Source organism: Biomphalaria glabrata, chromosome 15 (assembly GCF_947242115.1).
Source record: "Biomphalaria glabrata chromosome 15, xgBioGlab47.1, whole genome shotgun sequence".
In the NCBI taxonomy this organism is placed as follows: domain Eukaryota; kingdom Metazoa; phylum Mollusca; class Gastropoda; family Planorbidae; genus Biomphalaria; species Biomphalaria glabrata.
The window spans coordinates 29,275,662-29,419,840 of NC_074725.1; the positions used below are offsets into that span (position 1 = coordinate 29,275,662).

The window sequence follows — 144,179 nt, forward strand, 5'->3', positions numbered from 1 at the left end:
CCTTTATCTCTCTTTCTGCCTTCTTCTCTTTTTCTACCTTCTTCTCTCTTTCTACCTTCTTCTCTCTTTTGACCTTCTTCTCTCTTTCTACCTTCTTCTCTCTTTCTATCTTCTTCTCTTATTCTACCTTTTTCTCTTATTCTACCTTCTTCTCTCTTTCTACCTTCTTCTCTCTTTCTTCCTCCTTCTCTCTTTCTACCTTCTTCTCTCTTTCTACCTTCTTCTCTCTTTCTTCCTCCTTCTCTCTTTCTACATACTTTATTCTTTCTTTCTTCTTCTCTCTTTCTACCTTCTTCTATCTTTCTACCTTCTTCTTTCTTTCTACCTACTTCTCTCTTTCTACCTTCTTCTCTCTTTCAACCTCCTTCTCTTTCTCTCTCCTTCTTTTTTTTTCCTCCTTTTCTCTTTCGACCTCCTTCTCTCTTTCTACTTTCTTCTCTTTGTCTACCTCCTTTCGTCTCTCTTTATACCTTCTTTTCTCTTTCTACCTTCTTCTCTCATTCTACCTCCTTCTCTCTTTCTACCTTCTTCTCTCTTTCTACCTTCTTCTCTCTTTCTTCCTCCTTCTCTATTTCTTCTTTCTTCTCTCTTTCTACCTTCTTTTCTCTTTCTACCTTTTTCTCTCTTTCTATCTCCTTCTTTCTTTCTACCTCCTTCTCTCTTTCTACCTTCTTCTCTCTTTCTACCTCCTTCTCTCTTTCTGCTCTTTCTTTCTTTCTGCCTCTTTCTCTCTTTCTACCTTTTTCTCTCTTTCTACCTCCTCTCTTTCTACATCCTTCTCTCTTCCTACCTCCTTCTCTCTTTCTGCCTCCTTCTCTCTTTCTGCCTCCTTAGCTCTTTCTACCTTCTTCTCTCTTTCTACCTCCTTCTCTCTTTCTACCTTCTTCTCTCTTTCTACCTTCTTCTCTCTTTCTAACTCCTTCTCTCTTTCTACCTTTATCTCTCTTTCTGCCTTCTTCTCTTTTTCTACCTTCTTCTCTCTTTCTACCTTCTTCTCTCTTTTGACCTTCTTCTCTCTTTCTACCTTCTTCTCTCTTTCTATCTTCTTCTCTTATTCTACCTTCTTCTCTTATTCTACCTTCTTCTCTCTTTCTACCTTCTTCTCTCTTTCTTCCTCCTTCTCTCTTTCTACCTTCTTCTCTCTTTCTACCTTCTTCTCTCTTTCTTCCTCCTTCTCTCTTTCTACATACTTTATTCTTTCTTTCTTCTTCTCTCTTTCTACCTTCTTCTATCTTTCTACCTTCTTCTTTCTTTCTACCTCCTTCTCTCTTTCTACCTTCTTCTCTCTTTCAACCTCCTTCTCTTTCTCTCTCCTTCTTTTTTTTTCCTCCTTTTCTCTTTCGACCTCCTTCTCTCTTTCTACTTTCTTCTCTTTGTCTACCTCCTTTCGTCTCTCTTTATACCTTCTTTTCTCTTTCTACCTTCTTCTCTCATTCTACCTCCTTCTCTCTTTCTACCTTCTTCTCTCTTTCTACCTTCTTCTCTCTTTCTTCCTCCTTCTCTATTTCTTCTTTCTTCTCTCTTTCTACCTTCTTTTCTCTTTCTACCTTTTTCTCTCTTTCTACCTCCTTCTTTCTTTCTACCTCCTTCTCTCTTTCTACCTTCTTCTCTCTTTCTACCTCCTTCTCTCTTTCTGCCTCTTTCTTTCTTTCTGCCTCTTTCTCTCTTTCTACCTTTTTCTCTCTTTCTACCTCCTCTCTTTCTACATCCTTCTCTCTTCCTACCTCCTTCTCTCTTTCTGCCTCCTTCTCTCTTTCTGCCTCCTTAGCTCTTTCTACCTTCTTCTCTCTTTCTACCTCCTTCTCTCTTTCTACCTTCTTCTCTCTTTCTACCTTCTTCTCTCTTTCTAACTCCTTCTCTCTTTCTACCTTTATCTCTCTTTCTGCCTTCTTCTCTTTTTCTACCTTCTTCTCTCTTTCTACCTTCTTCTCTCTTTTGACCTTCTTCTCTCTTTCTACCTTCTTCTCTCTTTCTATCTTCTTCTCTTATTCTACCTTCTTCTCTTATTCTACCTTCTTCTCTCTTTCTACCTTCTTCTCTCTTTCTTCCTCCTTCTCTCTTTCTACCTTCTTCTCTCTTTCTACCTTCTTCTCTCTTTCTTCCTCCTTCTCTCTTTCTACATACTTTATTCTTTCTTTCTTCTTCTCTCTTTCTACCTTCTTCTATCTTTCTACCTTCTTCTTTCTTTCTACCTCCTTCTCTCTTTCTACCTTCTTCTCTCTTTCAACCTCCTTCTCTTTCTCTCTCCTTCTTTTTTTTCCTCCTTTTCTCTTTCGACCTCCTTCTCTCTTTCTACTTTCTTCTCTTTGTCTACCTCCTTCACTCCTTCTACCTTCTTCTCTCTTTCTACCTTCTTCTCTCTTTCTTCCTCCTTCTCTCTTTCTACCTTCTTCTCTCTTTCTACCTTCTTCTCTTATTCTACCTTCTTCTCTTATTCTACCTTCTTCTCTCTTTCTACCTTCTTCTCTCTTTCTACCTTCTTCTCTCTTTCTACCTTCTTCTCTCTTTCTACCTTCTTCTCTCTTTCTACCTTCTTCTCTCTTTCAACCTCCTTCTCTTTCTCTCTCCTTCTTTTTTTTTCCTCCTTTTCTCTTTCGACCTCCTTCTCTCTTTCTACTTTCTTCTCTTTGTCTACCTCCTTCACTCCTTCTACCTTCTTCTCTCTGTCTTCCTCCTTCTCTCTTTCTACCTTCTTCTCTCTTTCTACCTTTTTCTCTTATTCTACCTTCTTCTCTTATTCTACCTTCTTCTCTCTTTCTACCTTCTTCTCTCTTTCTACCTTCTTCTCTCTTTCTACCTTCTTCTCTCTTTCTACCTTCTTCTCTCTTTCTTTCTCCTTCTCTCTTTCTACATACTTTATTCTTTCTTTCTTCTTCTGTCTTTCTACCTTCTTCTATCTTTCTACCTTCTTCTTTCTTTCTACCTCCTTTTCTCTTTCTACCTTCTTCTCTCTTTCAACCTCCTTCTCTTTCTCTCTCCTTCTCTCTTTCTACCTCCTTCTCTTTTTCGACCTCCTTCTATCTTTCTACTTTATTCTCTCTTTCTACCTCCTTCACTCCTTCTACCTTCTTCTCTCTTTCTACCTTCTTCTCTCTTTCTACCTTCTTCTTTCTTTCTACCTCCTTCTCTCTTTCTACATACTTCTCTCTTTCCTTCTGTTCTCTCTCCTTCTTATCTTTCTTCCTCTCGATCGTCGCTGTCCTTCTCTATCTCCTTTTTACTATCTCCTTTGCTGTCTCCATCTATCTGTCTCATTTTTTCCTTTCTTCTTCTTCTCTCTCTCTCTCTCTCTCTCACCCATTCTCTCTCTCACTCTCCTTTGCTTTCATATTCTCTATCGCCTTACTTTCTTTCTCTTTCTCCTCCCTCCCACATTTTTTTTTTGCTCATTGTAAACGATTTGAGAAATCACGATTTTGATAGTTGATCTCTAAGTATAATAATTAGATTGTCTAAGTACAGTAAACCCTCTAAAGGTCAACTTAAATGTTGTTAACTATAACACTCGAGCATTGAGTAGGTTTTTACAGCTCTGATGAGCACGTCGTGGCTGGGTGATTTATCGCTTGGCTGATGGAGCGACAGATTTAGGTTCAAGACTGTTTATTATGGATGTTTTTTTTTTTTAAAAAAGGTTGTAAAACAAGCTCTCATTATTACCTGACATCAATATGCTGACAGAGAAGAAGGGTGAAAAAGGTGGTAGATTATTGAGATATAAATATAACATCCTCGAAAACATTTATCTATCTATCTATCTATCTATCTATCTATCTATCTATCTATCTATCTATCTATCTATCTATCTATCTATCTATTTATCTATCTATCTGTCTATCTATCTATCTATCTATCTATCTATCTATCTATCTATCTATCTATCTATCTATCTATCTATCTATCTATCTGTCTGTCTGTCTGTTAATCCATCTAACTATCAATCAATCAATCAATCAATCAATCAATCAATCTATCTATCTATCTATCTATCTATCTATCTATCTATCTATCTATCTATCTATCTATCTATCTATTTATCTATCTCTCTATCTATCTGTCTGTCTGTCTGTTAATCCATCTAACTATCAATCTATCTATCTATCTATCTATCTATCTATCTATCTATCTATCCTATCTATCTATCTATCTATCTATTTATCTATCTCTCTATCTATCTGTCTGTCTTTTAATCCATCTAACTATCAATCAATCTATCTATCTATCTATCTATCTATCTATCTATCTATCTATCTATCTATCTATCTATCTATCTATCTATCTATCTATCTATCTATCTATCTGTCTGTCTGTCTGTCTATCTATCTATCTATCTATCTATCTATCTATCTATCTATCTATCTATCTATCTATCTATCTATCTATCTATCTGTCTGTCTGTCTGTTAATCTATCTATCTATCTATCTATCTATCTATCTATCTATCTATCTATCTATCTATCTATCTATCTATCTATCTGTCTGTCTGTCTGTCTGTCTGTCTGTCTGTCTGTCTGTCTGTCTGTCTATCTATCTATCTATCTATCTATCTATCTATCTATCTATCTGTCTGTCTGTCTGTTAATCTATCTATCTATCTATCTATCTATCTATCTATCTATCTATCTATCTATCTATCTATCTATCTATCTATCTATCTATCTATCTATCTATCTATCTATCTTTATTTCTGTCTGTATATCTATCTGTCTGTCTGCCTGTCTATCTTTCTATCTCCCTCTCCCTCTCTCTCTCTCTCCGTTAATATATATATATATAACAGAAACATGTGTATATACATATAACTGGTAACGTAGCATGTAAACAAAATGTCTGCTCTGCTAGAAAGTACCTATATAAAATCAAAGAAACTTGTCTGATTATCTGTAGGAACAAACCAAAGTTTGTCTCTAATTAAAGTTGAATGCTAAAAACAAAAGATGACTACTCGCATCACAAAAGAGTTCGACATTCACGTCATCTTGAAATGTTGTGTGTGCTCGTGTGTTGATTAAATGCACTGCTTTTGTACTCGCTTGTTAATGTATTCAGGGCAAGTCAATACTTTGTTGCCTGACATTTGCGTTGTGGAAATGTCATATGTCTGAAATGTTACTGATGTCACGTTGAATGTCATGTTGAAAGTTATTTAGTGTAACTTCTAGAATGTTAGTTTAGATTTAAAAAAACAACAACAAAAAAACCCAAACAAACACTAAATCTTACTCTTATAAAAGAGCATAAAGTTCAGAGGTGTAAAACAGTGACGTAGCTGGGGTATATGATGGCCAGTGGAGCAGCTCCTGATAATGCCCCCCCCCAATCGCCAAAATGAAAATTACGAAATAGCAAAAAGACGCTAAAGTATTGGTAAAAAAAGTAAAAAAAAAGTTTCCCTTTCAGACCCTGCGGTCTATAGGGCAGATAATGTTCATCATCATCAAACTCCATTGGAGTGATGGCTTGAGAGGTTCAAATTCTCTCTTGCTAAAGCCCTGGACAGAAACCCTGCTGTATTGCGTAGTGCATGCATGTCACCATATAGGTCTAGAATTTTGGTTTTCCCAGACCTGTCGAGACGGAGATCAGCAAGTCTGGGGCAGTCAAACAGAATATGAGGCACGGTTTCCTCTTCTTCCCCGCAGCGGGGGTACCGTAAATCGAAATTTGCCGTGAGAAATATGAGCCAACGGGACAGTGGCCTGTCCTGCACTGTGCTATAATAGCTTGCTCAGGACTGGACAGCCTCCACCACGGGAAAATCTGGTCAATGCGCCACATGCACTCCCAGACTCGGCGGGCTGTTTGGGACTTGACCTGGCACTCAAACCACTTTTCCATTTCTGTTTTTTGAATTATAGCCAGAGCATGGTGGAGACTTACAGCCTGTTAATTGGGTGGAATTTGCCCTCCTTAGTGGGCCAAGGAGTCTACAATAGTGTTGCCAGTCACACCTATGTGACTCGGTACCCACTGCATTATTACAGGTGTGCCATAGCGTTGCTCTATGCTGTGTGAAGCTATGATGAAAGTGTCGATATGGGGGGGGTGACATGGTCCAGGGCCTTGCAAAGCCTGTAGTACAGGTTTTGAGTCAATGACCACAACAATCTGTGTTGCCTTCAAATGTCCCTCTCCGAGTTGAGAGTCAATGACTTTTAAGGCTTCACAGACTGCCATGGCCTCCGCATCAAAACTGCAAACACTACCACATGGTCCAAAGATATTGACTGAGTCAGAGCCAAGAAAGTCAATGTAGGCTCCATAGCCTGCTCTTCCAGAATCTATCGATGCCGACCCATCAGTATATGCAAAAATGGCACTGGGCTTGAAGGCGTTCATAGTATCCAGTGCTAGAATCTGAAAATCGTTACCAGTTTCAAGCGTGTGTCTGGGGTCGTTGGGCGACCCCAAGTGGGAAGGGGGTGAAAACGTTGAATGTTTTGTCGGTTGGTGGAGAGGCCAGCTTTATCAGATATTCTAGTGGCATGATGCACAAAGGACTGCATCTGGATATGTCTTCTGCATCTCCAACCATCCACTAGTTTTCTAGGTGGGAGATATTCATCTAGCCTTTTATACCTCTCAAAGCAAGTCAGTACTGACCTATCCATCCTAAGGTTTAGTGGACCTACATTAGCCATTATTTCAGCCGCATTTACTTGGGACTGTATTTTATCAAGTTGTTCAAGAGCTGTCCTAGAGCTATAGATTTGCACAGGTAGTTTGTAGCATGGGCGTAGCCGGAAGGGGGGTTCTTGGGGTTCACCCCCCCCCGAAATGAAATCCCCCCCCCTCAAGGGTGGGATAGGAATTTAGTGACGGATTTTTGGCTTTGATTCTATTTATTTTAGGTGAGATTTTAATACTAAACCATCACGCAGCCAAGGGGGTTTTGAGTTTAAAACCCCCTACCAGGAGGTTTTGCAGTCAAATCCCCCTCTTCTATAAAACAAAACCAAAAAAAAAAATGCGAACGAGAATCTCCAATTTCCAAGAGCATAGCTAAGGAAAATTTTAATTTTAAAACCCCCTCCGAAATTTACGATAAACCCCCCTCTTCAATATAAGACTATCCATACATCAGTCACCAGATTCTATGAGCGTAGCCAAGAGGGGTTTGTGTTTTAAAACCCCATCCAGCGGGGTTTATAGCTAAAAACCACCTCCAATATAAAAAAGCGAATTACATGCTAAAAGCGGGATTTGAAACTAAAAAAGCAAATTACACACTCAAAATTCTATGAGCGTCGCCAAGCCAGAGGGCTTTTTTTTAAAGTTTAAAACCCCTCCTGAAGGTTTTGAGTTTAAATAACCCCATACAGATAGTTTTGAGGTTGAAAACCTCTCTCTTCCATTTTATTCTAAAGCAAACTACAGTCACCAAATTCTAATGGGTTTTTGATTTTAAAAAAACAACAACTCCCCAGATTTTTTGTTTACCCCACCCCCAATGATTTTGACGATTAAACTTCCCTTTTTGATTTACAATCTAAAGTAAACTACAGTCACCTAATTCCAAGCGAGTAACCATAGAGGCTACTAATTTCTACCAGTGACTGGTATTAATAAAGTGCAGTGACTAGCCATCTGACCAAATTGAAAAAAGTCTAAATAATAATAATGTAAAATATTATTACGTTTAAAGGATTAAAACAACAACAATATTATACCAATAAATATAAAATTCATTGACTTTTACATCTATAAACATGTTTGGGCATATAAATATAAAAAAAAACTCCTCCTTTGAAATTCTGATAAATTTTTAATTATCAATTCATTATTTCAAACATTCTCATTTATCTCCCACAGAATTTCTTACTGTAAGTAATGACATCTTTTTATTCCAAACATGGTCACGTGTTACACACGCGATTTAGGTATGACATTTGTGTACAACTTATATACGTACGGATAACCCATAGGGTCTGCCTGCGGGTTTGTGAAATGTAGACCTCCTTATTCATCCGGCATATATATTATAGTTTATAAATGAGCCGAAAACAAGGTCTTGTAGTGCGGTGTTAAATATGTCTAATTCGTGGTATAAAGTCTGGCTATTACTATTATTATTTTGTATTATTATTATTATTATTATTTTACTTTTTGGGATCTCAGCTGCCATGCAAGCTTCCTTTCCGGTCTCCAGTATTAGGTCAACTCTTAAAAACATTATGCCTCCTGCTCCTTTACACAAAGGAATGACCTGTTTTCATTAACATTTTTAAAAATAAAGGGGATTTAATAACGCATGGTTATACCTAGGAGCTAAGAAACAATGATTACGCCCCTTAGTAATTGGTTCCACTACATCTCAAAGCTGGGAAGAGTGACCGTATAAACTCGCGTAACAGATTTTGTCTGTGTTGATTGGTTATTATTACTACTGATTCATATTGCAGAACTGGTATTATTTAGTGATATTTAGTGATATTTAGTGTTGAACTGTTGATACCTTGTAGTGCTTTGTATTGCTTTGGTGACGAAAAAAAAATGAAAACAATATTAATCATTTGTTATAGGCCTACATAGTGTAGTCCTGTTGATATATAGTTCTGTTGATATATATATACTATATAGAGTTGTTTTCTCACAGCGCGGAGTCACGATATTCTATCATGTGCTTTCGTTTTTAAGGTAGCCAGGTTTTGCTAAAGGCTTTCAGAGACTTTGAGGGGGATCTAAGAACGTTTTCTTTGTTCACCTTGCGCTTGGTTTCTTTCCGTCAAAAGCTGGTCGTGAAGCCGTCATAAGCTGGCCGTGAAGCTAAACAAAGCTGAACGTGAAGCCGTCATAAGCTGGTCGTGAAGCCGTCATAAGCTGGTCGTGAAGCCGTCATAAGCTGATCGTGAAGCCGTCATAAGCTGGACGTGAAGCCGTCATAAGCTGATCGTGAAGCCGTCATAAGCTGGACGTGAAGCCGTCATAAGCTGGACGTGAAGCCGTCATAAGCTGGACGTGAAATCGTCATAAGCTGGACGTGAAGCCGTCATAAGCTGGACGTCAAGCCGTCATAAGCTGGACGTGAAACCGTCATAAGCTGGACGTGAAGCCGTCATAAGCTGGACGTGAAGCCGTCATAAGCTGGACGTCAAGCCGTCATAAGCTGGACGTGAAGCCGTCATAAGCTGGACGTGAAGCCGTCATAAGCTGGACTTGAAGCCGTCATAAGCTGGTCGTGTGCAATACAAATAAGTGCAATTGACAATACAAATGATTGCTCTCGATTATACAGTGCAATGGGGGGGGGGGGGGTGGGGGCGGTGGCTGAGTGATTAAGCACTCGGCTTCCGAAGCTGATTTTGAATTTCGTGATTTTTAGGGCGTCCCTTAGCCCACCCAACTGTAATGGGTACCTGACTTTAGTTGGGGAAAGTAAAGATCTTAACATCATCTGCCTCATAGATCGCAAGATCTGAAATGGAAACTATATAACTATACAGTGCACTATACGATGCAAAGCAGTTCACTTGACAATACAAAGAAATTCACTAGGCTGAATGAAAACAAATCAGAGCACTTGATTATACAAAACACTCTGTTTCTAGAGTTGCTGAGAGTGAAATATTCAGGTAACTACACACTAAATCTAAATCAAAAAATCGTATGTCTCTACAGTGTTTTAATGCTTCATCTGAGATTCAACATCTGAAATGGTTATAAGAATTAAAGTAACTCTGAAGAAAAACCTAAAACAAGGCTTTAGTAAACTAGAATGACACATGAACTGACGAAAGAGACATAGACAGTAACACTAAATCAATGTTATGAACACATTCTCAAGACGTTACACAAAAATAATCAAGTCAAGTATCCACAATATCACCACAAAACATGCTGTCGCCTCTGAAAGAAAGGGCGCCGCCCCTGCCACTTTCCAGGCCTTGTGAGAATCTTGTCATGGGACGTGCTAAATGAACTGTGAACATTTCGATTAGAAAACGTCAGTCTGAACTTCTGGCTGTCGATGAATCTAATTAAAAACGTCATTTTAAAAAAATATTGATAGTAGTTTCGTTTGTGTATAGGTGTGGTTGTGCGTGTGTGTGTGTGCGTGTGTGTGTGTGTGCGTGTGTGTGTCAAAACAGTGAGCTTAAGAAAGAACAAAAAAAAAACTTACGACAGAAAGAAAATTAATAAAAGAGAAGGAGAGAGAGGAGGAGTGCGAGAGAGAGAGAGAGAGAGAGAAAGGAAGAGTGAGAGAAAGTGGGAGAGGGAGCGAGAAAAAGAGAGAGGGGTGAGAGACAGAAAGAGAGATGGAGATAAAAAGCGAGAGTGACAGAGAGAAAGAGCTTGAGAGAGAAAGAGAGGAGGAGAGAGAAAGATAGATGGAGAATGAGAGATAGAAAGAGAGAGGGAAAGAGAGATTGAAGGAGAGAGGGAGAAAGAGAGGAGGAGAGAGAAAGAGAGATGGAGAATGAGAGATAGAAAGAGAGAGGTAGAGGGAGATTGATGGAGAGAGGGAGAAAGAGGGAGAGAGAGGGGCAGAGAAGAAAAAAGATATATGAATGTGAAATAGGAAGAAAAAGAGATATAGATGAAGAGTGAAATATAGAAGGGAAGAGAGAGAGAGAGAGAGCGCGCGCAAGGGAAAGAGAGAGAGCAAGAGAGAGAGAGAGAGAGAGAGAGGGGTACAATTAAAATCATCACATGAGATAAAACGAGAAAACGGGAGAAAGGAATAGAGTTAGAAATAAATTGTGAGACAGAACAGAGAGAGAGAGAGAGAGAGAGAGAGAGAGAGAGAGAAGAATTTTTCTTCCTCTTCTTGAAACTGTCAGGTAGAGTTGAGCCTTCGACTCTTGAAACTCTAGGCCAGCAAAAGTGAACAAGAGCTCCCTTTCACCGGCCTGAATGACAACAGCGTACACTGTTCTGTCTGGCGGGTGGGTCAGACTCACGGCAAGAGGCCGCGTACATTAAGAGCCCCGCCATATTCCTTTTCTATACCAGGCTAACAGTGCGGGACACGCCATTTATGTAACGGCCCCTTGAGGAACAGCGCCTGGATTGTGACAAGGTTGTGGGAGCTTTTTTACAACTCCGCGCAGTGCAATGAGGATGCTCTCGCACCCCCTTAGGCACCCCCACGGGAGTCTTGTTTTGCTACCCTTTAGCCTAATCGTTTCCTCCTACGATCGTTTCCACCCAAGCGCCACTATGAGGCAGGGTAGCAAGCCCAGGAGAGAGTAGAATAAAATACTTAACAAAAATTAAAGCTGTAAGCGATAGAGAAGACAAAAAATATATATATAAATTGAAAATATAGGCCCTATTTTGTTCGGGTTATTTTATTTCATTTTGAGAACCTTTCACTGGTGCTCTTTTGTTTCCCACGTTAGTTCAGTTCCTGTCACCATTATCTTGTACCAGAAATAGTCTGCAGTCTAATCAAACAAAATAGCGAAAGAAATAATAAAAAAAACAACCCAGTAAATCTTTTAATTACACATCAGGGGACGCAATTAGCAAATAACAAGACAGTTTGAAGTAAAGGGTTGCCGTTCCTTTAAATTCATAACAGTTTGATTACTTCCCTAATCTCCACCATTCAGGGGGATTTTGTATTATCTATATTTATTGGATCGGTATTACTTTTTTATTGATATATTTTACATATTTTTTCAGACTTTTTTTGATTGCTTAAGGCTAACATAGTTTGAATAAAAGAGTTGTTTTTTTTTTAACATAGAAAACAACTGAAATATCATAGGCCTAGAAAAGTTGAATTATTTTTTCTTAAAAACGTAATGTAAAAAAAACAAACATACACTTTCTCACCTCTTTTAATACTTCAAAAGCCCGCGGGACTAAAGCAGAGCTCATTTGTTTCAGCACTGCACACAAACAGAAGTTCCAGGCCGTGCAAACATTGTTATATTCACATCTGTATGGCGGCAGAGTGAAAAGGAATCACAAAGTTGCATTCAAAGATGTTTGGCTTTTGTTACAGCGAATGTAAATATCTCCAGGCAACATTCTTAATTAGACAAACGTCACCAGTTTGACTGACGAATGATAAGTAGAATTAGATCAAACTTCCAAGCAAGATCAGTGGTAGGTGAAATGTAGTTTATCACATCTTTAAATTATCCCCTTAACAGAATAAAACCCACACTCCCAACAGGGCCGGCCTTAGATAAGTGAAGGCCCTAGTCGAAGTGAATTTGGCGGCCCCAAATGAAATGAAAAAAAAAATAAACAGCAAAAAATTTAAATTACGCACCATGGTGTACACTAACAATAACAATAGGCACAATTTTTACTCTTCAATTTCTTCTCTAAAAAAGTTGTTTATGAGTACTGTGCGACGTCCCCACCAGTCAGATCAGGCGGATGCCTAGTTTGCCTATACCTTGTTAGGAGCTTCCACAATGTCTAATGCAAATAAGCCAAACGGAGGTAACGTAATGCAGAATTCAATAACACCGGCGAAAGGTTAGTCGACGCTGATATTGAATGTCGAACAAGTTTAATTTCTATGAAGGGAACCATCGAATGTCAGCTAACTCTCTACGTTCATTAAATGTTACTTAGTCCAAAAAAACCCGTGGAGTGTGGGAGCGCATGAGACGCCCTGACCGCACTTCCCCGTGGTGGAGGCTGTCCAGGCCTGAGCAAGCTATTATAGCACAGTGCAGGACAGGCCATTGTCCTGTTGGCTCATATTTCTCACGGCCATAGCCAAATTTTGATTCACGGTGCCCCCGTTGCTGGGAAGAAGAGGAAACCGTGCCTCATACTCTGTTTGACTGCCCACAGATTTGCAGATCACCGTCTCGACAGGTCTGGGAAAACCAAAAATTCTCGACCTGTATGGCGACATTTATGCACTACGCAAGACAGCAGGGTTTCTGTCCAGGGCTTTTGCAAGAGAGGATTTGAGCCTCTCAAGCCCTCACTCAAATGGAGTTTGATGGTGATGGTGATGGTGATGGTGATGAATTATTTCTACGCTGTCCTGGAGGGTAGTCTGTTTACGTCGACTTCTATTTCGTTGTGTCTCTAAAACCTATTCATGTTTTTTACTAGTCACGTCAAAACTTCCCCCTATTTTCCGAAACAAATAATTAATTCCTAATCATGCCATAACAACTAGGGCCGGTCCTGCACTAACCCTTCTGTAAACACTGCGCCAAAATTTATGAAACTTTGAATCATATTGTCTTTGAATGCCCCATTTTAATCCACCTTAAGCAGACCCTACTACAACTACAGCCCAACATAACAAACACTCAGTATGGCAGTACAGAACATCTAAAAAACTATTTTCCCTTGGCACAGACTACAAAAAATCTCACAGCTCAGCATCAAAATGCTGGCTAGAACAGGGGTCGGCAACCTTTGGAGTCGGAAAAGCCAAAAATTACAATTTTATAAAATTAGAAGTTTTTAAAGAGTCACAAAGTTTTTTCGTCCCAATCATAAAAAGCTCTCACACAATGCTTTTTTAAAAATGAAAAAAAAAACGAATTCATGCATAAGTAATGTTTTTCACAATAAGTTAAATAATATCTATTTATCTATCTATATCTATATCTATCTATCTATCTATCTATCTATCTATCTATCTATCTATCTATCTATCTATCTATCTATCTATCTATCTATCTATCTATCTATCTATCTATCTATATCTATATCTATCTATATCTATATCTATATCTATCTATATCTATCTATATCTATCTATATCTATCTATCTATCTATCTATCTATCTCTCTATCTATATATATATATATATATATATATATATGTATATATATATATAAAACATATGAATAATTTTTAAAAAATTCAGTAATAACTAAAGCAGTTAAACATTTACTTACAACAACAACAAGTACTTCACTAACAAACAATTGAGCAAAAAAAATTAAATGGGAGCGTTGGCTTTGTATGGTTTTAGAAAGTTTGGATACATTTGGCACATATGGTAACTTGTTTTCTTAGTTTCAAACCACGACTCTAATTTTCCAATTGTTAGTTGGCCTCTTACTTTACTTTTAATTCTATTCATGCAAGAGAACGCTTTCTGGCACGACTATGTCGATCTAAAGATAGTCAGCACTTCAAATGGTAACTTATTCACCTCACTGTAGCGATCTGGGAGATTATTCCATGTGCCGAATCAACTCGCTGCATTTCTTTGAAAGTTGTCCACTTTTGTTGCGTTACATTTCTGGACCTCTAACACTTCCAACTTGCTTTTCGACTCTGTAAATGTCTCACCCCACAAAGCTTTACTTTTTAAATCGATTAATTATATTTCTCGAGATCCACTATCAATTCTAAACGTATCAGTGTAGATTTCGTTATTATTTGTGTTGAGATGGTGTACTAGGAATACTAGAATAGTTTTGTTGGTTTTGAACTGCTCAAATCTGTCTTTGATTTGTTGTAAATAACTGTGCTGAAGTAATTGGTGTCAAAAGTTGCACTGATTTTATCGAGATACTGCTTTAGACATTCAAAAAGAAGTAATTGACCGCACTGAATATCTTTTGCAAAAATAATTAATTTTGCTTCAAAACAAACCAATTCTTGTACCAAAACATATGATGGGTTTTCCTTTCCTTTCAGTTTTAGATTCAGCTCATTTAATTTCTCTGTTATATCAATCATAAAGTAAAATGCTTGCAACTATTTGTTGTTCTCTAATTCAGTGTGATAAATGCCTTTTTCATTTAGAAATGTATTTATTTCATTCAAGCACAAAGCAAAACGTTTCACCACCTTGCCTTTGGAAAGTCATAGCTTTTGACAAGATGCTATTAATAATCTTTATTACCAAATTCATGACCTAATTCAGTCGGAATAGTTTTGGGCACAAATCGCTTCTTGGAGCATTATTCAGTGAAACGTAAGAATTTCTTAGTTTATTTTGCTCGAGGAATCGTTGTTGCCCCTTCAATTTTTCCTGTCATACTTCTGGCTCTATCAGTTGCTATTCGTATGCTTTTATTTAAATCGATCTTATTGTCTTCAAGGTATTTTTGCAAGGTATTTTTGCATAGCATTCGCTCTATCGTCCCCTCTTATTTGTCATGAGAGCGGTAGCGATCCTTCTTCTCCTTCTAGCCAGCTTTTTGATGCTGAGCTGTGAGCTCTTTTGCAGACTGTACCAAGAAAAAATACTGAGCTGTTTTCTTCAGTTGTTTAGCACTGCCGTACAGGGTGTTTGTTATGTTGGGCTGTAGTGGTTGTAGGGTCTGCCTAAAGTGGCTTAGGAAGGGGCATTCAAAGAGGATATGACTATAGCATATACCTGACAAATGGGCAACTTGTGCCGTCTTTATGTCGCAAGACTAATCTATTGTAAGACAGAAGAAAGTTGAATATCTTCCACCGGCAAATAATTTACATTTGAAGACATTTTAGCTATTCAATCTGTACTGTTTTAGCGGATACTGAAAAATGTTAGATTTTTTTTTCAAGATTTCTTGTTTGTTTTTGGAATCACTAAACAGTTCTTCAGTTGCACGTATGACGTAGACTTTGACATACTCACCATATGTAAATGGTTTGCCTTTTTGTGCAATTTCTAGTGGTGCATCAAAGCTTGCCAGAATAGCATTACTTGTAGATTGCTTCTAACTTTGAGAAGATAATTCGCTTCTAACTCATTTACTTAAACAACAGTCACAGTCAAAGTGCGTGGTGAAGACGCCAATTCGTCTTGCGTCAAAGCAAATTAAAACCTACATAGAAACATCCGACGACGGCGTCATTCGAGAGCTTCTGACAGACTGACAATAGCGACGACGCGTGTAAGGGGGGATGGGTCTTAATCCTCATTAAACGATTCAGAACAATTTTTTTAAAGTTTCGATAAAATAAATAATATTTGCGTATGGAACTAAAGAGCCGCATGTGGCTCGCGAGCTGCAGGTTGCCGACCCCGGGGCTAGAAGAAGAAGACGATGTATCACACACAGGTGTAGATGTATCATACAGAAGTGTGATTATGCAAAAATATTTTTGAAATTTTTCTTCCCTTATGTCTTGTTCTATTACATCATGAAACGGGTAGATTGGATCATGCATAACTAGACTGATACTTGGAAGTAAGAATCTTTTTTTTTGTAAATGGACAAATGTATTTTACAGGGGAAGAGAAGTGACATCCACACAATAAAAACAAATAATGTTGACAACGAGCAAAGGTAGGCATTTGTTTACGGTACAGACTATGAATGTATAATCACACTTACTATTTTTTCTAAATTTTGTGTGCAAAATAAGGTTTTTAAAATTTAAATAATATTAATCTTATACAATTACTAGACATATGTTACCCGCGACCCGCGGGTCTTTATTTGCGCATTACTGTCGATATAGTTACTGAGAGTGTTTTGTAAACAGTTAAACGAAATAATAATGTAATAAGTAAAGCGAATGTGTCAATGTAAAAATAGTGTGAATGAAGCTATCAAATCAGAATAGCTAATAGGCTTAAATCCATTTTTCCAAATTAAAACATTTGCTTGTAGGCCTACATATATTTGATAAAAAATTGAGATGAATAGACTTAATTTTGTGTTCATGTGTTAAAGTATAAAGTAGATCTTGAGGTAGACATAGATCTAAATCTACACTAATCTAGTTGCCTTTTATAGAGTTCATTCTGTGTTGCCCATGCGTGACCTTTTTTCATGAATGAATATAGGCCTATCTCAACACGGCTACGCAGCTTTATTTAGCGAACAGCGAACGAATGTATTAAAAATGCTTTAGAAAAACAAATTTGAATGTTAATTTGATTAAAATATGAAATGAGTGGACAATAATTAGTATGTTTATGTGTTAAAGCATAAAACTATCTTTGCGAAAAGAAGTTTTATTATCTTAGAGTTCAATAAGAGTTTTAGACCTAGCCCTAGGAAGTAGAGAGATGTGTTAATCACTGTTAATGTGTAACCATTTGGTAATGTCTAATGAAAGGATGTTCGCCAGACTTTATCCGCGGCCTTCGGGTCTAAGTTTGTGTTTACTAATCTAGTGGATTGGATTTAGATGTATGTTAAACTTAACTAATGATCCTTTCAAGTTTTTTCTCTTTCGCTACGAAAATAAAATTAGGTTTGCGAAAATGGGATTACCCGAAACCGATAAATTCATATCTATTACAAACGAAAAGAGCGATAGCTTTGTTAAATGAATGGGATTATAAAGTGAACAATTAAACGAAATAATTTTTAGTACGCGATTCATGAATGAATATAGATCTAGGCCTATCTCAACTCGGCTTCGCAGCTTTCGCAAATGAATGTAGCTTTAAAAACCAAATTTGAATGTTTATTTGATCAAAATATGAAATGAATGGACTTCAATTAATATGTTTATGTGTTAAAGTATAAAACTATCTGTGCGAAGAGAAGTTTTATCATCTTAGAGTTGAATTAGAGTTTTGATCTAGGGATGGGATTATAAAGTAAACAATTAAACGAATTAATATTTAGTACGCGATTCATTACGGAATTGTCTAATGAAAGAATGTTCGTCAGGAAATCTGTAATCACAGATATAAGGAACTAATTAATGTAAAAATTGCTTTTGAAACACAAAATTGAAGGTTAATTTTATTATATAATGAAATCAATGGATCTTCTTTTGTCTTTTCATGTGTCAAAGTAAAAATTTATATGCGCAAAGTGTATTTCTTAAAATTAGATCTAGGTCTAAATCCTTTCTATCTTTTCTCATGTCAACATTGTAGACATGGCCTAGATCCATAAAATACTATAGCTGTAATAGAGTCGGACAACTATATTTTTTTTTAGGGTCCTAAGTTTGTTTTAGGGCTACAATACATACACTACGGTCTAAGTTGGTACCCAAGGAACATTCCTGCCTAGTTTTATCAAGATTGGTCAAGCGGTTTTGATGTCTATAAGTAACATACATACATACATACATACACCACACATTCTACTTTATAATATAGATTATTATTAAAAATGACAATTATTATTCAAAGTTTGTTAACTTGTATACCTAGCCATAGGTTATTAAGACTCTGAATTCCGAAAAGTCACAATTTATAACGTAATACATATTGTTATGGTAATTTACATCGAAAGGCAGAAATATAAAAGCCACAAACATTTGGTGTACCCGGCGTAAAGATAAGCAACGAAATAATGATGAATTATTTTAATCACCCCCCTCCCGCTCCCAAACAAAAACAAAAGAAACCTATGTACATTTTTCAGTAATGTGTATTTAAAATTTTTAAGCTCCTTGGATGTAGTTTGATAGTCACTCGTGTACAATACTGCTGGTTTTGTTTTTTCTGTAGCACAAAGTAATTTCTGTTATTTAGTTGGTGACCTATCTTTGAATATTTAATGTGTCTTTTGAATTTTTTTAAAATTTTAAAATCTCTCCGCTTTTAATTTTCTTACATGAAAACCACTGTTACATAAGATCTGAACGAAGTGGTCGTCTCCTTTCCATTAGGACTAAAACCACTTTCGGTCAGAGTATTACAAGATCAGCTGTCGTCATCGAGAAGTACAATGACGTCAAATTCTTAAAGCGCTGGTTGTGAATGTGTATGTATTTCGTGTGTGAATGTTGTTCGAATTTTTAATCAATATTGTTTTTGTACAGCAGTTTCGCTGAGCTTGTCAGTTGTAGTCAAACTGAATTTCCATTAGATTGGATCAATAAAAATTATCTTATCTTATTTATCTTATCTTTAAGTTCCATTATATCGCCAACACATTTCTTAATATGTCTTTTTCTTCTTTTTTTTTTCTCTCTTCTAGAATTTTATTGTTCAAAGGGCGAAAATGGGACCTTAAAACTTACAGTGTAAAACCAAGAGCAGAGAACTGTGATGAACTTTTAGTGGGACCATCCTAAATTAACTTGCACAAAATGTAACTTCAATAGAAATTTCAACTTTTTACCAAGACTAAGACTGCTGTATTGATCCTTATGGAAATATATTGTGATTACAAGGACTCTTTTTCTCATATAAAGACAACACAACAGAAACATTCACATAAATAGAACAGACTCAACATAAAGAGTTGAGCGCCTAGTATTGGTCATTTGGATCCAAAGCTTATATCGACTCATTTTATCTGTCTGCCTGTAGGATAAAAGTTAGTACACATTATTTCTCCAACACCCAATCTCGGATCAAGCTGAAACTTTTGCACAATTATTTCTTTAACCTGACAACACAAGGATCAATTTTAAAAAAACCAATTAGTTAATTAAGTATTGGTAATTAATTATTTTGCTTGGTATCTTGAACAAGGGAAAGAAATCGTACTTGACAGATGAATCTTAAGCCCTGAGTGAACATTTAAAAAAACGATCATGTAAAGATATCCCCTTCTTCCCTCCCCACTTCACAACTGGTCCAGACAAGTGATAGAATCATATTGCATTGAGAAAGCTAAAAGCTAATCAGAAACATTGGTAAAAATATTTCTGTCGCAAAGATTTATATGTTTAGGTCGATCATTCATGTAATTACATGACTGATCCAAACTAATTGATACAATGACACTAATATAATCTTTTTTTTCTTTAAAGTATTTTTTTTCTCTTGTTTCTTCAAGATTTGAGACTTTTGTCTTGCAACCCGTAATTTGGAATCTTTTCATTCAAGAATTCACATTTCCCCAACTCTTAAAAACTTGACACTATCTGAAAATTGATTGCGTTGTCTTTAAACGAGACAGTGTCTCCCAAGAGTTACATGTACACTTTCGTCACGAGACAAGCTGATGATAAAACTATTTGAGCAGATATGGGAATACCATTGATTTTTAATGTTCTTTCTGGCTAATCAGTCGCTATACCGTGATCGCCTTCGGTAGGAAACAGGGCTGAGCTCCCTTGTCTTTGTTAGAATCAGGACCAGGGGAAAAAAAAAAGGAATTTTCACATTTGACTACAGGATTTCACCACCATTTGGTTTCTTTCATGGACTTAATTGCTGGCGTGTACAAAGTAGAGGGGTTAATTGTATGTACTTTTGATTACTTTTTGAAATATTCATCTCTGCTTTTTAAATATGGTTTTTAATGCTAAGTTAGTTGTCGCATATTTAGCAGCATGTCATGTCTAGAAAAAAAGTGAAGTACCCCTTTCAAAAGTTCCCCAATCTAAGGAAAAATGATGCAAGGGGTTATCTATTTCTATGGCCGACGGTTAACGAGGGTTTCATGTGGCCAGCACAACGACCATCGGCCTTTATTTTCCCCAAATAAAGTCAGGTACCTATAAGAGTTAGGTGGACTCAGGAAAGTTTTTAAGAATCCCGAAATTCAAAGTGATCCAAGTGCACATCTTGTGAAGCAATAATATTTAAATTTGTTGCAATTTGTCCTTAAACATTCTAATAGTTATCTACCAATATTTAACTTTGTTTTCTTTGTTTAAAATGTAGCTTCATTTTCGCCCATACACTAGTGGGAAAATGTGAAATGAAAAAAAAAAGATTTACTGCAGCAGGAATAAAACAGAAACACATATACATTTAGAAAAAAACCCAGCTGGACCAAGGTAAAAACACAGAACGTTTAGGCCTCACGGTCCAACTTTGTCAAATTTAGAGGCTTTTCCTTGGTGTATTATTGAGCTTCATTTTCTTGGTCTAAAAGTTAGCTCGTCTTTCTGTCACTAGACTTTCTGCCTCACGTCTTTCTGTCACTAGACTTTCTGCCTCACGTCTTTCTGTCAGTAGACTTTCTGCCTCACGTCTTTCTGTCACTAGACTTTCTGCCTCACGTCTTTCTGTCACTAGACTTTCTGCCTCACGTCTTTCTGTCACTAGACTTTCTGTCACTAGATTTTCTGCCTCAGGTCTTTCTGTCACAAGACGTTCTGCCTCACGTCTTGCTGTCACTAGACTTTCTGCCTCACGTCTTTCTGTCACTAAACTTGTTGCCTCACGTCTTTCTGTCACTAAACTTTCTGCCTCACGTCTTTCTGTCACTAGACTTTCTGCCTCACGTCTTTCTGTCACTAAACTTTCTGCTTCACGTCTTTCTGTCACAAGACTTTCTAAAACTAGACTTTCTGTCACTAGACTTTCTGTCACTAGACTTTCTGTCACTAGATTTTCTGTCACTAGACTTTCTGTCACTAGATTTTCTGTCACACGTCTTTCTGACGAGTGTCTTTCTGTCACATGTCTTTCTGTCATTAAACTTTCTGTAATACGTCTTTCTGTCACACGTCTTTCTGTCACGTGTCTTTCAGTCACTAGACTCTCTGTCACTAGACTTTCTGTCACTAGACTTTCTGTCACTAGATTATATGTCACACGTCTTTCTGTCAAACGTCTTTCTGTCGCTAGACTTTCTGTCACTAGACTTTTTGTCACTAAACTTTCTGTCACTAGACTTTCTGTCATACGTCTTTCTGTCACTAGACTTTCTGTCACTAGACTTTCTGTCACACGTCTTTCTGTCACTAGACTTTCTGTCACTTGTCTTTCTGTCACTTGTATTTCTGTCACTAGTCTCTCGTTACCAGCGTATACCAAATTTTCTCCCTTAGTTTTACTCGTGATTACATCAGAATCTAATTTGTCTATAGGACCAAATTATCTTGTATCTTTAATCATGATTACATCATAAACACACTCAAACAGATAAAGAATTCCACTTAAAAGATGAAACGACGTCATTAAAAAAAAACAAAAAACAAATATTTGTAATAATGTCGTTTTTAGTTCATTTATAGCTACAATGTAGATTTAGTGCTCTCCCTCCCCTCAAAAGGCCTCTTTCTAATTTAGTATATCTAATTTGGTGTAGTATATCTAATTTGGTGTAGTATATCTAATTTGGTGCAGTATATCTAATTTGGTGCAGTAGTTGTTGTTTTTTTTATTGCGTTTACTGTATTAACTTCAAACCATTCGTTAAAGCCAACGATTCGATAATGAAATCAATCCTATGCCCTGAGCCCTGTATTGCTACCTTAACTGTGTTTAGGTATACCCTTGAACGCTATATAAATTTTATTTTAATTTAACAAGAAAATTGAAGTCAATGAAACATGCTGCTGTGGCGTGTCACCAGAAACTCTTCATCTTGACATTTGAAACTATTTCAAACCTGCAGACTTTATCAAGAACCGTGATAGAGATACTGTCACCTTGTGATACCACTTTTAACAGATAAAATATATGAAGAACTGCCAAATCTGGAAACTCTTGCATAGCTCATCACAGATATAGAACTTGTTATCAGGATGCTGCAATATTGATCACGAGGGTGATGAGGAGGAGGCGGAATCAGGGCCGTATTTAAGTAAGTTGGTGCACTGGGCTGTATATTGACTTAAAAGATTGACTAACAGCACACACAAAAAACAAAAACAAATAACAACAATACATAAAAACGTGGAGGTGCGGTGGCTGAACGGTAAAGCTCTAGGTTTCCAAACCGGACGTCCCGGGTTCAAATCCCGGCGAAGACTAGAATTTTTAATTTCGTGAGCATTGGTCGCCTCTGAGTCCATCCAGCTCTAATGGTTGACATTAGTTTGGGGAAAAATAAAGGCGGTTGGTTGTTGTGCTGGCCATATGACACCCTCGTTAACCGTGGGCCACAGAAACAGATGACCTTTACATGACCTATAGGCCACAATGTCTGAAAGGGGAACTTTACTTACGTTGAACGTTGAAAAGCAAGATTGAAAAACAATATCAGATAACAATATTGAATTAAAAACATCTATTGTTTCAAAAATGTTATCTTATATTTAAGGCTACGCGAAACACATTATAAACATAATTTTGAATACCCTTTTAATGTACAAGAAAATTCATTTGTAACTGAATTCGTAAACAAATTTTTTTTTTGTTTGATAGTTTGGGTTAGGTTCCCCTTTCACACCTTGCAGTCTATGGGGGAAGATGATGTAAAGGTTATGTATTTCTGTGGCCCTCGGTTAACGAGGATGTGTTGTGGCCAGCACAATGACCAACCGCCTTTACTTTTCCCTAACTAATGTCAGATACCCACTAGAGATAGGTGGACTCAGAGGTACCATAAAGATCCCGTAATTTTAAAAAAAAATCCAAGTCTTGGTTTCGAACTCATTCCTCTCAGTTAGGAAGTCAAGCGCTTTACCACTCAGCCACAGCACCTCCAATTCTCAAGGTGCTATGACTTAAATAGTCAAAAGTCTTGCACAACCAGATTTCTTATTAGAGCCAGTTTTTTTTTTTATTGCCTTCCTCCTGAGAAGAATATCACATAACATACAACACATAACATACAACACATAACATACAACACATAACAAATAGAAAGAGGGGGAAAGACATCCACAGACGCGCGCAAACCTACACACACACACCCACTCGCGCGCGGGCATTTTCGGTCCTGCATGGCTACAGGGGGAACACTCCCAGGATGTGTACAGAAAATAAATGTTCATACAACTCCAGCCAAGCGCGTCCCACTAACTATACCACAACTATTTCTTCTTCCTCACACGCACGCACGCACACACACACACACAAAGGAACTGTGTCATTCTTTCTTAAATTCTCACCCAAATATTCCTCGAAATTAATCGTTCCGCTTGTGTCCCGGCGCTAGACAACGGTGGACACGGGATTGTGACATTTCGCTGCGTCAAAGTTCTAATACACGCTATAAGAGTGATGGAATTAAAGGGAGTATACGATTATACAATGAGATGGTAGGTCATGTGACCCTTGTGGAGTCCCAGGACTAAGGCAACCCAATTGTACTTGATAACTCATCACTAATTTATGTTGGAGGCTCACCTTTAGTCTGGAATGATGTGCTAGCAATGTTGGATATTGCAACTCAACAAATAATATGATGAAATTGCTGTACCACAGGCTAGTGGCTCGCATGCTTGAAAATTCGTAAGTCTTAAGATAATTTATTGTTATAGATTTGTCATTCATATAAAAAAAAACTTTTAAAAGACACAGTGTTACTATTTAAGATTATTTCGAAAGAAATTCTGTTGCGTTAAATGCAAAATATAATTGGATCTCATGTTAATCGAATTATAAATAAGCGAAGAGTTATTGCTCCTGAGATCCGGTAATACTGTAATACTAATACTAAGCACATGAGAAGGCTAGCTACATATGTAGAAACATTTTACATTGATATTGACAAGACTTCAAACTTCAAAGGTAAATAATTTTATTTAATTACAAAACTTGTGTTAAATTAAATCACTCTGATTGTCTGGGTGGATGGAGTCTTATACACGTTATTTCTCCCACTTCCCATTCTCGGATCAAGTTGAAACTTTGCATAATTATTCACAGTGATGACAATACACGAATCAATCCAAAAAATTAGTCATTTAGTTCATCATTTAGTACTAATTCGTTAGATTTCTATTATAAAGCAGAAAAGTTGCTAAAGCCGGAAATTTTCAGATAAATGGCAGTAATTAGTTGTTGTTTTTTTCTCTACTTTATGTGTTTATTTATATGTATTTGTATGTATTTGTATGGCGAATCTGTTTCCCTGTCAAGACCAACGGATTCATAGTATAGTTGAAGTAGATTTCCAACCTGATTTGGTGGCCAATGGCTTACTAGGGAGTAATGTGGCCAGCACAATGATCAGCCGAAAGACGGCTTTACATATTCAAGTTTTTTTTTTTTTTTTTTTTAAAAACGTTACTGCATCCCTAACATGAATGGGGATGAATGGCAGTCACTCACGCATAAGGTCAATACGTACTCACAACTAGAGCGCATTCAAAGCAGTGATTATAAATTGACCAACAAAAAAAACAATAGGAAACTTTGTGTTAGTATCGACAGTCCTTCAATGCAACACGTCGATAGCTTTGTCGACTTCTATCTTTTTTTTTCTTCCCTAATAGCCTAATCGTCTCTTCTAAAGACGGGTTCCACTCAAGCACCACGGTGAAGCTGAGAAGCATTGCCCTGGCGAAAAAAAGCTTTAATATTTTGTTATTTAAACGTATAAGACACACGGACGGACAAATTGACGCACAGACATCACGAACACATAAATCTGTTTTTTTTTCCCATACAGGGACAACTACAAGCTAGTTGTGTGTGATAGTAATCAATACTTTTTGTTCAGTTAACATTTTCGGGGACAAACTTCCTGCCAAATTTCCAAATCAATTTCCTTGTTTCTGAATTATCTGAATCTTTATCACCTTAACACATAATTTAATAACTCGACGCTTTTGTTATGGTTTCCGCAAAAATTAGAAACTTGTAGCAGCAAGTAGCACTACAGAAGTCTAAAGTAGCAAGTAGCACTACAGATTTCTACAGTAGAAAGTAGCTCTACACAGTCCTACGGTACAAAGTAGCTCTACACAGTCATTCAGTAGAAAGTAGCAATACACAGATCTACTGTAGAAAGTAGCAATACACAGTTCTACAGTAGAAAGTAGCTCTACACAATTTCACAGTAGGAAGTAGCAATACACAGTTCTACAGTAGGAAGTAGCAATAGACAGTACTACAGTAGAAAGTAGCAATACACAGTTCTACAGTAGAAAGTAGCTCTACACAGTCATTCAGTAGAAAGTAACAATACACAGTTCTACAGTACAAAGTAGCTCTACACAGTCATTCAGTAGAAAGTAGCAATACACAGTTCTACAGTACAAAGTAGCGCTACACAGTTCTACAGTAGAAAGTAGCAATACAAAGTTCTACAGTAAAAAGTAGCTCTACACAGTCCTATAGTAGAAAGTAGCAATACACAGTAGTTCTACAGTAGAAAGTAGCAATACACAGTTCTACAGTAGAAAGTAGCAATACACACTTTTAAAGTAGAAAGTAGTAATACACAGTTCTACAGTATAAAGTAGCAATACACAGTTTTAAAGTAGAAAGTAGCAATACACAGTCCTACAGTAGAAAGTAGCAATACACATTTCTACAGTAGAAAGTAGCAATACACAGTTCTACAGTAGAAAGTAGCAATACACAGTTTTAAAGTAGAAAGTAGCAATACACAGTTCTACAGTAGAAAGTAGCAATACACAGTTTTAAAGTAGAAAGTAGCAATACACAGTTTTAAAGTAGAAAGTAGCAATACACATTTCTACAGTAGAAAGTAGCAATACACAGTTTTAAAGTAGAAAGTAGCAATACACAGTTCTACAGTAGAAAGTAGCAATACACAGTTCTACAGTAAAAAGTAGCAATACACAGTTCTACAGTAGAAAGTAGCAATACACAGTCCTACAGTAAAAAGTAGCAATACACAGTTTACAGTAGAAATTAGCTCTACACAGTTCTACAGTAGAAAGTAGCAATACACAGTTTTACAGTAGAAAGTAGCAATACACAGTTTTACAGTAGAAATTAGCTCTACACAGTTTTACAGTAGAAAGTAGCAATACACAGTTCTACAGTAGAAAGTAGCAATACACAGTTTACAATAGAAATTAGCTCTACACAGTTCTACAGTAGAAAGTAGCAATACACAGTTCTACAGTAGAAAGTAGCAATACACAGTTTTAAAGTAGAAAGTAGCAAAACACAGTTTTAAAGTAGAAAGTAGCAATACACAGTTTTACAGTAGAAAGTAGCAATACACAGTTTTAAAGTAGAAAGTAGCAATACACAGTTTTAAAGTAAAAAGTAGCAATACACAGTTTTAAAGTAGAAAGTAGCAATACACAGTTTTACAGTAGAAAGTAGCAATATACAGTTCTACAGTAGAAAGTAGCTCTACACAGTTCTACAGTAGAAAGTAGCAAAACACAGTCCTACAGTAAAAAGTAGCAATACACAGTTTTAAAGTAGAAAGTAGCAATACACAGTTTTAAAGTAAAAAGTAGCAATACACAGTTTTACAGTAGAAAGTAGCAATACACAGTTCTACAGTAGAAAGTAGCAATACACAGTTCTACAGTAGAAAGTTTGCAGTTTTGATGCGGAGACCATGGCAGTCTGTGAAGCCTTAAAAGTCATTGACTCTCAACTCGGCGAGGGACATTTGAGGGCAACACAGATTGTTGTGGTCACTGACTCAAAATCTGTACTACATGCTTTGCAAAGCCCCGGACCATGGCCCCCCAATATCAACACTGTCATCATGGCTTCACATAACATCAAACAACGCTATGGCACCCCTGTAATAATGCAGTGGGTACCGAGTCACATAGGTGTGACTGGCAACACAATCGCAGACTCTTTGGCCCACCAGGGAGGGCAATTTCCACCCACTGATCAGGCTGTAAGCTTTCATCAAGCCCTGGCTATAATACAAACAACAGAAATGGAAAAGTGGTTTGAGTGCTGGGACAAGTCCCAAAAAGCCCGTGGAGTCTGGGAGCGCATGAGGCGCCCTGACCGCACTTCCCCGTGGTGGAGGCTGTCCAGGCCTGAGCAAGCTATTATAGCACAGTGCAGGACAGGCCACTGTCCTGTTGGCTCATATTTCTCGCGGCTATGGCCAAATTTCGATTCACGGTGCCCTCGCTGCGGGGAAGAAGAGGAAACCGTGCCTCATATTCTGTTTGACTGCCCCAGACTTGCTGATCTCCGTCTCGACAGGTCTGGGAAACCCAAAATTCTCGACCTGTATGGCGACATTCATGCACTACGCAAGACAGCAGGGTTTCTGTCCAGGGCTTTTGCAAGAGAGGATTTGAGCCTCTCAAGCCCTCACTCTAATGGAGTTTGATGATGATGATGATGATGACAGTAGAAAGTAGCAATACACAGTTCTACAGTAGAAAGTAGCAATACACAGTTTTAAAGTAGAAAGTAGCAATACACAGTTTTACAGTAGAAAGTAGCAATATAAAGTTCTACAGTAGAAAGTAGCTCTACACAGTTCCACAGTAGAAAGTAGCAATACACAGTCCTACAGTAAAAAGTAGCTCTACACAGTTTTACATTAGAAAGTAGCAATACACAGTTTTACAGTAGAAAGTAGCTCTACACAGTTCTACAGTAGAAAATAGCAATACACAGTTCTACAGTAGAAAGTAGCAATACACAGTTCTACAGTAGAAAGTAGCAATACACAGTTCTACAGTAGAAAGTAGCAATACACAGTAGTTCTACAGTAGAAAGTAGCAATACACAGTTCTACAGTAGAAAATAGCAATACACAGTTCTACAGTAGAAAGTAGCAATACACAGTTCTACAGTAGAAAGTAGCACTACAGAGCCCAATAGTAAGTACAGAGTCCTATTTTATCAAGTAACACAGGCAGAGCTATGCACAAGTAATTGACCATGCAACTCTGTTTAATTACCAGCTTAACAAAATAAATCCCACACAACTCCCCCTTTATAGACACTTCACCCATCCTTATGAAACCGTAAACCACATCCTTTTTAAATGCCCCTTCCTAATCCACCTCAGGCAGACGCTACTTCCACTACAGCCCAACATAACCAACACCCTGTACGGCAGTGCTGAACAGCTGAAGAAAACAGCACACTATTTTTCCTTGGCACAGTCTGCCAAAGAGCTCACAGCTCAGCAGCAATAAAGCTGGCTAGAAGAAGAAGAGGAAGAATAGTAAAAGGTTGAACTAAACATTCCCATAAAAAAAAAAAGTAAAGTTCCCCTTTCAGACCTTGTGGTCTATAGGGCAGATGATGTAAAGGTCATCTGTTTCTGTGGCCTACGGTTAACTAGGGTGTCAGGTACCCATTAGAGCTGGGTGGACTCAGAGGCGTCCGAAATTAAAAATCCCAGTCTTCACCAGGATTCGAACCCCGGTCCCCGGTTCGGAAGCCAAGCGCTTTACCGCTCAGCCACCGCGCCTCCAAATATTCCTATAGTAGCTACAAACATCACAAAGTCCTGCAATAGCTAGAATGTATATAAAAAATAGTACATAATTACAATATGTATGACGCGTTAGCTTCCATTAAATGTCGAGTAGTTAAGAGCCTGTTGGGAACAAAATATTTCGCGAGAGTTTTAGAATTTCCTATTACGTTGTGCCCTAAATACCTTTCACAATTTTTTTTTTTTTTTTTTTTTTTTTTTTTTACAACACTTGGAACTAAGAAACCAGTAACTTTTATATTTTAAAGTGAAGATCGTGAGTTCGACTTCCAGTGAACACTAACGGAACTTGAGTGCGTTCGGAGATGGATTTAGGACATCAATCACACCTTTTTTTTAATATAAATCTATCTCATCTTCTCAGCTAACAATCATGTTAAGTTTTCACTAACAGACTCTGCTAGTAACATACTAGAATGGACCTTAATAGATTGGATCGTAATCATCATCATCATCATCACACTCCATTTGAGTGAGGGCTTAAGAGGCTCAAATCCTCTCTTGCAAAAGCCCTGGACAGAAACCCTGCTGTCTTGCGTAGTGCATGAATGTCGCCATACAGGTCGAGAATTTTGGGTTTCCCAGACCTGTCGAGACGGAGATCAGCAAGTTGGATCGTAATAGACTGGACCATAAAAAAATCGATCCAAGAAGATTGGACCATAATAAATTGCACTATAAAAAGATTGGACTACAATAGACTGGACCATAATAGAGTAGAAAAAAAATCGATTTATAATAGATTGGACCATAATAAATGAGAATATAAAAACATTTGAACATAGTAGACTGGATAATAAAAGATTGGACTATAATAGATTGGATATTAATAGATTAGTCTATATGTACTATGCATAGACATAAATATACTATGTTACATTATCTATTCACATGTGATAACTTCCAATTCTCAATTCTTTTAAAAAAAAGTCCACAACAGGATTTGTATTCCATTGACGATATTTATAGAAGACGAGTGAAATATAATCTTTTTTGAAGTAACGTCTTGTATTGTATCAGCATTATAAGATAAGAAACAAAACTATCACAAATTCTAGACTTAATTATTTTTAGCTCTAAAATAGGGCGGCTTTCTTCTTTTCTAAGGTTTCTTGAAAAGTAAACTCTTAAATGTAAACGTTTCATTCCATTTACATACCAAAATATTATGGTTCAAACAATTATGTCACGCTGTTGAATACATCTTCCTCTATAAACCATCTTTAGGCAAATTTACCCTTTGACCTTTTCTCCCTCTTTAAATAGTGTTGGACCTAAAGTTAAGTCTTTAAGGCTCATATACCAATCTTTGAATAGGCTAATAGAGCTCTAGATCTTTCATAGTGAGTTCAATGACCTCTAAAACACAGACAGATCGAGTCCGTCGTGAATACCGCACAGTAATGCAGCCATCTAGAAACAAAGATTTATAAGCATTTCATTGAGGCTTAAGTTCATAGACATTTCATAGACGACTATCAACCTACGTTTATAAACATTCCATAGACGACTAGCGGCCTAGGTTCATAGACATTTCATAGACGACTAGCTGCCTAGGTTAATAGACATTTCATAGACGACTAGCGGCCTAGGTTAATAGACATTTCATAGACGACTAGCGGCCTAGGTTAATAGACATTTCATAGACGACTAGCGGCCTAGGTTAATAGACATTTCATAGACGACTAGCTGCCTAGGTTAATAGACATTTCATAGACGACTAGCGGCCTAGGTTAATAGACATTTCATAGACGACTAGCTGCCTAGGTTAATAGATATTTCATAGACGACTAGCTGCCTAGGTTAATAGACATTTCATAGACAACTAGCTGCCTAGATTCATAGACATTTCATAGACGACTAGCGGCCTAGGTTCATAGACATTTCATAGACGACTAGCGGCCTAGGTTCATAGACATTTCATAGAAGACTAGCGGCCTATGTTAATAGACATTTCATAGACGACTAGCTGCCTAGGTTAATAGACATTTCATAGACGACTAGCTGCCTAGGTTAATAGACATTTCATAGACGACTAGCCTCCTAGGTTCATAGACATTTCATAAACCCCTAGATGCGTAGGTTCGTAGACATTTAATAAATCCTCTAAAGGCCTAGGTTAGGATACATTTCATAGAAGACAAGCAGCCTAAGTTTATAAACATTCAATAGGCGACTAGCGGCCTAGGTTCATAGACATTTCATAGATGACTAGCTGCCTATATTCTGAGACATTTCAGTTCATCGACATTCCTTATGCCACTAGACTTACTAATAAAAATAATTTAAAAAAAGACTTCCAAATATTTATTTCAACAATTAAATGAAATCACCTCTTTATAACGTTTAGGGACAACAGGAGCTACATGCATTGAGATCGGATTATAAAATTGAATTAAATTTCATATGTCACTGACAAAGACAGAAATAGAAATGAATAAAAAAAAACACACAAAGAATTCTTCGTTGACAATAAGGATGTGCCCGCGACAGTCGAGCACATTTTCAGCCCTATCGGTGTCACGGATGCATTGACAGATTTACAGGTGTAAACATACCTAGACACACACACACACAGACACAAAGGCGTAATATGTTTTCACCTTTAAGACCGAGTGTTGAGTCTTTACTGCGATCAAAGAAAAGGTCTATTTTGTAAAAAATTATCCAGTTATTAAAACTGGAAATAAAGAGATATATTCTTCACTTGTAAATTGAGAACTTTAATACAAGGATATTTTTAGACTTGGATTACTGTGGGGTTAAGGTAGGTTTAACAATGTGTCATTTACGTCAATTTAATGCTATTTCTTTCCAGGAATTATTAATTTCGTCTTCATCTTTCGGACGTTTAGATATAAAAAAGTGTTACGTCCCCGCTCAAACTTTCCGGCCGGACGGAAGATGATTTCAGCCGGCGAAACTCGAACTCGGGACTTTCGTGACAGCATTCTGAAGCGCATTACCCACAAGTGAAGGCAGCCATCAATAGTGTTGATTGTAGTACGACATACGAACTCGTTTCAACTAGACAAGATGCTAGATACAACACGCGCTAACCATTGACCACTATAAGTAACGTAACCTTTTCTGACCTTGCGATCTATGGGGAAAATGAATAAGATCACCTGTTTCTGTGGCCTACGGCAAATGAGAGTGTCATGTGGCCAGCACAACGATCAACCGCGTTTACTTTCCCCAACTATTGTCAGTTACCCATTACAGCCTACATTTAAAGTATTTCTTAGCAGATCTCGTAATCCCAGAATTCATCGTTTATTTTGTTCTAAGTGTCCGTTCCCTAAAGTTTCTATAATTAGGTCAGGGTTAAGGGTTAAGGGTTAATGGTTCTGCTATTTTTTGAATAATGAGAAATAGTCAGGATGTGTCACTCTGTCCGTAAACATCATGAAAAAACAACAACAACAACAACAACAAAACTGGATAAGAAACAAGGAACTATCTTTGTCCGAAGATTAACGCGGATTAATATATTTCATGAACCTGCGCAGATCCACCTTTTAACTCCATATTGGTCACACATCACGCAGACGATTGAAGTTCTCGTTCTGTGCTAGTTTTGGGCTGTAGATTTTTCTCTTGGTCGCAAATGAATTTATTATTTACAAAGCTTATATCAACCTACCTTGTCTGTCTGTTTGTCTGTCTGGTAAAAGTGTGTACACGTTATTTCTTCCGTACCCATTCTCGGATCAAGCTGAAACTTCGCACAATTTTTCATTGACATAAATAAAACATGAATCAGTAAAAAAAAAAAATTAACCAATTAGACAATTCATTACTGGTAATTCATTATATTGTTTAATAGCAACAAGGGAAACTAATCCTCCAGTATTCTCAGATCAAGATTAAACTTTGCAAAATTATTCATTGTCGATGGCAACACATGAACCAATCAGAAAAGGGGCGATAAATCTTACAGTATAGAACAAATTTTACACTCCTTCTTCCCTAGTTCTATTAGAGCATGGAATGGGTTGCCTGAGTCAGGCAGCCTGTTAGAGTATACGTCTTTGATTAACATACAAAACTAGATTTACTTAGGGACACGCGTACGACGGTATCATCTTTTTGAAGTAACGTCTGTATTTTATAAGATAAGTATAGAGAGATAAGGCAGTAATTGTACGGTTTTTCCCCTATATAATTGTTTTGATAAGTATAAGGATCCCATACAATGGATGCATGCTCTAGTAATGGTCCAATAGAAAAAAAAAGGTTCCTCTTTCAGACCTTGCGATCTCTAGTGTAGATGATGTAAAAGTCAACTGTTTCTTTGGCCCAAGCTTAACGAGGGTGTCATGTGGCCAGCACAACGCCCAACCGCCTCTACTTTCCCCCAAATAATGTCAGGTACCCATTAGAGCTGGGTGGACTCAGAGGCGCCCTAGAGATCCCTAAATTAAAAATCCCGACCTTCACCAGAACTCGAATCAGTGACAATGGGTTCGGGAAGCCAAGCGCTTTAACACTTAGCTACTACTATGCTAGGTTCTAAACAAGGCAAAAAATAGGGAGGAATGGAGAAAGACGGTCGATAAGTCTTGCCTGGTGCCCCAATGGTCCAACAGACTAAGGTATAGGTAAAAGGTAAAGGTACTACTATGCCTTCTGTAATGGCCCAACTATGGTTTACAAGCATTTAAGTTTTTATGAACTAATTGTGGTTTGTCCATCTCGTTTAAAAAGCTACTGAAACCCAGGCTCAAGTCGTCTCATGGTCCCTATCTACATCCCTTGCCATCAAGTCAATGGAGTCAGCAGTGCGTGGCAGGACAATGTCCGCCATTGTCAGTGCGTCAGTTATATCTGAAATAGACACTGTATCTGGAGGGGGGCGGAGAGACGGAGGTTGAAACAGAGGTTGTAAACTTTCGGTTGGTATCGTCCAGTGGTTCTCAGGCGTGGCGTCTGTTGTACCCGAGCGAAGATGCGATTTAGAAGGATGTGCCGATCTACGCTATGAACTTTGAGCTATGAACTTTGAACTTTGAATTACGAACACAATGAGTTATGACTTTGCACTATGAACTGTCTTGTCCTTTTGCAAATTCCCGTGTGACTAAAGAGGCTAATCCTTGATCCAATGTCGCGGGTTGAGCATTTATAACCACTAGACGTTGCAGCGTTTTCAACCTTTTCCTACATCAGATGTGCTAACCATCTGAGATCCAGGACCCCTCCTTTATGTTTGCTCTCAACCTGGGCCTGTCATGTGCTTAACTCTTCCATCAAATGAGATATGTCTAGATTCTATGTCAGTTGTTTTTGAGACGTTTCTTCAGAACTCAAAATCATTACGTCCTAGCCCAAACGTCCTGCAAGACGCCACACTCCAAGACCATCAAGACGACACTCTGAGATGCATATTACATGAAAGCAGCTAGAGGCTACACCTAGGCTACATCTAGCACTAAGCTAAAACCAAAAAGTCACTATCTAGAAAAAATGTTAGGATCTTGATTTGTCTGATAAGTTCAACAGTATTAAAAGAAATAATTTTTCATCTTCCTACAATCCAATACATGTAGATCTTTAATTAAATAAATATCCAATTAGCGACGAGCGCATTCGATCATCAAGAAGTATATTGGTTTAATACATTGTTGCAGATAAGTGTTTACGAAAATTTTTCCTAAATGGAACACTTCGCTCATTGTGAGTATTTTACGGAACTCTTTACTTATTTTTTCGAGCGATAGATTCACAGTGGCCTACTAGTAAATGATTCCAGTAGTTTGCGTAACACCTACTCAGGCCTCACTAGGGTTCCGCGGAACACAGTTTGAGAAATACTGGTGTAGAAATAACTTACAGGGCTATGTGTAAACGGTAGGTATTATTACTACCTACTTTAAAGAGGCGTGGTAGGTGAATGATAAAGCACTTGGCTTCCGAACCGAGTGGTCCCGGGTTCAAATCCTGGTGAAGGATCTCTAGGGCGCCTCTAGCTCTAATGGGCAGCTGACATTAGTTGGGGAAAAGTAAAGGCAGTTGGTCGTTGTGCTGGCCACATGACACCCTCGTTAACCGGCCACAGAAACAGATGACCTTTACATCATCTGCCCTATAGACCACAAGGTTTAAAAGGGATTTCAAAATTTGATTAGAAATGTTGGGCCTAGTAGATCAATAGAAAAATGTGTTAAACCTGTAGGTTATGTTACTCGGAATTCGAGCTGGGTTTCAAACTGACATCACACAAGTCCAAAAAGTTCTCTATGTATGCATGATGTTTGGTTTAAGACCCCTTGCAGTCATCGCTAGGTGGCCGTAAAGAGGTGCCCATCCAAGACTTTGGCCCTGATGATGACTCCCCCAGAGCGAACCAAAAATATTTATTATAGTACCAATACTATGATGTATTGATTTCTTAAAGGATAGGAAAAGTTTTTTGTTGTTTTGTTTTTTTGCGAATGTTCTGATTTCTTTAAACCGGCCCTGATTCCCGATGCTAAAATGGGCTGTGCTTTAAGAGTGCAGAGCGTAGTTTGAGAGTCACTGGGCTAATTATTTCTTCTACACATGACATAAATCTGCCTGTGTTTTTTTTACACACTAGACAGGCAGATGTGTTATTGCGTCTGTGCAAAGTATGTTTTATTGTACTGTGACTGTGTCGTCTGCTGTGGGGATTGGTGGATGCAGCGAAAAAAACAAAACATTTAAATCTAGGTCACGTAGTTTACCTTACTACCTCTCAACCAGGGCCGGCCTTCGATGAGTGGAGGCCCTAGGCAAAGTGAATCTGGTGGCTCGGCTCCAAATGAAATTTTACAAATATCAAGAAAGAGCGAAAAATTAAAATTTTGCAATTTATTAAATAATCTGCTAATCTTATTCTAATTGAACAAATGACTAAAATTTATAATTTCCGAAGTAGAAGCAGAGTTAGACTAGTAAACATAGAATCAAAGCTCACTACTATGTTTGAGATCTGATCGCAAGTTTCGCAATATTTTTCTCTAATTTTTTTTTGTCCTTTGCAAGTCCCCCACTAACTGGAGGCCCTAGGCGGCTGCCTAGTTTGCCTATACCTAAGGCCGGCCCTGTCTCAACACACTTAAGACCATGGACGGCAGCTTATGACAGCCGAGTGTTTTGGTATCCAATCTTTCGGAGACCAGTAGCTTGAACAAAATGTTTATTGTGTATGTAAGCCCAGTCAGCCCTGGTGGGCTTCAGTTTCAGAATGTCAAGGCGTGACCGCTTCTCTTAAGACCACAAACCAATGATAAAGCTTCCAGACTATGGTCTGGCCAGGTCTGGATTAGTGTTTCCCAAACTGTGTTCCATGGAACCCTAGTGCTTAATAGATGTTTCACGAACTTCTGTAATAATAGCTGGTAGGCCCTCATGTGAATTAGTCTTTCTAAAAAAAATAAAGAAAGTGTTCTAAATACTTCTAAATACTCCGAATGCGTGAAGTGTTCCGATAAGGATAATTGGGAAACATGGAAGAATGCAATATTTCTGAGCTGTTTCCAAATTGATCACACTTGTTGCTTCTGAGGGCTTCACTCCCCAAGGCAGTGAGTGTGGCTGAAGGTCGTGTGTCACGGGAAAACCGTCTCATTATCCCTACTTTATTGCGGTTTATCGTGAAAGACAGATGACACTTTTTTTTCCATTCCGCCAAGCGCAATGAACTTGAATCCTGTTGCACCCCTACAGGAAGTCGTTTTTAGTTCATTTTCGGCTTCTCCATTTTCTCTCCATGGGCGTTACCGGGGACGCAAAATTGAGGCTGGGTAACGTATCCAAGTTTGTACGAACCAAACATTTGTTTGGAAATGTTTGGGGCAGCCAGTCACATTTGTCACATAACATTCTTGTAAACAACTATTTTCTTTGAACGTAAAAAAGGAATCGATTTTTAAGTAATTATCTTACCTGTTTAATGTAAAAATCCCTCATGTTTTATGAACCCCTTTAACACAAACTCTCCAGGTTGCTTAAAACTATTCAACTGCATCTAAAAAACTGAGAAATATAAAAAATAAAAAACAAATCTTTTCATTCGCTTTCACACACACAAAAGATCCATACTATTTTGTTTTGGTTCATTAAAAAATCGGAAGAGCTTAAACAAGAAACGAAAACAGAAATAAAGAAAAGCAGTGAACATCGATTTCTTTTTTTCGTTAACCGAGATTCTGTTTTTTTTTGTTTTGCAGACTTCTGCTGTCATTCAAGCGTGTGTCGTCTGCTGAAACTGGAAGAACAAGAGCGATCTAGAAAGTGAGAGAAAATTGTTAAAAATTGCCCAGTGAGACAACATATTTTTTCTTATCACGCTCGCTGGGATAAACGCATACAAGTTTGTTTCTATGTAAGCCTGATTTTTGTGGGGCTGGCAGCGATTTGCCTGCTAACAACTAAGAATATGGTAACTCTTCTTTTTCGGAAATTTCAATGGAGTAAGAGTCGTTGGTTGATGTCTACAATTGTTTTCCGTTGAAGATAATCTGATAAATATCATGCTAAGGCGCTAACAAGGACGCCTAATAACAACGATCCTCAGTGACTAGATGATTAAGCCAGATAAGAGACAAAGATGCTAAGTGTTATTTACAAATATTTAACAAATGCTAATAGCTATTTCGTTGCGATGTGATCTTCAGCGATAAAGGGTTAAATAACTTGAGTAAGAAGACAATTAAAAATGAGCATAGGTAATCAGTTTCCAGGAGAGCTCTTCAGAGCCTACGTTGCCATGGGGAGTGGAGCTACGAAGACTCTTAATATAGTTACAAACGCTGCCAACTTGGTCAATTTGTTGAACCCACGTTTTTTATCAGCATAAACAATGAGACCCAACGTGAAAGTAAAAATTCAGGTTTTTGTTTCAGGCTGTTTCAACCATTTCAGTTATCAAAGAAATACATCTTTTGAGAGTGCCTTATTATCTGCAAAGAATCCATAAATTTTACGGATTTAATTATCATCTGCTTACGACAGTTCCATTCAGGAAAAGCCAAACATTTTTTTTTTGAACAAATGAAGTAACATCGACGATACGATACAAAAGAGGTTTTCTTTTTTCTGAATATTTAAAATGATTTAAAAAGGAATTGGGCATTCGCTAAATTTGGTAGCGTCTAGCAACTGTTGTTGTCAACACAGAAATGTATGTACTGCCAACAGAAGAAGGGAGCTTGCTGCAACTAATTTTATTAATTGGTTCTTGTTCCGTGTCTTTATCCTGTAGCGATTTTGACATGCCCGATCTGAACAATGAAGCATATGTGCTGAAAGGCGACATCAACATTGGCGCGCTGTACAGCATCACGGATTACGGTGAGGGCCTGAAGTGCAACAAGAAGCTCCGCCCTGAGTCTTGGGTGATTCAGTTCGTGGAGGCCACGGTCTTCGCCATAGAGTTCGTCAACAACAGCACCGACATCCTGCCCAACTTAAAGCTCGGCCTGGCCATGCTGGACTACTGCCGGACGACCAACACCGCACTGGCCAAGGCCCTTTCGTTTTTACCCAAGCCCCAACAAGACTCGTGCGCTCCCCAGTCGAGCTCAGCCAATGCGTCTACTTCCAATCAACACTATGACGTGGTCGGGGTGGTCGGAACCTTCACCAGCAGCGCCACTGTCTACGTCTCCTACCTGTATTCCGTGGCGAAGATGCCTCTGTTGGGCTTCATTACCACGTCGGACGAGCTCAGCAGTAAGGCGATCCACCCGTACTTCCTCAGAGTTGTGCCCCCGGATAAATTCCAAGTTCTTGCAATGCTGACTTTCATCGCCAAGAACGGATGGTCCTTCATATCTTTACTTTACGAGAAAGGAAGCTACGGGGAAAAGGCTTATGATAACTTTAAGCTGTATTCTTCCAACTTCGGAATATGTCTTGCTGCGACCATCATGGTGGATCCTACTTCAGACTACGATAAGGTTGTCGGAAACTTGCTGGACTATCCAAGAGCTCGCGTGGTCATCATTTTCGCAGGAGCGGACAACGCCGCTAAGGTCCTAATGTCAGCGTCCATTCACACAGGGCCAGGCCATTTTGTTTGGATAGGCAGCGACGGACTTAGTGACAAACTGATCTACATCAGAGAGCTCGCCCAGCAGTTGATTGGCTCCTTTGTGTTTATGTTTTACTCCAAGGAAGTGCCTGCCTTCTCAGAGTACTTTAAGAATTTGTCAGTAAATAAGAGCGCCAATCCTTGGCTGAAACAGTACTGGGAAATGCAAGGGAAATGCAGCTTTGACAACGGCACTTGTGGTGCCTACAAGAACCCAACAGAATTCAGCGGATTCAAATTTTCGACAACAGTTTCCCTCATCTTGGACAGCGTGTTGACGTATGCCCACGCCCTCCACAACCTTATAGGAGATCTATGCCCCAACGTGACAGGAAGTGACGTCAGGGGCTGCGTAAAAAGGGAAGTGCTGTTGCGATATATGTTTAACTCCTCGTTTGATGGATTTACCGGAAATATCCAGTTTAACCCCGAAGGGGACGTTCTTGGAAAATATGAAATTCGGCAGATTTCGGTTGTTGGTCTGGCTGCAGGTCAAAGTTTTGAGGTGACTGGAACTTCCGGGTCAATGGTGGAGATACCTATAGCCGCCTACGAGATTACGTGTGGAGAAATAAAATATAACAATAATTCTGTAACATGGGGGCACTTGACCAAGGAGGATAAGCTGATCAACAGGACAGACATTGACCCCGAGATACCAGAATCGGTATGCAGCCGTCCGTGCTCCAAGTTTGAATACAGAATTCAAAGGGAGATCACTTGCTGTTGGGAATGCGCCTCCTGCCGGTCGAATGAAAAAATTGTCAATAACGGAACCGGATGTGAGGCGTGCCCAGAGTTCACCTGGCCGAACGAGAACCTAACTTCCTGTTCCGTCATTCCGCCTGTCTTCGCGTCTCCGTCCGACACTTTGAGCCTAATAGAGATTTGCTTGGCGTCCGTGGCCATGGCTGGGGAGCTTCTGATCGTCGTGGTCTACATCAAGCACAGGGAGACTCGGGTGATCAAGGCGTCAAGCAGGGAGCTCAGCGGCCTGCAGCTCCTGGGCATCCTGTCAGGCTACGTGACGGTCATCGTGCTTCAGATCAAGCCCTCCCACGAGGCCTGCAACGTCGTCTACTTTATCTTCTGCCTTAGCTTCGCCTGGCTGTACTCCCCCTTGCTGGTCAAGGCCATACGGATCTACCGGATCTTTGAGAGCAGCGCCAAATTCAACCTACGTCCACGTTTTGTTAGCCCAAAGTCACAGATAGTATTTGTATTCATACTGATATTTATACAGGTGAGCTTCTCCTTTTGTTACAACTAGCTAGTCTCTCAAAGTATGTCGTATTGAAAACGTTACTCAGATTGCATTTATTAAAATTGACTAGAAATTTTTTTGTATCCCTTAGGAAAGCGTTAATAAGTTGAAAGAGTATTAGTATTTCTTTGGAATAGTGCAAAAATGAAGTGGCGGGGAAGGACGCGGTGGCTGAGTGGTAAATAGCTTGGCTTCCGGACCGTGGAGTCACGGGTTCGAATCTAGATGAAAATGGGGATTTTTTTTTTATTTTGGGGCTTTAAGGGCGCCTTTGAGTCCACCCATCTTTAATCGGTAGCTGACATTAGTTGCGGAAAGTAAAGGCGGTTGGTCGTTGTGGTGGCCAAATGACACCCTCGTTGACCGTCGGACATAGGAACAGATGACCTGTACATCACCTGCCCTATAGATCGCAAGGTCTGATAGGAATTCATGACTATTGTTACCTATCATAGTGTACCTTCATTGTTTCTCCATTCTCTTCAAGTGGAAAAAGGGGGCGGGGGGGGGGATATATCAGTGGAAAAGTTTCCATTATGACTTTAAAGTTCCCCTTTCAGACCATGCCGTCCTATAAAACAGATGATGTTAAGGTCATTTCTTCGGCCAAAGGTTAACGAGGGTGCCATGTGGCCAACCCATTAGTGTTGGATGGAGTCGGGGGTGCCCTAAAAATCCTGAAGTTCGAAATCCCAGTCGTCATCAAGATTTGAACCCAGGACTTCAGGTTCGGAAGCCAAGTGCTTAACATTTAACCACCGCGCCCCGATATTGACTTTAGGTGCTCTGTAAATACAAATAAAAATTCCTTGTCTACATCAGGGTTTGAATTCAAGCCCCCTAAGTTATTTTGCCAATTAGCTTTACCAGGTACCTGACATTAAAGATATTTTTAATGGAGTTGTGGGATTTGCAGCAAAATAAACACTTTTTTTAGTTGTTGACTAACTAACATCTCTAAAGTGTCTGTTAAATCTGCTGATTTAGTTTCTATACGTTTGAAAATGGCCGTTGGCTCTTCATCATAATTTAAATTTGGCACCTCGGTTTTAATTGGTTGTGTGTATGTGGGTTGGGGTACGCTTTGATTTTGAGTTCGTGTGTGAGACGAAAACAAACAAACAAACAAACGAAACCAATAATGCGTTTTCAAGAAGCGTGGGAGACTATTTCCTATTGTAGCTATGTTACATACATTTTTAATTTACATAAATGATTTACCAAATTGCATTACTTCGGGAACAAAAGTCAGATTATTTGCAGACGATTGCATAATATATAGAACAATAAAAACAACACAAGACACAAATATTTTACAAAGAGAATTAGATGAATTACAGAAATGGGAATCAAATTGGAGCATGTTTTTCCACCCAGAAAAATGTCAGTTGTTAAGAGTAACAAAATAACTAAAACAAATTAATTCCACTTATCTTATTCATGGCAAACCAGTAACACAGACTAAAAACGCAAAATACCTAGGTGTTATAATAAATGAAAAACTATCATGGAATCCACATATTGATGAAACTACAAAAAAATCAAACAAAGCATTAGGATTTATTAAAAGAAATTTCTATAAATCAAATAAGAACATAAACTAAAATGTTATTTAACCTTGGTTAGGCCAATAATAGAATATGCATCCTCCGTTTGGAACCCCACAACTCAAGAAAACATTCAGAAACTGGAACAGACACAAAATAGAGCAGTGCGATTCATAACAAACGAATATTCACATTTGACTAAACACCTTTAGTAAAATCACTAAATTTAGAAAGCCTTCAGGACAGAAGGCTCAAAAGTAAAGTAGCAATTATACATAAAACACTGAACCATAATCTTCAAATACAAAAACAAAATTTAATAAAATACTCTGAAAGACACAAAGATAAAGGCACATTCCTCGTCCCATATGCTAGGACAAATTTGTACAAATACTCCTTCTTCCCTAGTGCTATTAGAGCATGGAATGGGTTGCCTGAGCTAGCCAGGAAAACCAGTGATTTGGCAGAATTTAAGTCATTGGTTAATATGCATGACTAAATGCATGACGCGTAGGACGTAATCATCTTCTTTTTTGAAGTCACGTCTGTATTATATAAGATAAGAAGATAAGAAGATACATGTAGGGCCGGTCCTAGCAATTGCGGGGCCCTATGCGAAACTGATTGCGCGGGGCCTAGTTGGGTTGGAATAAGGATAGTAAGTGAAAATTAAGATTTTGCATTAGAAAATTAATTCGGCTTTGCATTTTATTCATTCATTACTAAGTACAGAATTACGATCAAGTTAAATTTACTTTACGAACCTTGCAACATATGTCATATTTATATGCCAGTGACTATAAAAGTAAATAAGGTATTTGAACTTCCGGTTATGGGGAAAATTCGTCCGATTATTACATTGTATTACATGAAAGCTGACAATGACTTTTTTTAAAATTGCGCGTAGGATTTTGTCTATTTTTCAGGAGGTTTTAATAAGTGCTGAATATTTCCAGGAATTTTCCGTATATATTTTGCAATTAATAATTACACACAGAATTATCGCGGGGCCTATGAAAGCGCGGGGCCCACTGCGACCGCATAGGTTGCAGTGGCCTAAGACCGGCCCTGTATACATGGATGCGCCATGAGCAAACAATCAGTGCACTGATAAATGAAACATTAATTAACAAAGAAAATAATGGTTTGCTAACAAAAGTCTACGAAAACAAAATTTCTCGTTAATTCTTTTTTTTTCTGAGACAGGAGTAATTGCTTGAAGTAAACGTTTTATTTTCAAGGTTTTATTTCCAAGGTTTTATTTTCAAGGTTTTATTTTCAAGGTTTTATTTCCAAGGTTTTATTTCCAAGGTTTTATTTCCAAGGTTTTATTTTCAAGGTTTTATTTCCAAGGTTTTATTTCCAAGGTTTTATTTCCAAGGTTTTATTTCCGAGGTTTTATTTTCAAGGTTTTATTTCCAAGGTTTTATTTCCAAGGTTTTATTTCTAAGGTTTTATTTCCAAGGTTTTATTTCCAACGTTTTATTTCCAACGTTTTATTTCCAACGTTTTAGTATCATTTAATTGAATATATATTTTTTTTTTATTTCGGCCAATTTCCTTAAAGTAATAACAATATTGATCATAATAGCCTCATTAATGACAGAGATAAAAAACCGGACTGCATGTCACAAAATACTTGAATGTCTCTCGATATATTGAATGGGAGCCTTCATCTTTAGAATGTTACGTACTTGATTTTGTTCTTGTTGTTAAATTAAGAAATATACATTCATTACAAGCTTATATCAACTCACTCCGTCTGTCCGTCCGTCTGTCTGTCTGTCTTTTTTCTACAACTATTGTACACATTTATCTCCCTGTTCCCTTTCTCTGATTAAGCGTGTAGTGTACATAATTATTCATAGTCCATAAAATACACTAATAAAAAATAATGTAATCAGTTAGTGGTGATTAATTAATTGTTTTATATAGAAAAAGGGAGTTAAGCTTTGCAGTTTTGAGAGATATGGCAGTGATTTTGCGGTTCTTCCATTTAGATAAGCTCTTTATTTTTCCTGCATCTGATACAGGCAAAGCGTGTATCCTCTGGTTGTCAATTTAATTTTTTTTTATATTAGCCGCTTAACATCATCACATATCTGACAGAGGAATGCAATTCAGGGAAACTAATGAAATGGAGCGACGTGACTGAAAGGTAAGGCGCCTGGTTTCCGAGCCGAAGGGTCCCGGATTCGTATCTCGGTAACGACTGGGACTTGTATGATGTCCCTAAGGCCACCCAGCTCTCTTGGGTACCTGACAGTAGTTGGTGGAAAGTAAGGGCCGTTGGTCGTTGTGCTGGTCACATGACACCCTCGTTAACCGTCGGCCAAAGAAACAGATGACCTTTACATCATCTGCAAAGTCTTTTTTACTACGGAAAGGCTGTAAATTATAATTAAGATCGATAAGATTAGATATTGCATATCAAGTGCAACTATTGTCATATATAGACATTAGCTGGGGAAAAGTAAAGGCAGTTGGTCGTTGTGCTGGCCACATGACACCCTCGTTAACCGTTGGCCAAAGAAACAGATGACCTTTACATCATCTACAAAATGTTATCTTTCTTTTTTTTACGGAAAGGCTACAAAATATAATTTAGATTGATAAGATTTTTAATTTCGGAATCTTTGATAAGATATAAAATTTCGAAATCTTTGAGCGCATCTGTTCTCATGTGTGTATGGTGATGCGAGTGTATAGTAATTTAATATCCATGATTTAAAACAAGATTATTGGTTTTAAAAAAGGTAGCTAGCTACTTATATGCTTAGAAACGCGACGCTTGTATGTCGAGCAGCTCTGTTTGAATAGAATACAAAAATCTGATCCATTAGGTTGAGATTCTCAATGTCATTGAACTAAATCAAGAGTTAGATCTCAACCACAAGCCATTCATTGAGTTAATGTTGAGCTATTGAGTATATCAAAGCAATATAATGCCTTTTTTTAATACGTTGATCCGAAGACAAAAATGCCCAGATTTAGCAATTCTTTTCTACTCCGCCAAAACGTTATTTTTTTAAAAGCGTAAATAATTCAGACCTAATTCTTGTTTATATGGAGCATTCACGACAAATATTTAACATGGTTTATCTCCCTTGGTTTATTTTACCTTCTTGAGCGATCCTCTTTCCATTTTTTAAGCTACAAAATACAGGAATGTGATGGAAATCAATGTGGAGAAATGTGTAGGCAGAGTAAGGTTAGGGTTAATGGAACCTACAGAAAAACTTACGAAAATGTAAATTGGAAAAATGGAACAAATGTCAAGCAGGGGCTATATGGGTATTCGGTAAATGCTCGGTGGGCCGGTACCCAAAAGGTTCGGTAGGGCCACGGAAAAGGGCCGCATGCATGCAATTATATATAAAATTGTGAAAGGGAAGCGTGGTCGAGAGGCCAAGTGCGCTTGAACTTGGCTTGGCTTGGCTACCTAGAAGGGGGCTCGAGGTTCGACACTCGGGCAGAGTTGTGTTTACTGAGCGCCTAAAGGCAGCACGGAAAACCAACTCCTAGATACCCCCTCCCCCCACCGGTCCACAAATGAGATTGGACCAAAAGCGCTCTGAGCATGCTATAAGCATGAAAGTAGCGCTATATAAAAGCTATAATAATAAAAAAGGTTTTATAATATTCTTTTATAAAAGGGGTCACTGAACGTCGTGTTTTAAAGAAATAGCTCTACAGAGTAATACTAATATAATATAACAAATTTTCCGAAATAATGTAATAGCCTACATCCGTAGACATTGCTACTAGTAGGCTTCATCCCTTTATGGCCTACACACTGAACGATTAAAAAGCAACATAAGGCCTATGTTTTCTTATAAAACACAGAGCTCACTGTATGCATGTGTACAGTTATCAATCCTCAAACATAATGATTTTGGGGACAGGTTTACCTCTAATTGGATGTCCATCAAATGATAATTAATTTATGGACCTGATTGAATAGAAATGCCCGGGCCTATTTTGACACACAGTCAGCCCCTGATGTCAAGGACGCTTTATAGTAAGATTATTGTTGCCGACTACTTAGTTACATTTACTTTGAGCTAGAAGCGACAAGTGTTACTAATTAGAATGTTTCGTTCTAATTAAAGGGCTCACACATTTTCTTAGAACTCAATCAACACTTGTATAATCTCCACCCCGGAAGCACACAAAAATCAAGTTCTATCTAGTTACCCGCCACCATAGACATAAATAAATATAGACTGGCCGATACAAGAGTTTTATGAAACGAAAATTTGTGACTTGCAATTTTGTGTACTTTATTATACAGCAGTGTGGTTTTGTTTAATCTCTAAGACTAAAGATCATGCAACTTTTCAGAATTCGGAAATCCGACAACAATAGATATACATGTTTTTAAGTTACATGAAGTTATTTCCTTTTTCCAGTCTATATTTATGTATGTCTATACCCGCCATAGATAAAAATATACAATGCTAGAAACATAAGTAAGCGCGGCGCAGTAATTGAACGCATGTCTATATCGATATATTGTGTCCATTTTCACTAAGAAACTCTCGGATTACTTCTACTTAAAAAAAATAACATATTTAAAACTAACTTGACCAAGTTAGAATTTGTTAATAATTAGTAAAAAAAAAATCTTCTTTAATAACAGATATGTATATACACTTGCTAAACCTTCTTAAATAAGTTGCTAATGAACAGTGTAAATGATCCTAAACTATATACAACTTCTCACTAACCTTGACTGCTCAACAGTATAACATGGTCTGGACGTGGAGGCGTTAGTGTGTTTGTCTTTTCTATAGGGCAGATGATGTAAAGGTCATCTGTTTATGTCGCCTATGGTTAACGAAGTTGTCATGTGGCCATCACAATAACCAACCGCCTTTACTTTTCCCCAACTAATGTCAGGTACCCATAATAGCTTCACCAGGATTCGAACCCGCGACCCCCAGCTCGGACGCCAAGCACTTTACCTCTCAACCACCGCGCCTTCAAAAATATAACTAAAACTTATTTTCTTCTTTAAAATAAATGCAGTTGGAACGGATACTATGAAAGAAGTTGCTTTAAAATATTTTTTTCTTTTTTTTTTCTTACTCAGGTCATTATTTGCATCTTCATACATGTTTTCTACACGCCTACAGCACGAAAGAGGCAGCCGGTGGTGACTGAGAAATTCGTGGAGCTCTCTTGCGACATGACTCTCCCAGGGCTCATCTCCTTCCTAGTCTACAACCTCTTCCTGGTCACCCTGTGCTCCATCTTCGCCTTCAAGACCCGCAAGCTGCCCGAGAACTTCAACGAGTCCCGCTTCATCACCATGTGCGTGTCCACGGCCCTGATCATCTGGCTGTCCTTCATCGCCACCTACTTCACCGCCACCAAGGACAATGTCCGCGTGCTCCTGCTGTCAATGACCTTGCTGATCAACCACACGGTGGCGCTGGTGTTTCTCTTCCTGCCCAAGATCTACGCGGCGGTGTACGTGGATGGGATGGAGACCGAGAGCAACAGGGGGAGCGTACTGAGGAACGTAGGCTCCATGAACTCTTCCTTCTCCGCCACGGCTTTGTCCATCTCCAACAGGGTCACGCCTCTGCCGAGGCTGAGCACCATCAGCCAATCAACAACAACCTGAGCGAGCTACGACGTAGCCTACATTATGTTAACTTCATTATCATTGGATGGCCGAGTGGTTCATTGTTTGACTGCCGATTGAAAAGTTTTGATTTCAAAAACCCTTTTGGGGATAACCGAATGGGACCCAGCCAACGCCATGAATAAACTCAATAAAATCCAAGTCCGCCCAAAAAATTCCATCTTGACATTAGTCTGTTGAATCTGGTCAAAACCAACTTATTTTCAAAGGACATGTGACATGACTTATCTCCAAATGACAAGTGAGCTGAAATATTCTCTAAACGTCATGTGAGCTAGACTTGTCTCGAAACGTCATGTGAGCTGGACTTGTCTCGAAACGTCATATAAGCTGGACTTGTCTCGAAACGTCATGTTAACTGTACTTGTCTCTAAACGTCATGTGAGCTGGACTTGTCTCTAAACCTCATGTGAGCTGGACTTGTCTCTAAACGTCATGTGAGCTGGACTTGTCTCTAAACGTCATGTGAGCTGGACTTGTCTCTAAACGTCATGTGAGCTGGACTTGTCTCTAAACGTCATGTGAGCTGGACGTGTCTCTGAACGTCATATGAACTGGACGTCTCTAAACGTCATGTGAGCTGGGCTTATCTCTAAACGTCATGTGAGCTGGACTTGTCTCTAAACGTCATGTGAGCTGGACTTGTCTCGAAACGTCATGTAAGCTGGACTTGTCTCGAAACGTCATGTTAACTGTACTTGTCTCTAAACGTCATGTGAGCTGGACTTGTCTCTAAACGTCATGTGAGCTGGACTTGTCTCTAAACGTCATGTGAGCTGGACCTGTTTCCAAACAAAAGAGCTGGACATGTCCACAAACGTCATGTGAGCTGGACTTGATTCACATAAAAAACAACATCAACAACGGATGACTAATTTTAATCTTGACAAACGAGGTTTCTTTGTTGTGTGTTGGCCACACAGTTTTCCTCGTATACCAACTTTGACCACTGCAGCACGCAAGCAGTACATTCTGATTACCTCTTATATTGAAATATTGAACAGAAGGGGTGGAGCTTTGAATCACTTGTTGTATAGGTACCGAGTCCCCATTCTTTGATGTAAATTAATAGCGTCTTCCTCAATGCCATCCACCTCACCCCCTACTCCATTTAAAAAAGGCGCTTGTATGTTTCTGGTGTGATGATCTAAACCTTTGTATTTCAGGCAATAAGAAATCGCCATTTAAATTCTATATTTAAATTCCTTGTAAACTCTCAGTTGATAAAGAGTGAGGAAAAATGTAAGGCTGTTAAATCTTACACACAGATCTTATTACCTTGATGCTCAGTACATCGCTGGGACAGCCACAAGGGAGAAAACTCAGTTAATTCATAATGTTTTAAGGGAGAAAACTCTGTTAGTTCACCTAAATAAGAGAGAAAATTCTGTTAATTCATATGATAGTTATTACCACGGATAGAGAGAAAATGCTGTTAGTTTAGCCTATAATGATCAAATTAACTAGATCAGGTGGAAACTGGGTTTGGGTAGTCATGTGAAACACTGCACTCATCCTTAAACTTCGGAATCGAAGACAGTGTCATTATTAACTAGATAAGGAAGAAAACTATGTTAGACCATAATTTTGAAATTACCTAGAGAGAAAACTCTGTTAATTTCCCCAATGTTTCCATTGTCTAATATAAGGGAGCAAACTCTGAGTTTAGTTTTATTAATATTTAGATAATCGAGCTAATTCTGTTAATGCATAATGCTGTAATTACATACGCTATACAGCGGGTGACCCCATTAATTCAAGGTAGATATCTATGTTCTTCTAACAAGACACAAACTCCAAAAGTCCCATATGGAAATGAGCAAAAAGTTAATAACAAATAATTGTCATGATGGTTTGGTGTGAATTGCAAGCTTTCAATTTCATTATAAATCATCGCAAGCCCTGCAGTATATCGTCCAATAGAGACTTTGGCTGAGCTGAAAAAAAAATTTTCATTTCTAAAGCAACGCCTGAAATTTGCTTGCTATCATTGTGGTGAAATAGTTGCTATTTGTTTATGTTTGTGTAACGTCGTGAGAATGTGTTCACAACATTGATTTAGTGTGCTACAGTCCAAGTCTCTTTCGTCAGTTCATGTGTCGTTCTAGTTTAATAAAGCCTTGTTTTAGGTTAATCTTCAGTGTTCTTTATTTCTTATTACAATTTATTAAACTAGAAATTTTCAATTTCATGGATCTATGTGCCTCACGTATCTTTTTGGATTTTCGTTCAACACTATTCTCAGTCTGTAAGTATAAGTAGTAATACAAATGGAACGTCTATTTAGGCCAAAAGAGCTAGACATAGAGCCTAGCTCGCCATCGGCTGCCGAGAAGTGGCTGCACTGGCTGAGAACATTTGAGAATTTCATCTCCTCAGTCTCTCATTGCGAGATTGACAAAAAGAAATTACTAGAAAACTACGTTTCTTCGAGCGTATTTCAGTACATAAGTGAGTGTACAACGTTCGAAGAATCAATCAAAGTTCTACAAAATGTCTACGTGAAGCCTAAAAGCGAAATTTTTGCACGGCACATGATAACTCTTTGTCGACAAGAGAACGGACAAACCGTTGACTCCTTCCTACTTAAGCTTAAAAGTATGGCCAAAGACTGTGACTTCAAAGCTGTCACCGCTGAAGAACACAGAGATATCTTCGTAAGAGACGCCTTCATTACTGGACTGGCTTCAAACAGCATAAGGCTGCGACTCTTAGAGAAATCTACTCTAACTCTACAGTGCGCCTATGAAGAGGCAAGACAACTCGAATATGCCCATAACCATGCCATGGCGTATAACATCCACTCTGAAACTCCCTGTGGAGCTAGCGCCGACGAGGAGAGCCTTTCTCCAATGACAAAAGTAGAACACGAGGTGAGTGCGGCGACTAGTAAAAGATGTTTCTTTTGTGGAAACAGCCCACATCAACGCTTTAGATGTCCGGCCCGTGACGCTACATGCAACTTGTGCGGTAAGAGGGGCCATTTCCAGAAAGTCTGTAAATCGACCAGACAGACACTCAAATCTACAACCTCAGCCATAGTGAAAGCAGATGATGACACGTCTCGGACTACAACCGTTGGATCTTCCTGGGCATCGACACCAGCGTCCGGTCTTACTAAATCTACTATTTCAATACTCGTCAATGGAGTACCATTGAAGGCTCTCGTAGATACGGGGAGCAGTGAAAGCTATATATCTTCTTCAATTGCTAAAAGGTACAAATGGAAATTAGAAACGTCCAGAAACAGAATCTACATGGCCTCTACACATCTTTCTCGCACTACTCACGGCCATATTTTCGCTAAAATAAAGTACAAAGATGAACAATATGAAAGTGTTAAGCTCTCACTACTAGATGGACTAGTATCTGATGTAATCTTAGGGCTAGATTTCATCAGCCAGCACGAAAAACTGATGATCCCATTTGAAGGAAAACGAAGCACTCTCCAGGTCTGTACGCTGAAAGCTGCACGAGTTGAAGCCCCTCGCCTCTTCGCTAATCTGGCTCCTAACTGCCATCCCATAGCCACTAAATCTAGAAAATATTCTATGCCTGACTCCAAATTCATTCAAACTGAAATCAAGAGACTTCTATCTGACAAAATTATTGAGCCTTCCACGTCCCCGTGGCGAGCCCAGATAATTGTAACAACGAATGAAAGGCACAAAAAGAGAATGGTTATCGACTATAGCCAAACCATCAATCGATTCACTTACCTCGACGCGTATCCCGTGCCAAAAGTGGATGAACTGGTGCAGGAAATATCTAAATACTCAATGTACAGTACATTTGACCTCAAAAGCGCTTACCACCAGATACCTATCAGGGATGATGAAAAGCAGTACACGGCGTTCGAGGCTGGCGGAAAGCTTTATCAGTTTTGCCGCATTCCTTTTGGAGTGACAAACGGAGTCGCCGCATTTCAAAGGACGATCAACACAATAATTGAGGAGGCAGGGCTACAGGACACGTTCGCTTACGTGGATAACGTTACCATCTGCGGACTTGACTCCATTAGCCACGACCAGAATCTACAGAGATTTCTCAATGCCGCTAAAAAGTACGGTATCACCTTCAACAATGATAAAAGTGCTATTGCGACTAATAAAGTATGCCTCCTAGGCTACGAAATCTCACAAGGGCAATTAAGACCAGACCCCGAAAGATTTCAAGCATTGAGAAACCTACCTCCACCACAAGACATGAAATCACAAAAGCGGGTGATTGGACTACTGTATTATTATTCTCAATGGATCCCAAATTTCTCCAACAAGATCCATTTATTGGTGAACAACAAAGCCTTTCCTCCCCCTGAACAAGTACAACAAGCTTTTAAACAGCTAAAACACGAACTTGAAAACGCTGCTGTGTCGACGATAGACTACAATCGACCACTAACAGTCGAAACAGATGCCTCTGACATCGCGATTGCCGCCACTCTTAATCAAGACGGCCGTCCTGTCGCCTTCTTTTCAAGAACACTCACTAATAGTGAACGCAGACACTCAGCAGTGGAAAAGGAAGCATACGCTATCGTAGAAGCCCTGAGAAAATGGCAACATTACCTTATCAGTAGACCCTTCACATTGGTTACAGATCAACGCTCAGTGTCTTTTATGTTTGACCAGCAGAACAAGGGCAAGATCAAAAACGAAAAGATTCAAAGATGGCGACTGGAGCTTAGTTGTTTCCAATATGACGTCGTATATCGACCCGGGAAACAAAACGCTGCGGCGGATACCTTTTCAAGGAACCACTTTGCGTCAGCAATGACTGGAGAAGACCTCAAACTGTTACACAACAACCTCTGTCACCCAGGGGTCACGAGACTCCTCCATTTCGTTCGGACTAAGAACTTACCTTTTTCCTGCGAGGACGTCCGCAAAGTGGTAAACCAATGTAAAACTTGCGCTGAACTGAAGCCTAGATTCTTCAAACAGTTTTCAGGCACCCTCATCAAAGCTACCCAACCATTTCAGAGAGTAAGCATTGATTTTAAGGGGCCACTCCCATCTGCTACTCACAATAAATACTTATTAACAATGGTGGATGAGTACTCACGCTTCCCATTTGCCTACCCATGTCCCGATATGTCCTCATCCACTGTCATAAAGTGTTTAAATCAGCTGTTTTCCTTTGTTGGGATGCCAGAGTACGTCCATTCTGACAGAGGCACGTCCTTTATGTCGAGGGAGGTGCAATCCTTTCTGCACGAGAGGGGAATAGCTACAAGTAGAACAACCGCCTTTAATCCTTCAGGCAACGGACAAATTGAACGACTAAACAAAACTCTATGGAACGCTGTTACTTTAGCACTGAAAGACCTCGATCTCCCGATCTCGAGATGGGAGCTTGTCTTGAACCAGGCCCTATACTCGATTAGATCATTACTATCTACGGCAACAAACGAAACTCCACATGAGAGAGTTTTCCGGTTCAACCGGAAATCCTCCTTCGGGATATCTATCCCCACTTGGCTATCTAGCCCAGGTAGAGTGTTGCTGAGAAGAGAGAACCGATCTTCAAAGTATGATCCTCTCACGGAGGAAGTCGAATTGCTGATGTGCAACCCCCAATATGCTGTCGTACGGTTGCCCAGCGGTAAAGAGGAGACGGTCTCTCTAAGACGCTTGGCTCCCACCCCCTCCCCATCCACAACAACAAGTGAACCTTCGTTCTTCCCTCAGGGTGAGGATAATGAATATCCTCCAGAAACTCAAAACACGGAAGTACCAGTCAACACCCCTACGGTGATACAAGAAAGGAAAGAACCCCTGGTAGGCTCTGAGGACCTCCGAGCGCTTCCTCTTGAAAATACCCCACTTGACGCCCAGGAACTCACTAGTGACTCCCAAACTGTAGAACAGGATAGTCAACCCCGTTACAACTTGAGAGAGAGAAGAACCAGACCGAACTATAGAGTCTAGAGTTGTTCCTTTATTGCACTACATATGTTCTACATAAACTGGCATTGTTTATCTCTTGCTACTGATACTAGAGATTACTTTTCACTTACTTACGTACATGTCTACTTACTACACTATTTGTTAATATTTAAAACAGAAACTAGTAATTGTTTATAAGTCATACAACATATACTGGTTTTTAGGTTTCTTTGCATCACCATTCACTATTGTTTACAAGAGAAATTAATATTTCGACACTATTTATTGATCTATTGTATTACAGGCACTGGCATTCTCTTTTATTTATGCTATTGGCCTACTATATTACTATACTTGCTATTTTAATTCTAGGCGGGGTGAATGTGGTGAAATAGTTGCTATTTGTTTATGTTTGTGTAACGTCGTGAGAATGTGTTCACAACATTGATTTAGTGTGCTACAGTCCAAGTCTCTTTCGTCAGTTCATGTGTCGTTCTAGTTTAATAAAGCCTTGTTTTAGGTTAATCTTCAGTGTTCTTTATTTCTTATTACAATCATAATGACGCTAGTTAACCTTATTATTATTATTATTTAATGTTGTCTTATTTGTGTCCGTCTAGCATTTACCCTGTGATGTAGAAACCATGGCACGAAGGGATTCATTCCACCCGGGACCGTTACGATCGAAAATGGACGAGACTCATCGTCATAGAAAGCTTAAACACTGACCTGCAACGTCAAAAACATATGGGCAGTAGAGAACAATAGCTGGTTGCCACGTCACATATCTGTAGGAACACTGACCTGCAACGTCAAAAACATATGGGCAGTAGAGAACAATAGCTAGTTGCCACGTCACATATCTGTAGGAACACTGACCTGTAACGTCACAACCTATGGGCAGTAGAGAACAATAGCTAGTTGCCACGTCACATATCTGTAGGAACACTGACCTGTAACGTCACAACCTATGGGCAGTAGAGAACAATAGCTAGTTGCCACGTCACATATCTGTAGGAACACTGAACTGCAACGTGAAAAACCTATGGGCCGTAGAGAACAATAGCTAGTTGCCACGTCACATATCTGTAGGAACACTGACCTGTAACGTCACAACCTATGGGCAGTAGAGAACAATAGCTAGTTGCCACGTCACATATCTGTAGGAACACTGACCTGCAACGTCAAAAACATATGGGCAGTAGAGAACAATAGCTAGTTGCCACGTCACATATCTGTAGGAACACTGAACTGCAACGTCACAATATATGGGCAGTAGAGATTAATAGCTAGTTGCCACGTCACATATCTGTAGGAACACTGACCTGTAACGTCACAACCTATGGGCAGTAGAGAACAATAGCTAGTTGCCACGTCACATATCTGTAGGAACACTGAACTGCAACGTGAAAAACCTATGGGCCGTAGAGAACAATAGCTAGTTGCCACGTCACATATCTGTAGGAACACTGACCTGTAACGTCACAACCTATGGGCAGTAGAGAACAATAGCTAGTTGCCACGTCACATATCTGTAGGAACACTGAACTGCAACGTCACAACCTATGGGCAGTAGAGAACAATAGCTAGTTGCCACGTCGCATATCTGTAGGAACACTGACCTGTAACGTCACAACCTATGGGCAGTAGAGAACAATAGCTAGTTGCCACGTCACATATCTGTAGGAACACTGAACTGCAACGTGAAAAACCTATGGGCAGTAGAGAACAATAGCTAGTTGCCACGTCACATTTCTGTAGGAACACTGAACTGTAACGTCACAACCTATGGGCCGTAGAGAACAATAGCTAGTTGCCACGTCACATATCTGTAGGACGTGGCAAACGAGCTAATGGTCTCCAGTGCCCACAGGCTGTGATGTCGGGGTCAGTGTTGAGGGCTACTAAAACTATTGGTCTCACAAGGGCCAATTTCTTTGTCACATTCACCCTTCGAGTTTCTAAGTGGAAGGAGGGGGGGGGGGCACCCTCAAATTCTTGAACCCGGGACCATAGGGCTATGCCATTCTGTTTACCTTGCGTAAAACTAGGTCAAGATAAAGACTGCAGCTTTTCGTTACACATTCCATAGAACAAAATGTATACTTATTTATTTAATATAGAATTTTGTTTATGTTATAAATGACTTTTGTCAGTTTTGATAGCCATTTGTGTATTTTACATGTGCTCTATTCAATAAATAAACAAATGTAGTTATACCTAATAGATGACTTCTGTAACAGTCTTTAAAAATATTTTTATGCAAGATAACATAGAGTATGGTACGTAAAATATTTCAAAACCTAATACAAATTCATACAAGTGCATCTTCTTCTCTAGTGCCAATAGAGAATGGAATGAGTTGCCTGAGTCAGCGAGGAAAAACAACGACTGAGCAGAGTTTAAGTCATTGATTAACATGCCTGACTAGATTGACACCTGAAATTCGCACTACGTAATTATCTTCTTTTTGTATCTGTAATATATAAGATAAGATATGATAAACAAATGCTAATAAGCTTTAACTCAAGTACTTTGGATTTTCACATGTAGTATTCGCTCTGGGCTGTTGTCTTGAACGTTTTTTTTTAGCCTTACGCCGGAAGAAAGTCTCTGCGAAGCGAATCTTCGTTTTATTTTTAAAGCTAGTTATTTTGTATACGATATTTAAAAAAAAATGTATGTATTTTCTGTCATTTAAATGCATTTACTGTTGTATCAGGGGCGCGGAGGTCGAGCGCTTGGCTTCCGAACCTGAGGTTCTGGGTTCGAATCCCGGTAAAGACTTGGATTTTGAATTTCGGCATTTTTAGGAAGCCCCTGAATCCCCCCAACTCTTAAGGGTACCTGACTTAAGTTGGGGAAAGTAAAGGCGGTTGGTCGTTGTGCTGGCCTCATGACACCCTGCTCGTTTACCGTTGGTCGAAGAAACAGATGACCTTTACATCATCTGCCCCATAGGTCTGAAAGGGGAAACTTTTTTTTCCCTGTTTTATCAAGTATGGCATAGAACAAGAAAAAAGTTTAAAATAGCTTGACCTCTTTTGGGAGCCTGCAATTTACGTAATGTTTAATATATCATTTCGGGGCCCCCATCAGGTAGGGGCCCGGGGGATTTTCAACTTCTCCCAATCCCTCTCCCATCTTTGCTACGCCTCTGGAAGTATTGTACTTGCTTTCAGGATAATATAAGCTACGATGGGATTGTGTCGTTTGTACAATGCTTATTTATTATTGTTTATATTCGTTTATATATATATATATATATTCAGGGCCGGATTTAAGTATGTAGAGGCCCGGGGCAGTATTTTTGTGGAAGCCCCTACAAATTTTCGAAAGATCTATAAAGATCCACTTATGGCTGAAAATACTTATATCTAAAAGCATGCTATATTTTAGAAGAAACAAATAAGGTTCTTGCAAATTGAATCTCACTTTCCTTTTCACAAAATAGTTAATAAGCATAATGCCAATGTTCGTTTTAACCAGTGTATTTATTGAGTTTGTGGAGGGTTAAGCCCCTTGGTAGAGGCACTGTGTTAATTCGGAGCTGTATTATTTTGAACTTGCAAGAGGCATATACTTCTTACTCACGACGTTTTTTGCCAGCTGTTAAATTGTGAATTTTTTTTTTTTTTTAAATATGAAAATGTTAGAAATGTTCGGATATATTTTTATCTCTTCTGTGGAGGCTTCGTTTCTTGTGGAGGTCCCCGAGGTTGTCGCAACCCCCCCCCTCCCGGCCCTCCTTTTAATGTTCTGGGCAGGTTATTCCAGCTGGACCTAGTGTCATTGGCCTTGCTTTTTTTTCTCTTTCGCTTTTCTTCTGCCAGCGCTGTTTAATTTGTGCGCCAGTTTTCACAGCGCGACGTCATGATGCTCTGTCATGTGCTTCTGTCTCCCAGCCTGTGGCTGGACCAACAGAGAACAACATCGGACAGATACGTTAATATTAGGCCTACTTTGTGTTAATTGTTTGTCTTTTTATTTTATTTTATAGCCGTTGTGCTGTCTTTATATGAGAAAAGAGTCCTTGTAATCACAACAAATTTTCCGTAAGGATCAATAAAGCAGTCTTAGTCTTTGACTAAAGCCTTCATGACCCAAATGTCCTTTGTTTTACTTGGTCCAGCTAGGGTAACACATATTGCATGTTTATTGTATTTTCTATACAGTCATTCACCCCTTCAGCAATAAATATGTTTTTTTTTAGTCTAATTCCAGAAAGAAGATTTAAGTTCTGAGTTCATATTTAAAGTTGTCATCACAATATTGTTTGAGAATTCTGAAACCTTTTGACGGCGAGATCTATATACAAAATTATGACATCAAAAAAGCGCATTGTCTGATCCACACGATCTCATCGTAACATCAAGTAACACATCGTGAAAAATAACCTCAGGGGCATCTTGTCATCTGGAACTCTAGCACTATATGTTCACCTTCACTTTCACCTATCCCTTAGTAAGTCTGTTGGAACTATGGGGCACCACACGGGATCTGTCGACCGTCTTTCTCCATTCCTTTCTGTCTTTTGTCTTAAATAGAGCTTCTTTCAATAACAGTCCCGTCCATTCTTTTTTTTTTTTTGTTGTTGTCTTCCCATCGCTTTCTCTGTCTGCCTCTTCTTCTTTTTCCTGGTACTGTTCCGTGAAGCAATGTCTTTGTGAGCCATGATATGGCCACAGAGTTAAATGTTGTTGTTTTTTTTTTGGGTAGATCGTAGGTCATCGTAACAAAATCATTCCCCCCCCCCCCGGATTGAAATTTAACAAGAAAATTCGAATTTTACAAAAGACTTTTTTTATTTATCATTTTCCAAAATTTCATTTTTTTTATCATGGTATCTATAGAAATTATGGGAAGGGTATCGAGTTCTTACGACGCTTCGATGGCGTATTCAGTTTGTTTTCCCCAATGATGTGCGTAAGCATGAGTCGGCCACCGGAAGCTCCGGAAAGTTAAAAAAAAACTTTTTGAAAACCCTTGGTAAAGCCAATCCGCGAGGGTCGGAACTGCGATAATCAAGGGAACTCTGTAACTGTTATTTCATTTGAAATTTATTTTGTTATGTAATTAATTTTCAGACTGTCCTTTCCTTCTTTTTATTAACTAGACAACTCAATTTAATAATTGAGAAAGTACTGGAGACATAATTACATCGACTGAGCTAACCATCCGTGAGAATTTAAATTTATATTAACTTTTGTATTTAGTTTAAGTAAAGGTTCAAACAAATATGAATATATAGCGTCATGGGCGTAGCCAGGATTTTTTTTCGGGGAGGGTTTTGGGGGGGGGGATTCCCCTCTGACCCCCCCCCCCCCGCGAAAAAAATTATATATATATATATATTTCTGGTATTGAAAGCCAACAAAATGCATATTCTGAGGTATCTACAGTGCATTATCTTGCTATTAAAAAGTTTTATTTCAAAAACCTAATGTGCTATTATTACTGACTTAGACCCTCTCGCGCCGTTCGGTGCATTTTCCGGCAAGCTGTTTCCGCAACTCTTATTTTGCGTAATTCATTTTGTGTGAGAACATGTCCCGCAAAACCTCATGCGACGCTCTGTCACAACCTTACTAAGGATTCGACTTCCAGTTCGGCATATGATTTCTTTGATTTAGACCCGATCTCTATGACTGACTCCTAAAATCTGTATTAGTCATCTTTGTTGAGACACATTTAATGATTTTCAATTTCGGCAGAAGACTATTCACACTTTATTAATGGAGCCCAAGCCACTGGTAGAAATTTGTAACCTTTCTTGACTACGCTCTTGGAATTACATGCCTGTATTTCACTTTAGATTTTATATCGAAAAGGAAAGTTTTTTCGTCAAATCATCTGTTGAGGGGTTTTAAACTAAGAAATCTCTGGAGTTTTTTTGTTTTGTTTTTAATTCAAAACCCCATTTAGCTACGATCATAGAATTTGGTGACTCTAGTTTGCTTTAAAATAATATTGAAGAGAGAGGTTTTCAACTCTAAACGCTCTGTAGGGGAATTTTAAACTCAAAACCATCTGGAGGGGTTTTAAACTTTAATAGAAAAAGCCATCTGGAGGAGGGGGATTTAAACTCAAAACCCCTTTGAGTACGCTCATAGATTTTATAGTGAGTAATTTGCTTTCTTTTATATTGAAGAGGTACTTTTTAGCTTCAAACCCCAACTGGAGGAGAGGGGGGTTTACACTCAAAACCCCTTTGGCTACGCTCATAGAATTTTGAGCGTGTAATTTGCTTTTTTTATATTGAAGATGGGGTTTATCGTAAATTTTGGAGGGGGTTTTAAAATCAAAATCTTCCTCAACTGTGCTGTTGGAATTTGGGGATTGTTGTTTGCATTTTTTTTGTTTTGTTTTATAGAAGAGGGGGATTTAACTGCAAAAACATCTGGTAGGGGGGTTAAAATTCAAAACCCCCTGTAGGGGGTTTTAAACTCAAAACCCCCTGGTAGAGGGTTTTTAACTCAAAACTGCCTCGGCTGTACTGTGGTAAGTGATGATTTAGTATTAAAATCTCACCTAAAATAAACAAAATGAAAGCAAAAATCAGTCACTTAATTCCGTTCCCCCCCCCCTCGGGGGGGGATTTCATTTCGGGGGGGGGGTTTGAACCCCAAGAACCCCCCCCTGGCTACGCCCATGTATAGCGTATTTGTAACACTAAACTGGGGAGGCAGCGTGAATAATACACAAAAAAAAAAAACAACAAGCAAAATAATTTTTAAAACTCCTTTCAAATTAAAAACAACTATATCTCTCAATAATGTAGACGTTATTTCCGTTATTCGATATGAAACAAACAAAAAAAACAAACATAATTAATTAAATAATAGGCTATATTTTTAAATTGATTCGTGTTTTGTTAGGTACAATAATACATTGTTTGAAGTTTCAACTTGATCCGAGATTGGGCGTGTTCAATTAACTATGTCAGAGCTTCCCAAAGTGGGGTACGCGCAGGGCCGGCCCTAATAATTGCGGGGCCCTATGCGAAACGGATAGCGCGGGGCCCAGTCTGGGTAGGAATAAGAATAATGTCAAAATTCAGATTTTGTATTAGAAAATACATTTGTCTTCGCAATAAAATTTTATCAAATGAAAGCTGACAATGCGTTTTTTTTTATCGCATTGACAATTTTGTTTATTTTTCAGGAGTTTTTTATGAGTTTTTGTCATTATCTGATAATTTAAGGATTTTTTCATGTGGACCTGGATAATCAAGAGGCCGAGGAAACCCTTTTATAGTATATAAGTTATAATGGTTTAATTTAATAATTTACACCTAGAATTAGCGTGGCGCCTATGAAAGTGCGGGGCCCACTGCGACCGCATCTCATTAAATATGCTGATTTTTTTTTAAATACCCATTTAATATGTTCTGTTAATAAATTAAAATATATTACTAATGATACAATTCACATTCTTTAATAATATTTTATTTTTGGGCTATATTTGTACAAACTCTTAGCTGGTGTTATAGGCCTATTATTTCTTGACATTATAATTCTACAAAGATCAGGAAATGAATAGAGATGTTTTTCTTAGTCAAAAAGTTAATATATTTTATTACATTGTGTAGATTTTGCCCTGGATAATTACATTACAACTTAAGCCCATTAATTGAATATTTATTTGTAAGAGATTTATATTTTTTGATATACCCATTTAAAAAATGGCAACAGAGAACTGTTTTAATGTTTCCCCTTTTTAGTATCTCTGCCATTCATTACGCGTCTCAATATATACATTTTATTTCCCTATGTATGGTTTAAAAAAGGTTAGCATCGCCACGCATATTTAACTCTCTAGTATTCTAGAACATTCTTTGGGGTGCTAATTTACACTGGTTTCAAGTCGATGTTGATATTTCGAATTTTGCAAATCTATGGTGTTTGTTAGATAAAAAAAAAAAAAGAAATTGATGTGGAATGTTAATGTTGTTGAAAAAATGATGCAAGAGAACAACATTGCTTGGAATAGATGTGTTGGCAGTGTTGACAGTGTGGGCAGTGTTGGCAGTGTGGACAGTGTTGGCAGTGTGGGCAGTGTTGGCAGTGTTGACAGTGTGGGCAGTGTTTGCAGTGTGGGCAGTGTGGGCAGTGTTGGCAGTGTGGGCAGTGTTGGCAGTGTGGGAACGTTGGCAGTGTGGGCAGTGTTGGCAGTGTGGGCAGTTTTGGCAGTGTTGGCAGTGTTGGCAGTGTGGGCAGTGTTGGCAGTGTGGGAACGTTGGCAGTGTGGGCAGTGTTGGCAGTGTGGGCAGTTTTGGCAGTGTTGGCAGTGTGGCCAGTGTTGGCATTTTGGGCAGTGTGGGCAGTGTGGGCAGTGTTGGCAGTGTTGGCAGTGTTGGCAGTGTGGGCAGTGTGGGCAGTGTGGGCAGTGTTGGCAGTGTTGGCGGTGTGGGCAGTGTTGGCAGTGTGGGCAGTGTGGGCAGTGTTGACAGTGTGGGCAGCGTGGGCAGTGTTGGCAGTGTGGGCAGTGTTGGGAAAGGGAAGATGGAGTAAAAATTATGGTCTAATTAATTAAGGACTCGATGCAAGAATTCAAATTGTTGCCCAAAATGTCATATCAACACATTTATTGCCTGCATAAAACATTTCATTCTTCTCGTAAATGCAAGTACATGGGGGTGGGGGTGGTTGACGGGTACTCGGCGTTACAAAAATGATAAAAGGGGTGCACATAGGTCAAAGGTTTGGGAAACACTGATCTAAGGGGACGAAGTTTTACAAATTAAGAAGTATCTGTGAATACTTAAAAGTTTGTAAAAATGTTTTACATGTTTCGGATGTTCCTTCAGAGTTGAAGATAATTGCTTCCTAGTCCAAACCTTCCGCAGGACGAAAAATATGAACGACAGTCCAGAGCGCAAACCGCACGACCAGACATCTTTCTCCTGCTGGTTTCAAACAAAATAATTAATTACCATTAATTAATTGACGAATTTATTAATTTTGTTTGATTGTTTCGTGCCTGACTATGCCTAATGAGTATTTGTGCAAAGTATCAATTCGATAGGAAAATAGTGTGAGAGAAACCTTTTACCAGACAGACAGAGAGACAGACAGAGAAACAAACAGACAAAGTGAGTTGATATAAGCTTTCTAAATATGACGAGTGTTAAAAAAAGTTGAGCCATTTTTTCCATTCCTCTAAATTTTTTGTTAACCTGGGACTCGCTATCCCTAGAGGAGGCAATGTTTTTCATAACAGGCTGTTGGTGTTGAATAAGTTTCAACGGACCTTAAGGAAGGCAGATTATTTCATCATAGCCTAATCCCTCTGCAGGACATCAGGCGTGCAGAGCTTCGAACTCAGGTCTATCATCACAAAAGTATGATCACTTACCAAGACGACAGGCAGCTGAGTATTTCTTTCGGTCGCTTGATCAGCTATTACTTAAATCTTTTTGGAAGATTCTTCAGCCTGTTTCAGGAAAGGGGGAAAGGCCACCCTGCAAAGAGTTAGTACAGAATGAGAACCCCTGACCTAGATCAAAAGATGCGGACATTCTTGATTGGCTATAATGAACGTGTCCCATATTATCGTCTTATCTTCACTTCCGGTTATTGTGCGAAACGTCATCACGGATCGAAGTTCAGAATGAACTGAGCAAGACAAAACAAGAAAAAAATACCTTAAAAAAAAAAAGCTTAAATCAGGGGAAAAAATGTACATTTACTGTATCTCAATAATATAAGTTTATTTCCCCGTTTCTGAACAAACAAAAATTAATTAATCACCACTCATTGATTTACTTGTTTAATTAGTTGGTTAATTGTTGGATTGATTCGTGCGTTGTTTGGGGAAAGTAAAAATGTTCAAAAGTTTCGAGATGATTCAAGAATGGGAGAAAAAAAAATAATTTTTTTTACCAGACAGACAGACAGACGGAGTGAGGTGATGTAAGCTTTGTAAACAGCAAAATATAAAAATCATAAAAAAAAACAACAACCCAAAGCTTATCTAAAGAGGAATAACTCGTCCTTAAAACTAAATCTACCAATAATGTACATGTTATTTCAGTTATTCGATATCAAACCAAATAATTAATTACCAATAATTAATTAAGTAATTGAATGTTTATGTTTATTGATTCATGTTTTGTTACAATAAATAATTGTTTGAAACATCAACTTGATCAGAGAATGCGTGAGGGGGAAATGCGTTAACAATTATTTAAGGGGACTAAACCCAACAAATTTAGACATATCGGTGAATACTAAAGTAATAGTTTCCCCTGTTGCTATTTAACAAAGTAATGAAATATGTAATTGTCTAATTGGTTAATTTTTAAAATTGATTCATATCTTGCCTATGATAATGAATAGTTATGCAAAATTTCAGCTTGATGGCTGTGGGAAAAATGACATGTACACTTTTTACCAGACAAATAGACAGAGTGAATTGAAATAAGCTTTGTAAAAACAGCACATATTCTCTTATCTTATATAATACAGACGTTACTTCAAAAAAGAAGATGATTACGTCCTACGAGTTATGCATTTAGTCATGCATGTTAACCAATGACCTAAATTCTGCCAAGTCACTGGTTTTCCTGGCTAGCTCAGGCAACCCATTCCATGTTCTAATAGCACTAGGGAAGAAGGAGTATTTGTACAAATTTGTCCTAGCATATGGAATGAAGAATTTGCCAATTCTATCACTCGGTGTTAGCTATTCATTTTTAGCGGCCCCCGTAAGGGGAAAAAGCCGCTATTAGGTTTGTGCAAAATGTCCGTCTGTCCGTCTGTCCGTCTGTCACACTCACGTCTCGAAAACTAGAAGAGATATGAAAAATATTATTTCATCATTAAATGCGGCTTCAAAAGGTTAGGTGCAACGGCTACTTTTGGTTTTCTAAAAGCAAACCGTTTAATTTATAATATTAATTATGCAAGCGATTTTTTCATAAAAATACACCAATTCTAAAACAATTACGTAAATGTAAGGGAGGCAATGTTACAATATGCTAACAAAGATGGACAATTTTTGTGTATTTTCAGTGTCACTAAGTAAAATATATTTTAAAAATGTACAGGAAATGTTTACAACAAATATAAATAATAGTTAAAGATGTTTTTTCTGGTCAACTAGCTGCTAAAATTAAAATAAAACATTTCTGTTTGTTTATAAAGGCTAATAATGCATTTTGTATGTAAATATCACACACATTTTTTTAAATGGACTTTTTATGCAGCGATTTTCGTGCAGTAGCGTAACGTCGCTACATGATCAGGTACTAAACCAATTCCTTAAACTTTTTTAAAAAATCTGATTTTATTTATTTTTTGTTTAGTGCCCCCATCCGAATAAAAGAAGATTATGTTTGTGCGTTTTGTCTGTTGGTCGGTCTGTCCGTCACGATTAGATTTAAAAAACTAGAACTCTAAAAGCTATTAAAAATCTGATTTACACTTTAATGTTCCTCCCGTAACATCTCAATAGTTTTAAGTATCTAAAAATTGATTGTTCCGGATTTTTTTGTGCAAAACTAATCAACCCAAACAAATGTTAGTTTGCTCTTCTAATTTATATTACATTCAATTTCCATGCTTAAACGTTGCAAAAACACATTATCAATAATAAGATGTTCCGTTTTTTATGTAAATAGCATATTAATGCTAAATCAAAATCTCTATACTGACTTATATTTCATTAAGTGTAAAAATGTTCCGGATATTGTTTTATAAACATGAATTATGCCTAATGATTGTTTGAAATCGCATAATTTACTAATATTACACTTATATTATTTGACAATGTGTCACTATAATTTGGTTATCAATATCAAATTGTTCCGTATTTTCATCTTTAAACAAATTTTTAAAATATCGACTATAGGTTGTTCGGGGCTTTAAAAAAAAGTAATTTACTAGAATTGATTACTGAAAATTACTTTTTAGACATTTAATTTTCTTGCTAAAACATAACATAGAAGTTTTGTAATCGATAAAGAAAGTTCCGGATTTTGTTTCTTACAAATCGTCGCTAGAAATTTCCGAATTTATTTAAAAATCTACTAACGCCAAATAATTGTTTGAACTCCCTCTTCTAATTAATAAACAAATAATCTTCTCATTTACGAAATAATGTTTTTACGGATTTTTATGAAAAATATTTTAACTCACTACTCTCTTACAGTACATTTAACTTTCTACCTAAAACATGTAAAAATCTAATTATCGTTAATATTATGTTCCGATTTTTAAGGAAAACAGAATCCAAACTCCAAAGTAAGGTATGAAAATCTCTCCACATGGCTGTAGTACATCTAATTTTTATACGAGACCATCCAAAAAATGTAATTAACGGTATTACATTTATCTGAAATTCTCTTTTTCTTTTACTATTTATACAAACATCCGGAACAATCTATTATATAAACTTTTCAATTGTGTTCATACCTAAAAATTATTGCGATGTTTTGAAACGTAAAATAAAGGTTAATCAATTTTTAATAACTTTTAGTGGTTCTTTTTTTATATCAAGATGACGGACAGACCGACTGACAGACAAAACGCAAAAACAATGCGGCTTTGATCCCTTTTAAATAAATTCTATTAGAACTCAGTGCACCAATGTCTATGAACCCTTGTTAAATATCTCGTGTAAATAAAGACATTTTTTTTATGGTACCGGTACTAGCCTATTGTGAGGTAATGGAATTTTTTTTCTTTGACGTCATATGAATGGACTCTTTAAATGTAATGTTAAAAGAACGCATTCGGTGCACCAATGTCTATTAACACTCGAAAAAGTGCTCGTATTAATGAAAATATATTTTAGTCTAACTAAGCCGTGTGACGTAGTGTTTTTTTTTTCCTTTGACGTCATATGGAATGAATTCTTTAAATGAAATGCTAAAAGAACGCACTCGGTGCACCAATGTCTATGAACACTCGATAAATGGCTCGTATTGATGAAGGGGATTTTTAGTCTAGCTAGGCCGTGTGACGTAGTGGTTTTTTTTTTACCTTTGACGTCATATGGAATGAATTCTTTAAATGAAATGCTTAAAGAACGCACTCGGTGCACCAAAGTCTATGAACACTCGATAAATGGCTCGTATTGATGAAGGCGATTTTTAGTCTAGCTAGGCCGTGTGACGTAGTGTTTTTTTTCCCTCTGACGTTATATGGAATTAATTCTTCAAATGAAATGAAAAAAGAACTCTGTATAGTAATGTTTATTAAGCCTCGTTATGTGACTCGCGTTTAAAAAAGGAATGATATCTTGATTTAGATCTAATCTAGATTTTTTAAAACTAGATCTAGATTTTATTACAGTATATCTAGATCTGGATTTATATTGTAATTAAAATTATTTTAGAGTCTAGATCTAGAATTTCTAGATCTAGTTTAGACTAAAATAGACTAGATTAAGATGTAGAATTTCAATTTCTAAACTTAAAGTGTAAAAAAAAAGTGTAGATTTTCATTTCCAAACGTTTTGATCAATATTGTAATGTTTTAATATACTAAACTAATCTACTATTTTTTATTTAATTTAAATTTACGGCAAATGAATCTTTCAAACATTATTACTTTTGACCATCAAAATTAAATCACCTCTTGAATATTATTTGCGAATATGCAGATCCGACAGGGATCCGACTTAGACGGGGGCCGCCTCTGAGTTTGTGTAACACAAACTCTCTTTGTAATCTTGTTTGTTCTTGCAATGCGAAATATTTGTCTCGAAACAAAATGTCGGCTATTCCCTCTTAACAGATGTCACATTTTTAAGCAGTAGAATAACAGATGTCTGTATTTTAAAGCAGTTCTAGAAAAAAAACAGATGTCTTTTAGAGCTATTCAACTAGTCCCAGAATATCATCGTCAGTACTGTCCAACAAGTCATAAGACAAACAGACCAGTGCAATGCAAACAGTCCTAAAAAAAACCAGATGTCAGAGTCATTGAAACAGTCATAAAAATAAATGTTTGTCATTTAAACAGTTCTAGTATGATAGATTTTCATAGTCTTTCAAACAGTTATTTAAAGGACAGATTTTAGTGTCATTCAAACAGTCCTTAAAGAATACATTTCTATGCAATTTAAACAGACCTAGAAAAACAGATTTCATAGTCATTCAAATAATCCTAGAAAAACAAATTTCAGTACCCATTTTTACATTGCTAGAAAAAACAACACAGATTTAAGTGCTATTTATACATTCCCCAGGCGAAAAAAAAACAACAGATTTCAGTCCCGTTAAAAAAATCCTAGAAAAACAGATTTCAATTTCATTTCAACTGGCCTATCGAGGAAAAAAAAAGACTTCACTATCATTGTGCTTATCATTGCGAAATATATTTATTTCGATGAGTGTAAACTTGGGAAATGGAAGCTAAAAGTTTGAATCATGTGAAAATATTTGCTGCACTGACTTGTGTTTAAAAGCGGCTAATGGTGTTCTAGGGGGCGCGGTGGCTGAGTGGTTAAGCGCTCGCTTCCGAACCTGGGGTTCTGGGTTCGAATCTCGGTGAAGCATGGGATTTTGAAATTCGGGATTTTAAGGGCGCCCCTGAGTCCACCCAACTCTAAATGGGTACCTGACTTTAGTTGGGGTTGGTCGTTGTGCTGGCCACATGACACCCTGCTTGACAACCGTTGGTCATAGAAACAGATGACCTTAACATAATCTGCCCCACAGATCGCAAGATTTGAAAAGGGACAATGTACTTTTTTTAATGCTGCTCTAACAATCAGATACGTTTTGTGTACATCAAATGATGACTTGAAAACGAGTGGCTGTTTGGTGGTCTGGTAGGTTATGTCTGCTCTGCGGATGTCGTCTCAAAGGTCCTGGATTTGAACCCTATAACCACCGCTATTCCCCACCATCCTAAAGGACATCTGGGCTTGGAGACAATAATTTTCATTTCTGAATACACGGCCTCAGCTTTAAGATGTTATTAACAAATCGGCGCTTAGCATAATACAAAATTATTAAGAGAATAAACTCATAAAGTTTTGTTTTGTACACATTTTAAATATTTCTTCCCATCAACGTTATAAAGTCTTGTTTATAGAATACAACCGCTACAAATTGTATTGTGGATAATAGTATGTATTTATTTACAGGGGATGGCTCAGTAAAGATCTAATTATGTAACGTGCAGACGGGAATATACCGGAAACCCTGGTTGCTTCCCTTGCATTATCATTAAGAATGCGAACTCTTTTTATCACAAATTGATTCATCTCTTGGAGTACATGGTCATAATAAAGGATGCTTCTGCTGTTATCAAATCTGGGTTATTTGTTTTTGTGTTTTTTTTTAAAATCATTATTCACCATTATTAGCCGTACGCTATGTGGGAACGGAGAGGCTTATGCACGGATCAATTAGAGCGTCTTATTAGTGTAATTGAGATAATTATTAATTGTTTACGGAATGAGGTTCCGACTAGAAGACATGTCTGATAAAACAGCGCCTTTATGGTCATGGAATTTGCATTATAAACGAAGGGCTTTGAGAAAATAGTTAAAACACCAGACTGGCAGAAATGATGTAGGAATTCTCTTTTCTAAATGGAGATCGTGATAACAGTACGATCTGTCTCACGGCGCCTTGAAAGAAGGTCTCGATACCACAGGGCGCTGTTGACCACACTTTGAGAACCCTCCTTCCAGGGGCGGACTGGGTGTCAAAATCGGCCCGGGAATTTCTATAAAATTCGGCCCACAAATTCTCTATCATGTGATGGGCATCCATGTCTAGGTGTATCGGTCCTTAACAATCATTGTTAAGTTTGATAATGTATCGATATGCATGCCTACAGTGAACTCTATATCTTAATAAGCAATATAGCGTCTTTTAAAATCAGCAATTATGTAGGCCCTAAAAAGATGAAGCCTACTAGTAGAACTGTCTACATTCTATTTTCGGAAAATGTGTTTGATTAAAAGAGTATTACACTGTAATGTCTGTGAAAGACTTTTTGTTTAAACACGACGCTCAGAGGGCCTTTTATAAAAATAATAATAATAACATAATAAGGATATTATAAAACCTTTAACAACTTGATATATGCCATAGTGACTTCGATCAGGCATTTCGGTTGCCCTACCGGGCATTTGCCCAAATAGCCAGTCCGCCACTGCCTCCTTCTCAGATGTTCAGGAATTATATGTTAGAAGAAATGTTAAAAAAAAAAACCCTTCATATGCCTACTAGTTTTTACCTTCCTTCAGGGAACAGTACCAGGATAAACAGAAACAGCGATTGGAAGACATCAAAATTGAACTGAATATAATTTAAAGATTTTCTATTTAAGGCAAAAGACAGAGAGGAATGTAGAAAGAAAGTTACACCACAGTAACAAGCTGAACCACCGCGACAAGTAATTTAATATAGTAGTTTTACATCCTTTTATTAACGAACATGTTTCATTAAATAAATTGTAAGCCCAGTTTTTAAAGCTGACGTTGCACAGTTTTATGTCCTCTATTTGTTTGGATAAGTCTTTCCTTTTGTAAACAGTGTACGGTCTAAATGTAACACAGATTAAAAAATAGTGTGTAGATAGTCTCTCGGATAAGGATTGTACATTGTAGGACACTATTCAGTTAATAAGGTGAAAAAAACAACAACTAAACAGATTTAGTAAAGAAGATATTAAAGGACTCACAAACTCAACATCTCTGTGTACTAGGACAGAAACACTTCACTCTGGGTTTCTTGACTGTTTATTTTCATTCAGTCTTTGTTGTGTCCTCTGCAAACGTTGTGTAATAAGTAGCCAGACACCACAACAGAATTACAACCTTTTCCAGACACCACAACAAATTTACAACCTTTTCCAGACAACAAAACAAATTTACAAACTTTTCCAGACACCACAACAAATTTACAAACTTTTCCAGACACCACAACCACATTACAAACTTGCCAGGCACCACAACCACATTACAAACTTGCCAGGCACCATCAGAACACCACAAAGTAGCCAGACACCACAACAACAACAACAAAAAAACATAACTTAATACCTGATAAACAAAAAGCAGTTTTAATACAAAAAAACATAGGCAATTATAAAAAAAATGACAGAAACTGATGAAAACAAAGTCTGAAGGATAAAATATTACTAGCACTGGTGACAAATTTTAGTTACCAAGTAACTATACTCACCTTGGTTCATATTTAAAAGGCTTTTTTTTTTAAATACAAAATTCAAACACATTTATGCACAAACCTTGATTCTATTAAAAATTACTTAAATTCTTGTTCACGTTCTTTAAGCAATAAAATGTAGAGAGAGAGAGAAAGAAAATAAATTGGAAGAAATATGAAAGTCATTTAATGGAGCCTAAAGAAATATATGAGAAAAAGAGATTTAAAAAAAAAAAATAAACAGATAAAAGAAATAAGGACACTAAAGGACAGACTAAAAAATAGCAGAAATGAATATAAAGACTTGTCTGCAAATGACTTTAAGACAGGAGAAAGACAACAGCAATTGTAAATATTTTTTTTTTCTAAACTTTAACTTTTAACAAAGACTGCTTAGATAATATCATCATGATCAGATCCTCAAGACACATACTGGATCAACACTATGCTGTAGAGTAGTTCTTTAAATGCCTCCAATACAATCCCAATGTATCATGGATAAATGTGGCTATTTTTCAAATCATAATTTTGGTTGATCTTGGTGAACATAAGGGAAGGGGGGGGGGGGTCACCAGGTGATAACTGAGCAAAGGAGGATTAGGATTCTCTAAAATGAGTCCGTAGCATCTCATATCACTAAATAGTTAAGTTTGTAAATGTAATTCATAGGACTTCAAGAAAATGGTATCTGTATAAAATAAATCAGAAAAACTTCTAAAAATTTCTATTATAACTACAGTTAGAGAACTAATATACTTTAATGTGTAAGGAAAAAAAAACAACTTCCCACTTATATTAGTTCAAAGTGTGTGATCTTTAGGAACTGGATCGCAGTACACTAACACTGTAAGAATACATTTCACTATTAAGTGATGCCTGCGACAGAAACAGTCTCTTTGTATAACAGAAGTACATCTCGGATCACAGTCCTTAATCTTCCGAGAGCAGACAAACCATTTTTATATGCACGATGTATCACAGCAGCAGGCTGCCCTCCGCAAGTTTTATCTTTGGAAAACTGTTTAGTGACATGATAACAGTTTTTCCTCACAGGTCAGATGGTAGTGAATCATTGGGCCACATACTAAGCAACAATGTCACTCATATTGAGTCTCTTTAAGTTGTCTATACTGAATCTATCTTTTTCTGTAGGATGATTTTTTGTCCCAAGTTACTGTAGCCACCCAAAGCAGGTGTTTTGGCATGTGAAAAAAGTCGTTCATTCCCAGGCACACCGAGTCTTGTCAGAAGTCTGCAACAAAAACATCAAGAGTTACTGTACTTGCAAAGTTAAATTTACAAACTTCTAGAGACTTCTTAATACTGTTGAATACTGTTTCAAATTATTTAGATAACCTAATTCTCTACACAAGGTTTATCATCACTTAAATACTTAGCCGTATCTGTGAACACTGAAGGATTAATACTGTCACTATCAAACAAAATAATTAATTATCAAAAATTAATTGACTAGTTTTTTTTTTTTTAAATTGTTTCATGAATAATGAATGCCAATGAATAATTATGCTAAATTTCAACTTTGATCTAAGAATGGGTGTGGGAGAAATAGCATGTACAAATTTCATACAGAGTGAGTTGATTTAAGCTTTGTTAACATAGATGAAATATTTAGGCAATGTTAGTTTGCAATAAGAATTTCGGTGTGCAAAAGTAAGGATTCATTTGTTTTGTTTATTTTGCCTTTAGGTTTTAAAACTCAGCAACAATGACATCATAATAAAAACAAAGACTAGAGTGTGATATGAAGTACAAACAGTTCTGATGTAAGCGTCTTTTGAGATAGACAAGTTTTATTAATTAATTATTTATTAATTAAGAAATTTTTTGACTTAAGTTACTAAGTCAGCGACAGTGTCGACATAGATGGATTCCCTTCATTACTGGAGTAATTGTTTTAATTGCCAACACTCTTGATTTTCAAAATTTCGATGTTGGCCTTGCGCCTGTGTTCATTTGGTTAGTTGAAATTAGTTGTCAACACTCTACTCAAGACACAGCAAAGAGGTGTCCAACCGATAAGAAGCCCTTTTAACAACCCCCTCACATCTAGAAAATATACTTTGTGATGAGACAGTCTTGCTGAGACTTAGTTCCTAGTAGAAGGACAGAAAGTGAGGAGTGTTTTTAAGGTCTCCCTGTCTGCGTACAAGGAATAGCTTGACCCCCGGCCAAGAACCGATTGTGCCTCTTTCATAACAATCTTCCCTTTTGCTTAAAGATAGCTGGTTGTGTAGTAAGCACTATTGACTGTCCTCTTAACGGTCCTGGGTTTGCAACATGCCCACCACCATTCCTGCCCATCCTGCGGAATGTTTGTGCTAGGATGTAACGCTCTTCAGATTCAAAACATGTCGAACAAAAAATTTCCTGTCAAAGCAACATAAAGTTTAGCAGTAAAAAAAAAAAAGACATACATTTAATAGGAAAAATAACAATTACCTGTCAGACAGCTCTGGCATCACTGGCTGCATCAGCAGGCCACAGACTCTGAGAGTCTCCATGGCGACGTGGAGTATCATGTTTAGTTGGGCAACATCCTGGGGCTTGTCAGACTTACTCAGCACCCAGGGGGCGTGGGACTGAACAAGGCTGTTGGCCCAATGGAGGTGGCCCATGATGAGGTCAATGCCTTTGTTGAAGTGAAACTCTGCAAACAGCTGATCTACTTTGTCTAAGGATTACAAAAAAAAAAGATGAATTTTAAGTTGAATAGAACAGTAAGGCTTTAAGAAGTGGGCTAGCAACAGGGCCGGGCCCTAATAATTGTGTTGCCCTATGTGAAATGAATTGCGCGGGGCCCAGTCTGGGTAGGGATAAGGATAATAAGTGAAAATTAACATTTTGTGTTAGAAAATAAATTCTTCTCTGCATTTTATTCATTCTTTACTAAGTACAATATCACGATCAAGTTAACTTTACGAGCCTTGCGTGTTGCGAAGTCATACAGTATATCATCCAAAATTCTGTTTCCTACATACGTCACGCTTAAAAGCAATAGCAAGTATTGCCAAATTGTTCAATCTGTCTTCAAGAATAGTTGACCTGAAATAATTGAATAAAACCTTTTTTTTCAGGAAATGTCTATGATTTAAGGAGATTTCTATAAGCCTTAAAAGAGGCTTCAGCAAAGCTTTCTCTGAAATGCTGAGGCTAACTGTACACAATATAACAAGGCGTATCCCAAGAAAGATGACAGGAATAAAAATCACATTCCCTCAATGACCTTGATCAGTAGGGTAACTGCCAGGAGGTTAGTGGCCCAATAATAGATCACTAGGCTTCAATGGGTTAAAACTGATACCTACCTGGCAGATTATAAATTTCATTGTATTTCTCTCGCTCTTCAGCCGACAGAAATTCATAAAGGTCATCCTGATTTAGGGCGACAAACTCTTGCTTTTTGTTCACCGAAGGCGCTGTTAGACGTCCCAAAAGATTGCCCATTGTGTTGGCCAGGTCTGTGTTAATTCTCTCGGCTATCCTGTGGTCACTGTAAGCTGGAATCAAACCAAGATAAATAGTAATTGAAAACTTTACGAAGTTTGGCATAATTCTGCTTTCTAATTGTTTCATTTTGTTTGATACATTACTCGAGAAATGAATTACAGAAGGGGATGGAAGCAGGAAGGGTTCGAACTCAGATCATTGTGACAACAATCAAGAGTGCATACCAAACAACCAAGCAGCCATCTATCTCAATTTTTTTTTGGGGCCATAATAAAGCTTACAGTATTATTGGTATAGGGTTTTTAATTTCCTGAAAAACAGTGGCATCTGAATTTATTCGATCTCCATTGAATATTATTTTTGATATTTTTGTTGTTTTTAATTGCAATTTCAGCTGAATATTTGTCTTAGGGAGAGGGGGGAAGAGGGATTCTAAGAGAGCATGTGTCTTGATAATTGCTGTTTTATTTTTCATTATTATTAATTTTACATTGAAGTCTCTAGTAATTGTTGTGTTGTAAATTTTCTACAGTGAGGTTAAAAGATATGATATGTTAAAATAAAAACAAAATAAGCAAAAAAATAAAAAGGTTATCTAAAGGGAACAACTCCATCAATTTAATACTGAAGGATTTATTTCCCCTTTTTTATATCAATTGAAATAATTAATTACCACTAATTAATTGACTAATTGCTTTTTTTTTATTATTCATTTTGGTATTGCACAAAAAATAATTGTACAAAGTTTCAACTTGATCTGAGAATGGGTGTAGAAGTAATACCGTGTGCAAAAACTTTACCAGACAGAATGAATTGATGTAAGCTTTGTTAAAACAAGCATGCGAGTGAACCATCAGGATCATAAATCATAGGGAACTGATATTGCTAAAAACTTCTGAAAGGAAGTGACATACCCTAAGAAACATTCAACAGACAAATTCATTCAAATAATTCTTTACAAAAATTCTTTTATATAAATCTCAAATGCTGACCTACAGAAGAACTGATGTTACAGTAACAAAGCATAGCAATAAAGTATCATTAACCCATTACAATAATGTATCATTAACAGAATTGAAATTTGTTAAAAATGGATTTCTAGATTGAATTTGTGCTTCAAAAATTGAACCACATCTTGAAAGTGTGTGCATCAAAGATTGAACCACAGCTTGAAAATGTGAGCATCAAAGATTGAACCACAGCTTGAAAATGTGAGCATCAAAGATTTAATCAGAGTTTGAAAATGTGCACATGAAAAATTGAATCACATCTTGAAAGTGTGTGCATCAAAAATTGAACCACAGCTTGAAAATGTGAGCATCAAAGATTGAACCACAGCTTGAAAATGTGAGCATCAAAGATTTAATCAGAGCTTGAAAATGTGCACATGAAAAATTGAATCACATCTTGAAAGTGTGTGCATCAAAAATTGAACCACAGCTTGAAAATGTGAGCATCAAAGATTGAACCACAGCTTGAAAATGTGAGCATCAAAGATTTAATCAGAGCTTGAAAATGTGCACATGAAAAATTGAATCACATCTTGAAAGTGAGTGCTTAAAAAATTGAATCACAGCTTGAAAATGTGTGCATGAAAAATTGAATCACATCTTGAAAATTTTAGGGAAAAATTCCACTAGGATAACTTAGTCATGCCCAACATTTATCGGCCATATAAATATTTCAATTTTCAACATGTGTCATGGGTTACATCACATGGGGTCATCATAGAGTCAAAAAGAACTGAGCCACTCTGGATTCATTATGCCATGAGACTGAAGTTTTGATAGACTGGATAGCACTAAAACAAGGGAAAGATATGTCCCACAGTTCATAAGTTGAGCATTACTGTGATTACTGATATAAAGATTTTTAAAAATTCCAATATTTAACAAAAATGTTCAATATCTATTTCTATGGAAACAAATGATCGATGAATTAGTTAATGGTAAAAAGCAATTGGAGGTGAGGACTATATTAGATTGTTTTCAAACATTTTTATTTTAAAAGGACATTTTCAAAAATGTAGGTACTAATTAAAAAAAAAAATTTTTATTTTCAACTAATGAAATGTAATTCAAAGCAGATCAACAGGATCGCAGTATAGAAAAAAAATATGAATCACATTGCTTAACATAAACTGTTATATAAAGTATTAAAACCCATCAACAGAACTCAAAAGACTTACTACAATCAGAGTCCAGAGTTCCTTCCTTTAGAAGAAAATATCTCAATCCATCCACTCCGTATTTGTTCAGTCTGTCGACTGGATCCACTACATTCCCCAGACTTTTGGACATCTGAAAGTCAGCGATAAATTTAAATCAATTTATCTCACATTTAACATTCTGACTTTAAGTTTGTCTTGAGCTCTTTGACCTTCTTTGACCTCTATTGTCTTTAACATTGTAGTAGATGTTTGAATTAAGAAGATGTCAGGAAACGCGCTGGCTATGTGGTAAATTGTTTGGCTTCGAACCGAGGGGTCCCAGGATCAAATCCCGGTGAAGACTGGGATTTTTTAATTTCAGGATCTTTAGGGTGCCTCTGAGTCCACCCAGCTGTAATGGGTACCTGACAATAGTTGGGGAAAAGTAAAGGTGGTTGGTTGTTGTGGTGGTCACATGACACCCTCAATAACCATGGGCCACTGAAAAAGATGACCTTCACATCATCTGCTCTATATAGCCCACATGGCCTGAAATGGGAACTTTAAGAAGATGTTACCAAGAGTTAGACAAATGAAATCCTTTTTCTTTAAAGGGCTAAAGACTTTACACTGGATGAAACTTAGAAACACAGAATAATGGAATAAGAAATCAACTGAAAATAATTCAGGTAGGAACGCTAGCTCCCACTGCCTCAACATGGCATATAAAGAAAAAAAGTAAATTTCCCCTTTCAGACCGTGCGGTGAAAAGGTAATCTGTTTATGTCGTTTACAAGGGTGTCATGAGGCCAGCTAAATGACCAACCACCTTTACTTTTCCCCAGGTACCCATTAGATGGACTCTGAGGCACCCTAAATATTTCTTCACCAAGGAAAACTCTGACTCCAAACGTCCACTTGGTGGCGATACTCCCCCGTGTGGGTATCAGGGCTTGGAAATGACCAAGAGTAATAAATAACCCCACTGCCTTTCCACTTGCATTTCACTAAGTGAATAATAGTGGACCTTCCCCTCCTTCTAGGTGCTTTTTGATGGAGGTCTGGATTGCACTACTCCAGACAAAAGGTCTATGTCTCACTACTCTCTTCTACTGGAATAAACCCATCATGAAGTTTTTTTCTGGATCTGGTGAATGTGATATCGTGAAGGGGCCTGGATCCAGGATGTGACGATTCCACAGGGCATACCCAAAGCACAGTCCACCTTAAGCTGTCTAATGCAGAATAGTTTCATTTGGAGAGCTCTGTGGATGGCGGAGAATGGACCATTGGCCAACCCCACCTTGTCCCATGGATATTCCGGTTACAGGCTTTAGACCCAGATGTTCTTTTTATGTCAGTATTGGAGAAAATCGACAAGACCGAAAACTTCCTTAAAATGCGGGGATTATATATTTAAAAAAAAAGCCTGAAGAAACACCCAGCCTAATCTATACATGCAAGGATATGAACCCAGGATTGTCCGATTCAAAAGCCAAGTACTTTATCACTCAGCCACTGCACCTCCTCAAAATGGAATCCTCAGTGGAAAAGTTCAATAGTGGTATCTGATAGGCTAGTGATAGGAAGCAAAGCTGTGGTCTACAGCTAATTACTCTGGGACAGTGGAAATCAAAGCATTCAATGCACCAGTACTTGATGGGGATTAAAACAAAGATTAGCTAAACATTCCAAACAAGCTGCCATACCATTTCACATGGAGGACATCCTAAGATTCCAGTCAGCTTGAGAGGCAGTGACATAAGGGATATGAAGATATTCCCAAAAGTGTGTTGGCTGCCTGGTCCTGCAGTATTTGCACTGGACTGTCGTTCGGACTTGCCGATGGTCACAGGCTCATACCCTGCCCGCTTTCTTTCCCAGTAGTCCTTCAGAAGGTTTAGTCTAGGAAGTAAATTATCTTCAACTCTGGAGGAACATGTGAAACATCTAAAATCTTTTACAAGCATATACCCAATTGTGAAAGTGACCAGAGCCCAGAACATCTCGTCCATCAAGGGATGGCATATTTTGTCCCCATAGCAAGAACTGGAACTTATTCGTTAAACTTAAATAGAAAATCACTTAACCAAAATAATTTAATTAGGTCTGGATCCCATTTCGACAAACATATAAGCTGATTTTACCTTGACATTGTCCACTAGCCAATGAGAGTGGACAACAAGTTTGGGAGGAGGCTCAAGCCCCGCTGCTATCAAAAATGCTGGCCAATAGACTGCATGAAATCTAAGGGAAAAAAAAAAAAGACAATCCATTTACACATTTTTAATTTCAGATCAAAGCTGGGTAAAATATGAGAAGTTGGGTTTCACCTCAACTGTTAAATACCCAGCTCCAGCGTCACAAAAACTAATGATACTATCAATGATATGGAGAAATCTCTGGCAATTTAAGAGTAAGAGTCTTCAGCTGCGACCAAACGTTACAGAAGGCCTGAACACAGACCTGCAACATCACAACTTGTGGGCAGTTTAGACCAATAGCTCATTGCCATGTCATAGGACTGTATGACATGTTAAAAAGCTATTAGCCTAAAATGCCCACAGGTTATGATGTTGCAGGTCTGTGTGGAGGACTTCTATAATGAATGGTCTTGCTTCAGCCCAGAAGCATGCTATTTGTTTATGGAGAATTAGAAACTAACTTAAGAATATCTTTTCCAATGATTTGATATGTTGGTGGCCATTGGCTACACTCCGAATTTGGGTAACCTGTGACAGTCAAGTAATTGACCAAGGCATCCAGCCAGACATAGATCTGCAAAAAGTACAAGACACTTACTTAAAAAAAGATTACCACGAGGATGACAGTACAAAAAGAGTGTGCTATTTCAAATGAAAGTAAAAGCTATATGATGTACATGTTGTTGGCCCCCTTCAGTAACAGAATGACTATGTTCCATGTCCTAGAGCACTTCTTGTAGCCAACTAGCCCTACTCTACAGAGAAAAATTATCTCTAACATGTCACATGGAATAGTGGCATCTGCATGAGTGAAAGAGAAGCCAGTATTTTTTTTTTTTGATTGGTTCATTTTTTCTTTGTCTGTTGAAATCTTTACTATTTCTCCATGGTCTCTCTTGTTACCCATTCTCTATGCCAAGTGCTTCTAGGCCAATTCTTCCGAACAGTTAATATCTATGTTTAACACTTTTGCAGAAGGGAAAATTCCATTATGTGGATCTAATTAGACGGGGGTCTAAAACCTGTGAACAGTATTATTAATTTTAAATACTGTACACACTAGACCAGTTAATAATCCCCTTTATTGGGTAAGGAGATTTGAACTTCTTCCCTTCCGAAGTGACATTGAAGACACAGACATTGACTATTTTGGCTGATGAAGGCTTGTTGATTGCTGCCTGAATGTGTGGTATGCACATCTGACAGTCACCTTTAAGTTCTCCTTTCAGACCTTGCGATCTATAGTGCAGATGATGTAAAAGTCATCTGTTTCTATGGCCCACAGTTAACAAGGGTGTCATGTGGCCAGCACAACGACTAACCGCCTTTACTTTCCCCAACTAATGTCAGATACCCAGATACCCATTAGAGCTGGGTGGACTCAGAGGTGCCCTAAAGACCCCCAACTTAAGAATCCCACTCTTCTTCAGGATTAGAACCCAGGGCTTTACCACTCAGCCACCACCCCTCCAGACAGCCATTATGATGCTGCAGACTTAGATTCCTAATTGCTGCCTATTCATGCGGTAGGCACTTCCAACAATCGTCACCATGGTTGCCAGTTTAAACCCTCTCCACTTCTTTGCCATTCAGCAGGTTTGTTGCAATTAGTTTCATTTTTGAAGGAATATCTGAAGCTTATTAAAACGAAAAGAAGACGTGCAGGAATGAGTGCCCCTTGAGGAATGAGATATGGGTGCCTTAAAAAAACTGAAACATTTGGGAATCACCGAACTGATGTACCCTTTGCCAGCTAACTGCTCCACTTACTGTCTGGGTGTCATCACCAGGGACTGGTATCCCCCATGGCAACCTGGATCTGTCTCGTGTCAAGGACAGGTCAGGCAAGTGTTGAAGCATGTTTCGCACAGCTGGCTCAAAGCGCTGTGGAAAAATGGCTGAAATAATTCAAATAAAATAGCTGAGGTCCAACATTTTATTTACAAAATTTATTTACCACATCTAAATCTATTTCTTTTTCAATAAAAGCCCTTCAGACCTTGAGATCTATAGGTGAGATGATGTAAAGGTCATGTGTTTCTATGACCCACAGTCTACAGCACAATGACCAATCGCCCATTCTTTTCCCCAATTAACCCCAACCCCACCCCATTGAGCTGGGTGGACTCAGAGGTGCCCTAAGGATCCCAAAACTAAAAATCCCAGTCTTCATCAGGATTTAAACCAGGGACTTCAGGTTCAAAGGCAAAGCATTTTACCTCTAAGCCACCACACCTTCAATTTCAATGATGAAATTAGAAAAAAAAATAACCAGAATAATTTAGATAGACCACATTGCACAATTAGAGTCCATTGCACAATTAGAGTACATAGCACAATTAGAGTACATAGCACAATTAGAGTACATAGCACAATTAGAGTACATAGCACAATTACACAATTAGAGTACATAGCACAATTAGAGTACATAGCACAATTACACAATTAGAGTCCATTGCACAATTAGAGTACATAGCACAATTAGAGTACATAGCACAATTACACAATTAGAGTACATAGCACAATTAGAGTACATAGCACAATTACACAATTAGAGTACATAGCACAATTACACAATTAGAGTACATAGCACAATTAGAGTACATAGCACAATTAAAGTACATAGCACAATTACACAATTAGAATACATAGCACAATTAGAGTACATTGCACAATTAGAGTACATAGCAGAATTACACAATTACAGTACATTGCACAATTAGAGTACATAGCACAGATTAACACTGCGTACCCCTCATCTGCAAGTTGTGCAGTGCTATAACCAATACAATTTGTTTACACTGGAGTGTGCAGATGTTTTGAGGGAATGGTTAGTGCTGTGTCAGAAGCGGAATGTGGCAATGGGTCATGCATCCACAGAATTTTTAACTTGCTTGCTTAAAATTATCCAGACAATATTTCAAGCAGAAAGAAATTTCAATATTTGTATTTATTCCGGAGTTTTACATTTAAAAAATCAGGTCACAACCTTGAGGTGCGCAAGTTTGAAACTATTTACCAGCACTGAGATTTTTTTTTACAAGAGTTACTGAAATCAGAAGTAGACTCAATCATTTCTTTTCTTGGTTTAGTAAAAAGAATGATATTTACAATGTAAGAAAAAAAAACATCATTAACACTAAAAAAAAACATCATTAGCACTTTAAAAAAAAACAGCCTTGTGACCAATATGGATGTCCAAGTTTATTTAAAAATTTAACAAATGTTATGGCACAATTAGAAATTAGTTATTTGTTTCGCAAATAGGAGACAATGACCCTACTAATAAAAACAAGACCAGGTTTTGAGGAAGAAAAACAAAATGTAAACAGACTACTTTTGGCGGCTTTAGAGAGACGCAATTTTTACAAATGCAGAGATTTAGCTTGACGACTTTCGACGGTTCCCTTCGTTATTATTAAACTTCTTGTTCTACATTCACTATCAGCATCGACTAACTTATAATGTTGGCCTTTCGCCAGCGTTATTTGATTTCGCTATTGGAGAGTTACCTCCGTTTGACATATCTGCCTAAGATACGACGCGGAAGTGCCTAAGACACGACGAGGAAGTGCCTAAGACACGAAGAGGAAGTGCCTAAGACACGACGAGGAAGTGCCTAAGACACGACGAGGAAGTGCCTAACACAAACGACCAAACATATGCATTAAATTCAACTCAAGCCTTTGGATGGCTTATGGTGTTTTCAATTAATGTACTCTGAAATTGTATAATTAAGAATTTTTCTAATGTTCTTGTGACTAACCAGTTTCCTAAAACGCACAGAGTTCAAAGTGTTCTTGAAATAGATGAAAATTGCTTACGTTTTGACGTGTTCAGCCAATGGATGAGATCAGCCTGCAAGTCTGTCAGTTTGAATAAGTAATTCTGTTCCTCTGTCCACGTCACCACATGTCCACTGGCCTTAGAAATCTAATCACGAGACCAAACAAAAATATTTAATTGATAACATGGACACTTTTATATATATATCGGCACACAAAAAAACTTTCTCAAAAACACTGTTGGAAGTAGATTATTTCTTACTGTATACATTTTTGATTCGTGCTAATTGGCAGCATCATCGCAAAAGTTGCCAGTACAATTAAGTCAATCTTCTGCTGCTTCATTTAAACTATAAGCTGAAGTTTTAAGGAACGGGATAGCACCGTGTCACGGATACAAGTTTTGGGCACCACTGTTATACAGCAGAACAAGTTGTAGCTTACTTAAAATAATTACCTTGACAACGCTGCCATCTGATAAGGTTTTCTCTTCAACATCCGCATCTGTGAGAAAAGCTTCGTCAGACACAGAGTACCAACCAGAGTAGCTTCCCTTGTAAATGTGTCCCTTTTCGTGAAGTCTGTTCTGAGGCATTGGAAGTAACCGCAAAAAGACAGAAACATATTTATTAAGTTTAGAATTTTGTAGGAAAAGCTTAAAAACAGATATGAAGTTGTTTTTTTTTAATTATGGTTTTTATTAAATCATTGCTGGCTGAAGATGAAAAAATTAAAAGTAGATCAGAATTAATGATAAAAATAATGACTGCAAAACCTATGACTTTAAATATAAAGAAACTTTTGAAATCTTTGATTTGGTATTTTGAGATGTAATGGAATAAACACTGGTTTTAAGTAAGTTCTCCTTTCAGGCAGATGGTGTTTCTTTCACTAATGGTTAACAAGCAGGGTGTCATGTGGCCAACACAAAGACACATTTACTTTCTCTAACTCAACTCAGGTACATATTGAGTTTGGTGGACTCAGGGGTGCCCTAAAAATCCTGAATTTCAAATTCGCAGTCTTCCCTGAGATGTAAACCCAGGACTCCAAGTTCAGAAGCCAAGCGCTTAACCACTCAGCCACCGTACCCCCCTGAAATGGTTTTCCGTGAAGCATTTTCAGCAAGTCTCTTTTCAGCTTGTTACACTGCATTGTTGTAGGAGACACTATTTCAATTTGCCCACACACAATTCATTCAAGTTTTATTCAAACCCAGGACCTCCGGTTTGAAAGCCAAGTGTTTTACCGCTCAGCCACCAGTCACTGCGCCTCCTAAATGGTACCCATATGCCTAAAAAAATTCCCTAAATAGAAAAAAAAAAAGTTAACCTCCACTTAAAAATCAAACTACATAACCCTTAAGTTCGGCATTTTGTGACATGGTCAAATTATTCAAAATTAAAATCAAAGATAAAATCTTACAGTGTTCCAAAACTATCTGCTGGCCAAAGAATTGGTGACCAAAAATAAAATACGGGACAAAGAAAATGAGTTTACCCAAAAAGCAGAAACAGCTGCATGATGGTCTGGTTCAGTGGTCCTGATAAATCTGGAGTATCTTATGCCAGAAGCATCGAAAAGTGACTATATATTAAAAAAAAAAAAAAAAAGAATGCCTAACATTATTGCTATTAACAATATATTGACCACACAGTTAAGTAATACCATTAAAAAGATTTAAACAAGACTAGTAATTTTATCTAGGCCAAGTTTAATTGACTTAATTTTATGTACCTTAAATGAGGAGGAAACCAGATTACTGAAAGACAAAGGGTCCATTTGTTTAGCTGCAGCAGCCTGTTGAATCTGATATACAGAAAAAAAAGGTTCAGTTTAAAATAGAAATCTACATAGAACTATTCTAACTGCTAGCTCACCACTTTTTCCTTTCACTTTTTGTGGAAAATTGAATTCTTTTGTAATAGTTTTTTTTTTTTTGGGGGGGGGGGGGGGGGGTTGCTATTTTGCAGGGCAGGCCTTAGGTGACAGCAGTGGGCCCCGCACTTTCATAGGACCTGCGCTAATTCTAGGTGTATAAATTATTAAATTAAACCATTGTATAACTTACAACAGATTTCCCGCGGCCTCCTGTCAATTTACCAGGAGATCCTGAAAACCTCCTGAAATTGCAAAATATCCGAAAAAGTCCTGGAAATATCTGGAAATTATTTAAAACTTTAGAAAACGCGTATGAATCTCCTGAAATATAATCTGGTGAAAGAAGCTTCTTGCGCCTCAAACTAATGAAGAATTACTTTAGGTCAACAATTCTTGTGATAGATTGAAACATTTATTAATTCTTGCTATTGAGTGTGATGTAGGAAATAGAATTTTTATGATATACTGTATGACTTTGCTACACGCAAGGCTCATAAATTTCGTGGGAAAAATCTATCCGCAGAAATAAAAGAGTGATCTTTTCTTAATTTCTTCTTCTCGTCCAAACTCTTGAGCGAAGAAGAGAATTATATATATAGGTTCTTCTGTATAGCACATTTTTCCTGCTCTAGCATGCTTAGTGAACTATGGTCCAATCTCTTTTCTGGACCTGCAGGGGATGAGATATCTGGGAGAATGTTTCTGTCCTGCCTTTAGGCGCTCAACAAAAACAACTCAGCTAAGTCAGGATTTAAACTCCGGCCCCCCTCGATAAGAGGTTAACTTACAGTCAGCCATCCATCTCATTTGAAAAAAAAAAAAAAAACACTATTACCTGACATCCCATATATATATATATATATATTTGGACATTAGTAATAAATGACAAAGTTTCTAAGATTTGTAAATCAATACAAAAGTATCACATAGCTTTAAAAAAAAAAAAAAGGACCTGCTCTGGCTACATGATATTTCCTATGACATATTGAATGTATTGAAAGAAGATAAAACTATGACCTATATAATCAAACATACCTTCAAGCCGTGTTCATCTGTACCTGTAGAGACAAAGGTCTGTATGCCCTTGAAATTATTCCACCTGGACAGAACATCTGCGAGGAGGCTGCAGTAAAGGTGACCTATATGTGGCGCTAAGTTTAGGAGAGCAATTTAATAAGTTAACAGAAAATAAAAACTTAGTTGTTATTTAAAAAAAAAAAGACTTTTTCTAATCATTATTACTCAAGCTGCCTTTTAATTATTGTTTCTCAGTATGTCTGTGGTACGATAATTAAGTTTTTTCGTGTATTGATTTCTTTTGATAAATAGGGCAATGCCAATATAATTTAATTATTGTTTTCTAGATAAAGCTGTTCCTAGGTGCTTAAAAAAAGAAAGAATTTAATAAAATGATGCCATGAAATGGAAGAAGTGGAGCGGTCGCAGAGCTGTAAAGGGCTTGGCTTCTGAACCGAGAGGTTTCGGGTTCAAATCTGGTGAAGACTGGGATTTTTAATTTCAGGACCTTTAGGGGAATCTCTGAGTCCACCCATCTCTAATGGGTACCAGATAATAGTTGGGGAAAAGTAAAAGCTTATTCTGGCTACATGACACCCTTGCTAACTGTAGCCACAGAAACAGATGACCTTTACATCATCTGCCCCATAGATTGCAAGGTCTGAGAGGAGAACTTCATTTTACTTTACTACTTATAAAATGAAAGTGTTGGCAAGGTGTTTCTTTAGTTTATACTTTAAGAGTCTGGGTGAGAACTGGGGTTTAAATTTCTGAATTTCCAAGGTGCTCCAGAATCCATCTATCTCTAATGGGTACCTGTCATTAGTTCTAAAGGAAAAAGTAAAGGTGGTTGCTCATTGTGATGGACACATGACATCCATGTTAACTGTTGTCCAGGGAAACAGTTGACCATCGCATCATTTGCCCCATAGATAGCATGGTTTGAAAGAGGAACTCAATCTTTTTTATTTTACTTTTTACTCTTTAACCCAATAGCTCCTACAGCAGCACAGTTAAGTCCTACAACATGATAATGCGTTGGGAAAGTAGAAACATTTTTATTAAACATTCCTATGTTTAGAATGAGAAATAGAGCCTTGGGACTATTTTTATTTGTGGAAACCGAATGTACATCGCTTTTATTTATTTCTTTAACAAATTTAACAAACAGGCCCATAGCCCCAGTGTATAAGCCCCACCCAGGAAAATGTGTATTTTTTAAGATTTTTATACTCTAAAAGCATATATTGAAAATGTCTATATTTTTACTAACTAAACATATCATTCTATTTTTTTTTAAAATGTTTTTTATTTATTTATAAGTATTAAATCTTTAAAATGTTGTTTTTTTTTAAATGTTTATTTTTTAAGATTTTTTTTTTATTCAGACTTACCCCTCTTCGCATTGGGTTAGGAAAGGATTTTTGAAACTGAAAATAGGAGCTATTTTGATAAGATAAGTTGCTAAAGATTCTATCTAGATCTATGCCTATTGTACAAATCAAAACCAGATTTACCTGCGTTTACATAATATATAGGTGTGGTGATAAAACAAGTTTGCGGTTTTAATGTGTGTACGTGAGCCTTCTGCTGCCTATGGGCACAGCTACAGCACTTGACAGATACAGCTCCAAGACAGTGCTGACTGAATAACTGGCAAAAATACTTTGGAACAAGCAAGTCTTTGAAGATCATTTTCCTAGCTTATAACTAAAATGGATTCACAAGAAAAAAAAACATTAAATATTATCAAGAAACAAAATGAAGAGCTAATCTGGTTTAAGTTTAATGTGGTAGGCCTATGTAATGTATTATTAGATCCACATGTATCTAAAGAGACCTATCTGGTATTAATGAATTTAAAAGTGGCTAATTAAGCTATAAACTCTCTTTACTGACTGTCACAGTCTCAGTTGACATTGCCTGATTTAATGTTCACCTCGGGTTAAGAGGTTAAAAGACACGTGGAATTCCTGATGTAGAAAACAGGAAGTAGAATGAATAAAGTTGACTTTTAGTTCAGTCAAGTGGTATCCTTTAGACCGGGCGGTCAAGATATTTTGGTCTGGGACGGACTGTAGCGACTTAGAAAAGTCGAGTAGTAATATCAGTTAGGTAGCAACTTTTGGGCAGTTGATGCCAGTGGTCTTTTTGAGATATGTATTTCTAGTAGTTAATCTGTATAATTCTGTACAGTGTTACCCGCTGAGATGCGACGTGATTTGTAATCTACTCTGAAGAGTTTAACGAATTGGATATATTTGATACCGCTGTTATGCGGATAGGATTGTTCTTGACTTGTGTAACTAACAAGGAGTGCAGTATTATTATTATTACTGTTGTCAAATAAACTTTATGTTTTGTCTGCTGAAACAGACTTAAGTCAATTTTGTGCACGAACCCAGTATTCTACGCATTCGCGACACAGTAGTAGTGACCAGTCCCTCTAAAGTCACACAATACTATATCAACGCCACATCTCTAAACGTGCATTTACACTGACTTTACTCTCCCAGGCCAACCCTAAAGTCTACTAAGTCAATGTCAGTGCACCTGGGCCTACGTAGGCATAAATCTAGATCTAGCCTAATATAGATGTCTATATAGAAGCCAAGAAGGCAATGCTTTAAATGCATATATATATGGATTTATATGCTATTTGCTGCCTGTATAAGATGGAATTATTGGAATTTTCTCTCTTTAGAATCTATTAAATTTGATCTATTCTAGTTTCTATCTATTGATGCACCTTTCCATTTTTTTTAAATTCTATCAAGTCTAGATCTAGTTTAATAAGTTTACTAGTTTAGAAAGTAAAACAAACATTCTAGTATAAGGCCCGGCTAATAAGGGATATTAGAATTTATTAGATATAATATAGATCTAATACAGAATATAATTATATATTAATATATATAGATATAACACTATTAATAGATGATCTATTAAATGAATTAAATTTTATTCTGGCTAACTATCAGTATTTTATGATCGCGGGACACTGATCTACAGGATTACCGATATATATAATATATACATAATAAAATTTAAAAAATCAGAATATGATAGATATATTCAATTTCAAGATTCTTAGATTAATGATAGATTGAAAATGAAGATTGTCACTTGTCAGTCATTGAATTTCGACCAACATTGAATCACACTAACCAGTGACTAATCAGTCAGTATTTGAGTATTTTTCACAGTCAACTAAAATGAACTATACTATCTATAAGTATAACTTGGTATAAATATAATAGTTACTATTGAACTACTAATACTAATACACTATCCCACTTGTGACTAAAACTAGATCTATACTGACTATAGATACACTAACTAACACAGACTTAGAATAGACTCATAGAAGAGACTACACTCACAGCTGTGACAACAACTGTGTGTGTCTACAGTGAAGTTATAAGTATAAATTATTAATAATAATAAATAATACTAGTAAATAAGAGGATTACCGTAAATAATACTAATTACTATTATACTATATTTATGTATTAATGTTGTATATACCAAATCATAGACTCTCCCTAACTAATCTAATTATAATGTCGAGCGAGAATACTAGACTATATCATACTATATGATCTACTGCTAGTGATCTTTACAATTTCGTCATTTATCATATACTTTGTACTTCAATCAATAGTCTTAATTTGAGAAAAGAAAAGATTCGCTAATTTAGATTGAAAGTAATAATAATTTAATAATAATAATAATGATAGTAATAATAATAATATCTTGGAAAACCAGAATGCCACGATAAACCATAAAAAATAATAAAAAGAGGACTATCTTTGTAAATATAAGCAAAGAGTAAATAAAATCCTCAACACAACTGTCTGACCCTCCAGTGGCGTAGCAAGAAATTTGTCATCATTTGGGTGTCCGGGGAGCTTGATCTCTTTGGGGGCCATTGCATTTTCGTAATATTTAATATTAAATGTAAAAAAAAACACTCATTTGTAGGGTGCCTTTCACGTGGGGGCCCGGGGGGATTTTCAAATTCTCACCCTCCTCCCCCACCCTACCTACGCCTCTGCTCCAGCAATAAAATAGTTTCCTTCCTACGCAAATACGACTTCGAAGCAACCCCTTTGAACCTAAACAACGGGGGTTAATGTTGGTTTGGAAGACGCAGGGCATGAGATTCGCCAATGGGAAGAAAAAACACTCCACGGAAATTCCCGGCTCTATTACACGGTAACAACATTGACAAGGCTGCTTCCTTAACATTTCTCATAGCAGGTCATCTCTACCCTGAAACAGAATAAGCTTTGTTACAGCGATACAGGACAGAGTAATTAGGACACAAAATTACGACAAGCATATCATAAAGCTCAATATTGTTGACAAAGTCCCGAAAATGTGGAAATATGGGTGAGTCAATTGAACACACAATGGCAGGATGTTCAGCCCTATCAGAATCTGCTTACCTAGATCGCCATAACCCAGTTGCAAAATTAATACATGAACACTTGGCTTTGACACATAGTTTGATCAGTATACACTAAGGATACTCATTGTTATTACTACTCCCCACAAAAGGTTCTCGAGTTTACTGGTCACTTATTTTATTGGGATAGGCCTATTTTGACCGACAAAACGGTAAATTTTAATCGCCCTGATCTGCTGTTCATTGATACAAAAAACAACACAAAAAAAAAAACGCTACCATTATTGACATCGCCGTACCATTCCATCATGATATAAGAAAAACTGAAATAGAAAAACAAAGAAAATATGGGAACCTCGGCTCGGAAGGCTTATGGAAGTTATCTAAAACAACAATGTAGGCCTACCTGTTGTTATATTAACAGAGGAGATAATGTCAGCTGACCTCATAGACACCTTCAAGGCTAAAAAGATTCTCGTTACAAGTCTGAGGGCGGTACTGCTGAAGACCTGTCAGATCAAAATTCCTCAGTGAACACTAATAAAGGGACTACAATAATTATTTTTTCTCTTTAGCGAAACTCGAGAGTCAAATAATGAATTTTCATGAATTTTCGTTTTGTTTTAACATAATAATAATAATAATAAAGTTTGTCTTCGAGTCCGAAGAGTAATGAGGATTGCAGTATTTCATGTGGCTACGCAGTCCCAGCCGCGACCTACATATTTTGCCACGCCCAGCGCAGACATAACCAGTGTCCACAGATGGATTTAGATGGAGCATCTCCTACAACTGCGCACTGTGCTATGGGGGAAACTCTCGCACTGCCTCAGACCGAATGGTACACTGACCTGCAGGGTCATAACCCTGGGCAGTTTAGACCAATAGCTCATGGCCATGTCGTACAAACCTGAGACGTGGCAAGGGGCCAGGGCCGGTCCTAACAATTGCGGGGCCCAATGCGGAACAGATTGCGCGGGGTCTAGTCTACGTAGGGATAGTCATACATTCAAAATTTAGATTTTGTTTTAGAAAATACATTCGTGTTTGCAATAAAATAAAGCTCAAAATGCCGTTTTTATCTAATGACATCCCAAAATGACAATTTCGACTATTTTTCATTAGATTTTAATGAGTTTTCAGGAGATTTTAATAATTTTAATAAATCAAGAGGCCGCCCAACCCCTGTTATTATGTATAAAGTTATAGTGTTTTAATTTAATAATTTACTCATAGAATTAGCGCGGGGCCTATGAAAGTGCGGGGCCCCCACTGCGACCGCATAGGTTGCAGTGGCCTAAGACCGGCCCTGCAAGGAGCTATTGGTCTAAACTGCCCACAGATGGTGACGTTGCAGGTCAGTGTTCAGGCCTTCTATAACGAATGGACACTCCCACAGGAGTCTTGTGTTTCTACCCGTTTAGCCTAATCGCTTCTTCTAGCGATCGTTTTTACCCGAGTGCCACGTTGAGGAAGAAGCTGAGCCGAAAGGCTTTTCGAGCTCTAGACATGTAAGTCTGCTTGAACCAACCGTTCTGTCTGGAAGAGATCCAAGTCAATGCCTATGTAAAGCATTGCTATTTCCGATATATCTGGCACCCCGGGCGCATGGACTAGAATGCATGGCCGAAGGCCGAGTACACCGGGAACCTCCGCCATTTTCCCTATGTTGTACCAAGCTAACCGTGCAGGACTCGCCATTAGTGTAACGGTCCCTTGAAGAACGGCGCTTGGATTATCGACAGGGACGTGGAAGCTCTCTTTCAACTCCGCACTGTGCAATGGGAAAGTTCTCGAATTCCCTCGGACACTCTCACAGGAGTTTTGTTTTGCTATTTATTTAGCCTAACCACTTCCTCAAATGATCGTTTCCACTAATATTGACGTCCATTTGTTATTTCGCTTTTTTTTAATATAATTTTTTTTTCTCTTACTATCCTTTTTTATGTTATAAATCACAGAAGTTGATATATTACTTTTTAATCGTGGCCCGTTTGGACCCCTAATGATCATGGGCACGGGCGCAATGAGCCCCCTTCGCGCCATGGTTGCTACGCCACTGATCATACGCAAACGCTTCTAAAGGTGCCAAATAGAAAGGGTGTCACGTTTGACTTATTTTTTTTTTAAACCCACAGATGGTATCGTTTCTCTCAAATGCCTGAGACGCATGGGCGTAGCCAGGGGGGGGGGGGGTTGGGGTTCAAACCCCCCCCCCCCCGAAATGAAATCCCCCCCCCCCAGGGGGGGGATCGGAATTTAGTGACTGATTTATTTTTTGCTTTGATTTTGTTTATTTTAGGTGAGATTTTAATACTAAACCATCACTTGCTCCAGCACAACCAAAGGGGTTTTGAGTTTAAAACCCACTACCAGGAGGTTTTGAGTTTAAAACCCCCTACCAGAGGTTTTGAGTTTTCAACCCCCTACTAGGGGGGGGTTTTGTTTAAAAACCCTTACCAAGGGGGTTCGAGTTTAAAACCCCTACCAGAGGGGTTCGAGTTTAAAAGCCCCTACCAGAGGTTTTGAGTTTAAAACCCCCTACTAGGGGTTTTGAGTTTTAAACCCCCTACCTGGGGTTTTCGCAGTTAACTCCCCCTCTTCTATAAAACAAAACAAAAAAAATGCAAACGAAAATCCCCTAATTCCAAGAGCACAGTTAAGGAAGATTTTGATTTTAAAACCCCCTCTAAAATTTACGATAAACCCCCTCTTCAACATAAAAAAAAAGCTAATTACGCACTCAAAATGTTATGAGCGTAGCTAAATGGGTTTTGACTCAGTTTTGAGTTTAAATCTCACTTCAGCGGGGTTTGAAGTTAAAAATACCTCTTTAATAATAAAAACAAAGCAAATTATACACTCAAAATGTTATGAGTGTAGTCAAAGGGGTTTTGAGTTTAAACTCCCCTCCAGTAAGGTTTAAAGCTAAAAAGTACCTCTTTAATATAAATAAAAGCAAATTACTCACTCTAAAATCTATGAGCGTAGCCAAAGGGGTTTGAGGCTAAAAAATACATCTTCAGTGTAAGAAAAAAAGCAAATTACGCACTCAAAATGCTATGAGCGTTGCCAAAAGGAGTTTTGAGTTTAAACCCCCATTCAGAGGGGTTTGATGCTAAAAATACCTCTTCAATATATAAAAAAAAGCAAATTACACAATAAAATTATTTGAGAGTAGCCAATCCTATCGGGGGTTTAGAGTTTAAACCCCTCTTTTACAGATGGCTTTTTTTAAAGTTTAAAACCCCTCCAGATGGTTTTCAGTTTAAGAACCCCCTACAGACCATTTTGAGGTGGAAAACCCCCAACATATGGTTTTGACGATAAAACTTCTCTTTTCGATATAAAATCTAAAGCAAAATACAGTCAACTTATTCCAAGAGCGTAGTCAAGAGAGGTTACACATTTTTACCAGTGGCAGGGCTCCATTAATAAACTGCAGTGAATAGTAATCTGCCGAAATTGAAAAACACTAAATGTGGCTCAACAAAGATGGCTAAGACAGATTTTAGGAGTCAGTTATAGAGATCGGGTCTAAATCAAGGAAATCCTATACCGAACTGGGAGTCGACCCCTTAGTAAGATTGTGAGAGAGCGACGCATGAGGTTTGCGGGACATGTTCTCCGACAAAATGAATTACGCATAAGAAGAGTTGCAATGATATCCTAGTACAACTTGACGCCACTCATTCATGGAGGTCCTCATGACAGGTGGGAAGAGGCTTCAGATATTACCAGTGACAGATTTTTATGGAAACAGCTTGACAGCGAATGCGCCGAACGGCGCGGGAGGGTCTAAGTCAGTAAGAATAGCACATTAGGTTTTTGAAATAGAACTTTTTAATAGCAGGAAAATACACTGTAGATACCTCAGAATATGCATTTTGTTGGCTTTCAATACCAGAAATAGTGCTTGGCGGCAGGGCTTCGCCCCGCGCTGGGGGAGCTCCTAGCGCTCCTCCAGACCCCATTGCTAGTAATGACGGGGAATCTACAATTTTTCCACTAACTCATGGAAGAAGCTATTCTAGGGCACAATAAACGTCTTGCGAAAGAATGAAGGGTCAGAATGTAATAAAGATTATGTACACACACACGTAAATACATATAAATTATTTTTTTCGCGGTGGGGGGGGGGGGGGGGCGGGGGGGGGGAGAAAAAAATCCACCCCCCAAAACCCCCCCCGAAAAAAAATCCTGGCTACGCCCATGCTGAGACGTACATTGATCTTTAAGGAACGCACGGTCAGCATGAACACAATACACTTGCAGTAGAAGGTCTAGTTTGACTTGTAATGTCTTGGACTTGAAGATTGCCACTACTCAAAACTGCAGGGGTTTCTGGCCAAGGCTTTTGCAAGAGAGGACTTCAACTTCTCAAGCCCTCAATCTAATGGAGTTTGGTGTACCCGTTTCTGGGATAGTATCTTAATTATAGGCCTATATTACAGAAGTGACTTCCAAGAAGACGATAATTAAGTCATGGGCGTAGCCAGAACTGTTTTTCGGAAAAGGAAGGGGGGGGGTTGCACCAGATATCACTTTTATATCGGCATGAGCTAAAACTTTGCACAATTATTTCTTTTACATGACATTACTTGATTAACGAAATAATTAATTACCAACAGTAAATTAACCGATTCGTTAACTATTTTTAAAGTTGACCCTAGTGTTGTCAGAAATAATTGTTCAAAATTTCAGCTTGATCTGAGATTGGGTGTGGTAGAAATAACGTGTACAAAATTTTTACCAGACAGACAGACAGACAGAGTGAATTGATAAAGCTTTGTAAAATCAGGCCATTTTCTAAGCCATTATATTATTTGAGCTTTACATTTACCCCCATATATATCGAAAGGTCTGAAGAAAAAAAAATCTTTTTACCCTTTATCACGGTGTTTCCCAAAGTGTTCAGCGAGGTCTCAATATGTAGTCTACGAACTACTGGAATAATCTAATTTGTAGGCCACCACGTAAATTAATTTCTCTAAAAAATAAAAAACAATAAGCAAAGTGTTCCTTTAAGAACAAATTCGTACTAGTGCCGTTAGAGAATGGAATGGGTTGCCTGAGTCAGCTAGGAAAACCAACGACTTAGCAGCGTTTAAGTCATTGATCAACATGCCTGACTAGATTGACACATGAAATAATATATATAAGAGGAGATAAGGAAACAGTTTGGGAGACACTGCTCTACCATATCATTTGAACATGTCTGATGTGTTCAGGAAACACACACATACACATACACATAATCAAACAAGCACAACACACATACTTTGAAGCATTGCAGCTAACTGAAAAGTCAGCTTTCTATTCTAAGACCAGCATCAAACTGCGCTAGCAAATAGCAGTGTAAGTTTGCTTTGAGCGATTCTTAGAAATCATATCTACGCAACGAACACCAGTTGATCTAAAGATTGAAAAGAATTTCCTCTTCACGCTTGAGTCTCACTTTAAAAGGAGACATTTTTTTTTGTTGTTGTTGTTATCCATAAGGTCAGACTACAGAAAATAATTAGTGCGTAAGAGGAAAAAATTTGGCCCCGAAAATATACAATTTCGTCTTGTGTTAGGTAAATCTGAAATATTCTTTTCAATGCAGAAATCTGTGCAGCTGCATAGTTTGTGATGATTTGCCAGGTAGGTTCTCACGGGAGCCAAAGTTTTATCTTTTAGAGGAGCTAAATGAGCTTAACTTCCCATTAGGGTGTGTAATATGCTGGGATTAGGTAAGCCATGTAAGGTGAATGCTAGTAGATCTACGTCTTCCATGTATATTTTTTTTGTCTAGAAGTTAAATTTATAGAATTCGTTTTCATTAAATACTTTTTAGTGGCCCCGCGAAAGGGCAATAGTCGCTTTAGTTTTGTGTGGTCTGTCTGTCCGTCCGTCATTCCCGTTTACATCATATAAACTAGAACTGTTATTGAAAATCTGATATCGTGATATTTTAACCTTGCAATGGCTACTGGTTTCTTTTCCAAAATCGAATTTAAAAAAAAATCACTATTTTTTACAACCACTGCCTCTAAAGAGTAAAATCCACAGGAGACTGTTTAATAAGGGAGATTATTATTTATCATATTAGTAACACATTTATGCAAATGGTTTTAGCTTATTTGTAAAAAAAAACATTTTTTACAAATTTATTTTATTTAATTTTAAATGAATTTTAGTCACACTAGCTAAACACATTTAAATAAAGCGTTTACTTTTTAAAAAAGAAAAACAAAAAATTTATTTAGGAAGTATATAAGTTGAATATAATTTAAAAAATAATTAATGAGTATTGTATAGTCTAACACAGTGGAATGTGCAATGTTACACCTACAGCAAAGTTTCTTTGTGGAGGTTTTGAATGAGAGATTGGCCCTTTACGAAACAATTAAATCGATAAGATAATCATTAAATAACATCAGTTAGGTCATGTTCACATTGACATATATCTTCACAACTATCAGTTCACTGAAAACATATGAATATTAACAATGCAATGATAATAACATTAATAAATCTCTGTGTCCTGTGGTATCAGTTCGTTAGTCGAACGAACAATACGACAGCATACACAACACTTTCGACAAACGCACGTCTCTTCTTATTGTATCAACGGTTGTAGTTGTTGATGGTTTGTAGTTCATAGTTTCTGATATTCTTTCTGAAAATCAGAACACCTGTCTTTTTACCTGATTGAGCCGAACATTTCGGGGGGCCGATTTTGAGTTTGCGTTTCTACACAAACTGTCTTTGTGACCTTGTTCTTTTTTTTTTCCATTGAGTCCGAATAGGTATGACATAAATTTCATTTAATGTTAGCATGTTTATTTTGTAAAATGCTTACATGTTTCGGATGTTCCTTCAGAGTTATGATAATTTACTTCCTAATCCAAATCTCCCGCAGGACGACAGGGGCTGGCGGCGGGAATGGTATGAACCCGGGACCATCGACAAGTCCGAAAGACAGTCCAGGGCGCATACAGCAACACCAGGCAATGTACAATAATGTACATTATTATGGGTTCTGTTTTTGCGCACTGTCTAATGCAGCGGTTCTCAACCTTTTAGTCTCGGCGACCCCTTTTTACAATCCCCCACTCTGCCGCGACCCCCCTCCCCCGCACACACACACAGCAATAGAAGAGTAGACAATAACAATCCATTTTTTCTAGGGTCTTAGGCGACCCCTGGCAAATCGTCAATCGACCCCCAAAGTGGTCGTGACCCACAGGCTGAGAACCCCTGGCCTAATGCTTCTACTTAATTCTGCACCTTTTTAATAAAGAAATGTGTACCTTCAGGACCAAAAGCTTCGAGTGCAAAGTTGGTATAATTTGATTAAGGATTTAGATGTTCCTGTTTGACTAGAGGACAAATCATGTGTACATTGATTTTAGGACCAAGTTGATCTCATTTGACTTTTGGACTAAATTGGTCTAATTTATGGACACAATTGGTGTAATTTGACTTTAGGAATAAATTTGTCTAATTTAAGTTAAGGACAAAGTTGGTCTAATTTGACTTTAGGACTTAATTGGTCTAATTTGACTTGAAGACCTAGTTTGTCTAGTTGATTAAAGTGATCTAATTTGACTTGAGGACTAGAGCTGGTCTAGTTTGACTTCAATACTTTAAGACTTATTGGTCTAGTCTGACATAGATCTGTAGACTAAAATTGTATAGTTTGACTTTAGGACGAACTTGGTCTAATTTGATTTGTGTACTTAGTTGGCCTAATTTGACATGAGGCATAAGTTGGTCTAATTTGACTTGAGAACTAAGTTGACCTTATTTGGCATGAGGACTAAATATGTCTAATTTGACCAGGGGCCTAAGTTGGTCTAATAGACTCAAGGACTAAATTGGTCTAATTTGACCTTAGGCATAAGTTGATGTAATTTGACCTGAGAACTAAGTTGCTCTAATTTGACCTGAGGCTTATGTTGGTCAAACAGACCTGAGGCCTAAGCTGGTCTAATAGACCCGAGGACTAAATTTGTCTAAGTTGACCTGAGGCATACATTGGTGTAATTTAACCTGAAGCATAACTTGGCTAATTTGAATTGATAACTAAGTTGACCTTATTTGACCTCAGACAAAAGTTGGCCTTGTTTGACCTAAGTACTAAGTTGGTCTTATTTGACCTGAGGACTAGGTTGGCCTAATTTGACCTGAGACATAAGTTGGTCTAATTTGACTTGAGAACTAAGTTGGCCTTTTTTTTACCTGAGGACTAAGTTGGTCTTAGTTGACCTGAGGATTAAGTTGGTCTAATTTGACCTGATGACTAAATTGGCCAAATTTTACATGATGACTAAGTTGATCTAATTTTACCCGAGGCATAAGTTGGTTTAATTTGACTTGAGAACTAAGTTGGCCTTATTTTACCCAATGACTTAGGTGGTCTAATTTGATCTGAGAGCAAAGGTAGTCTAATTTGACCTGAGAACTAAGTTGGTCTTATTTGACTTGATGACAAAGTTGGTCTAATTTCACCTGAGGCCTATGTTGGTTAAATACACCTGAGGCTTAGTTGGTCTAATGGACCTGAGGACTAAATTGGTCTAATTTGACCTGAGGCATAAGTTGGTCTAATTAAACCTGAGGCATAAGTTGATCTAATTTTACATGAGAACTAAGTTGACCTTATTTGACTTAAGGCCTAAGTTGGCTTTATTTGACTTGAGGACTAAGTTGGTCTAATTTGACCTGAGGACTATGTTGGCTTATTTGACCTGAGTAGAAAATTGGCCTAATTTTACATGAGGACTAAGTTGGTCTAATTTGACCTGAGGATTAAGTTGGTCTTATTTGACCTGAGGATTATGTTGGCTTAATTTGACCTGAAGATTAAGTTGGTCTAATTTGATCTGAGGATAAAGTTGGTCTTATTTAACCTGAGGATTAAGTTGGCTTAATTTGACAATCAGGACAAAGTTGGCCTAATTTGACAATCAGGACTAAGTTGGCCTAATTTGACAATCAGGACTAAGTTGGCCTAATTTGACAATCAGGACTAAGTTGGCCTAATTTGACAACCAGGACTAAGTTGGCCTAATTTGACAATCAGGACTAAGTTGGCCTAATTTGACAATCAGGACTAAGTTGGCCTAATTTGACAACCAGGACTAAGTTGGCCTAATTTGACAACCAGGACTAAGTTGGCCTAATTTGACAATCAGGACTAAGTCGGCCTAATTTGACAATCAGGACTAAGTCGGCCTAATTTGACAATCAGGACTAAGTTGGCCTAATTTGACAATCAGGACTAAGTTGGCCTAATTTGACAACCAGGACTAAGTTGGCCTAATTTGACAATCAGGACTAAGTTGGCCTAATTTGACAATCAGGACTAAGTTAGCCTAATTTGACAACCAGGACTAAGCTTGTTCTCTTTCGTTTGACCTGTTTTTCAACTCATTCTGCGCTTACGTTCTGAAAGTTCCATAACTCTGTGTACATTTACAATGTTTTCAACTCCTCTCTCTCTCTCTCTCTGTCTCTTTCCCTCTCTCTCTGCTAGTGCGTGCGTGTTTTGTGTGCGAGAATCGCTGGGGAAATATAGACCTATTTTTATTGTTTATGCATTCATGTGAGACAACTCTGGTCATTCGAGTGAAAAATTCAGATTCGGCAGAGTATTTATAAGTTTCAAAGATTCTAGATCTAAGACGTCAATGCGTAGGTTACAATGAGGCTAAACAAATAGCTTCTGCACTGGCATATTCATCTCTTTTAATGCACCGAACAGCAACAGAACAATGTGGTCTATCAATACCACGAATCTGAACTTGCTAGAAATGTCCCACGCGCTAACTAAATTTAGCATTTGGGAAAAAGCAAGGAATATAATCGTAATTAATGGCAAAAAAAAAAAAAAACAATAAATAAAAATAGAGATAAGATTTATTTAGCCCTAACGCTGGCTATCATACGGTCAATCTATTTTTCAAGATACGAAAAATTATTTTCATTGTTATTCGAAATTCGTACTACAAAATAAAACTAAATATTAACAAATTATTACCATTACTGGTTACTACCGATGCTTATTTAAAATGAAACCATTATTAGAAAGAAACACTATTCCATCTTCCGATTGCGCCAATAATACCATTACAGAATGCAATATAGGTTGCCCTAGTCAGCCAGGAAAACCAGTGACTTGTCAGAGTTTAAGTCATTGATTAAAATGCATGGCAAGATTGACCTAGGGTCACACGTAGGATGTAATCATCTTTTTTTTAAATTAATGTCTGTATTTTATAATAATAAGTTCATCCGCTATTTTTTTCTTAATATTCGAATCGTAAAAATTACACGTCTGCTTCAAAGATTTGTTTTTACTTTTTAATAAACTTAGGAAACATGGGCCGTTTTTGTGAAAGGTGTCTGCAGGGATATGGACTTAAAAACTGTTTGAAGAAGACATTTCCAAAGTCTATGTTTCTACTCGGCTCACTTATTTCAGAATAGTCGAATTTCTACTTTAGCGTAATGTTAGCAATTTTTGTTTGGCCAAAGAAAAAAAAGTCTTACACAAGACGTCTTACATAACTCGAGATGATCTTACGACAATCACGGCAATCACAGATGTATTGTGTGTTATATGTACCTGGAATGCCTTTCCCATAATAGTATTGGTCATTGGGGCCTCCAACTTTAATTAGACCTGCTTTTTTTTTTTTATAATTATGATGAAATTTTCGTTGTAGACGCCATGAGAATGCATTTTCTCATCCTTGAGTGCAAGAAAACAAAAAGAGAAAAAGATGCGTTAAAACGCCTGGAGAATGAATTTGTGAAGTTCAGTACGCAGGAAGACCTCCTTGCTTAATGGAGGTAGAACCTGCTGCCTCTTCATGACTACCTTCAGAAAGAGCCTTTTGTTATATTGTCATGAGGTGTATGATTGTGTGTGTGTGTGTGTTCCTACGGCGACGGCGGGAAGAAGTTAGAGATTGGTTCTGAATGATGCAAGATAGGTGGCAGTGTCGTCAGCGGTCTTAGTTAGGGGAGACGACTCCAGAATTCGAGACTGAAAAGAAGTGTTATTGTAAGGAGTTCGATTTTGTTCAGAATACCATTTTATATTATACTAAAGCCTACTAAATTAATTTCACTTTATCTCAAGTTGAATTTGTTTCCACTAAAATGAAAGTTATATGTACCTTTGTTATTTAAATTTTTTATAAGTGAAGATAGAATACACCTACACTACTCCCTTTAAAAAAAAAGATTTGCTTATATGACCATTGGTTTATATTTATGTTATTATATTCATGATTTTATATTTATATGTATGTTTTTATATTTATGTTTTATATTTATATTTATTTATGTTTTTATATTTATATTTATGTTTTTATATTTATATTTATTTTTTTTATATTTATGTTTTTATATTTATATATATATGTTTTTATATTTATATTTATGTTTTTATATTTATGTTTTTATATTTATGTTTTTATATTTATGTTTTTATATTTATGTTTTTATATTTATATTTATGTCTACATATTTGCTTTTTTTTCAATCGCAGTCTTGAAACTTTGCCGCACTCCAGTTTGGTAGCTTCCCCAGCCACCCAGGAGGCGAAAGGGGCGTGAACGAAATTTATTTTTTTCCTAGGAGGGCGCCACTGGTAGTTTTAAATACCCCGAAGCTATACTTTCAGACGAAAAAACTAAAAATTCTGGCCAGCGGTACTTTCGATAGTCTAATACTGTCTGGAAAGACAAAGATTATTATTAATCTGGATTTGTTACAAATTTAATTACATGATTGATCCAAACTAATTGATACAATTTGGCTAAAATAATCTTTGTTGTTTTTTTAAAAAGTATTTTGTATGTTTTTCCTGTTGTGTTCTTTTTATTTCACGCTTTACATTTTTTTTCCATCTCACAGAAACAAGAAAAACAGTCAACTGATCTTTGTTATAGATTGTCGCCCCTAGTTTTTGGAGATCAGATATTTGCCTAATGTTACATGTATAACAGACAGTTGCCAATTGTTCTTAAGTAGCATATAGTCAACTGCTCAATATTCTTCCAAAGTTGAAAGTTTAACATCGAATGCTGTAGCACCCATAGTATGCTGTAGCAGCCATCGTACGCTGTAGCAGCCATCAAAAGCTGCAACACTATTGTATGCTGTAGCACCAATCGTATGCTGTAGCACCCATTGTATGCTGCAACACCTATCGTATGCTGAAGCACTCATCGTATGCTGTAGCACCCATCGTATGCTGTAGCAGCCCTCGAAAGCTGCAACACCATTGTATGCTGTAAAACCGATAGTAAGCTGTAGCACCCATCGTATGCTGTGGCACCCTTCGATATCACATCATGGCACATTATCGGAACAGGATGACACATTCGTCCCTGCAATTTGTGGAACGGGGAGAGCGAAGGAGTAAGTTGGTAGGAAGCTTCCCGGAGGTCGACACTCATCACCTCTCCCACTTCAAGCCAGCAATGCATCCAACAGGTAATTGTATCCTATGAATAGACGGACGTTCACCTACTTCCCCTTCACGTATCCTTTAGTCTGTTGGGGGCACCGCACACAACCTGTCAACCGTGTTTCTCCATTCCTCTCAGTCCCTTGCCTTGGACAGAATTTCATTCACTTCCCATCACTTTCTACGTCTTCTTCTTCTTCTTCCTGGTACGAATCCCTGTAGGAATGTCTTCGCGAGCCCGGAAAACCTTGTGACATGGCCGTAGACGGCTATTAAAAGGCCTAAATCGTGCAGCTGGTGACAAGGCTGAATGACTAGCAATAGTGACCATGTCCACGTCTCGTCAAGACTGCTTAGCAAAAAACGCTGATGCAATATGTCAAAACTGGTTAGCGCTTGGCGAAGCACGAATGATTTCTATAAGAGTTTCAAAATAACATTTGGAAACAAGTCACACTTTAGAGCTTGCAAGAAGGCCTCTCCACTAACACGCGCTCTATTGGTCCTCTTGATCCACTAACACGCGCTCTATTGGTCCTCTTGATCCACTAACTCGATACACTAACTCGATACACTAACTCGATACACTAACTCGATCCACTAACCAGTGGCGCGTAGCTAGTGATTGGGAGATTTGGTTGGGGGGGGGGGGAGGACTTGACCTTTCTAGGTTCCCCTGCATTTTGAAATTCGTCATCATGACATGAGATAAGGCACTTAATACATATATAAGTCTAAATTACAGTAGGCCTATATAAGTAAAAGTTAACAAAAAAATTATCATTAAGGCTCTTTTCATGAATAATACCGTTGTTTATTGGCGAGATCATGCACAAGTGACACATCTCAATGGACCTCATTCAACAATCGTAAACAAACAACATTTAGCCACGTGATTTTCTATTTCTTCTATTACAATTTACGCAATCCATAAAGGCTGTCACCTGATACGTTTTTTTTTTCATTGTTTTATCAATATTGTCAGGTGGCTAAATGTTGTTTGTTCACGACGTAACATTCAACGTAAAGATAGGGAATTTATTTTCAAGTTGGTGGCCCGGGAGCTTTCGAAAAAAAAAATTGGAACCCCCTCCCCCCCACCATAGCTACGCCTCTGCCACTAACAATTGATCCACTAACAAACGTTCCAACAAGCTCTTGTGATTACTCACGCTGAATGACTAGAAAATAGTGACCGTGTCCACGTCTCGTATCCTCGTCAAGACTACCTAGCAAAAAACGCTGATGCACTATGTCCAAACTGGTTAGCGCTAAAACTACGCTAGCTACGCCACTGGAATAATAATTGATCCACTAACACACGTTCCAACAAGCCATTTCTGGCGATTACTCACGCTACACCGCCTTTGAGTAAAAGCAACAACATGAGCGTATGGTAGAGCTATATTCGAGATTACCTTGCTCTGTCACTCCCCCCCCCCCTAATTCTTTCACTGTACCACAAGAGCCGCCCGGGTTTCTGCCATAAAATGGCCCCCCCTTGAGGGACAATGTGTGGATAGTGACAAGTTTGTAGAGGGGCTCTCTTTCATCCCCAACAAGTCTTTGGACTCGGTCCTTAGGCACCTCAAAGGGGTTTTGTTTTGCCTCTTGGCCTAATTGTCAACTCTAAGGATTTTTTTCCACCGACCTGGGAGCAGGTACAACAAGTCTAATAGCAGCTTTAAATACTTTGTGTATATTTACTTTAGATATTACAAGCTTCCTAAATCGACCACCAATGGCTATGTCTGCACTTCTTCTTCTTCTTCATCGTTCTCATTGTTATGTTGGAGTGTTCATATGACTAGACCAATACATGAGATGAACTGCGCAGTGGTTTCCAAATGAGGGAGCTCTCCATATAGTTTTCTTTCTATTGGGGTGATTTGGGGCCAATGTCTTATACGGGCCTCTTGGTAAAGAGAGCAGTTTTGGAGGACGTGGTCGATGTCTGCACTGAAAGTGGCAAAATATGTAGGTCGCAGCCACGTGTAATACTTCATTCCTCATTAAACTTCGGACCCGAAGACAAGCCTTATTATGAACTTCCTAAGGCACAAACAGCTATAATAAACCAACACCTGCACATTCCTCGTCCCATATGCTAGGACAAATTTGTACAAACACTCCTTCTTCCCTAGTGCTATTAGAGCATGGAATGGGTTGCCTGAGCCAGGAAGGAAAACCAGTGACTTGGCAGAATTTAAGTCATTGGTTAATATGCATGACTAAATGCATGACGCGTAGGACGTAATCATCTTCTTGTTTGAAGTAACGTCTGTATTATATAAGATAAGATAAGATACTGTCTCCTCAACGCTACTTAAAGCCACAGACATATTATTAAAGATGACTATCTCTTATGATGATAATGATGCTATTATAATAGTCTCTCTGTACCGCAGGGGATCATTCAGAGCAGCACTTGCCAAGCTCGAAAACGAAAGAACGAGAGCTGACAGAAAAAGATCTAAAGTGGAAACTCAAATACGCTCACTTGTACCCAAAGTAAGTCAATAATAATCGATCATTCGTTTTGCTGGTAGTGTTGACAGTTTATAAAAGTCTTTGAAAGTAAAGTTCCCCTTTCAGACCTTGCGATTTAGGGCAGATAATGTTAAGGTGGATGAGTGGTTTGGCTTCCGAACCTTGTGTCCTGGGTTCGAATCTCGGTTAAAATTTTGAATTTTTAAAAATTTCTAGGGTGCCCCTGTCCAACCAACTCAAATGGGTACCTGACTTTAGTTGGGGAAAGGAAAGCCGTTGGTCGTTGTGCTGGCCACATGACACCCTACTTTTAAACCGTTGGCCAAAAGAAACTGATGACTTTTTTTTTACTTTTTTATATGTTAGAATAATTTCCAATCCTAAACCAAACTTTTTTTTTAATAATAAGGCCTAAATAAGATGAATGGGTTGCCTGAATCAGCCAGGAAAACCAACGACTAAGCAGAGTTTAAGTCATTGATTAACATTGATTGGACTGTCTGTAATATATAAGATAGAAAGGGGTTAGAAGATGCTTTAAGATGCCAACTATCATGTACAAAGTATTATAAAGAGTCACATTTAATATTAAAACCAAAAATATGTTAACATTTAAATCACGAGATCGTATAATGGGGTGGTTGTAGGATGAAGTGTCTGGCTGCCGAATTGAATGGTCTGATGTTCGAGCCCGTAAAACGACTGGGGGTTTTAAACATCGGGTTTTTATAGGGCGCCCTTAAGTCTAATTGGTACCTGAGATTAGTTTGGGAAAGTAAAGGTGGTTGCTCGTTGTGCTGGCCACTCGACACCCGCGTTAACCATCTGAAATAGAAACAGGTGAGCTTTAGGCCTATATAATCTATACACACACACACACACATATATATATATATATATATATATATATATATATATATATATATACAGTTCTTTGGCTTTGTTATTGTGTAGAACCAATTGGATGAAGGAGATTAGGCGTGTGACCAATGCCAATGTAAAAACCTACGCTCTTGTTCTACGAAGTCTTCCAGAGTCCCCAATGAATATGCCAGAAAAGATTTTATTAAACAGGTAAGTTGGCAGCTAGACTATATTTTGTTTTTCTATACGATAAAGCCATAACCCCAGGACAAAATAGCCTTAACTCTTTCTCTCCCAACTGACGATACCAGCGTTGATTCCACCAAAATCTGGTAAATAATTACGGAGAGAAAGAGTTAAATGACTCATTGTGATGAAATACTTTGTTTGAATTTCAGACAGTTGAAAGACGCTATTAAACATGGCGTTGGCTCCAGGAAGTACCACAACATCAGACATTCCATCAAGGTCGTTGCAGACGCCAGCCAGAAATTGCAGCGGAATACTTCGAATTCTTTTGGTTTCAGAGGAAGTGGATTCTCTCCCTTGGTACTCTGGGGAGACACCATTGGCAAAATTACCGGTAACTTTAAGTGCTCGCTTGTGTTTGCGTTAGATCAATTCAAATGTCATTCTTTAAATGTGGGTTCCAGGTGGCTGAGTGGTAAAGCACTTGGCTTCCAAACCGAGAGGTCTTTGGTTTGAATCTTCGTTAACTCTTTCTCTCCGTAATCATTTACCACATTTTGGTGGAATCAACGCTGATATCGTCAGTTAGGAGAGAAAGAGTTAAGGCTGGGATTTTGAATTCTGAGATTTTAGAGCGCCCCTGACTCCAACCAACTTCGAAGGGTACCCGACGTTGGTTTGGGGAAAGTGAATGCGCAATCTTTATAAGAGTATGTTATCACAACATTCGCGTACTAAGCGGCAGCCCCAATGTTACTAGTCAACCTTTCAATAGTAACTGTTATGTTTCAATGTTTGTTTATTTGGGATTCCTATCCTAAATAGGTCTTTTCAATTTCAAAAGAATATAAGAAAATTGACGTAACTACTAGATGCGTAATCGATAAAACTACATAGGCAAGAAAGTGTTTAGGTCTAAGAAAAATTTTTTTTTTACAAAGCTTATATCAGCTCACTTTGTACTGTTACGAGTCCTAATGACTATAACAAAAGGGGGAAAAAGTTGGGATTTTATCGGGTATTTCCGTAGAGACGTGACGGATCTTTTAAAAACATAGAACGGAAATAGAGACTCAACGGACAGTAGGTCGAAGGAAGACCGACTTGTGATCTAGATTTAATAGATAGAGATGACGTAGACCGCAGTGGCGTAGCTAGGGTGGGGGAGGAGGGCCCTCTCTTAAAAAGGGGGGGGGGCCCAAATGAGTGTTTTTTTTTATTAAATACTAGATATTACGCAAAATGCAGGGGCCCCCCAAAGAGGTCAAGCCCCCGGGCCCCCTAATAATGGAAAATTCCTAGCTACGCCCCTGGTAGACTGAGCCGTTATTCTCTAATACATTGTTGTTAAAGTTAACATCTGGATTTATTCAATCTATTTATTAATTATTATGTTGGATGTGTTAGCACCGAGCTCGATCTACACACAAATACAATCTTGATCAACCAAATACATCAACAGAAATGAATTAATTATTTTGTTTGACATCTTGAACAAAGGGAAGACATCGTACTTGGCACATGTGAAGGTATACGTTGGATTAGTCCCCTTGAGGAATCTCCAACCCTGAATGACTAAATGTTTTTTTTTTTATGCCTTTATGTAAAACGGTCATGCGGCATGCAAAAAACGGGCATTCCATCTTCCCTCCCCCTTTCACAACTGGTCCAGACAAGTGATAGGACCATAGCGCATTGAGAAAGCTAAAAGCTAAACAAAAGAATTGGTAAGACTATTTCTAATCGGAAAGATTTATATGTCTAGGTCAATAAACCGTCAATGCTACATATAATTATGACTGATCGAAATTGATACAATTACATGTAATATAAGCTTTTTTTTAAATAGTATTTTATATAGTGTTTTTTTTTTAATTGTTTCCCCTTTAAAATTGATTTTACATTTAATTGAACTGATTCGTTTTTTTTTTCAACAGCTAACTTTGGAACCAACGTGGCTTCGTATTTCTCTTTTCTGCGCTTTCTGGTCCTTCTCAATACCCTGATGTGCATTCTTATGTTCTGCTTTGTCTCACTACCCCAGGTAAGCCTCTTAATGACAGCAATAAGAGTCGTGCCAGCTTTATTTAAATCCATACTCTCTGTGACCCACCCCTCTCCGCTTAGTTTTGACGTAGCTTACATCAACTCACTCTGCCTGTCTGTGTGTCTGTCTATATGTGTGTCAGTCTATCTGTGTGTGTATATATGAGTGTCTGTCTATCTGTGTGTCTGTCTATCTGTGTGTCTATATATATGAGTGTCTGTCTATATGTGTGTCTGTCTATATGTGTGTCTGTCTATATGTGTGTCTGTCTATCTGTGTGTCTGTCTATCTGTGTGTCTATATATATATATATATGAGTGTCTGTCTATCTGTGTGTCTGTCTATCTGTGTGTCTGTCTATCTGTGTGTCTGTCTATCTGTGTGTCTGTCTATCTGTGTGTCTATCTATATGTGTGTCTGTCTATATGTGTGTCAGCCTATATGTGTGTCAGCCTATATGTGTGTCTATATATATGAGTGTCTGTCTATCTGTGTGTATGTCTATCTGTGTGTCTATCTATCTGTGTGTCTGTCTATCTGTGTGTCTGTCAATCTGTGTGTCAGTCTATCTGTGTGTCTATATATATATATATATATATATGAGTGTCTGTCTATCTGTGTGTCTATCTATCTGTGTGTCTGTCTATCTGTGTGTCTGTCTATCTGTGTGTCTATCTATATATGTGTCAGTCTATCTGTGTGTCTATATATATGAGTGTCTGTCTATCTGTGTGTCTATCTATATGTGTGTTAGTCTATCTGTGTGTCTATATATATGAGTGTCTATCTATATGTGTGTCTGTCTATATGTGTGTCAGCCTATATGTGTGTCAGCCTATATGTGTGTCTATATATATGAGTGTCTGTCTATCTGTGCGTATGTCTATCTGTGTGTCTATCTATCTGTGTGTCTGTCTATCTGTGTGTCTATCTATCTGTGTGTCAGTCTATCTGTGTGTCTGTCTATATGCGTGTCTCTCTCTCTCTCTCTATATATATATATATATATATATATATATATATATATGAGTGTCTGTCTATCTGTGTGTCTATCTATCTGTGTGTCTGTCTATCTGTGTGTCTGTCTATCTGTGTGTCTATCTATATATGTGTCAGTCTATCTGTGTGTCTATATATATGAGTGTCTGTCTATCTGTGTGTCTATCTATATGTGTGTTAGTCTATCTGTGTGTCTATATATATGAGTGTCTATCTATATGTGTGTCTGTCTATATGTGTGTCAGCCTATATGTGTGTCAGCCTATATGTGTGTCTATATATATGAGTGTCTGTCTATCTGTGCGTATGTCTATCTGTGTGTCTATCTATCTGTGTGTCTGTCTATCTGTGTGTCTGTCTATCTGTGTGTCAGTCTATCTGTGTGTCTGTCTATATGCGTGTCTATATATATATATATATATATATATATATATATATATATATATATATATATATATATATATATATATATATATATATATATGAGTGTCTGTCTATCTGTGTGTCTATCTATCTGTGTGCCTGTCTATCTGTGTGTCTGTCTATCTGTGTGTCTGTCTATCTGTGTGTCTATCTATACATGTGTCATTCTATCTGTGTGTCTATATATATGAGTGTCTGTCTATCTGTGTGTCTATCTATATGTGTGTTAGTCTATCTGTGTGTCTATATATATGAGTGTCTGTCTATCTGTGTGTGGCCAAAGGTGTGTACACGTTATTTCTCCGACACCGATTAGAGCTGGGTGAACGCAAAGACGTCCTAACGAAATTAAACATGTCAGGCTTCACCAGGATTCGAACCCAGGATCCCTTTCCCCCCCCCCCCCCTCGGTTGGAAAGCTTTACATATCAACCACCATGCCTTCATACTAATTGTCTTGTTGGAAAAACTCCCATCGGAAAAGAAAAATGCATTCTAACCAATGGTTCTGCTAGAAGGCCTCCTCTCAACTATAAATCAAGCAATTAAAAAAAAATTACTAGTTTTTAAAAACCAAAGCTTATCAAAGGGGACATAACCACCAATTACTACTATTTTCAGAAAACTACACGGTTTAGCTCCATTAGCTATATAAAACAAAATTTATTAATTAGTACTAAATGATTAACTAACTGGTTAATTTACGGATTGATTCGTGTATTGTTATCGAATATGAATAATTATGCAAACTTGATCCTAGAATAAGAAGTGGGAGAACGAACGTGTCAAAACGTAATAAGGGGACTAAATCCATATATATTGTCGTAACTCCAGTGGCGGACCGAAAGGGTTAATGTGTGTGCGGCCTACTGATACACACGACTCAGGCCAATCACACAGGTCAACGGGTCAACGGCTGTTGAACAAGGGACATTACTGCATGTACACGCAAGTATGAACTGTGTTGTGGTCATGTCGAGAGACAGTGTGTAAGAAAAAAACAGTTGAGTCCAGGACAGCAAGGCAGTAAGAACTTGTGGTACCTTTGAGTCCTCGAGAATGTAGCTGTACGAGCTAGAGAGACCTGTAATGTTTAGTTAGGCAGTTCTGTTAAGTTCAAGAAAGCATTTGTTTGTTTGTTTGTTTGTTGTAAAATGTTTTACATGTTTCGGATGTTGAAGATAGTTTACTTCCTAGTCCAAACCTCCCGCAGGACGACGGGGGATGGGAGTGGGCAAGGTTTGAACCCTCGACGGTCGATAAATCCGAACGACAGTCCAGCGCACAAACCGCACTACCAGTCAGCCATCCATTTGAAGTTATTGTAGCCAATTGTGTTGAATTGGCTGTCGATGTAATTGTAATTAAAACGTAACTTTGTTACTTGTAACTCTTGTTGTCAAGTTTTTGTGTTAGATGTGCTGTGTTGTGTTTAGCAGTGTTTACAGAAGGCCTGGTAAAGAAGATCGCAACAATATATATATATATATATATATATATATATATATATATATTGTAATAACTTAAGTGAGGCAACTCAACGACGACATAGACAAACACAAAGGGCATCTGCCTTGAGCACAGCATCTCCATATTGGCTCTCTACTTGGGCGGAAATCGTTAGTCTCTTATGTCAACATCCGACTTGTTTGGTCACAGATAGTGCGCACCTTCTTTCTGCACTATCTCGGATGGCGGTGCGCATGGCAAAGTCATAACAATATATATATATATATATATATATATATATTTATTTATTTATTTATTTATATATTTCTGATTTTGAAATCAAACAAAATAAATAATCGCCCTCAAATTTTTACTATTAATAATAATATTTTGTATAGTTAATACTTTTTTTTTTATAGGAGACCTCAGAATTTGCGCTATTCAATTTTAGCTTTCTCATCATAGGAATCTTTGGGCCTTAATTAAGCCTCTTTTCTTTGCCTCTTTTTTAGGCTTCATATGCCACTTTTGTGGGCTTTTTTTTAAATTTTTTTAATTTTTATTTTGATTTGTAACTTCTCATAATTCACAAGTATTAAATCATAAACAATTGAAAAGTGATTAACCTAAATATATAATAGTAATAGAAATATTATTTAATAGCAAAGACATACTACCTAACTATTGAAACCACCAGAGACAGAAAAATGATACAAGGATCCTCTACCCCAGAACAATCAACACAATATAAAATATCCCTGACCCCCAACACCCCATTTCTGGAATACTGTCCGAGTATTTTACAGGCATATGAAAATCAAACTATATATTTCTCTACCCTAAAATCAATAATTTTCCTAAATGTCAATTCTTATTGAGTAGGATCAAACACTTTATTATTATGTAGAGCTTTGAGCCAGCTAGCCCAAACAAGATTCCTGTATTCGGAAACAATAATCAAGTTGAAGTTATTTACAATTTTATTTTTTAGTTTTGGCAGCTTGTTTAAAACAATAGACAAGTTAACATTTACATAGTTGCCACAGTTAGTTTCTAATAAGTCCCTTACAGTACTTTTAACTTTTCAAGATGGCATAATAAGCCATAATTTACATTCACGGTCATTTGCCCGTTTTGTAACCATAGGGGTCATCCCAAAGATAAGTCTATAACTTATCTCTCTAGCTTTTGGTGGGATATGTTTGCTGTGTAGGTTTATGAATGTGTCCTTGAATTCTGTCACCCCAAGAACTCTCCCCCACTTAATCCTATTCACTAGGCTTTCATGTAACAGCTTTTTAAGTGTTGTGTATGATTCTTTAGTTTTGTTGTGTATTAAAGTTCATTACCAGGTAAAATGCTTGAAATATTGAAATAAATATTCTGTAAAATGGATGAGTGACTGTACCAAAATTTTGAGGAGTATCATTGTGTCTCCATAAAGAAACTTAAATTTCACGATCAAGCGTGAGTGAAAATTAAGAAAATAAGTTTTCACATTTCTTAAGTAGAATTTTCCAGATTTATTTATGGTTTTAAAACTTTGAATAATGCTGTTTTATTACATTTCTTCCAACAGATAATCACTCTGGAAGTCAATGATGACAACATTTCCGGTTTCTTTGTAAGTGCTTGTTGTTATTATCATGTTCGTCCATCTGTCCGTTCTTGAATAAACGTATTTATATATACATTACAAATTTGTATCCAGATGAAACTATCCAGCACCATATTTTTCTATGGCGCCTACAGTAACTCCAGCATTGAGCACGGTCCCAGCAAGTACAATAGACCACTGGCCTACTTGACCACCTGGAGTTGCGCCAACTTACTGGCTGTATTGATTATTGTCATAAGGTATCTGAGTACATAGTAGTTGTTATATGTTCAGATCTAGTTTTTATGAGTTTAACCTAGCTTGTATGCGTTTAGACCTACTTTTGAGGTCTAGGCCTAGTTTTATGGGTTTAGATCTTGCTTTTATGGGCTCAGGCCTAGCTTTTATAGGTTTATTCTTAGCCTAGCTTAGACCTAGCTGGTATGGGCTCAGACCTAGATTTTATGGTCTCAGGTCTAGTTCTTATGGGTTCAAACCTATGAAAACTATGAAAATATATCTCGATGTTTTCAATTTCAATTATCTGTCAGACCTAGCCGTTATGGTGTAATACTCAGATTGTATAAGTTTAGATCTAGCTGTTCCGCTGCTGTTTTATCTCATCTAATGAAATACAGACGTTACTTCAAAAAATATATATATGATTACGTCATACGAGTGTTCCTAGTCAATCTAGTCATGCATATTAACCAATGACTTAAATTCTGCCAAGTCATAGGTTTTCCTGGCTAGCTCAGGCAAACCATTCCACTAAGGAAGGAGTATTTGTACAAATTTGTCCTAGCACATGGAACGAGGAACGTGCCTTTATCTTTGTGTCTTTCTGAGTATTTTATTAGATTTTGTTTTGTAATTGAAGATTATGGTTCAGTGTTTATTCAGACCTAGCTGTCATGAAGAGGGAATGAGCTCTATATAAATCAATTGAGGTGCCATTTTTCGTGGTCGAGAAGCCAAGTGCGCTTGAACTTGGCCTGGCTTGGCTACCTAGAAGGGGGCTCGAGGTTCGACACCCGACTCGGGCAGAGTTGTGCCTAAAGGCAGCACGGAAAACCAACTCCTAGATAACCCCCTCCCCCCCCCCCCCAACTGGTCCACAAATAAGATTGGACCAAAAGCACTCTGAGCACGCTATAAGCATGAAAGTAGCGCTATATAAAAGCTATAATAATAATAATAATAATAATAATACTGGTATAGAGGAAAGTAACAGGCTGCAGATGAATACAAGCATTTCTGGTTTGGCGATACTTTTTCACCCAATGAAACCCCGGGACAACTAATCTTCACCAGTTGACACCGAGAGGTCCTGAAGTTCTGTTCATAATTTTTTGTTTTTATATAGGAAACCTCAGAATTTGCGCAATGCAATTTTAGCTTTGTCATCATAGGAATTATTGGGCCTTAGGCCTCTTTTCTATGCCTCTTTCTTGGAGAGCTCTCAGGCAGGACACATATAAGAAGCACATAGGAAAGCCCCTGTAGAAGGATATGCGCAGAAAAGATAAAGGAAACTTTAAGAGTCTAGTCCCCGAAAAATTCTATAACCAGCAACGCTCTTACTTTTAAATGTTTTTGCGAAAAATAAGTTGTTTTTTTTTATAAACCCCATTCAACTATTCCTTTGTAGTTTAAATCGTTGAGGCACCACGCGTGATGTGTTGATCATTTCTCTCCATTTTCTCACTGTCTTGCCAAGATTATTGTCTCTTTTATTGACTAGTCCGTCCATTCCTTAATGTTGTCCTCCCATCGCTTCTTTTGCCTATCTTTCTTTTTTCCTGGTACTGTTCCCTGTAGGAAAGTCTTTGCAAGCTCTGAGGATCTAACCTTATGGTGGTACTGACTTTGCTTGAATTGTTGTTGTTTTTTTTTTACAATGGTCAGAATTGCGGTCTTTGTAGTTGGTACATAGAATCCCGCCCTACGTGTGAAAATGTATTTTTAAAACAAGCAAAATATAAAAACGAAAGTTTTTTTTTAATAAAAAGGCTAAGTTTGGGGGTGGGAATAACTCCACACTTACAACACTATATCTCATTAATGTAGAAGTTATTTCCCTTATTCAACATAAAACAAACAAAAAATTGCCAATAACAATTGACTAGTTGGTTAATTTATGAAATCGATTCATATTTTGTTAGGTACAATAACTAATTATTAAAAGTTTTAACTTGATCCGAGAATGGGTGTGGGAGAAATAATGTGAACAATTATCTAAGGGGACCAAACTCTACATATTTAACCATACCTGTTGATACCGAGGGATTACTTTTCCTTGTTAGTATGAAACAAAATAATGAATTACCGGTAACAAATAACTAATCGTTTCATTTTTTTTATTGATTCATGTCTTGTCTATGTCAATGAATAATTGCGCAAAGTTTCAACTTGATACGAGAATAGGTGCTGGAGATATAACGTGTACAAACTTTTTACCAGACTGACAGAGTTGATAAAAGCTTTGAAAAAGAGTTTTAAAAGCGAAAATGTTTGATGAATGAAAAAAACGACAAAGTGTGTGTGTGTGTGAGTGTATGTGTGATTTTGTGTGTGTGTGTGTGATTGTGTGTGTGTGAGTGTGTGTGATTGTGTGTGTGAGAGTGTGTGTGTGTGTGTTATATAGTTTCCTGCTGTTTCTTCTCGCCAGTATGTTTGTTAAGTACAAGACTATCAAGGGATATAACTTCAAAGACTCGGAGCCTTACTCCAGCTGTTTGTTTACGAGTTGGGATCATTCTGTCACCAATCGAAACAAAGTGGAGAAAATGAAAGGATTTATTGCGAACTACTTTAAGGTACGGTCTTTGTTAATGTAAGGTCTGGGTTCAAGTCTTGGGTTTATTATTAGTCTTTAGTTATTTAATGCCTTTGGTCAATGTAAGGTCTCTGGTTATGTAAGGTCTTTGGTTAATGTTAGAAAGTAAGATGGTTAATGTAATGTTTTTGGTTAATGCAATGTTTTTGCTTTATTAAGGTATTTGGCTAAAAAATTTTTTTGTTAATGTAAGGTCTTCCTTAATTAAGGTCTTTGGCTAATATAAGGTCTTGGTTAATTAAGGTATTTGGCTAATATAAGGTCTTGGTTAATTAAGGCCTTTGTTAATGTAAGGTCTTGGTTAATTAAGGTTTTTGGCTATTGTAAGGTCTTGGATAATTAAGGTCTTGGCTAATGTAAGGTCTTGGTTAATTAAGGTCTTTGGCTAATGTAAGGTATTTAGTTTATCAAGGTCTTTGATTATTGTTAGTAGAATTATGGTTAATTATAGCCTTTGTTAGTGTAAGGTCTTTGGTTAATGTAAGATCCTTGGTAAGTTAAGGTCATTGGTTATTGTCATATCTTTGGTTATTGTAAGGTCCTTGGTTATTGTAAGGTCCAATGGTTGTACTTGCTACGAAAATGTGTCCTGGAATTCATAGACCATCAGGCCCACTTATAGGCTATTCCATTATTCTATTATTACTAAAAGTACGTTAAAGAAGCCCTATACATTTTTTAAAAGCTCTTTTATTGAAGACAAAGCGAAATCAAATCACGACATTCTTTTAGAAGAGTTATTATAAGATATTAAATATGCATTTCAAAGCAGTTTGGTGGCGCCCCATTGGTTACCGACTCAGCGAGTATTAGTCTAAATAGCCACATAACAATGTACTGGTCTTTTATTAATGCCAGGTCTTTGAATATTAATCTAAATCTTTGATTGATGTAAGGTTTTTGAATTATAGGCATATAGGGTTAGATATTTGATTAATTAGGGTCTCTAATTTATTGCAGCAGTTTACAATTAAATTAAATTAAAATTAAATAATGGCTTATAGCATGCTCAGAGCGCTATGGTCCAATCTCATTTGTGGACTAGTGGGAGAAGGTTTTCCGTGCTGCCTTTAGGCGCTCATTAAACACAACTCTGGTCGAGTCGGGTGTCAAGCCCCCATCATAGGTAGCCAAGCCAAACCAAGTTCAAGCGTACTTAGCCTCTCGGCCACATGTACTTGGCTTCTCTGAGCTCTTTGATTATTGTAAGATTTTTATTTATGCCAAGAATCTTTATGTAAGTAAATTCTTTGATTGATATACGATTTTTGATTAAAGTCTTTACTGATAAAAAAAAAACGGCTCTATTTTCCTAGAAATTTAACAGTTGTTGTATATTGTATATAGTTGGGAAAAGGATCACTAGCTAGTTGGCCACTCTTGGAAAACTTTAGTTTTTTTTTTTTTTAATGTATAAAAAAAAGAGAGAAATTTAAATTTGGCTAGAGAACGAGAAAATACGGACTATAACTAGACGTCTTCGGGTATTTCCGCATTCCTTGAAGAGTTAAATTTATTTTCAGGTCTAGATCTAATGCCCATCATTGAAATATTATAAAGTCTAGTAGATGTGCATTCGCTCAACCAGGATTCTCTCTCAAGGGGAAAAAAAAAGGAGAGGGGGGGGGGAGAGCGGGATGTAACAAAAAAATGGAATTAAAAACAATTTAACATCCATTAGTTAGTGAGATACTATCCTTCTATAGGTTGTATAAAAGAGGTAGTGTATTTCTGGTTATATTTATTATGTATTTTTAGGAAACCAAAAAGGAAGAGGAAATTAAAGAAAGATTAACAGCCTCAAAAAAGTAAGTCAAGAGGGTAGCATCCATTTGGTTAATTTTCTTCCAATGTTCTTTTATAGACGGTACGTAAAATACAAAGCCAAAACTAAAGGATCTTGTCTAGCTGTAATAAACAAGAAAGAAAGATATATCTGTGTGAATGTTGCCGCAATCGCTTGTTTAAAGCATTTACAGAAAGAAAAAAAAGGGTGGGGCGTTTCTTAAGTCGACATTCTGACCACTCTGCTAGGGAGGTGCTTATGAGTATAGTAGATTGTGTAGTCATGCAGTGTTTGTTTCAAACTTACTTTAAAGCAGCGCCCTATAAAGGGAACTAATTCAGCTTATAGCACCACTTCAGTATAATTTCTTTCCCTTGTTCGAAATACCTCACAAAATAATTAATTACCAATAATTAATCAAATAATTGTTGTTGTTTTTTAAATTGATTCTTAAAAATAATTGTGCTAAATTTCAGCTTGATCCGACGTTCGATGTCACAGAAATAACGTGTACAAACATTTTTACCAGACAGACAAACAGACAGAGTGACTAGATATATGCTTTGTAAACAAGCAAAATAAATACAAATCTTACAAAAAAAACACAACAAAAACGCTTTTCTAAAGGGGAAGAACTCCGTCCTTAAAACATTATCCACTAATAATGTACAAGTTATTTCCAATATTCGATATCAAACAAAATAATTAATTACCAATAATTAATTGAATAATTGGGTATTTTTGTTTATTGATTCATGTTTCGTCAGCCACAAGATATAAGTGTATCTATATTTGTATCAACTCGAACGGAGAATGAGCGAGGGAGAAAATAGCGTTAACAATTATTTAAGGGGACTAAACCCAACTAACTTAGCCATATCTGTGAATACTGTATTATTATTTTCCCTTGTTGCTATTAAATAAAATAGTGAATTTCCAGTAATTAATTGTCTAATTGATTACTTTTTTTTATTGATTCATGCCTTGTCTCTGTCAATGAATAATTGTGCGAAGTTTTAGCTTGATCCGAGAATGGGGTGTGAGATACATAACATCTACACACTTTTTACCAGACAGACAACAAACTTTAGTGCGGCAGTCTCCACATACCTAGAGATGGCTGCCTGGTCGTGCGGTTTGTGCGCTGGACTGTCGCTTGGATTTATCGATGGTCCCGGGTTCAAACCCTGCCCGCTCCCATCCCCCGTCGTCCTGCGGGAGGTTTGGACTTGGAAGTAAACTATCTTCAACTCTGAAGGAACATCCGAAACATGTACAACATTTTTACAACAAACAAACATCTACCTCTCTATTCCCAGGGTGAACCTGTATCTCATACGTATAGTTTGTAATGTGGTCAGTATTTGTGTGCTAGGGGGCAGCGCCTACCTGATCTACTGGGTGGCGTCCCACACCATCAAACCAGAACTGGCCGTGCCAAAGGAAGTCAATGATTTCATACTAAAGTACCAGGTGAGACCAGTATCTTATCTTATCTTATCTTATTTTATCTTATCTTATCTTATAAACTACAGACGTCCCTTTAAAAAGGAAAAAAAAAAGCTACGTCCTACGCGTATCCAAGTGTTAATTTAGTCGTGCGTGTTAATTAGTGACTTAACTCTTTGCCTCCTAACTGACGATACCGACGTTGATTCGACCAGAATGTGGTAAATAATTACGGAGAGAAAGAGTTAAACTCTGCTTAGTCATAAGTTGTTCTGGCTGACTCATTTTTGGTTGATGGTTGTTGACTTGTAGCACCAAACTGCTGGAAAAAAACTAATCCGATGTAGGCGTATTATATTTTAACTTGTAAAAACTTATAAAATTAAATTACTTGTGTACAATACTAAATATAACATTTATTACAATATAATGAAGATTGACACATTTTAACTTGATATGAAATGAAATAAATGTTGTAAACTTTAGTAATACTATAAAATGGTATTTTGGGCAAAATCGAACTCACTACAAAAAAACACGTCTTTTCACTCTGACTTGTCTGGCGTAACCAAGACAGCTTACAACAGTGCCGTTAATCTTGCATCATTCACACTGCATAGCCACCAACCAAGCATTAACGTCTTCTTACCGTCACCATAGAAACACGAACACTTGATATTCAGTCAATCCATTCCATACTCTAACATCACTGAGAAGACCTGTAGCATACTTATACGAATTTATCCTAACATATGGAATAAGAAATGTGCCTTTACATTTATGTCTTTGTGAGTATTCTATTAGGTTTTGTTTTTGTATTTATAAGTTTATGGTTCAGTGTTTTATGTACTATTGTTACATTACTATTTGACGCTCTGTTCGTAAGTTGAAAGCACTAACACGATACTACTCTCATTTGGATTACGCCAGCTGACACTGCTAGTGTCGTTGTTGAAAATACTGATTCCACCTCTGCTGTCATTGTTGCTGTATATAGAAAGGTATCACCCGAGGACACAGATTAAAGTCAAAATAGCAAGGTAAGAATTTTAAAATGTATTCATGTTTTACCTTTACCTGTCCTTTAGTGGCTTAGTCTGCTGGACCGTTGGAGCACCAAGCAAGATTTGTCGACCGCCTTTCTCCATTCCTCCCAGTCTTTTGCCTTATTTAGAACCTCTTTCAGTGGCAGGCCCGTCCATTCTTTTATGTTGTCCTCCCATCGCTTTTTTTTGTCTGCCTCTTCTTCTTATCCCTGGTACTGTTCCCTAAAGGAAAGTCTTTTTTTAGCCCCGAAGATCTTGTAATATAGCCATAGATTTTAAGCTTGCGTTTTTTTTTTACTATAGTTAGCAGGTCATCATGGGGTCCGATCGCTGCAGCAACCCTGTCTCTAATCTCTTGGTTTGTGATGCGGTCTTTGAATGTGATACCAAATATGACATTTTCATAATTGGGAGAGAATCAATTAAAATTATTGCGAGAATGATATGCTAAAAACCGTTTGGCAATGGCTTGGCCTCCTACAAGGAGGCTTGTGTTCGAATCCCAACTCGAGAAGAGTTTTTTTTTTTGCTGAGTGGTTGAGGCAGCATGGAAACCTTCTCCCAGATACCCCCCATCCCCCACAGCTCTATAAAAGAGATTGCGACGACATGTGTTCCTGGGCCGTCCACTCTCCCTCTTTCTTTAGGGATTCCAGGTGAGGTATTTCTTGTAATGTTGGATGCAGGCTTGCGAATGCTGTGACTTATCCATCTCTAGTGTCTCTGAGGGATACCTACTTCAATGGTCTGCTGCTTTGTTCTTTGCCACAGTTCCTTATTTCGAGATCTTGCCTGGCCAGCGGATCATAAGAATCTTCCTGAGGCCTTTCTATGGCATTAGCTAAAGCAATACAGTTACAGTTACAGAGCCCTTATAACTCTTCTTGCCTAAGCTTTGCTGGCTAAATAGTTGTAAGATTACTAAGCTCCTTGCTAGGGCTTTAAGGTTACTCATACTGTACGTAAAGGAATTTCGTCATCTCCTTGCTAAGGCTTCACATGCAATTATTTCTTCCAGATTTGTTTACCTGAAGATCTTGTATCAATTTTAATAATAATTTACATTATTTGTTTTAAATACAGAGGCGTAGCTAGGGTGGGTGAGGGGGGTTCCAAATTCGAAAATTCCTCCGGGACCCCACTAAGTTTCCCAAATGAGTGTCCGAATTTAATTTTTTTTTTAACATTAAATATTGTTGTAACTGAACTGTGATGCTGGTCAGTGTAGCCTCTGTGTAATCAACCGACTCATGCGACACAGGCCTGTGTACTTAAAAAGGGACGGATGTAAACATTCTCCGTGTAGGTCAACGGTGTTTGTGGTTATCTGACTATGAACTATGTGTTGTGTCATAAAAACAAAGTTGGGTCAAGTCTGGTGGACTGAGAGAAGAACAAGTTGTGTATAGCTGTTATATTCAGACATTGACTTCTGCCCATTTGTAAAGTATTTGATTCTTTTCTCATCATTATTTATTTACACTCATTAAAGTGTCTCGTTATATCAGAGCCCGAGTTGTCTGCTTCTTGACTTAGCCACATTGTTTTGTCAATGGGTTTATAGAGAATCGTAACACTATTAAGCCAATGTCATGTTATCTTGATATTCATGTTATGTAAATTAGTGACAATGTTTCATATACTACACACATTAAACTTGTATATTTATTAAGTACATTATCTAATGTCAAGATGTTGAATGTCAAAATGCAGGGGCCCCTAAAAAGGCCAAGCTCCCCGCCCCCCCCCCAAATCCCTTGCTACACCTCTGGTTTGATATACTGCCCCAAGTTCTCAACGCTGTCGTTTGTTCATTAATCTATTTATATATTTTAACACCTTTAATTATTTGGAATCAAAGGCGTTGTCCGCCAAGGGGGTCAATTTACGTTTCCTTTACGTATCTTATATTATATAATACAGACGTTTCTTCAAAAAAGAAGATGATTACGTTCTACGCGTCATGCAAGGAGTATTTGTACAAATTTGTCCTAGCATATGTTTCTGTCCTGTCTTCTACACGGGATTGTTTTATGGGGCCCTTAAATGTGTGTCCCGCGGCTTTCATGAGATCTCTCTAACTGCTTTTTTTTTCAAGGGCCATTTAACACCAGCTTTATCAGCATGGTTATATGAGACACAATACTCATCCTTAATCTTCGGAATCGAAGACATTCCAATTATTAATTAGTTACAATAGATAATAATGCAATCCTCATTGATCTTCAGACTTGAAGACAAGCCTTATATATTGTTAGGCACCTAGTTTATATTATTAGTTAGAGACGCACCATAGAAGACGTATATTGAACGAGACTAGTGACGTTTGGGATATTTTGGGTTAGAGACTGGAAAATCAGTTAGCGATAGGATTCTCTTGGGTAATGACGTGTTCTATTGACAGAGACGTTGACTTTTCTTTAATTAAACATTGTATTCATTGTTCATCAGTGTTGACCACATCTTTTCACTAGTTAAAATCGGTGGTGTTTATTTGTGTTATTAGTCTACTGCACTGGAATACACCCGAACAAGAAACTCACAACACTTGCTGAGTAATTTGTCATATAGTTGACAGCTATACAGATGAAACATCCATCACAATATACAATAGATACTATCATGGGCTTATTTCGATCTCACCTTTCTTCACAGAACTGCCACTTTCTATGTGGCCAGCCTTGTGGTTTTTCTGGCTTCCCTCTACGAACTGTCCAGGAAGTGCGCCCTTGACGTGGCCGATGACAGCACAGTCTGCTGCTGGGAGAACGAAGTGGGGGAGAACCTGTTTCAGATCATCATCTTGGATCTTGTTCTTGGGATCGTCGTGGGGGTGGTCATCACTGGGGGTCAAGCTTTTCTCTACTTTACAGGAATCTTGAGAAGAGTAAGTTCATTTTCTAGAGCAGTGTTTCTCAAACTTTTTACTTAACGGAACACTTTGCACTTTCTGATTATTTAGCGGAACACTATGCTTATTTTTTTAGAGAAATTAATTCACGTGGTGGCCTACTACCTAATTATTCCAGTTGTTCGCGGAACACCTATTCAGGCTTCGCGGAGCACTAGTGTTCATAGTTTGGGAAACATTGGTCTATAGGAGTCTAGGCATGTTTCATAGAATGTGAACAAGCTTTATAGTTTGGAAAACACTGGTCTAGAGGAGTCTAGGCATGTTTTATAGAATGTGAATAGGCCTTATAGTTTGGGAAACACTGATCTAGAGGAGTCTAGGCATGTTTCATAGAATGTGAACAGGCTTTATAGTTTGGAAAACACTGGTCTAGAGGAGTCTAGGCATGTTTCATAGAATGTGAACAGGCTTTATAGAAGTTATCTGATAGAAGAGAGGACTAATGTATAGAAGAGAGGACTAATATATTGAAGAGAGGACTAATGTATAGAAGAGAGGACTAATGTATAGAAGAGAGGACTAATATATTGAAGAGAGGACTAATATATTGAAGAGAGGACTAATGTATAGAAGAGAGGACTAATGTATAGAAGAGAGAACTAATGTATAGAAGAGAGGACTAATGTATAGAAGAGAGAACTAATGTATAGAAGAGAGAACTGATGTATAGAAGAGAGGACTAATGTATAGAAGAGAGGACTAATATATTGAAGAGAGGACTAATGTATAGAAGAGAGGACTAATGTATAGAAGAGAGGACTAATGTATAGAAGAGAGGACTAATGTATAGAAGAGAGGACTAATGTATAGAAGAGAGGACTAATGTATAGATGAGAGGACTAATGTATAGAAGAGAGGACTAATGTATAGAAGAGAGGACTAATGTATAGAAGAGAGGACTAATGTATAGAAGAGAGGACTAATGTATAGAAGAGAGGACTAATGTATAGAAGAGAGGACTAATGTATAGAAGAGAGGACTAATGTATAGGTGAGAGGACTAATGTATAGAAGAGAGGACTAATGTATAGAAGAGAGGACTAATGTATAGAAGAGAGGACTAATGTATAGAAGAGAGGACTAATGTATAGAAGAGAGGACTAATGTATAGAAGAGAGGACTAATGTATAGAAGAGAGGACTAATGTATAGAAGAGAGGACTAATGTATAGAAGAGAGGACTAATGTATAGAAGAGAGGACTTATGTATAGAAGAGAGGACTAATGTATAGAAGAGAGGACTAATGTATAGAAGAGAGGACTAATGTATAGAAGAGAGGACTAATGTATAGAAGAGAGGACTAATGTATAGAAGAGAGGACTAATGTATAGAAGAGAGGACTAATGTATAGAAGAGAGGACTAATGTATAGAAGAGAGGACTAATGTATAGAAGAGAGGACTAATGTATAGGTGAGATGACTAATGTATAGAAGAGAGGACTAATGTATAGAAGAGAGGACTAATGTATAGAAGAGAGGACTAATGTATAGAAGAGAGGACTAATGTATAGAAGAGAGAACTAATGTATAGAAGAGAGAACTAATGTATAGAAGAGAGGACTAATGTATAGAAGAGAGGACTAATATATTGAAGAGAGGACTAATATATTGAAGAGAGGACTAATGTATAGAAGAGAGGACTAATGTATAGAAGAGAGAACTAATGTATAGAAGAGAGGACTAATGTATAGAAGAGAGAACTAATGTATAGAAGAGAGAACTAATGTATAGAAGAGAGGACTAATGTATAGAAGAGAGGACTAATATATTGAAGAGAGGACTAATGTATAGAAGAGAGGACTAATGTATAGAAGAGAGGACTAATGTATAGAAGAGAGGACTAATGTATAGAAGAGAGGACTAATGTATAGAAGAGAGGACTAATGTATAGAAGAGAGGACTAATGTATAGAAGAGAGGACTAATGTATAGATGAGAGGACTAATGTATAGAAGAGAGGACTAATGTATAGAAGAGAGGACTAATGTATAGAAGAGAGGACTAATGTATAGAAGAGAGGACTAATGTATAGAAGAGAGGACTAATGTATAGAAGAGAGGACTAATGTATAGAAGAGAGGACTAATGTATAGGTGAGAGGACTAATGTATAGAAGAGAGGACTAATGTATAGAAGAGAGGACTAATGTATAGAAGAGAGGACTAATGTATAGGTGAGAGGACTAATGTATAGAAGAGAGGACTAATGTATAGAAGAGAGGACTAATGTATAGAAGAGAGGACTAATGTATAGAAGAGAGGACTAATGTATAGAAGAGAGGACTAATGTATAGAAGAGAGGACTAATGTATAGAAGAGAGGACTAATGTATAGAAGAGAGGACTAATGTATAGAAGAGAGGACTAATGTATAGAAGAGAGGACTTATGTATAGAAGAGAGGACTAATGTATAGAAGAGAGGACTAATGTATAGAAGAGAGGACTAATGTATAGAAGAGAGGACTAATGTATAGAAGAGAGGACTAATGTATAGAAGAGAGGACTAATGTATAGAAGAGAGGACTAATGTATAGAAGAGAGGACTAATGTATAGAAGAGAGGACTAATGTATAGGTGAGATGACTAATGTATAGAAGAGAGGACTAATGTATAGAAGAGAGGACTAATGTATAGAAGAGAGGACTAATGTATAGAAGAGAGGACTAATGTATAGAAGAGAGAACTAATGTATAGAAGAGAGAACTAATGTATAGAAGAGAGGACTAATGTATAGAAGAGAGGACTAATGTATAGAAGAGAGGACTAATATATTGAAGAGAGGACTAATATATTGAAGAGAGGACTAATGTATAGAAGAGAGGACTAATGTATAGAAGAGAGGACTAATGTATAGAAGAGAGGACTAATGTATAGAAGAGAGGACTAATGTATAGAAGAGAGGACTAATGTATAGAATAAACAAATAATTTCACTTTTTTTTTTTTTGTTGTTCTCTTGTTTCCTTGGGGGTGGAGGGTGGCTGAGTGCTTAAGCGCTTAGATTCCAAAACAGACGGACCTAGAGTTTGAATCCCATAAAGCTTGGATTTTTACAATTGTGATTTTTGGGTACATGACATTAGTTGGGGAAAGTAAGGGATGTTGGTCATTGTACTGGTCCCATGAAACCATTGTTAACCGACGGCGATAAAAAACAGATGACCTTAACAGTATATGCACTATAGATATACATCGTAAGGGTCTAAACAATTTTTTTTCACAAACTGCCTTGAAATCTCGTTTTTTTTATTTTTCTATTTCTATGCATTCAACCTCTCTCTCATTGTCTCCCTCTCTGTCTCTCTCTGTCTCCCTCTCTGTCTCTGTCTCCCTCTCTGTCTCTCTATGTCTCCCTCTCTGTCTCTCTCTCTGTTTCTCTGTCTCACTTTATCTCTGTCTCTGTCTCTGTCTCTCTCTGTCTCTGTCTCTCTCTGTCTCTCTCTGTCTCTCTCTGTCTCTGTCTCTCTCTGTCTCTCTCTGTCTCTCTCTGTCTCTCTCTGTCTCTCTCTGTCTCTGTCTCTCTCTGTCTCTGTTTCTCTCTGTCTCTGCTTCTCTCTCCATTCCTCTCCTCTCTTTCTCACTCCCCCCCCCTTTATCTCCGCTACGCTCTATCCTCATGCCACTCCCTAGCACTCTGTATCTAAAGCACTAGTAACCTTTAGTTTGACTTTTTACCTCCACAGTTTGGAAGACCAGATTTCAACGTGGCCAATCTAATCCTGGATTTGGTTTACGGGCAGGCACTTATCTGGCTTGGTTTGTTCGCCGCGCCTTTCTTGGCGTTCGTTGGTTTGATTAAGTTAACCATCATCTTCTACTTCAACTACGGCCTGGTCTGGCTCTTCTGCGAGCCCAACAACGTCTTCAGGGCGTCAAGGTCAGGGACATTCTACATGTTTATTCTGCTGACCACCCATTTCGTCTGTTTGTTCCCCATGACCTACGCTATCATCAAGTAAGTTTAGAAGATAAAATTAACCTATGCAAATTTTTAAATAATTACGTAGAGATCCTTAGTTTATCTGGGTATCTGGAAATTTAGACACCGGATAATTAGGCACCGGATATTTAGGCACCGGATATTTAGGCACCGGATATTTAGGCACCCGGATATTTAGGCACCCGGAAATTTAGGCACCGGATAATTAGGCACTTTTTGACAAGGCGGAAAATTAGGCACCGGATAATTAGGCACTCTTTAATTAGCGACCTTAATTTTGAAAGTAGTTTTAAAATGTTAACGTATATGTTATCCTTAGGCTATAGGCTATTGGTGACGTTATCAAAAAAATAGCAACTAGAACGATTCTTACTAAATTTTCATGATATAAAAGAAAAACTGACAAAACGAGGAAAAAAATGACAATCGTGAGAATGTGTGGAAAAAATGACTCCGGATTAAAAGTCATTATAAAATATAGACCTCACAGGATTCAGGGCAGGGTACAGCATTGAACATAACTGCTAAAATGGAAGTCTGGAGAAAATTGTTTTCTTATAGTGGGAATGGAAATGAGCAGGGTGGATTTGCGCGCGTTACTTATAGGAATTAAATATGTTGATAAACTAAAGTAGTATATATATTTTATAATACCATTAAAATCTATTATCAACACTCCTTCTTTTATATTGTTAATGGGTAACCCCCTTTAGGAAGATCTATTGTGGGAGTGTATAGTTGTGTTACGTCCTTCAAATGTGGTAATTAACTTTTATTGAATATATATGTAAATTTACGTAATATAATATTTATATAAAAAGCAATGGAAATCGCAAAACGGCTAGAAATTACGATAAAATATAATGTTTTGAAAATTTAAAAAAAAGTTTATGGAAAAGACAGATGAGTTAAAAATTTAAATATCATTTTTTTTAGGAATATTGGTCTATTATTAATACTTATTCTGCTTATAGAAGATTATTGATGTTCCAATTTAACCCCGCCTTCTCTATCATAAACCAAATATATTTACTACAATTTTCGAGAAGGTATGATTCCTCCATTCCTTTTGTGTTCAGTGTTCAGTTTCTTCAGAATGAAAAAAAAAAAACCAACGACAAAAAAAGTTTCATACACTCATTATTAAACACACACACACACACACATAAAAAAAACAACAAAAAAACAACACTCGTTTCCCTAACTTTCAAAACTGCCAATGAAATTTTACTATCTTCATTTCCCTTATATATATTATTATTTTTATTACTGTTCTTATTATTATGATGGTTTTAACAGAAATGTGTCTACCAAAGTTTTTGGAAGGCCTCTAAAATATAATCCCCAGACTTCCATTTGAACACCTTTGTGTTTCCATACCCTTTAGTCCAGTGTGTAGCCTTCAGATTCACTACGTAACTTTTACGACTAAGTTTACATCTACCTGCGAGAAATCCTCTCATTAAGTGAGAGTGTGTGCGCCCCCCGCCCCCCCGCGCCGCCCATCCCATTTTAAGAGTACGACCCCTCCCTTTTCCACAAGCAGAGGGCTATTGCGATTATATTTATCACCATCACTCCCCGACATAATAAAAATATTTTATAATACTTTTTAATCCTAAGTATTTACATTAGTAACTAAATATTTACACAATTTGCATAATCATCAATTTAAAAAAACTCACCAGTCAACCGTAGGGGTTGGTGATGGACGGAAGCAATGATCGGTGAATCATCTCTACCTACCCTCCCCTGAATGCTGTGATGTCTATATTATATAATGACTCATGAGTCATTTTATTCCACACATTTTCATGATTGTCATAACGTCACCGATAGACCATAGCCTAAGGATAACATATACGTTAACATTTTAAAACTACTTTCAAAATTAAGGTCACTAATTAAAGAGTGCCTAATTATCCGGTGCCTAATTTTCCGCCTTGTCAAAAAGTGCCTAATTATCCGGTGCCTAAATTTCCGGGTGCCTAATTATCCGGGTGCCTAAATTTCCGGGTGCCTAAATATCCGGGTGCCTAAATTTCCGGGTGCCTAAATATCCGGTGCCTAAATATCCGTAAATACGCGGTGCCTAAATATCCGGTGCCTAAATTTCCTAAATTCGTTTATCTGGATGGTCTATGCAAGTATCTAGAGATCTAGAACTATGCCGTTTTCAAGTAACTAGAAATCTTTATTTTATCTAGATAATCTCAGTGACAATAGCAAAAAATGTTTTGATTATCTAGATAATCTCTGTGATTTCCGAAAAAGTAGAAATCTATACTATAGAGTGTCTCAATTAACTATACTGTTTTTTATGAACGAAAGATCTTTAGATTATCTAGATAACCTATGTAATTACAAATAATCTGAAAGTAAAAATTAAAGTTCCCCTTTCAGACCTTGCGATCTATGGGGCTAATGATGTAGGCCTAAAGGTCACGTGTTTCTGTTGCCCACGGTTAAAAAAGGGTGTCATGTGGCCAGCACAACTAAAGTCAGGTTCCCATTAGACCTGGGTGGACTCAGAGGCGCCCAAAGATCCCAATATAAAAAAAAACAGTCTTCGCGAAGTTTGGGCGCTAGATTTTTAACGCACTACCGTATTTTCGCGCATGTCACCCGCGGAATATAAAAGTTTCACTCAGTGTTATTCAGAAACATCGAATAACGGAAGCTACTGGGCATGCCTGTGGATATTTATACCTCCTATACTTCGCTGTGGATATTTATACCTCCTATACTTCACTGTGGATAATTATACATCCTATACTTCACTGTGGATAATTATACCTCCTATACTTCACTGTGGATAATTATACCTCCTATACTTCACTGTGGATATTTATACCTCCTATACTTCACTGTGGATAATTATACCTTCTATACGTCACTGTGGATATTTATACTACCTATACTTCACTGTGGATAATTATACCTCCTATACTTCACTGTGGATAATTATACCTCCTATACTTCACTGTGGATGATTATACCTCCTATACTTCGCTGTGGATATTTATACCTTCTATACTTCAGTGTGGATAGTTATACATCCTATACTTCAATAACGTTATGTGCCTGTAGTTTACGACAAGTCACGCTTTCCGCATGGGGGGTACACATATAGTATGTGCATATGATTTTGTTTTCATTAACTCTGTAATTTGTACGGGTGAATTGCGCGAAAAAAAGCGGTAGTGTATTTTACAACTTTCTTGTCCCAGACTGAAGCCATCAGATGCATGCGGCCCATTCAGAACAAAGCAGAGAGTGTACGAAGTGCTGACCCACGAGATCGGCGTCTCCCCAGACTGGATCTATGACATCATTCAATTCTGCAGCACTCCAGCAGTCATCATTCCAGTGATTATTTTCTTAATGTAAGTAGTCTCCCTTTGATCTATTTTTAGGCCAATATTTTTATTTAGCCGACTTTTTTTCTTAATTAATTTGCACCAATATTTAGCATTGTAAAAGACCAAAATATGCAAACCAATAATAAATATTTTATTGTAGCATTATTAGGTTAAATTAAACAAGTAAAACACTACTTTCTACATTTGTCCTAAAAGACATTATCTCCATCATATGGATATAGGATGGCTGCCTGGTCGTGAGGTTTGTGCGCTGGACTGTCGTTCGGATTTATCGATGGTCGAGGGTTCAAATCCTGCCCGCTCCCATCCCCCGTCGTACTGCGGGAGGTTTGGACTAGGAAGTAAACTATCTTCAACTCTGAAGGAACATCCGAAACATGTAAAACAAACAAACAATCATACAATTTACAACATAATTTAAAAAAAAACAACAATTTATAATTTTTTTTTGTACAAACCGGTTATAGAATCTAAATATAATCTATATTAACTCAGTCAATTATTATAAATCGTTCACGCAAATCCTACAATTTAACCCTTAAAATGCTGAGCTGTTTTTGAATTACAATTCTGATGTTTAGAGGCTAAACTACCAGACACGCATTTTAAGGGTTAATAATTCCAATGTCAGGCTTTTAAATCTAGACTAAGAAGATGATTCGCGAAATTTCTCTGTACGTTATTAATTTATTGACCTCTTCAATCAATGAAGCCTTACACCTGAAAATGCCCTAACCTGATAGTCCTTTCAAGAACGCCCTTTCCAAACCGAGGTTGGCTCTAGATCTATTTCTAGCACTCAAACTAAATTTACATTTATTTATTTTTGCTTTGAAAAATTATAACGGTCAAACTAGAGTTTTTTTTTCCTTAGTGGCCAACAAGCTAGTAATTCTTTTCTCTGCGATATATGCCAACTATTGTTTTTCTACGAAAATCTTTAGAGCCGGGGTTGTTGTTTTTAGATCAGCTTCCAAGCAGTTTACTGAAGGTTCCATGAACCCTTGACTTGAATAGAGGTATTGTAAAAAAAATAATTAAAATATATTGAGTATGTGCAAAAGAAATCTCGAAGACTTGGTTTGATTCCACAGATTAGTGACTCTCTATTATAAAGTGAAATCCTCAACCCTGCACGCAGAGACCAAAGAACTTCGCCACCATCTTGAGTTTGTGAGTTGATTCCCTTGATTCTTTTAGTCTAGGGCAGGGCTAGGCTACTGGTTTCCGATTCGAGGTAATGCACCCTCCCAATTTCACAGGAACTGGCTTCCTGATATGCAAGAAAAAAGGGGCGTGGTAGTAACGTATGTAACTTGGAAAAATATAGTTTTTAATTTCTTTTTTTTTTATATTATTGTTGCTTTTTACAACTATGCGTTTAGTTGAGCCCAGACTGAAACTTGGGTTACCAAGACTGTTGTAAATTGAAAAAACTCAATGAAGGGAGCAGGAAGAGACTTAATAATAATAATAATAATTGTATTTATAAAGTGATGTTAACTAACAAAATGTAGGCTCAAAGCGCTGTAATAACATTACAAACACAAACACGAGAGCTAAGATGACAATTAATCTAAAAAAGTTAGGTCTTAATGTTCTTCTTAAAAGTGGTGTAGCATGTCTGTCTGAGATCAATGAGGAGTGAGTTCCAAACCTTTGGTCCGTGTACTCAAAAGCCCGCAGACCGTAGCTTTTGAGGGAGAAACGTGGCACCACTAGAAGCATTGAGTCCATTGAGCGCTGGGCTCTCTGAGGGACATATGGAGTAATCAGTTCGCTAAGGTACAAGGGCATCTCGTTGTTATATATACACTGATGACAAAGTGTGTCGACCTTGTAATCGATTCTCGCTTTCACGGGAAGCCAATGGAGCGTGCGCAAGGGCGTAGTAGACTTAAAGATATGGGGCGTTTTTTGTGCCCTTTCTTCAAAATGATTACAACTAGCCCTGGAAATAATTTGGGGAGGTCCCCTAGCAAGTGGGGGCACTACCTCTAACTTATCTTACCTACAGGTAAATCTATCACTGGGAGGGAGTCAGGTAAGGTGAAGGATGTTGATATGTATATGAATGAAAAAGATGATGAAAAAATGCACACCGTCTCTCTGCCTTTTACATTTAAAATGCCTCTTAAGATCATTAAGTTGTTTTTTTATTCAAGGAATAAAAACCAATCTATTGATGCTTACGTGTGTTTTAAAGGAAAGACGATAGCATGATAATTAGTACAATACTGTATTGTATTCAAATACTCTAAATTTTTAATATGAAAAAAAAGTGTCATAAAAAACGGCGTACGATACTATAGTCTCTGGTTGACATTAAAATATTCGGTGGGAAGAAGCTTTATTCATTTATTTATTTATTTTTAGTTCAAGGAGTTAGATAATTTTTTTCCTTATTTTTTTTTTTTATATTTTAATTAGAAATGTATTGTTCATTTCGGATTAAAAGTGGGTTTTTTTCTTAATAGGAAAGGAAAGAAGGAAAAAGAAATGTTTATGCAGCTGCAACAAGACTTGTTTCGAGTAAGTTAGAATGTTGACTAATCTCCAACCTACGAAACTGTTTCATAATTAGAAGGCAAATAAATATAGGAAACTAAGAGATATTGAAATAGTTACCCTGAACCTGTCAGCATGTCTACAATGGCATGCAACACACGACTTAAATACAGCGTGATGATGACTGAGGAACTTTTTATTTTTTTTGCGTTGATTGGCCCAGTTTTAAGTGAAGCCCTATGCAAAGTGAATTCGGTGGCCCCAATAAAATTTAATAAAATATATAAGAAGAAACAGTGAGAGAATACATTTACGCAATTTACAAAAGACCTGCCTGTCTATATCCAAATCGAGAAATAACTGAAATTCATATATCGCATTTTCCATAGTAGAGACAGAGTTAGACTAGTAAACATAGAGTGATAGTGGCTGATAGTGCTATACTATGTTTGATAATCTGATCCAAGTTTTCATATTTTGTTTAAATCCCCACCAATTGGAGGCCTTAGGCGGCTGCCTAGATGGCCTATGCCTACGGCCGGCCCAGCTAAAATGCCTGCCTGAGGTGAAATAAATCGAGGCATTCAAGAGGATCTAATTGACAGCTTGGTAAATGTGGGCGCAGTGTCTAAAACGTGCTTTTTGTGGTGTTTATATTCTGTTAAGGCAGCGGTTGTCAACCTTTAATGCTCGGCGACCCCTTTTTACATTCCCCCACTCTGACGCGACCCCCCTCCCCACACACACACAGCAATAGAAGAGTAGACAATAGCAATCCATATTTTAGATGGTCTTAGGCGACCCCTGGCTAATCGTCAATCGACCCCCAAGGGGGTAGCAACCCACAGGTTGAGAACCATGTGTTAAGGGGATGGCTAAAAGATCTGTGTCCTGTTCTTAGCTGGAAGACTGCGGGTTTAACATTGTTTTCATTAGCTACAAGCGAAGAAGATAAAACAAAAAATAAGGCTTAAGTCAATTAGTTTTGTCATATCTGACTGTTTTTCAGTCTTATGTTTTTTCAAACATTGATTTTTTATGTATGCGATTTTTTCAACAGTCTCTGTCTTGTAAGATCATTCCTTAATTTTGATGACCTAATTATATGCTGTAGAGATCTTTGTTTCATCGACATGACATATTTTATAGTAGTTGCGTAGTTCCAGATTATTTCTTTACTTCAGTGTATGCTGTTTACTTCTTCAGTACCTAGTACCTACTGGAATATATACTACAGTCTACCTTTGCGTGAATTCAGTAGTACCTATTTGAATATATAGTCTACATTTTACGGGTATTCACTATTCAGTACCTAGTACCTATTTATAGTGTACTTATTACGGGTATTAAGTAACCAGTACCTGTTGGAATATAGTCTACCTTTACAGGTATTCAGTAACTGGTAACTATTTCAATATTTAGTCGACTATTACGGGTATTAAGTAGCTAGTATTTATTTAAATATTTAGTCCACGTATTAAAGATATTCAGGGCCTTGTACTTATATGATAATATTGCCTATTTATTGCAGGTAGATCAGTACCTAACGATCTCAACGAGCTGGGTATATCCAGGTCAGTAGATTCACATTATGATCATGGGCACGCCACTGAAGCGAATATCCGGAAAAATCTAAATGTGCAATACCAACAGCAACTAGACGCTAAGGATCTTCTCGCGAAAGATGGTCAAGGCCCAAACAAAAGACATACCCCTAATGTCCAAAGCAATTCACCCAGTGGTCAAAGCCAGCTACTCAAAGCTCAAGCTCCTTCGCCCATTGGTCAAGGTATTAAATCCAATCAAGGAAATGGACACAGTGGTCAAGGACTGCCTTCAAAGAGCCTTCAACAGCAACTAGACGCTAAGGATCTTCTCGCGAAAGATGGTCAAGGCCCAAACAAAGGACATACCCCTAATGTCCAAAGCAATTCACCCAGTGGTCAAAGCCAGCTACTCAAAGCTCAAGCTCCTTCGCCCATTGGTCAAGGTATTAAATCCAATCAAGGAAATGGACACAGTGGTCAAGGACTGCCTTCAAAGAGCCTTCAACAGCAACTAGACGCTAAGGATCTTCTCGCGAAAGATGGTCAAGGCCCAAACAAAGGACATGCCCCTAATGTCCAAATCAATTCACCCAGTGGTCAAAGCCAGCTACTCAAAGCTCAAGCTCCTTCGCCCATTGGTCAAGGTATTAAATCCATTCAAGGAAATGGACACAGTGGTCAAGGACTGCCTTCAAAGAGCCTTCATTCGTCCACTGACCAAATTACTCGACCCCAGGTTCAAGGCTATGTACACAGCGGTCAAAGTGCCCCATTTAACTCCATTCATACAAATAATCAAAGTTATTCTATCAGCGGTCAAGCCCCATCAACTGTTCCTGGTTCGTCGTCAGTGGACACAGGTCTAATTATTCAACCATGGGTCATTTCTGATGGCTCATCCCCCACAGCTCCACCTCGTCCTTATAACGTTAATGCAGCCCAGTCTCCCAGCGAGAATCCTCTTATTGCTAACATAAACGTTTCACCTAGGAAAAACCCAAGCAATCCAACTAGCAACAGTCAAACTCCACATAGAGGCGGCCCACCTCAACATTCCAAAAAAGAACAGCCTCAAGAATCTAGCAGCATTTCGACACGTCAGTCAAGCGGCATTCCTAGCAAGCCATCAAGCAGCCAGCCAGCTCAACCACAACCCAAAGCTAGGGCACCTCAACCGCCGGAAAGTAATTTTAGTCCCTCGTCGCAAATCAGCGATTCAGCTAATGCATCTAGCAAGAGCCTTGCTCTTTCAAGTAACAGCAAAGCGGCTGACTTTCCCAATAGTAAAGTCTCCCTTCCACCTAGCAACATCCCAACTGCAGCATCGAGTAATATACTATCTCTTTCGCTAACGAGCTCTTTGTCTCCAGCATCTAGCCAGATCATAAAGTCATCAGCAAACGATACTCCAATTGAATCTTCTAACACTGACAATACATCTCCAGCAATCAGCAATCCAGCCTCCTCTTCAATTACTAATGTCTCATCATCAACAGTCAGTAGCCCCTCTCAGTCCTCTGATATTAACCTTGTAAAGCCACCAAATAGAAACCCAATTAAACGTAAGCCAGATCAGACGACCGGTGAGAGCCTCGGGGCAGCACCAAGCAGTAAGTCAGTCCATAAAACAATCATTAGTCTTCATCCTGACACAAGCATTCATCCATCTCTGACATCTGAGCATAACAGCAATCAACTTGATGAGCCTACTCATTACAAAGATCAAATTGATGAGCCTACTCATTACAGAGATCAAATTGATGAGCCTACTCATTACAGAGATCAACTTGATGAGCCTACTCATTACAGAAATCAACTTGATGAGCCTACTCATTACAGAGATCAACTTGATAAGCCTACTCATTACAGTGATCAACTTGATAAGCCTACTCATTACAGAGATCAACTTGATAAGCCTACTCATTACAGTGATCAACTTGATGAGCCTTCTCATTACAGAGATCAACTTGATAAGCCTACTCATTACAGAGATCAACTTGATAAGCCTACTCATTACAGAGATCAACCTGATAAGCCTACTCATTACAGGGATCAACTTGATGAGCCTACTCATTACAGGGATCAACTTGATGAGCCTAGACATTCAAGTGATTATCCTTATCAGGTTAAAGTGCCTGCAGATAGTAGCGATCATTCGGACTCATTCTTAAGCAGTGATCCTCAAACTATGGCATTCCATCAAATGTCTAGCATACTTCCAGATAATGAATTTACGGACGTGGGTCCCAGAGACGTTGACAATCATCGAAACCAACCTACTTTACATCTTTCTGATGATGACAGCAGCCTATCTTTCACACCAGATTTTGATGAACGATCAGATGAGTCCTATGATAACGAACCTGTGACCTCTAGGTTTGAACCGGAACCTGAAGATGGTGATAGTCTAGATCTACACATCCAAGATCTGGGGGACATGCATGTAGACAAACCTTATTCTGATTTTAGCTGGAATGATTCAGATTCAAATACAAATAACTAGTACTGATAAGACTAATGACTGGTAACTGTTACTTATTTCAGTCGTTCTCAAACTGTGATCTGAAGACATTCTTTACTTGGTATAGTCCCGACTAGCTGTTGAATTCTTTAACACTTGAACAAACGTAGATCCTAATCACAGATGAATCCATACTAATACAGGAGCAGCTTATTCAAATATCCACAAAACGAGGAAATTAAAACCAATGTCTGAAGAAGGATACCACAAAATTCTGGTAACAAAAACAGATTTCAATTTTTTAGTCCGCATTAAGGGTCATTTGTGAAGAAGTTGTTGACTGATCTCCCTTCTTCTTGTTACGTAGATTCATTGTTGTAATGAACCTCATCACCAATTAAAGAAACCGACCAGAAGTGTGTGCCTGTGGAGATTTGCGGTCGATACTTACAAGCAGTGAGCAGGACATTAATACACATAAATACACTCATAAAATCCCCTCAGCCTTATACTTGTCATGAATTTCTTAGAATTGTACTTTAAAAAGTTGTAATCTCGTTATACATTCTGTAACAAAGTTTTTATTTTACATTTTTAACGTATTTATTTATGTACCTGTTTCACTTAGAGTTCAGTGGATCTGTCTGTGGCATTTTATGTCTCTGGAGTCAATCTTTGCAGCTTCTCATGAGACTTAAGATGCCTATTCTTGATACACAGCTGCGGTCACAGGTTGGACATCTGTAATCACCAGGGGTTGTTGCATTTTCACCCTTCTTTCTACTACTGTTGTGTATGCCATCGGCAAAGCGGGACCCTTCCATTATGCTCGCTCTCCATGTGGATCTATCCAGTGCAACTATTTCCCAGCTGCTAGTGTCGATTTTGAAGAGCTTCATGTCGCGTTTGCATGCATCAGTATATCTTAAAAGTGGACGACCAGTGACTATCCTTGATGTCAGTGGGTACGTTTCGACCATTTAAAGGGGACCAGGAGTAAAAAAAAAGTCTGTATGTATGTATCTCGACATTTATTACTGCGTATTTAAATCTTTGTCTCATAGACTTTATAATAAACATTAGGCTTATATTGAAGTTGGAGCCCAGCTGTGACCTACATATTTTGCCACAACTGACGCTGACAAAGTCATTGTTTACATATTTACTTTCTCTTCCACTGTTTCTTCCCGAAACCATACTCTACCAGTTGTTATCATTAATTCTTGTTATAATACATTTATATAATTAATTGAAAAAGTTATTTACACTTTTGACAATGACATTGTAGATCTAAATTTTGTATTATTTGTTCATTATCCGCTTTATCTCCTCTTCAATAAGTATGCATCATTTCTGTAGTCTCTAGTAATGTAATACTTGGCCATAGTTTACAATGATGATTATATTAATATAGCCCAGTAAGCCATAAGTATGCTGTTGGTAAAAGTAGAAGGCTCAGATGTGTGTATATTAGTGGAAAAGACACTGACCAGGGCTATTTTTAAGGGGAGGGCTAAACACCCCTTACTCCTTATTCTATTTGTCTATGTCAGTAATAAAGAAGATGTTTCTCACAAAAGTTCTTGCACAATTTAATAAAACAAAGATGTGCATGTGTGAGTGTATTTTTGCCTTGTATTAAAAACCTTTAGACTGAAAGCTACTTTCACTTTTAAATTGACTTATTATATACCGGAAAAAACTTAAAGTTTGAAAAAGCATATAAGAAATAAACCCAGACCACCACATATATATGCAACCAAAGAAATTAAATGCTGCAGTGTTAAGAAACATTTAGCCTCTGTAACTAGTGTACGGGTATAATAGATCTACATGCTTGACTGACCATGCCACTGTGGTCATCAACAAAATCCACTATACACTACGCTACATGTGTAGGCCCTCTGAGTTTATCTGACCAGGTTGTTAAAATCAGTTGGACACACAGTCTATTTATTTTTTGGATAGGGAGTGTGAGGATGAATTTTTGTTTTCTAGAGTTTGTTTAGATCTCAATAATAGGCCTACAGACTACAATGTAATCTAAGCTTCGGTACCATCTAAGGTTCAAGCTATAAAAAGGTGAACTTGATGTTCCCGCTGTTAATAAAATATCATTTCCCGCAAATGAAATAATATAAACCACTGGATATTGACCCACAACACTTCAGTGTCCAACTATTAACAAATAGCCACTATCAAATATTAAAGATTGATGCCAGCACCAGAAGCGGTCCGGGGCCTTTAAATTACAAGCCTGGTAATCTAAAATACATGAACACAAACTATACTTTACTGTTGAGAGATTTACATTAGTAACTAGTTGGATAGACATTTACATACTTTACATTTTTCATCCTACACCCCCCCCCATTTACAGTTGGAGGCCTCTTACATACACACACACACACACACATGTTACACATATTAGTTTGTCATAGGCCTATCGGTTAATCCCGAAAATCATTCTGTACAGGCAACTTGCGTCTGGCTCAAGAAAAAACTGGTCGCCCCCCACCTCCGTTACGTTGATGTGATAAAAAGGGATTTCAAATCAGTGAACATTGATACTGACCATTGGGAAGACATAGCCCTAGACCGCACTACTTGGAGAGAGACGGTGACCAAGAAAGCTATGGACAGCGAGAAAACATGGGCCTCAGCTCTTGAAGAAAAGCGTGCCACACGGAAAATGGCCAACTCCTCTAACACCAAAGCGAACGCCACCTTGACCTGCAATAGGGCTCCACAGTCATATGAAAAAGTGTTCGAAATGAACCATAGTCGTTCTACGACTGAAGGAGGCCAATGATCGGTTAATAAACGCTGTTTAATCTTGAATTAATTACTCAATAACAAAGTTTAAAGCAACAAGGTAAATACAAGTAACAAAATAAAAAGGGGGATAGAGGTATAACAGTTTTGCGAAATGTTCAGGAACATGATATTTTTACAAGGCATGTAGTTATGTAGCTCCGGCCGGATATCATATTTTTACTATCCGGCCATATCCGGCTCAGACCAGATGAAATAAGAAACAAAATGATAAACTGTGACTAAAAAAGCAGTGAGAGACAATAAATAGAGATTACATGAGGGCGGGGGGGGGGGGGGTTGCCACAAAAAGAAACAAATCATATGCCTAGTTGCGGATCCCTACATAAGTTTATATAGGATCTGGGTTTACTGTGGTCACAGTGGTTAGGGTTTTGAGAAATTCGCCCCCCCCCCTTTTTTTTCCAAAGTTATTGACTCGCCATTCGATAGGCCCACAGTAAATGGAAGCTCAGGGGGGACCAGATACGTAGTCAAGGTTCGGACCTATGTTTAAGCATAATCAAACATAAAAGCGGAGGCTGATAAGCTATCAGATTTGTTTCTCTCTTTTATGATACTTCAGTTTTTTTTTAGCTTTTCACTTCACTTGTCGAGCTGTTTACATTCTAGGAATCCTTGGGCTTTTAACTCTTTTTGGGAGGCTCTGCCTCTTTTTTTGGGGGGGGGGGGGGCTCTGTCTCTTTGGGCGGGGGAGGGGGCTCTGACTCTTTCTTTTTTTTTTGAGGGGGGGGGGGCTCTGACTCTTTTTTTGGGTGGCTCTGCCTCTTTTTTTTTTTTTTGTCTCTTTTTTTGAGGAGACTCTGTCTCTTTGGGGGGGGGGCTCTGGCTCTTTTTTGGGGGGGGGCTCTGCCTCTTTTTCTTTTGGGGGGGGAGCTCTGCCTCTTTTTTATGGCTATTGGCCTCTTTATTGGGCTTTTTCTTAATATATTTTTTTCTTAATTAGTAAAAAGTACAATCAAATAGTTACAATTTAAATAAAATAATAACAGTGTAATCAAACATTGCTTTGTACATGTTATTCATCATATGAATTTTTAAAAATGTTTTTTAATATAAAGTACTTAATATATAGTGAAAATTTTTACAATAGATAATTCAATAGCACAATCAAAGAGAGAAAGAGTAGTACATTAAATGATATTTAAACATTTTAAGTCTCTTAGTCGCTTTTATTTTCACTTAGCCTCCATTATTATACATTTTTTCCCTTGTACTTTTTGCTACATTGGACCAGTTCGTGATGGAAGCTAACTTTATTTAAGGTGTATATACATATATACAGTGCCTTTGTTTATAACAAAAAAATAGGTGCAGTTACTCAGTGATTAGGTGCCGGTACTCAGTGATGGATTGCCAAACTTTACAAATAAATTAATAATAAACTTTAAGATACAAAGAAAAATAATAATTTTTTTCCTAATTTCAAAAAGGTACCATCACAAAATAAGCACTGTATATGTATATATATATACACATCCAAACATTTAATTTTGTTTTTCCCTTCATACGACAATTTTTTATTTCCTCCTTTGAGATGAAGAACACTACTTCCTCATCATCGAGGTTGCAATAGTGTCTGCCAAGGTCTTCTTGTTATAGCAAATAAGCCATCATTGGCATAGTGAATCTTGATTTCGCATCATAGAAAGACTGCTTGGTCGTTTTTCTTATAACATTGATTTATGTAGTTTAATTGGTGGGCTTATATCATAATATTTAAAAAAAATAAGTATACAAATACAAATGTATCTCTACCAATTATAACATTGTCTGATTAAAAAAGAAAAACGTCATTGAAGTTTAACCCTTAAAACGCATGTGTCAGTTTAGAGTCTTAATATCAGAATTGTAGTTCCAATTGGCTCAGCACTTTAAGGGTTAACCATAAAGAGGGTGGCAAAATACGAATGGGAAGAATGAATATTTTTTTTCTGAACGCAGAAAATACAACATTTATACAAAGCGCTGTTAATGATTATGGTGTGCAAAGGACATTGAAGAGTCTATGTCTACCATTGCACGAGCTTAGTTCTTGAACGTCCCCCCCCCCAGTAGTCTCCGTATTCCCCCCCCCCGCCCACTGCTGGAATAAATGAGCGACGGAGTATTAATTGGGGCGCCAAGGAAATGAGTTTTCTATCGATGAAGTAATCTGTCAGCAAGTGACACCCCGCTGCCCGCGCTCCTCGTTCGGACATTAATTAGACAACTGCATGCAAGGATGGCTCTTTCTTGTTGACCATGTGAGTAGAACTCTCCAGTCTTCGGTGTGACGGAATGGCTGAGCGGAACTGTGGCGTCATAGCAACGGCAAGCCTTGAAATCCACCGGAAGCGATGATAAACAAGAATATATTTTTAAAAAATACTTTGTTTAAAAAGACCTTTTTTTTTTTTTACATATAAAGTCTCCTTTATACTACTTATTGAGCGATTATTTCAATCTAATGCAGGGGTTCTCAACCTGTGGATCGCGACCCCTTTGGGGGTCGATTGACCATTTGCCAGGGGTCGCCTGAGACCATCGAAAATATGGATTGTTATTGTCTACTCTTAAATTGCTGTATGTGTATGGGAAGGGGGGGGGTGTCGCGGCAGAGTGGGGGATTGTAAAAAGGGTTGCCGAGCTTAAAAGGTTGAGAACCGCTGCTCTAATGATTGTTAGATATTTAAAAAAAAAGGAATTTTTTTACCCCGCCCGATTCGCCCCCGCCCTCTTTTACGAAAAAAAAAATCTTAGTTAAACGAATGTATAAATCTACTAGACATTATTACATTCTAATAATAGGCCTTAGAATTTAGACTTAGAAGACGATGCGCTTATTGCGCTATATAATCCTGAACATTAATTTAGTAAATAAATAGGACCTAAAGTAAAGTAAAAAAAAAATCCCCTTTCAGACCTTGAGATCTATAGGGCAGATCTGTGGCCTAAGGTTTAACGAGGGTGTCATGTGGCCAGCACAATGACCAACCGCATTTACTTTTCTCCAACTAATGTCAGGTACCCATTAGAGCTGGGTGGACTCAGAGGCGCCGAAAGATCCCGAAATGAAAAATCCCAGTCTTCACCAAGAAGCCAAGCGCTTTACCGCTCAGCCACCGCGCCTCCAAATAAGGCCTACATGAGGTAATACACGAAGGCTTATAACAGCGGTTCTCAACCTTTTAAGCTCGGCGACCCCTTTTTACAATCCCTCACTATGCCACGACCCCCCCCCCCCATACACATACAGCAATTTAAGAGTAGACAATAACAATCCATATTTTCGATGGTCTTAGGCGACCCCTGGCAAATCGTCCATCGACCCCCAAAGGGGTCGCGACCCACAGGTTGAGAACCCCTGGCTTATAGTCCGATTGAGATATAGAATTTCTAGTCGTCTAGCCAAATTTAAATTATTTCTATACATATTTATAACGGTCAATCTAGAGAATTCTCAGTATGGCCAAATAGCTGGTTATTCTTTGCCCAGATATATATACCTATATCAGCTGTCAAATTTCTAGGATAATCGCTAGAGCGTTTTTAAGAACCGTGTTCACCCATGTTTTGCCCAGAAGGTTTTGCTCATTAGGCTTAGCCCACCTACATATTTTGCAAACATAACTATTGTCCTTCGGATATGGATTTAGATTCTCTTTCCCCCTTCTCGGCGTATTTATATCCCCTATTACTGCAAATAGTTGAAAGCAAAACACACAGCAAAAGTCTTGTCATGTAACTAAATACAAAAATCAATTGCAAACAGCCTGGTGTTATCCTTTGACAAGTTTCGTGTTTCTATTGTCCAGCTTAGAGTCAAGTCCAGAGCGCTGACCATAAACAGTCAACTATTTTCTGGACGTAATACGCTGTGCCAAGGTGAGCGCGCAAGAATATAACAAAACTGTACAAACGTTGGCACTACTTTTTAAGAGAAAAAAAAACTGTTACTATTTTAACATTTCAAAAACTATACATTTCAAGGTTAACATTTTCAGAGCTGAGCTTTTCAAAACTATACATTTTAAGAACTTAATACCTCATAACCTTTGATTTCAAAACAACATTTTTCTAACTTAATCTCGCAAAGCTAGGCCTTTCAAAGCTTAACATTTTAGAGCTAAATATTTGAAAACTAAACATTTTAGAAGGGGGCGGGGTGATTGAGTAATAAAGCGATTGGCTTCCGAACCGAAAAGTCCATGTATCGAATCTCGTTGTAGACTGGAATTTTTAATTTCGAGATTTTTAAGGGCGCCCCTGAGTCCACCAGCTCTAATCTCTAATGGGTACCTGACTTGGGGAAAATAAAGGCGGTTGGTCGTTGTGAAGGCCCCATGACACCCTGCTCTTTAACCATAGAAACAGATGGCCTTAACATCATTTGCTACACAGATTGCAAGGTCTGAAAGGGAAACTTTTTTTTACTATACATTTTAGAAATAAATATTTCAAAACTATAAACTTTCAGACTTTAATATTTCAAAACTATAAACTTTTTCGTGCAAACAATAAGGCTTGTCTTCGAGTCCGAAGATTAGTGAGGAGTGCAGCATTTCCCGTGGCTGCGCAGACCCAGCTGTGACCTAAATATTTTGCCACATCCAGGGCAAGCATAACCATAGTCCGCAGGTGGTCAATTTAGATTTTCTTTTCGCCGTCTGCGTTTGTCCTCGGCAGCGGATTTTCTTTTGGTCTCAAATGTGTATCACGTGGCCTTCTTGAGTGACCTCCAGCTGTCTCGTTCTAAGGCCGCATGCAACCAGGTGCTCTCTTCTATGTCAGCCAAGGAAAGTTGACGCCTAAGCTGGTCTTTGAAGCGTTTTCGTGGGGCGCCTCTGTTACGTCGACCACCTTTTAGCTCACCAAAAAAGACTGCCTTTAGCATACGTTCGTCTCCCATACGGGATACGCGCCCTACCTAGTGCAACTGCCGGACCATAAGAAGTCCTTCTATACTGTCTATACCGGCGTTCGCAAGGACATCGCTGTTTTTAGTGCAGTCTTGCCACCGTATGTCCACTATGGAGCGCAACAATCTTTGGTGGAAGCGCTCAAGAAGCTCTTAGTTGTTTTCTGTATAGTGTTCATGTCTCAGAGCCATATAGAAGGGTTGAGAGAACCACCGCCTGGTAGACATTAATTTCTGTAGGCAGGCGGAGCGATTTGTTCCGCAAAACTCTCGCCTGATGGCGCCCAAAAGCGCTACTAGCCCTGGCCAGACGGTTATCAACTTCCATTGAAAGTGAGGCGTCATTTCACACTATACTACCTAGATATGTGAAGTGGTCTACCACGCTAACGGGCTGTACGTTTACAGTGATCTGGTGATGTTAATTGTGAGCTAGCAGGGCGCAATCATCGGCATAGAGAAGCTCCGTTATGACCATCTCGTACAAATAGACCTATTTCAAAACTATAAACTTTATGGTGCAGATATTTCAAATCTATACATTTTAAAACTAGATCAATATATTGTCAGAACTAAACATTTTAAAACTATTTTGTCAAAACTCAAAATGTGAAACTAAGCATTTCTAAAGTAAACTAAAAAAAAAAAACATTTTCAGAATTCAGATTCTGATTCATATTCTACCTGTAAGGAAAGGTTTGAGAAACACTGGTGTAGAGGGTTCTGATGTCAACAAGTCCTGCAAATAATCACCTGCTTCATATTGTACAGTGGACAGTGCGTTTATTGAT

General features: G+C 37.7%; 3 protein-coding genes across 9 annotated transcripts; 2 read left to right on the plus strand and 1 right to left on the minus strand.

Moving 5' to 3' along the window:
- The first annotated feature begins 23,634 nt into the window (after positions 1-23,634).
- On the plus strand, positions 23,635-68,670 carry LOC106074148 (metabotropic glutamate receptor 4-like). 4 transcript variants are annotated; one of them, XM_056012328.1, is made up of 3 exons: positions 23,635-23,882; positions 36,990-40,097; positions 68,306-68,670. In XM_056012328.1, the coding sequence occupies exons 2-3, from the start codon at positions 37,941-37,943 to the stop codon at positions 68,318-68,320; spliced, it is 2,172 nt and encodes a 723-aa protein (XP_055868303.1). In that variant the 5' UTR covers positions 23,635-23,882; positions 36,990-37,940; the 3' UTR covers positions 68,321-68,670. The 4 variants fall into 4 exon arrangements, with proteins under 4 accessions (XP_055868303.1, XP_055868300.1, XP_055868302.1 ...); XM_056012325.1 differs by lacking the exon at positions 68,306-68,670 and adding an exon at positions 46,761-49,452; XM_056012327.1 differs by lacking the exons at positions 23,635-23,882; positions 68,306-68,670 and adding exons at positions 31,339-31,437; positions 46,761-49,452.
- A 1,661-nt stretch (positions 68,671-70,331) lies between these two features.
- LOC106052976 (methionine--tRNA ligase, mitochondrial-like) lies at positions 70,332-86,574 on the minus strand. The gene is made up of 13 exons (XM_056012333.1): positions 86,362-86,574; positions 84,863-84,978; positions 83,684-83,755; positions 83,447-83,533; positions 82,404-82,532; positions 81,986-82,094; positions 79,932-80,059; positions 78,623-78,735; positions 78,105-78,204; positions 75,997-76,108; positions 73,667-73,858; positions 72,801-73,032; positions 70,332-71,592 (listed from the first exon to the last, which is right to left on the minus strand). The coding sequence occupies exons 1-13, from the start codon at positions 86,537-86,539 to the stop codon at positions 71,466-71,468; spliced, it is 1,695 nt and encodes a 564-aa protein (XP_055868308.1). The 5' UTR covers positions 86,540-86,574; the 3' UTR covers positions 70,332-71,465.
- An 8,194-nt stretch (positions 86,575-94,768) lies between these two features.
- On the plus strand, positions 94,769-137,312 carry LOC106052977 (uncharacterized). 4 transcript variants are annotated; one of them, XM_056012322.1, is made up of 18 exons: positions 94,769-94,901; positions 101,172-101,753; positions 104,136-104,238; positions 105,172-105,291; positions 105,480-105,664; positions 107,208-107,314; positions 111,768-111,812; positions 111,900-112,045; positions 114,457-114,604; positions 116,383-116,432; positions 117,730-117,883; positions 118,790-118,899; positions 121,561-121,792; positions 125,498-125,769; positions 128,985-129,140; positions 130,232-130,310; positions 131,615-131,669; positions 133,177-137,312. In XM_056012322.1, exons 2-18 carry the CDS (start codon positions 101,612-101,614, stop codon positions 135,693-135,695), a joined length of 4,623 nt encoding a protein of 1,540 aa, XP_055868297.1. In that variant the 5' UTR covers positions 94,769-94,901; positions 101,172-101,611; the 3' UTR covers positions 135,696-137,312. The 4 variants fall into 4 exon arrangements, with proteins under 4 accessions (XP_055868297.1, XP_055868295.1, XP_055868296.1 ...); XM_056012320.1 differs by having other exon boundaries at positions 94,846-94,990; XM_056012321.1 differs by having other exon boundaries at positions 94,865-95,004.
- The last annotated feature ends 6,867 nt before the right edge of the window (positions 137,313-144,179 follow it).

Excerpts from the sequence above, each read along its gene's own strand:
- LOC106052976 (XM_056012333.1), bottom strand. The coding sequence starts at position 86,539 with ATGATCTTCAAAGACTTGCTTGTTCCAAAGTATTTTTGCCAGTTATTC. Across the intron at positions 84,979-86,361 it reads TATATATTATGTAAACGCAG|CGCCACATATAGGTCACCTT; the intron begins GTAAATCTGGTT and ends TCCTAAACTTAG. Across the intron at positions 78,205-78,622 it reads ATTGGAAAAGATATTCTTAA|ATTTCATGCAGTCTATTGGC; the intron begins GTTAGTTTCTAA and ends TTTTTCCCTTAG.
- LOC106074148 (XM_056012325.1), top strand. The coding sequence starts at position 37,941 with ATGTATGTACTGCCAACAGAAGAAGGGAGCTTGCTGCAACTAATTTTA. Across the intron at positions 40,098-46,760 it reads TCATACTGATATTTATACAG|GTCATTATTTGCATCTTCAT; the intron begins GTGAGCTTCTCC and ends TTTCTTACTCAG.
- LOC106052977 (XM_056012322.1), top strand. The coding sequence starts at position 101,612 with ATGGCACATTATCGGAACAGGATGACACATTCGTCCCTGCAATTTGTG. Across the intron at positions 125,770-128,984 it reads ATGACCTACGCTATCATCAA|ACTGAAGCCATCAGATGCAT; the intron begins GTAAGTTTAGAA and ends TTCTTGTCCCAG. Across the intron at positions 130,311-131,614 it reads TTCGCCACCATCTTGAGTTT|GAAAGGAAAGAAGGAAAAAG; the intron begins GTGAGTTGATTC and ends TTTTCTTAATAG.